This window comes from Symphalangus syndactylus, chromosome 6 (assembly GCF_028878055.3).
Source record: "Symphalangus syndactylus isolate Jambi chromosome 6, NHGRI_mSymSyn1-v2.1_pri, whole genome shotgun sequence".
NCBI lineage: Eukaryota > Metazoa > Chordata > Mammalia > Primates > Hylobatidae > Symphalangus > Symphalangus syndactylus.
Window position 1 is genome coordinate 79512271 of NC_072428.2, and position 102940 is coordinate 79615210.

Here is a 102940-nt window from a genome sequence, read left to right on the forward strand (position 1 = left end):
GATGGAATCTGATCTTGAATCATTATTTATTTAACTCATTCATAATTTCCCCTTTTTGTTTCCAAAAATAAAGAGCCGAGGACACTTAAAAGATGTTTATAGATAATGAAATATTTTAAAAAAATTAAATAATGTAAAAAGGACTTCCATTTCTGGTAGCATGTTTGATTAGATACGCTGAACAATCTAATTGAAACAAGTAAGACATTATAAAAATGTAAATATCTTACTGAGTTTGAATGAAATAATAGAATCAATAGATTTCATAACCTAAGTTATGTGAGAAGTGAGAAGAGGAACCCCAACAAGGGAGTGAATGCTAAAAGAAACTTTTGTTCTGAGTGTTTCTGCTTACACTGTGGTGGCTACATGCAGAAGGATAATAGGACATAAGGCCCAAGACCAGCCCAGGTGAAGATTCTAACAGACTTCTGCATAAAAGTGGGATTCCAAAAGGCTACCTTCACTATAAAAGTAAATAAGGTCAGGCACAGTGGCTCACACCTATAATCCCAAAACTCTGGGAGGCTGAGGCAGGATATTCACTTGATCTCAGGAGTTCAAGACCAGCCTGGTCATCACAGAGAAACCTGTCTCAACAGAAAATAAACAAAATCAGCTGAGCGTGGTGGCATATGCCTGTGGTCTCAGTTACTCAGGAGGCTGAGGTGGGAGGATTGCTTCAGCCCAGGAGGTCAAGACTGCAGTGAGCTGAGATCATGCCACTGTACTCCAGCCTGGGCAATAGACCAAGACTCTGTCTCAAAAAAAAAGTAGATGAGGCACAAATCGTGAACCTTAGTGTATGCAAATTTTAAAAAATATTTAGGAGGCCAGAAGATCCCAAAAGAGAATGGAGAATGTGACAAAACATCCTAACTGTATTACAGATTTGTAAAACAACCTCACTAAAAGAGGCAGATGGAAAAGGTACTGATTTAAGTAACTTTGGAAATGAGTGAAATCTAGTGAGGCTAAAGGCAAAATTTACTGTATATATGCACTGTACTCTAATTGATAATGTCCTCTTCCATATGGTACAGGTTAACAATTCTGATACTGTTATATAGTATCACAGTTGTGCAGTTAAGTAAATGGATGGTGGATGATGAAAAGCCACTTTTTTTTACCATTGGAGTAGGAATTTACAGATAAGTAAGGGAAAGAAGCTAGAACGATCTGTGTAACAGAGTTGGAGATAACAGTGTGAACTCATGTCCTTTTAGCTTAGATAAACTCATGTTTGTTTAGATAGAAATGGTTACATATAGAAATACTTACAGTTATTTGTATATACAAAGGTCAGTATTACACAAATATATTTCCTTGTTCTGTCAGCTGAGAGGGTTTAGGAACAAGAACAATCAAGTAGCAAGGAGCGTTCCTAGTGCCCAGATACTGGTTTCTAATTCATTGTTAGTAAGTGCTCCCTGAAGAAAGAGCTGATTGCAGGAGCAGGAGATATACATATACAAGATGACACTGGGACATCTTATAATGATAGAAAGTAATGAAGTTCTCAAAACCAAAAATCCCACAATGATGAAGTATGTCAGTGGAACATAGGAGCCAACTGGAAGAGCTCCCAATGACCACAGCTGGAATAATATGAGAAACTAAATTTGTTTATTTTCTCAAACAAAGTAGCCTTGGATTATAATTCAAAGTATACAATAAATATCCATGTGTCCATACTGATATAAATGAATGGGGGAGATGAGACAAATCTTCCATGCAGAGTTCCAAATAATTGATATATACACTTTACCCTTTGGAAGGCGGAGCATAGCTCCCTACTCCTGAAGCATGTGCTGCACACAATGACTTCCATTCAAAAAGTACAGTATGGAAGTGGGGGAAAGAGTAACTTTACAGTGGAGAGAGCTGACAACCACCATCTCAACCTGATGATCCAGATCATCATCAACAGTCATAAATCAAGTTGATAGTATGTACCCTTGATACAATGTGATGAAAATGGCAGTTGATTTCTGAGTTTCCTTCCAATCTAATCATGAGAAAAACTGCAGACAAATTTCAATTAAGGGACATTCCATAAAATACCTAACCAGCACTCTTCAAAACTGCCAAGATCATTATAAAACTCTTGGAAACTGTCACAGCCAAAAGATGCCTAAGGAGACATGACCACTATTTAGTGTGGTGTCCTGCAACTGAAAGGACATTAGGTAAAAACCAAGAAAATCTGAATAAAGTATGAATTTTGGTTAATATTATCAGTATCAGTTTATTAATTGTAACAAATAGACCAGACTAAGGTAAGATGTTAATAACAGAGGCTACTGGACGTGGGGTAGATGGGAGCCCTCTGTACTATGCTAATAATTTTATGTAGATCTAAAACTGTTCTAAAATAAAAAGCTGATTTTTTTTTTAAAGGTAGAAAAATTGAACAGTAGAAAACATGCCTATTTTGACTTTGGCACTGGGTGAAGAAAAACTAAGAAAAGGAAAAAAAAGTTTTGGAAATTTGTATCATAAGCTGACTCTAACACTTATTTTTCATTCATCATATTACCTGTGTTGTCTGGAAAACCTCCTGTAAAAAAATTAATGTAAAGTAGTTTAGAGTTGGTCATACCCCCAGACAATTCTCAAAAGAAAATGCAAAATCAAAAGATTCAGCCGCCATCCTGGCCTCAAAGATGTCCCAGAAATAAAGCTCCCCCTTAAAAGTATCTCATAGTCAAAAATTATAAACCCACACAAGAAAACAAGACAAGATAAGCAAGAGCTAGCAGTAACAGATCCAAAATATTTTAGAGACTGGAATCATAACATGCAAAATAAAATAGAAAATTATTATTAATATGCTTTAGAAGTTGAAATAGAAAAATAAAAGAGAAGCTTGAACATTTTGGCAAAGAAATGGAAATTATATAAGATGACAGAGATTACCCGCAAAATCAACAAATTAATTTTTTTAAATTTCAAATTCAACAAATACTTTTTGAGTTCTTCCTATGTGCTAGGGCTTGTATTAAATACTTGCACATATATTATCTATTTTTACTTTCATAACAACAAATAATTCTATTAATAAGTACCAAAGTTATAAAAATCTTCATACTAAAATATTTTATTATTTTTATTTTCTCTACAATCTGGATACTTTCTTCTGTTCTGTTTTCCAATTCACAAGTTATCCCTTCACCTGTACCAAATCTATCATTATTCATATCTGTTGTGTTCTTATTTTTGGTTATTAGTAATTTTTTTCTAGTTTTAGAATTTCTATTTTCATTTTTGTTCTGGCCTTTGTATTTGAGAAGTTATTTCTAGGAAAATTTCTGCTTGCTTCTTCCAGGTATCTTAATCTACCAGTCCAGTATGACCCTATTCTGAGTTCAAAGATGGAGGTTGTCCCAAATTACAGATGATTCCAAGCTGGCTGCGAGTCAGTAGGAGTACTGATTTATTTCCACCTCACCATTTTCCTGAGGGCAAAGTCCTTTGGAGCCCTAGCTTAAAGATAGGGGGTGTTTATTTATTTATTGAGCCCAGGCTTTGTCTTCTGCCCCTTTTTTTCACAAGGCTATCGAACGGCTGCTCAGTTTTGCAGCTGTTTCTTCCAGAGCATCAAATGCCTTTGAAAGCAGCCTTAAGTACTGGGCTCACTTCTCCAGGTTCATGTCTTTTCCTAGATTTTGACCCAGTAATTTCTCACTATCATATTAGCTAGTGACCTGAAAGGTTTCTGCAGAGTCAGGCTCAGAGAAGAAGTTGACCCAAGTGAAAAGAGGCCATTAAGCAGGCAAGCCCAACTTTCCTCTCTGGTTACAAATTTGTTTTTCCCATCAGGGCCCTTTCACTTCAACATTGTCCTAGTCATGAATGGCTCCAGGAAATAAGTATCACATCTTTAAAACCTTAGCTCACGACTATATAAAAATCTTTCTCCTTTAGCTCCCCTTAACATCTGAAAGAGGATGACATTTTCAAAACCACAGTGTCGAAATTCTAAAAGTCCATAAAAAGTAAAAGTGGAGAATTTAAAAAATCATAATAGCCATTTTTCAAAGAATTCGGCTTTGTTTTCTGATCCTCAGGTGAAACCTGGTGCTTCTAAATTCCCATCAGGAGGAGAAGCAGCCCTGATAGTGATGATTGACAGGCCTAGCAGGCATGACACAGTGAAAGGCCTCATGCTGCCTGGTTAAGGGCTCAAGTTTATGCATTTCTCTTCAGATGTCTAATGCCTATCCCAGCCCAGGGCAGGTTGGTAGGGATGCTGAGGCAGGATACTTTCAAAATCTCTCTCAAATCACACCCAAATAATTAAGAATCTCTCTCTTTGCATTGCCCTTCACACTTTAATGAAGAGCTTTAGGACATTGACCAGGCACCCCTATTCTCCAGCTTCTCTGTCCAATATGATAGCCACCAGTCATGTGTGACGACTATGAAGCACCTACATGTGGCCAGAATGAACTGATTGAGCTTTAAGTAAAAACTATGCAAAAAATATATAAAATATCTCAATAATTTTTATATTGACTAGGTGTTAAAATGATATTTTAGATATATTAGACGAAATAAATATATTATTAAGATAAACTGCATCTGTTTTTTACTTTTTAAAATTTGACTAGTAGAATATTTAAAATTATACAAGTGGCTTGCATTATATTTCCATTGGACAGTGCTGCTCTAGGTGATCTTAGTTCTAAATACTGAATCTCTTCCTGCTGAATGGTTATTTTCTCAACTAGAATGTGTGTTAAGCATCTCCAGAAAATTCCTTTGAAAATGTTTGCCATTAACTAACAATGAAACTAATCAAATAATTATAACTCTTTGGATATGAGTTTCTTCAAATCCAAAATGAATAGGTTAGACCAGCAGTCCCCAACATTTTTGGCACCAGGGGGTATGGTTTCAGGATGAAACTGTTCCATGTCAGATCATCAGGCATTAGATTCTCATAAGGAGTGCACAACCTAGATCCCTGGCACATGCAGTTCACAGTAGGATTCACGCTTCTATGAGAATCTAATGTCACCACTGATCTGACAGGAGGCGAAGCTCAGGCCATAATGCTTGCCCGCTGCTCACCTCCTGCTGTGTGGCCAGGTTCCTAACAGGCAGCCTATGGGTTGGGGACCCCTGAGTTAGACTGTATCTCCTCCACAGTTTCTTACAATTCATGATTATTTCATTATAATTGTTTTTAAAAAAATTTTTAAAGTATGTTCTATGCATAAGGATATAGTTTTTAAAATTATAATGTATATATATATATATAATTTTTAAACTTGCTCTTTTTTTTTTTTTTTTTTTTTTTTTTGAGACGGAGTCTCGCTTTGTCGCCCAGGCTGGAGTGAAGTGGTGCAATCTCGGCTCACTGCAAGCTCCACCTCCCCGGTTCATGCCATTCTCCTGCCTCAGCGTCCCGAGTAGCTGGGATTACAAGCGCCCGCCACCACGCCGGGCTAATTTTTTGTATTTTTAGTAGAGACGGGGTTTCACCGTGTTAGCCAGGATTGTCTCGATCTCCTGACCTCATGATCTGCCTGTCTTGGCCTCCCAAAGTGCTGGGATTACAGGCATGAGCCACCACACCCAGCCTAAACTTGCTTTTTAAAAAATATAAAAATACATATTTCCTTGCTGATACAAAGACAGACATGAAGTTATTTTATATAGCCATGCATATGCTAAAGTTGCACATTCATTTACTATATTGCTATTATAAATTTTCCCATGAAACGATTTTGTTATGAAGTTTTTTAAATTTTAAAGGTTTAGCCTATTGCTTTGATTATTATTTATTCCCTATAATTGGTCCCTTCGCTTTTCTTCCATAGGTCATCCTTATTCTTCATCCATTTATGCCCCTGTATTCTTCTTTGACCATTTTTGGTTACATTTTATCTTATCCTCACTTCGCCATGTCCTCCAATTTTCTTTCATGACTAAGCTCTCTTGTTACCTCTCACTAACCCTGTTTAGGAAGATTTCCACCCTGGCCACACTCTTCCTATCCTTTAGACTGGGGCCTTCCTGGTCTCATCCCTTTCAAAACAAACTTACCTGAAAATATCTAATAATAAGGACATTTCAAGGTGAATTCAAATCTTTACAGTTACTTCTTACTAGCGAGGTAGGGGACAGGTATTTGCATTTTAAATCTTAACTCTCATTCGGAAATGAAAACCTTTATTCGTATTAAATTGAATGGGATGTTCCTATTCTATATTTAAATTTTCCTAAAATCCATTATAGTATGTGTCTTCTCACCTGTTTTTGCAAGCATTCCCCTGCACCTACTCTTCTGTGTGAAAACATGAAACCTACAGTTTGCTAAGGAAGATCCTGACTGCTAAAGAAACCGACTCAACCTTAATGCCTGGAGAACACTGGATTTGGAGTAAGATGACCTAGGTTTATATCTTGATGTATCATCCATTTCAAGTGCAAATAGATGGACAAATCCATGGACATATCCTTCATTCTCTCTAAGCCTAGGTTTCCTAATCTTCTGAAAGGAGCTATTAATAACACCTGATACACTTGCTGAGTGTATTTCTGAGCCTCTAAAGAAATAATGAACATGGAAGTACTCAGCAATGTTACATAGCCTTAGTGATCTTGGGCATCCTGAGATTTCATTAAATTTCGTTCCTATTTCCATTTTCCCTTCCTTGGGTTAGAAAAAATACATTGACCCATTCAATTCAGACAAGAATAAAGAATATAACTAAGAGTGTTCAGAACAATGAAAAGCTTCAAGTTAAGATAACACAGTCACTCTCTTCATGCAAACATGAGAGCTATGAAACACTTATTAGAAGTAATATCCCAGGTGACTGTATATAATTCATCTATGAAGCTCAATTTGTCAAGAAGCAGCATAATGGTTTTATAAAATTCAGATGGAACCTGGACGGAGGGATGTGGGTGCACATTAAATTCATAGAATATTAAAGTAGCAAATTAGCGTTAAAGTGATGAAAGTAAAGTGCAAATAAGACTTTAAGAATTAAGTAGTCGACTCCATGTATTAGGAAGGAATTCTTTGGTTAAAATAAATCAAACACAAAATTCAAGTGCTTAAAACAAATCACTCAAGATGTCAGTTGAAAAACATATATTCTTTCCTATTATTTCCTCTATGAAATGAAGAGAGACAGAAATTCTGTCATCAATGACTCTTGGAATTTGGTGGAAAAAGGAAAGAATCTGGAATCAGTCCCGTTGAGTTTCGTTCCAGCTTCTCCTCTTAGAAGCTATTCTTTTCTCCCTGAAGGGAGGCAACACTGTCCGATCGCCTGACTGGCAGTGTTTTAAGGACCCATCGCGCTTGACGGGAAAGTCGGGTACAAGCTGATGCTGTTATCACCACGGGAACCAGGGGCTGAGCGGTGAAATCCAGCTCCTCCCAGCTGGAAGGCACTAGGGTGAACGGAGATAAAAGCAGTTCTCTTTACCCCAAGTTTCTTTCTTTTTCATACCACTTCAAATTTGGGTAAGAGGAAAGAGGGCCAAGGGGATTTAAGGAACCTGGATGATGAACTCCCCAGCGGTTTACAGTTCCTTCGTGATCTATTTGGTTTATTCATTCAACAAGTATTTCCGGGCTGCAGCTTGGATGCCGGGCCCTGGGGTAGGCAGTGGGACTACAAAGAGGAAAGGACCCAGAATAGAGGGGACACTGGACGCATAACTGCGGGACAACGAGGTCGCGCTCGAGCAGGGTGAGGTTGGAGGCAGCCAGGGAGCCCCCAGAGGGCAGCGCCTGCCGCTGCTGCGGCAGCCGCCGCCGCGCCCATCCCCCACTCCGACGGCCACGAGTTCGGGCCGAGACGTCCCCATGGCAACACGCGGCGGCGCTGCGCGCCGGGAGGGAGAGACCCAACTGCCTCGTTGGTCGCGCGGCTGGAGGGCCTAGGAGGCGGGAGCGCGGTGGCGGGTGGCGGGGCCCCTTGGGGCGGGCCTGGCCGGGCGGGAGGTGACCTACGCGGTCCTGCACCCCCAGCCTCAGACCTCTCGGGCGAGCGCGGCGCAGCGCAGGTAATGGCTCCTGGCCTTCCCGGCCCCGCCTCTCCCCTGACCCTCACCCAAAGGCCAGGCTGGCCCCCAGGCTGGCGCGGGTCCTCGAGCGGGACAGGGGGACCCCAAAAGGGCGGCCGCTCTGCGGGAGGCTGGGCTTGAACTGATCGCGGGTCCTGGAGGGGCGCGTGGCGCGGGGACAGAGGCTGGGAGGGGAGGCCCGCGCTTGCAAATCCAGAGCAGAGCTGCGCGCCCTAAGTTAGAAGGACTGGGCTTTAGTCGTGTGGCCTTGGGCAAGCCACTTAACTTGTCTGTGCCGCAGTTTCCCTGACGTTTAAGTGAGAGATTTGAGAATCTACAAAACCATTTATTGGTCTGCTCGTTCTGGTCAAGTTTTCCTTCACCATCCCTGATGCTCTCCGCTCTGTCCCACACACAATTCCAGGGTCTCTTAAACTCTTCGATTTGGAAGTGATGTGAGCTCGAATCTTCCTCCTCTTTCTACCTCTTTGAATGCTCTTTAATTGACTTTTATTCAGTGATTCAGAGGATTTGAAGTCCTTTTCAATACTTTCTCCAGTTATTGTCATAGATTATTTTTTAACTAAAATTCTGTTACTGAGAAAAACTTTTTTTTTTTTTTTTTTTTTACTTTAGGCAAATACTAACATCCCTATTTTGTCAAGAGGTGAACCAGTGCCCATAAAGTCATTGAAGAATTTCAAGATTTCTTTTTAAAGGCATTCTTAGCCTTTTTGTCCTAAATCTCATAGTTATATTCATCCTAACAAAACCCAGAGAGGGCCAAAGAAAGAATGTACTCAAATAAAGGCACACCTTTAGGGGAACCACAAGAATAGAAAGTTTGAGAACATCTGGCTAGAATTTCTCTTTTAATGGGAATTCTGTTTTACTCATTCTCATGTACTGAGCCCTTTGCAAACAACATAGTACCAAGCTATTATTCAATAAGTAGTAAATGGATGCTCATTTTAGTCCGTACCACATATTTCGATTCATCACTAAGTCAGTATCATAAATGCATAGGGGTCGCTAAACAAAAAACTCAAGTTTGGTAGGCCGAGGTGGGTGGATCACGAGGTCAGGAGTTCGAGACCTGCCCGATCAACATGCTGAAACCCCGTCCCTACTAAAAATACAAAAATTAGCCAGGCGTGGTGGCAATTGCCTGTCTCAGCTTCTCAGGAGGCTGAGGTGGGGAGAATCGCTAGAACCCGGGAGGCACAGGTTGCAGTGAGCTGAGATCGTGCCACTGCCCTCCAACCTGGGCGACAGAGCGAGACTCTGTCTCAAAAAACAAACAAAAAATCAAAACAGAAAACTCAGAATTCTGTATTTTGTAGGATCAAGAGCTACTACACAGAAAAACTCATACTAAATGGTTTTTGCCAGTAGCGAAATTTTCATGTTTTATAGGTTAAAGAATGTAAACATTTTAGGAACTTGGATCATTTTCCTCCTAACAGATTAAAAATCAAGAAATATAAACCAGATGTAGCAGTTTCTTGACATGGAGAACCAAGCCCATAATACGATGGGGTAAGTGCTGAGAAATTTCTGTTTAATAAATATGTGCTTAACTATGCCAAAAACTTCCTGAGAACACATGAATTTTGAAATTTACTATTAATAGAACGATATGCCAATTATTTTTGGTGAGGCAGATGAGAGGAAATATCAAGTGATTGCAATTAAGTATTATAATGCAAGACTTTCTGATTTTGACACTACAGATCTGCACTCAAAAATCACTGTTTTCCAACTCTTAGTGACTGTCCAATATCTAAGGGTGATGGATGCTGAGGCAGGCCTCATGTGCTCTTCTGTTACCACAATGCAACCTCTCTTCACCAGCTTGCTCCTTTTTTGCTGCATTGAGAATCTCAAGTTACCCTCTACTCTTGCCCCTTAAGGCTGAACTCATCACTTAAACATAGCCTGAGAATAGATCTAACTCCGTAAAAACATCATCAAGAACTAGATATCTTACCAAAAGTTCACGAAGAGATAAGAATAAAATTTGTATAGCATTTGTCATTGTAGAATATCAAATTCCTGTTTACAAATATCTGTCCTAACTCTTTACCTGTTACCAGCATCACAGAGTTTTCTCTTCCTATTGTTTCACTAGCCAACTGACCACTGGCTAAACACAGAGTTTGGGGAATGAAGGGGTGAAGGGGTGGTTGTATAGTGCCTAATCTTGATTGCAACTGACTTTAGCACTAGTCACACCACTTCAGGTGTCTCACTTTCAGAAATTCTGCCCAGACCATAACTTTGATGTCAGGCCGAAAGAAAGCTGCACAAGTTTGGATAATAATCATAGCTATCACTCTTTAGCTCCTACTGCATACTCCTTCTTACAACATCCCTGCTAGGTATTATTCTCATTTTACAACTAAGAAAAGTAAATATATTAGAGTACAGTCTAAGCTCTTATAACAAAGAGACTCCAAAAACAGCAGCTTAAATAAGATTGAAGATTATTTCTGTTTCATATAGTTGTCACAGGTGCTGCGCTCGCCCAAGATACACAGACCAGGATTGGTTTGGCAACTCTGCCATCTTCATTAATGATTTCTATCTCTAGGACCAAAGTGGTTGTTTCACCTCCCACCATCATAAGTGTGCTCTGCCTTCATGACTGTGCTCCTTCCATAGGGAAGGAGAAGGCCAAGAGGAGAGAGTAAGACCTTTTCTTTTAGGAGTATAACATGGAAATGGCAGGTCTCACTTCTGTTCACTTTCCATTGGCCAGAACTTAATCCCAGAGTTAAAACTAGCAGCAAGAAAGGCTGGGAAGTATGGTCTGTAACTAGGTAGCCATATGACCAGATGAAGCTTAGAAGTTCTAGAACAAAGGAGGAAGAATGGATATTGGTGAAAAACTAGCATCCTCTGCCACACTGAGGCTCAGAAAGGTAGAAAGACAAAAAAAGCAGGAGTTCATCCTAGAATATATACCAGGTTAGTAGAGAAAGTAGGATTTGAATTCAGGTATGCCTGGCTCCAATCCCTGTGTTCCTTCCTACACTGGAAATGGATGGCAATGAGATGCAGGGAGCAGCCTGCCTGGTATCCATAGCAAAGCCAGGTTAGGATTCTGGGTTAAGTATGTGTTGGGTCCCTGGTGTGATGATAGCACTAAGAGCTAAGATGCAGATTGAAGATGTTGAACCTAAGGTTGGGTCCCAGATATCACTTCACTCCTACAAATCCAAGGCCATGGAGTCATTTAAGAAACAGACCTTGTCCTTAAAGAACTTAGAATTTAGTAAGGAACAGTAGAACTTGTTTGGGTATGGTGTAATTACAACCCCCCAAGTTAATGAGAGTTATTAGAGGTTTTCCTGAGGTACTGTTCCACTCATCACAGTAGACATGGGGCCAGACACCTGCCTACCATGGTCTCCAAAGCATGGAGACCCCAGGTTGGCATTGCCTGAGTCCCACATGCTATTGAGAATTATATATAAATCTAGATCATGAATACAATAAAACTTCATCATCAGGGACTTGTTATGTGGCTTATTAAACCATGTCACCTACATATACAGTAATGTTTTGTGGAGCAGCCTACATTTAACAGATACCTATTTAGAGTCTACTGTGAGCTACTTACTGGTCTAGGCACCAGGAAGGTAGCAGTGAACAAAATAGACAACTGTTTCTCAAGGGGCTTATACCATAGTGGAAGAGACAGATAATAAACATATAAATTTGTATCATATGGTGATATGAAGAAAAATAAAGCAGGCTAAGGGTGGGAAAAATAGAGAGTGTGAATGGAATGGTCAAACAAAGATGCTTTGGTAAGGCAGCATTTGAGCAGATTATATCTGGGGGAAAAGATTACACAGAGCAGGAGCAGAAAGTGCCAAGGCCTACGGTGGGAGCTTTCCCACAGAACATTTTCAGTGTGAGTGAATCAATATTCTCTGATATCATGGTTATAACCGGGTTTGATGTTAATTTATCCATGATTTCTTCCAATTACAGGTGTTTGTATTTGTGCCATAATAATCTAAACTCTTGTAATTGAAACTCAATTTTATGTTTGTTCTTTTTGTTTTTAAAGTGTGTTTCCAGAGCACAATTATAGAATGAGTAAGTGATCCCTTTTATTGGCCTTTTTAAGAAAACCTTCTCTAGATTTTGCTTTGTTTTTGTTTTCTTATTCATGAATTTCTACTTACTAGTTTGCCCTTTTATGGTTTATCTTGTTCCCATGGGTTGAAAAATGTGCTTCAGTTATTTTCATGATTTCTGGATTTCATGATTTCTTTAAATAATAAAAGCATGTAAGTTTCCTCCTGAGCACAGCTTTGCTGCCTGCCATAGGGTTAGTGTTCTCACCATCATTTTCTAAACAATCTGTCATTTCAAATTTGATATCTTCTTTGACTGATATTTAGAAAATGTAATTTCAAGGGGCATTTAGTTATCTTTTTATTATTACTTTTTAATCTTTCTACTATCATAGTCATAGGATATGGACTATATGATTTTGACTCTGTCAATTTCACTAAGATTATTCTTGTAGTCTATTGCAGGATCAACTTTTATTAATGTCCTTTGGGTATTTAAAAACACATGTATGTTCTCTTTTGGTTGAGTAAAAAGGCTAAAAAGGTTATATAATCAAACATTTTAATTGTTGTTATTATGTTTAACTTGTGTTTTTCAAGTACAGTTACATTAATTTTTGTTTATTTGATCTGTCAAATTCTAAGGAAGATCTTCACTACAATTGTGGTTTGTCCGGTCCTTCTTGTATTACTAACAATTTTTGGTTTACATATTTCAGTGTTCTGTTGCTTGATGTGTTAAGGTTTATGGGTGTATCTTCTCAGCATATTATATGATTAACATTATAAAATATAGCACAAGTATAAACTAATGTTTTCTGTTTTAATTCTACTTTGCCTGATATTACCATCCCTGCTTTCTTTTTAATTTACTTTAATCAATAATATCTTCGTTCATCACCTTGTTTTCAGCCTTTTTTATGTCATATCAAGTTTGTCTCCACATATAAATAGCACATGGTTAGATTAACAAATAGAGGCCAGGCGCAGTGGCTCATGCCTGTAATCTCAGCACTTTGGGAAGCCAAGGCAGGTGGATCACCTGAGGTTGGGAGTTCAAGACCAGCCTGACGAACATGGAGAAACCCCGTCTCTACTAAAAATACAAAATTAGCCTGGTGTGGTGGTGCATGCCTGTAATACCAGCTACTCAGGAGGCTGAGGCAGGAGAATCATTTGAACCCAGGAGGCGGAAGTTGCAGTGAGCCAAGATTGTGCCATTCCACTCCAGCCTGGGCAACAAGAACAAAACTCCATCTCAAAACAAAAACAAAAACAAAACCCAAAAAACAAATAGGAAGCATAGCTGGGGAGACCATAGGAAACTTACAATGGCAGAAGGCGAAGAGGAAGGAGGCACGTTTTATGTGGTCAGAGCAGGAGGGAGAGAGAGAGAGAAGCGGGGGAGTTGCATCTCCTGAGAACTCACTATCACAAGAACGACAAGGGGGAAGTTCGCCCTCATGATTCAGTCACCTCTCACCAGGCCCCTCCTCCAACACTGGGAATTACAATTCGACATGAGATTTGGTTAGGGACACAGAGCCAAACCGTATCAGTGGGCTTATTGACAGTGGTCTTTACTCCATGTCATCAGGCTAGGCAGTTTCCTTGCAGGACCCCAGGTCACTCTCTTTCCGTCTTTTGTCTCAGGCTAATCAGATTCCAGAGAATTCTAATTTCCTACCTGGAGAGTATACCAGCATTCTGGGAGCTCAAAAGGAGGAAGGGGCTGAATTCAGACTTATATTGTTGACCTTAACCCCCCAGTTTCCAGTACGGTGGTCCTGCCATGTACTGTACCTGGTGTTCCCCAACCCCAGTCCAGAGCCTTTCTGTTTTAGTGTCTCCAGAGAATGTGCCTGGATTCGAATGCCAGTGAGGAGATCTAGGAGTCAACCCCTTCTTAGCCATTCCTCCTGTTTTCAGGCTGACATTCACTTGCTACTTCCAGATGTATCTAGTTGGTTTGCTACTTGGCTTTGTCCACTGCTAGTTCCTGTTATTTTTATCCTTGTAGGTTTGACCTTCTAGGTTAAAAATATCCCTTTACTTTGTGTTAGTAGGATTTGGGGAGGGAACAAAACGTGTGTGCATACATCTTCAACCAAATTCTCATTTTTCTCTACTGAATCTTTTACTGTACCTTTTATTCTGTGACTTTTATCTTAGCCATTGATCTCATTCATAGAATCTTGTCAGATGCTTCCTAAACATCTAGGTACTGCTACGTGATCCACCAGATTCTTCTCATCTGCTATGAAAGTCATTATTTTCAAAGAACCAAGGTAGATGAATATTAAATCATAACTTCTTGCGTCTGATTCAAAAGGTCCTTTAAAACTATACTCTTCTATGTGTGCATCTTTCCTAACCCTTAAAGTGTTCTTTCCCTCTGAGATATATTAATCATCTTTACTTTACTTACCAGGTTCTTGACTTTATGAATCATAACTTTACTTACCAGGTTCTTGATGAGTTAAGCACAGTTTTAATTACAGTTTGTAAAATAAAATCTAATTTTTCTGATGTAAGTCAACATATTGGTACCTGAATAAATTATAGTAATATATTATTTTTGCACATTGAAAATTCTTTTTAAATTTGGTTAATCCCTTTGCTTTCTGGTTAGCCCAGACTATACCCCCTTACTCTCCCTCTCTTCATACTTTATTCACCTCTCCCCATATACACGTATATTCCTCCCCAGAGTAATCAAACTGGACAAGTTCTTCCAGTTTCTTGTATCTCTGAAGAAGAAACAAAGTAAAGCACATCTGGGTTAAAACCCTGATATGTCAGACTTGATGGCAGACTCTGAAAGTTAGCAGTGCTGAGTGACTGTAGGAATTAAATGCATGATTTTGAAAGGAAGGAAAGTTATTAGGAAGGAGAGAGAGGGAGGAAGGAAATAAGGAAAAAAAGGGAAGATTTCTACAAGAGACCTAATCAAGCTGCTAGTAAGTTTAAGGAAAGATGAAAAAGTGCCACTGTGTAGGATAAATTTGCACATACTTTTTACAGGAAAATCTTTACAAAAGATTAGTTACAACATACATTTTCTTAAAAATCTGATATGTGTGAATGTAGATATGTACATCAGGTGCATACCAACCTAATCTGACCTGGTTGTCTGTGGTGCTTAGTTGTATGGCACCTTGGAACCACCTGGAACTTTGTGAGCCTCCAATCAGAGCACTGGTGAAACACAGAAGTGCTAAAAACATGAATATTACAGATATGTGATGAGTGCGTTTGTTCTCTCCCCAAAAGAAAGACGCAGTCTCATTGGACAGCAGTTAATATAAAAGCTGTACCCTCCTTGAACTCAAGAAGCAGAAGGAAAAGGAGAAATAGAGGCAAAAATAGAAAAGCTGGCAAGAGAAGTAGCAACACAAGTATCAGTGGTAATAAGAACATTAAGAAGTTAGTCCTATAACACTGTAGGCCTGCGTATTCCAGGGGCCCCAGCTCTGTTCAGCAACGTTTTGTCTTCTCTTCTGTCACACCACAGGGACAAGCACAGTGCCTGACATAGGGTAATTATGCAGTCAATTTTTTTTTTTTTTTGAGGCAGGGTCTTGCTCCGTCACCCAGGCTGGAGTACAGTGGTGTGATCTTGGCTCCCTGCAATGTCAGCGTCCCGGGCTCAAGCAATCCTCCACCTCAGCCTCCAGAGTAGCTGGGAGGTACACACCACCAAAACGCAATTTTTTTGTTTTGTTTTTTGTAGTGGTAGGGTCTCACTATGTTGCCTATGCTGGTTTCGAACTCCTGGACTCAAGCAATTCTCCCACTTTGGCCTCCCAAAGTGCTAGAATTTCAGGCATGAACCACTGCTCCCAGCTCAGTCAACATTTGTTGAATGAATGAGTGAACTGAAAGAATGACAGCCTATTAAAGGCAATAAACTGTCAAACAACAGGGAAATAAAATATAAATACCAATTTCAAAAGACTAGAGAAGAGTTGAGTCAAGAGTTCAGAATTAGGTAGAAATGAGGTTGTATAAAAGCAGGGTGTGAAAAAATGAAGAGAATCCAGGACTATTTTCATAGATACACTTCAGGTGTTCAGGACTTGCCTTTTTAATTGGAGAATGTTTGGGGAATGGTTACGTAGGAATGGCTTCAGCCAGGGACAAAACATACCCATGTGCTTTCATGGACTCTACGAGGGTAACATACTAAGACTCACAGTTTTCACCCTTAAATGTTATTTAAGTTAGGTTGTATCTTGAAATCAGAAGATACATTTGGCTATTATTCCCTTTTTCCTCTAAAAGCAATTATTAAGTTATTGTTGCTTCTTATAATAGAAAGTGTTATAGAATGACAGAAATGTTTCACATGTTGCCATATTAAAGCACAAACATATATGGCATAGCCATTTATGGGGAAATCCACTGGCCAACCCATAGTGCCGTGGAGTAACTATACCTATAATCTGTACAAATGCTAGAGTACAAGATGAGCAGCACAGAGCTAGGTGCACTATAGAATCCATGCAATGAAATGTTTTCCAAATTTTCTCTAAAAAGGAGAAAGGGGAAAATGCAAATACTTTATGCTAATCTTATAAATCTTCAAGTTATGTACTACTTAAAGTGGCTCAAGAATAGGAAAAAAAAAAGACGAATCAACAAAACAGCTGGCTCATAAAGGATGGCTAGTCAAATTACCCATAGAGGCTGTCCATTTGTATTAGAAACAGGTGGCATACGAGGCATAATTGGTGCAATGGCCCAGGGACTCAGGAATATCCAAATCTTGCCTCAAATCACCAACAACCCCAAGGGAGACTTACCATAGCAAAGGAAAGCAAGACACTTTGAGTGGTAATGATAACTAGAGAACCCACCTCACACAGTGTCGGAGGAGGCCATGTAGGAAAGAGTAATGAGGCATCCCTACCCATCACAGCCAAGGTGGTATCAGCGCAGAGCTACTAGGGGCCTCAACTGTCACCCCCACCCAGCAGTAATGAGGAGTTCCTCCCTCCAAGTGGCAGCAGAGGCTGACTCAAGAACCTGAACTTCCACCACTGTCTGGCAGTAATGAGGTGGCATTCTATTCCCCTGCTGGAGTATTGTCAGAAGAGGTCTGCTAAAACACAAAATTTAAATAAAAACCAGAAGCTCGTAATATAATACCCAAGCAAATTAGGGTTCCTATTTTTCTGGAGATGGGAAATTTAGAGCTGATACTATGGTTCTGCGATGGTATCAGAGACCTCATTGGAGCTTACAATCTAGTGGAGGGAAACAGATTATAGCAAATAAATAAATCTATATTAAGTTGGGGGGTGGTAATAATCACTGTGTAGAAAAAGTAAGCAGATTATGAGAATAGAGAGTTACAGAGTAAATCTAGTTAGGTGACATTTGAAGAAAGACCTAAAAAAAGTGAGAGATGTAGACATCTGGATATCTGGAGGAATGGCATTCCAGGCAGAGGAATCAGCAAAAGCAAAGCTTCTGTGACAGGAACATGATTAACGTTTTCAAGGAACAGAAAAGAGGCCAGTTAGAGAGGAGGAAGCAAGGGGGAAAGTTGTAGGAGATGACCTCAGAAAGGCAAATAGGGCCAAGTCCTGAAGGGCCTCGCAGACCTTAGTCAAGGCTTCAGATTTCGCTGTGTAAAATGGGAAGTCACTGGAGGACTCTGAGCAAAGGAGTGACGTTTTCTGACTTAATATTTTAAAACGCTTGCTCTAGTTGCTATGGGAAGAATAGACTATAGGAGGGTAAAGGTGGAAAAGGCAGACAAGCTAAGCTGTGGGAGATGACAGTAGATCAGATTGATAGATGTAGACATAGTGACAAATGGGTTTGTTTTCATGAAATAGCTGACAATGTTATAGATCCTAGATTGGATATGGAGTGTGTGAGAAGATGATGAACAAAGGATGGTCCAAAGACTTTTGGCCTAACAGCTGGAAGGGACAGAATTGTCATTTATTAAAAAAGGAAGACTGGAGAAAATGCAAGCTTGGTTTGAGATGCCTGTTATATATCCAAGTGAAGACGTTTGTTGTATGTCCAAGTGAAGCTGCCTGTATGTACAGCTGTATATAGCTGTTTGTGGTCACCTTATCATTTCAAGATAGCTGAACCATCTACAACATCATATCCGCCTTCCAAGAAGGAAGTAGAGAAAAGGCAGTGGGTAAAAACAAAAGGGTGTATGCAGCATTCTTATTTTGGGTTCCTAGAGAAGCCAGCTCTGAGATAAGAATTTGGATATGCATTGTTTATTTGGGATATGAAGATATGGTGTAGGCTGGGCGTGGTGGCTCACACCTGTAATCCCAGTGCTTTGAAAGGCCAAGGCAGGAGGATCGCTTGGCACCAGGAGTTTGAGACCAGCCTCAGCATCATAACAAGACCCTATCTCTACAAAAAAAAAAAAAAGAAAAAAAAATAGCTGGGTGTGGTGGCACACACCTGTAGTCCCAGCTACTCAGGAGGCTGAGGCAGAAGGATCACTTGAGCTTCTTCCTCGTTTTCTCTTGCCTCCGTCATGTAAGAAGTGCCTTTCACCTCTTGCCATGATTCTGAGGCCTCCCTAGCCATGTGGAACTTTAAGTTCAATTAAACTTCTTTTTCCTCCCAGTCCCAGGGAAAGCAGCATGAAAAAAAACTAATGCAGGCAGGTATGGGGAGATACTGTAAGTCTTTAGACAATGAGGTTACTATTAGTCATATACATAGTAATATCTTGGATTTAGGAGGGTCTATTGAGTTTCAAACAAAATGCTTAGTTTAACAGCTAGGAATATAGCAACTGTTAAGAGCCCAGGAGTTCTAGGCTGCAGTTGCCTATGACTGCTCTACTGCACACCAGCCTGGGTGACAGAGTAAGACCCTGTCTCTTAAAGATGTGGTATGTTAGTTTCCTATGGTTATTATAATAAATTGCCACAAATTTGGTGGCTTAAAACAACCAAAATTTATTCACTCACAGTTCTAGAGGCCAGAAGCCCAAAATCAGTATCAATGGGCCAAAGTCAAAGTGTTGGCAGGATTGTCCCTCTCTAGAGGCTCTAGGGGAGAATCTTTTCCTTGTCTCTCCAAGCTTCTGGTGACCGCATTCCTTGACTTGTGGACTCCAATCTTAAAGGCCAGCATCTTCGGATTTTTCTCTGCTTCATCCTCATCTCCTCTTTTTCTCTGTGTGTCAAATCTCCCACTGCCATCTCAAGATTCTTAACTTATGTGAACCTCTCCATCTCAAGATTCTTAACTTATGTGAAGATCTTTTTTTCCAAATTAAGTAACATTTACAGTTTACAGGATTAGGACCTGATTATCTTTGGGGACAATTTTTCAGCCTACTTCATATGGGAATAGGAAATGAAACAGGAAAGGCAGGTTACCAGCTACCACTGTGGGTGACTGAGTCAAATCCTGATGAGGAAGCTCTGGAACCCAGCACAAATCACACCCCACAAGAGTTCTCCCAGCCAAGGAAAAAGTGAGTATTTACACACCAATAGCGGACAGTCATTGGTCAAAGTTGCTCCTGGGAGCATTAATTCTCTGTCACTTCTGACTTGTCACAGAGGCAGCAAAGAGGACTCTAGCTGCAAGAGAAGGCACTGAGGCAAAGGAATGCAAGTTTTGTCCACAGGAAACCAGGCATGTGTCCTTAAGTGGTTACCATCAGGGATGTGTAGAGTACCCACAGTATCTGCTGCAGTCCTCTTTTAAATAGCCTTTTGGCACCTTCCACTTATATTTCACAGGACAGATTTTGTTACATGTCCATGCCTAGTTTCAAGGCAGACTGGGAAATGTGGCTGTTTCTTTAGCTGGTTGCATTTCCTCTGAATAATATCAAAGTTCTGTTAGTATGGAACAAAGGAAGGATAGATATTGGGTAGGAAACTAGGAGAGAATCAATAAGGATGACTTGGACCAAGGTTTATCACTGTTTATGGTGAGAAGCAGTCAGAATTTAGGATATATATTGGAGGTAGTGCCAGTAGGACTTACTGTTGTTGTGGGATTTGAGGGAAACACAAATCTAGGATCATGAAGGATTTTTATCTCGAGCAACTGGTAGCAGTGGCAGCAGTTAAAGAGATGGAACGGACTGGAGTGGGGGCAGGTTTGTGGTGCAGGGAGTCTAGTGCTCTGTTTTGAACATGTGAAGTTTGAGATGCCTCTGGCCATCCTCTGGACATGTCAGTGTTGAATAGATGGTTGGACATAGAAGTCTTCAACTCAGATGCTTAAGCTGCAGATACACAATTAGAAGTTATCAGAGCCAGCTGGCATAAGAATGAGGTTCATTGAAATTTCTGACATTCCAGAAGCACTATATTAATTAAAACGTTGTCTAGATTAGGAAACAGATTTTATCAATGTGTGCCTAATTCTTCCCTGTGGGATCCAGTGAAACAGCCAGCTCCAGGTTTAATAGAAAAAGGGTAAAATAACTATCATCAAACACACTAACACTGCAGTCACTCATCAAATAGATCTTCTAGCAAGAAAGAATTGTCCTAGAGACTGGCTTACAGAACCCAGTAATACATGTGTAGATGAACATTTGTTTATTATTAATTGCATCATACATTTATGTATGTCAATATGCATTAAGAATTAAGATACAGGCCGGGCGCGGTGGCTCACGCTTGTAATCCCAGCACTTTGGGAGGCCGAGGCGGGCGGATCACGAGGTCAGGAGATCGAGACCACAGTGAAACCCCGTCTCTACTAAAAATACAAAAAATTAGCCGGGCGTGGTGGCGGGCGCCTGTAGTCCCAGCTACTCGGAGAGGCTGAGGCAGGAGAATGGCGTGAACCCGGGAGGCGGAGCTTGCAGTGAGCCGAGATTTCGCCATTGCACTCCAGCCTGGGCGATACAGCGAGACTCCGTCTCAAAAAAAAGAAAAAAAAAAAAAAAAAAAAAGAATTAAGATACACAAGTTTATGAGGAGAGTGAAGCTATTTGTATTTTTAGATAAATGTAAAGATCGCCCTGAAGAGATTAGTGCCTGCTAATATTTCACTGTTGTCTTCTCTCCTCTAATTTGTGGACCGAGGGGTTACTTAGAATGTGAGGAGTTATGACAGAACAAGTTTATCTGTAATAGAAATATTTTAACAGATCTTCTGCTCTTTTTAGAACATAAAAAAATGCGGCTTTAAATTTGTATGAGCCTATAATTCTGATAAAACAATTGGTAGGGACTTGGAGGCTATAGCGCTGTACTTTATTTCCATAAATGTCTCCTTGTTATTATGATGAAGCCTTTAGAACAAGGCCTTTATAAGTACACTTAAGCACTTTTTTTTAGAATAATGAGGTTTATACCTTATCCATGTCCCGACATTAAGCTTATTGCAAATGAGGGAAATGAATGGATTGAATGTGAGCCACCATCTCAATTATGTAATAAAAATAGGCATTTTAATGCGGCTAAGTTAGCAAACACTAATGATGACAGTCACATTTTTTGGATGACAAAAAAGTGCTTGAGGAAAAGCTATTTTTGTCTATGACACAATAATTAATTTTGAACAAGAGTTTTACAAAACTATACCTAAAAACCATAAAATAATAAATCTTTCACTTTAGTGTTTTAGAACAGACAGTTGACTAAAGAGCAGACTGACATCACAGATGTGTCTATGAAAGTGGGCTCTAGGACTTCTGCTGGGGGCTCTCCCCATTTGACCTTGTGTATGTCTCGGGTCTGATACAGTATTTGGTGTGCAGAATAGGGTCTGTGAGCCACCAAGAAAAGTTAAATTATATTAGTATAGCCTATTAACTAAGGCAAATAGGTATGTAATATATTTTTGAGTAAGTTTCAGTAAAAGATTTTGAAAAAGTTAAGACCTAACTTAATTGCTCATCAGCCTTTGAAAACTCATTTTCTTAGACTATTCTGTGTTTCATGACATAGTCTCTTGTCTCTCCTCTCTATGCTTCTCTTTCTTTCTAATTCCTCCCTCCTTACCTTCTTTTTCTCCATGATGACTTCCATATTTGTCTTTTAAACCCCTCTCCCACGCTCCAGACCCATTTCTATTTTAGATATCTCATGTATTCCAAACTGAATTCACTCCTTTTTTTAAAAATGTAGCATTTAATTACTTATTTTTCTTAGTAGAATTTTTCTCATGCTGTGTTTATTTTTCAAATTGTCCAAATATTTTTATGGCTTAAATATTTTAGAAAATGTGCCCATTGATTTGGGAGCTGATAAAACACTTTTGAAAGTCATAATGGCATGTCTTGCCAATATGAAAATGGAAGTAATAAAATTATCCCCAAAGGCTATAGTTTTCTTTTTTTTTTTTAACTTTATTTTTTAAGTTCAAAGGTGCATGTTGAGGTTTGTTATCCAGGTAAACTTGTGTCATGGGGGTTTGTTTTACAGATTATTTCATCATCCACATACTAAGCCTGGGACCCATTAGTTACTTTTCCTGATGGTTTCCCTCCTCCCATCCTCCATCTTCTGATAGGCCCGAGTGTCTGTTGTTCCCCTCTATGTATCCATGTGTTCTCATCATTCAGCTCCCATTTATAAGTGAGAACATGTGACATTTAGTTTTCCGTTCCTTTGCTGGTCTACTAAGGATAATGGCCTCCAGCTCCATCCATGTTGCTGCAAAGGACATGATCTTGTTCTTTTTATGGCTGCATAGTATTTCATGGTATATATGAACCACATTTTCTTTACTCCATCTACTATTCATGGGCAATTAGGTTGATTCCTTGTCTTTGCTATTGTGAATAGTGCTTGCAGTGAACATAACATGTGCATGTGTCTTTATGATAGAATAGTTTGTATTCCTTTGGTATATACCCAGCAATGGGATTACTGAGTTGAATGGTATTTCTGTTTTTAGGTCTTTGAGGAATGACCACACTGTCTTGCACAATGGTCAAACTAATTTCCACTCCCACAAACAGTGTATAAAATGTTTCTTTTTCTCCACAACCTGGCCAGCTTCTGTTACTTTTTGACTTTTTAATAATACCCATTCTGACTGGTGTGAGATGGCATCTCATTATGGTGTTAATTTACATTTCTCTAACAATCAGTAACGTTGAGCCTTTTTTCATATATTTGTTAGCTGCATGTATGTCTTCTTTTGAGAAATGTCTGTTCTTTGATCATTTTTTAAATGGGATTGTTTGCTTTTTTTTCTTGTAAATTTAAGTTCCTTATAGATGCTGGATATATTAGACCTTTGTCAGATGCATGGTTTGCAAATATTTTCTCCCCTTCTGTAGGTTGTCTGTTTACCTCTGTTGATAGCTTCTTTTGCTGTGAAGAAGTTTTTCAATTAATAGATCCCATTTGTTAATTTTTGCTTTTGTTGCTATTGCTTTTGGTGTCTTTGTTATGAAATTTTTGCCTACTCCTATGTCTAGAATAGTGTTGCCTAGGTTGTCTTCCAGGGTTTTTACAATTTGGGGTTTTACATTTAAGTCTTTAATCCAGCTTGTGTTAATTTTTGTATATGGTGTAAGGAAGGGATCCAATTTCAATTTTCTACATATGGCTAGCCAGTTCTCCCAGCACCATTTATTGAATAACGAGTTTTTCCCCATTGCTTGTTTTTGTCAGGTTTGTTGAAGATCAGATGGTTGTAGATGTGTGGCCTCATTTCTGGATTCTCTATTGTGTTCCATTGGTCTATGTGTCTGTTCTTGTACCCATACCATGCTGTTTTAATTCTTGCAGCCCTGTAGTATAGTTTGAATTCAGGGCACAATCTTGGCTCACTGCAACCTCCACCTCCCGGGCTCAAGTGATCCTCCCACCTCAGCCTCCCCAGTAGCTGGGACTACAGATGCACATCACCATGCCCAGCTAATTTTTTTGTATTTTTTTGGTAAAGACAGAGTTTCACCATGTTGCCCAGGCTGGTTTCGAACTCCTGAACTCAAGTGATCTGCCCACCTTGGCCTCTCAAAGTATTGGGATTAAAGGTGTGAGCCACTGCACCTAGACTTTCATAGGAATTTTTAAAGTAGTTTTTTCTGTTTTTTTTTTTTTCTAGTTCTGTGAGGAATGTCATAGGTAGCTTAACAGGAATAACATTGAATCTATAAATTGTTGTGGGCAGGCAGTATGGCCATTTTAGTGATACTGTTTCTTCCTATCCATGAGCATGGAATGTTTTTCCATTTGTTTGTGTCATCTCTGGTTTCTTTGAGCAGTGTTTTATGATTCTCATTGTAGAGATCTTCCAGTTCCCTCATGAGCTGTATTCCTAAGTACTTTATTCTTTTTGTGGCAGTTGTGAAAGGGATTGCGTTCCTGATTTGGCTCTCAGCTTAACTGTTGTTGGTGTATAGAATGCTAGTGATTTTTGCACATTGATTTTGTATCCTCAGACTTTGCTGAAGTTGTTTACCAGCCTAAGGAGTTTTTGGGCCAAGACTGTGGGGTTTCTAGATATAGGATCATGTCATCTGCAAGCAAGGATAGTTTGACTTCCTCTCTTCCTATTTGGATGCGCTTTATTTCTTTCCCTTGCCTGCTTGCCCTGGCCAGGACTTCCAATACTATGTTGAATAGGAGTGGTGGGAGAGGGCATCCTTGTCTTGTGTCTGTTTTCAAGGGGAATGCTTCCAGCTTTTGCCCATTCAGTGTGATGTTGGCTGTGGGTTTGTCATAGATGGCTCTTATTATTTTGATGTATGTTTCCTTGGAACCTAGTTTATTGAGAGTTTTAACATGATGCAGAATTTTATTGAAAGTCTTTTCTGCATCTACTGAGATAATCATGTGGTTTTTGTCTTTAGTTCTGTTTATGTGATGAATCACATTTATTGACTTGCATATGTTGAATCACCCTTGCATCCCAGGGACAAAGCCTACTTGAGCATGGTGGATAAGCTTTTTGATGAGCTGCTGGATTCTGTTTGCCAGTATTTTGTTGAGGATTTTTGCATCCATGTTCATCCAGGATATTAGCCTGAGGTTTTCTTTTTTTGTTGTATCTCTGCCAGGTTTTGGTCAGGATGATGCTGGCCTCATAGAATGAGTTTGGGAGGAGTCTGTCCTCCTCAATTTTTTGGAATAGTTTCAGTAGGAATGGTACCAGCTCTTCTTTGTATGTCTGGTAGAATTCAACTGTGAATCTTTCTGGTCCTGGGCTGTTTTTGGTTGTTAGGCTATTTATTACTGATTCAATTTCAGAGCCCATTGTTGGTCTGTTCAGAGATTCAGTTTTTTTGTTTTGTTTTGTTTTGTTTTGTTTTTTTTTAGACGCAGTCTTGCTTTGATGCCCAGTCTGGAGTGAAGTGGCGTGATCTCGGCTCACTGCAAGCTCTGCCTCCCAGGTTCACGCCATTCTCCTGCCTCAACCTCCCGAGTAGCTGGGACTACAGGCATGTGCCACTACGCCTGGCTAATTTTTTTGTATTTTTAGTAGAGACAGGGTTTCACCGTGTTAGCCAGGATGGTCTCCATCTCCTGACCTCGTGATCCACCCGCCTCAGCCTCCCAAAGTGCTGGGATTACAGGCATGAGCCACAGTGCCTGGCCCAGAGATTCAGTTTTTTCCTGGCTCAGTTTTGGGAGGGTGTATGTGTCCAGAAATTTATCCTTTTCTCCTAGATTTTCTAGTTTATGTGCATAGAGGTAAGTATAATATTCTCTGATGGTTATTTGTATTTCTGTGGAGTCAGTGGTAATTTCCCCTTTGTCATTTCTAATTGTGTTTATTTGGATCTTCTCTCTTTTCTTCTTTATTGGTCTAGCTAGCTGTCTATTTTATTCATTTTTTTAAAAAACCAACTCCTGGATTCATTGATCTTTTGAATTGTTTTTTATGTCTCTGTCTTCTTCAGTTCAGCTCTGATTTTGTTTATTTCTTGTCTTCTGCTAGCTTTGGGGTTGGTTTTCTCTTGATTCTCTAGTTATTTTAGTTGTGATGTTAAGTTGTTAAATTGAGATCTAACTTTTTGATGTGGGCATTTAGTGCTGTAAAATTTTCCTCTTAACACTGCCTTAGCTGTATCCCAGAGAATATGGCGTGTTGTGTCTTTGTTCTCATTAGTTTCAAAGAACTTCTTGACTTCTGCCTTAATTTCATTATTTTCCAAAAAGTTATTCAGAAGCAGGTTATTCAGTTTCTATGTAATTGTACAGTTTTGAGCAAATTTCTTAGTCATGATTTCTAATTTGACTTTTTCCCCCACAAACTTGTCTCTGCACCTCTGTTTTCCCATTGGTAATGGGTAGGCTAATCCTGAATCCCAGTTTGTCCAAAACAGTAACTGTTTATACCTAGTGTGCTGGCATAATTATTATTAGTGCTCCTTTCACTTTCAAAATTGTCCTGGTTTGGCTAACAAGTCATATGATCATTATAGCAATGTATCTGATGAAGGTTGGTCCTTTTTTTCTTTTTAAAAAACTTTTATTAGTTAATATTCAAGTATTTTTATCCAATTTTTATTTTAGGTTCATGTCTGCCCTTTTAAGAGCTAGCACATAAGGCTGGGCATGGTGGCTCATACCTATAATCCCAATAATTTGGGAGGCTGAGGTGGAAGGATCATTTGAGGCCAGGAATTCAAGACTAGCCTGGACAACATAGCAAGACCCTGTCTCTAGAAAAAATTTAAAATATTAGCTCAGCATGGTGGTGTACACCTGTGGTCCTAGTGACTCAGGAGACTGAGGCAGGAGGATCACTTGAACCCAGAGGAGTGAGCTATGATCTTGCCAACTGCTCTCCAGCCTGGGTGACAGAGTGAGACCCTGTATCAAAAAAAGAAAAAAAAAAGAAAAAGAAAAAAGTTGGGGGGAAGAACTAGCACATAAGCCCTATGTTAAAGGGCTTTGGGGTATGAGCCCACCAGCCACAAAATTGCTCTGGGCCACCTTCATATATGTCCATATATCTTACCCTGGCTCTTTTTACTCTGAATGTGACTCTCTTTTCCATTCCCCTGCCCTCTTTAGTATACTTGCCACTATTTAGTTTTCTATTTTGCCCCGTCTTCACCTCCAAACTTGATATCCTGATACTTTGATTATAGGTTCTGATGGGTATGTCACCCTGAAAGTCTGTGTGCCCTCTCTCTTATGGCTTAATGAATTGAAGGATTAATGCAGAAAGATCTGGCCTAACGGCAGGACCTTCCTTTGTGAATTGCTCCCAAGATACACCTTAAAGTAAGGAATAGACTTTTGCATGTCTTAAGTAGTGTATTAGACACAATCCACCTAGTTTCCAAAGCTGGAAGACTCAGAGGACTTTTTTTTTCTTTTTTAACCACTCAATCAACTTTTCTAAAATTGGATAATAATACCTATGTTATAGGGATATTGTGAGGATCCATGAAAAGGGGTTCAAGAAGATACTTAGCATAGTGTTAGTTAGCATTTGACTAAAGGAAGTAATGGAAATATAAGTAAAGAATGCCAGTGCCCAGCTATGTGAAGGAGGCTAAATTGAACCTTTTTAAAAATCTTATTTTAAAGTTCACTAGATTTACGAGTAATTATCTGAAAAGCTGAAGAACAGAAGATATACTAGAAGATTGAACAGTTGAATTTCAAAAGGGAATATTAAGTTTGATAAAAAGCTGAGTTTGATGTAAAATTGAGTTTGACTAAATCTTAGGTAAGACTCTGGAAGAGAGATTAGCATTGGTTTGCAGGCCTCAGAAGAGGAAGTAATGGCCACCAGGACTCACCAGGAATGCCCGACTCCTTGCCCACTAGACCAGCCTCACCTCACATTGTTAGCATGCTGGTGCAGCAGAGAAACAGCATAGACTTGTATTCGGGCTTTGTCATGATATTTTTGTGGGAAAGAAAGAAAAAATTGCAAGGTTAATTAAATGGATTACTGTCTGATCATAATTTTTAAAAATAATCCACAGATCACTGTCACCCTGAAGAGCTTGGTAGGGAGTGCTATAAGGGTCTGTCTTCCACTTTGTCCTTTATGGCATTTTATACAATGACTTGTATATATATATAAAATGTGTGTATATCTATAAAATATGTATGTATATATTTTATATATTCTGTATATTATATATGTATAATACACATTTTATATGTACCTGTTTCATTTGTATACTAAATACATACATATTATGTGTGTGTGTGTGTGTGTGTGTATATACACATGGCAGGTAATGCTTATCAAGTCTTCAGCTCACACAAAGCTGGGAGATATAGATAATATATTCTCTGATAGAAACAGGATCCCAAATATAAGCTCAGATGTTACCTCATTTAGGAAGACCTCTGTGATAGCCTACCCTCTGCAAGTCTGTATTCACTACACCTCCTTTTTGAAAGCCCGCATATATTCATCGGTCTTTTATTCTGCCTGCCTGCCTTGCAAGTCTCTCTATTCACAGGCAATTGCTCTTGTGTCTCTGTTTTCCCTGTACCTTACACAGTGCTTAATGAATGCTTGCTGAAATAACTAGTGATGACGACCCACAATGAAAGACTGAAACTATCAAGCTGAAACTTAATAAGGATAAATACACAGCCCTACCATTGGACCCCTCCTCTCAGAAAACTAAACAAGCACAAGATAGTGAATAGGTGGCTTACTCATAGCATGCATAAAAAAGAAATAAGATTTTTAGATAAGAATAAACCCACCTTGAAACAATGTGATATCACTGCTTTACCCTTTCCTTTACTAAATCCATAATGTGATCTCCATCTGGTTAAATAAAAGTATATGGCACCTAAACCAAATGATCTGTGAGACCCCCTCTGAGCTGATTAGACCATACCTGTGGTATTATCTTAAAGTTCCAAATGGTACGTTTCAAGGATAAAATTGACAAAAAAAAAAAAAACTTGTTCAAAGAGCTAGAATTTGAAGGGTCTGAAAATCTTACCATAGTCATTCTTTTTTTTTCATTCAGCAAATGTGTATTAAGCATCTAGTATTTTTCAGGCAGTATACTGGATACTGAGTATAGAGTGGTGAAGAAAAAATCTCTAGGAGCAATAGAAAGAAGTAAAAATATTTGTGGAAATAAATAAGGACCACCCAAATGAAAACAACTGAAGGTATTTATTTATTCAGAGCTTGCTATACCAAGGGAGTCACCCACTATCACTTGCATTTGGTAGGGACTCAAAGGGAGGCAGAGGAGTGGGAAAACTTTAAGGTAAAAAAAGGGAGAAGGGTTCAGGTGTGCCCTCACTGGAGGCTGTTGGCATGTAGAGGCTGGAGACAAAATAACTAAAAGTGGGGCACCCTAGGGGATTGTTTTGAGGAGTATATTTGGCTTTCTCTAGTTTGTCCTGAGTTGGAAGTGGGGACAGAAATTAGGGAAGATGGCAGTCAGTGATCAAGCCCTGACCATTATGGGACAATTGCTGCAGATTTTGTGGCTTGGCTTTCTGGACTGGTTATGTTGTTGCAGAAATTATGGGTCAGAGTCTACTGTCATATGATCTGATTATTGTCCATTCATATATTCAGTCTCTAATATTGAACACTGACAAAAGAAGACTGGAAGTACACTCAGAACTGTATTTGACACACTGATGACTGTATTCAAGTACTTTACTGTGTTGAAAAGGCATTTGTCCTGAATGGTCTCAGTGGAATCATTGAGATCAAATTAGGACCAATGGATGGAAAAGTTCTTCAATATAAAAAAGATCTGTCTAAAACACATTACTGTCTAGCTCCAATCTCAGACCGTGGTTACCTGTTAAGGGAAGAATTCAGACCTAGGATGGATAACTTCTTTGCAGTGATATTGAAAAACAGGTCACAAACTTTGGCATGCATCAGAATCACTTGATAATTTTGTTACTGATGCAGCATCTTAGGGTCTGTCCTAGACCTGCTGAATCTGATCAGTAGTGTATGATAGATGATTCTCTTAAGAAATATTTGTAGAGGGGCTAGGTGTGGTGGCTCACACCTGTAACCCCAGCACTTTGGGAGGCCGAAGCGGGCGGATCACCTGAGGTCAGAAGTTTGAGACTAGCCTGGCCAACATGATGAAACCCCGTCTCTACTAAAAATACAAACAAAAAATTAGCCAGATGTGGTGGCACATGCCTGTAGTCCCAGCTACTCAGGAGGCTGAGGCCGGAGTATTGTTTGAACCCAGGAGGTGGAGGTGGTAGTGAGCCAAAATTGTGCCACTGCACTCGAGCCTGGGCAACAGAGCGAGACTCCATCTCAAAAAAAAATTATATATATAATTATATATTTATATATTTTATATGAAAATAAATTTTTATATAAAAATATTTTATATGAAAATAAATTTTTATATAAAAATATATTTTATATGAAAATAAATTTTTATATAAAATATATTTTAATTAAAAATACATATATTTTCACATAATATATACATTTTAGATATATTATATATACTTATATATATATAATATATATGTATTCATAGAGGGAATGCAAACACTGGATGGGTAGTTGGGGTAGTTGGACTAGTTGACTTGTAAGAGTTCTTCCATCCTGAGAGTCTAACATTCTAACTTTTGCATAGCATAACCATAACCAAGAAATAAACCATTCATTCACTGAACAATATTGATTGAGTAGATTACATTAGGTCCAGACTATACTGTAGGCCTTATTTTAACTTTCTTAGCATGGTACATTGTTACATGCCAAAAGTTAGCAATGAAAGGAACTCATTCATTCTTCAGAGATTTATTGAGCATCTACTATGTGCTGCGGTACTATACTAGGCTCTGGTGAGATGGTGATGAACCAGACTGATATAGTTCTTTTTTGCTAGAGCTTACATTGACATAGTCCTTTTTTTTCAGAGCGGAAAAAATAGACAAATCTATTTACAGTACAGGATGATACATGTTGTCATGAAAAAGAAAAATGCTGTGGAAACACCAGGCCATAGTTCTATTCTTTCCACCTACATTATAATTCCAATTAAAATTCAATATTAAAATTCAATCAAGTTATTTATAGAGGAATTAGTATACATCCTTTTGTCAGATTTATTTTAGGTTTTAAGTAAAAATTGAAAGCCTCTGGGTCTAACATTCCTCCAGGAATGCTAGGAGAAGACTTCAGAATGGCACTTTGTACTTAAAACCTCTCTGATGTCAAAACTGGTGAATATCATATTGAATAAACCAAAGGAACATCATCTTTTTGGGTTGACTCTGGATATCTTAGAAAATGATTCTGGAAATTCTAAATTCTTTGGATTTTAATACCTGTTTCTAACCTTATTGCAATGGAGCGAATTTGTACCGTATTTTTCAAGCATGTTCTTATTCAAAACACTGTGTCTTTTGCTGTGTGGTATACAGGAAGACACATTAAATGGGAAGCAGCTGCCTAGGATCTAGTTCTGGCCCTTCCATTAATTAGCTGTGTGATCTTGGTCCTCTCTGAGCCTGAGTTCTATCAAAATGCTAAATGATCCTTAATTAGCTCTAAAATTCTGATTTGGTGAAACTAAATGGAGGAAATGCTGTCATGTGGCACCTGCCTCTCCCTCTTGTCCTCCTCCCAGCTACACAAATACATCAGAAGCCTCACTACCGTCATTGAAATGGATGCTGAAATAACTTGCTTTTCTAATCTGGACATTTGTATGTTCCTTAGGCTGAAGTGTAAGGCCTCAATAACTACCTACTTATCTGGTCTGAGTGACTGGACTTATACCAGCTCCCTGGAGAATGCTTCGGCTTGTTTGAAAAAGAACTCTGTAGTGAGAGCACTTACCAATCTGTCTTCTTAACAACAGTTGCTGTAATCCTAGCTGTTATATAAGCATTTTGTTTGAAACTCAATAAACCCTCCTAGACCCAAGATATTACTATGTATATGACTAATAGTAACCTCACTGTCTAAAGACTTACAGCATCTCCCCATACCTGCTTGCCTTAGTTTGTTTTCATGCTGCTGATAAAGATGTACCTGAGACTGGTCAGAAAAAGAGATTTAATTGAACTTACAGTTCTACATAGCTGGGAAGGCCTCAGATTCATAGCAGGAGGTGAAAGGCACTTCTTACATGGTGGAGGCAAGAGAAAATGAGGAAGAAGCAAAAGCGGAAACCCCTGATAAACCCATCAGATCTCGTGAGACTTATTCACTATCATGAGAATAGCATGGGAAAGACCAGCCCCCATGATTCAATTACCTCCCGCTGGGTCTCTTCCACAACACGTGGGAATTCTGGGAGGTACAATTCAAGTTGAGATTTTGGTGGGGACACAGCCAAACCATGTCATTCCAACCCTGGCCCCTCCAAATCTCATATCCTCACATTTCAAAATCAATCATGCCTTCCCAACAATCTCCTAAAGTTTTAACTCATTTCAGCATTAACCCAAAAATCCACAGTCCCAAGTCTCATCTGAGACAAGGCAAGTCCCTTCTACCTATGAGCCTGTAAGATCAAAATCAAGCTAGTTACTTCCTAGATATAATGGGGGTACAGGTATTGGGTAAATGCAGCCACTCCAAATGGGAGAAATTGGCCAAAACAGAGGGGTTACAGGCCCCGTGCATATTTGAAATCCAGCAAGGCAGTCAAATCTTAAAGCTCCAAAATGATCTCCTTTGACTTCAGGTCTCACATCCAGGTCATGCTGATACAAAAGGCAGGTTCCCATGGTCTTGGGGAGCTCTGCCCCTGTGGCTTTGCAGGGCACAGCCTCCCTCCAGGCTGCTTTCATAGGCTGGCATTGAGTGTCTGTGGCTTTTCCAGGTGCACAGTGCAAGTTGTCATTGGATCTACCATTCTGGGGTCTGGAGGACAGTGGCCTCTTCTCACAGCCCCAGTAGGCAGTGCCCCAGTAGGGACTCTGTGTGGGTGCTCCCACCCCACATTTTCCTTCTGCCCTGCCCTAGCAGAGGTTCTCCATGAGGGCCCCGCCCTGAAGCAAACTTCTGCCTGGGCATCCAGGTATTTCCATATATCTTCTGAAATCTAGGCAGAGGTTCCCAAACCTCAATTCTTGACTTCTGTGCACCTGGAGGCTCAACACCATGTGAAAGCTGCCAATACTTGGGGCTTCTACCCTCTGAAGCCACAGCCCAACCTCTACATTGGCCCCTTTCAGCCATGGCTGGAGCAGTTGGAACACAGGGCACCAAGTCCCTAGGCTGCACACAGCACAGGGACCCTGGCCCTGGCCCAGGAAACCACTTTTTCCTCCTGGGCCTCTGGGCCTGTGATGAGAGGGGCTGCTGTGAAGGTCTCTGACAAATCCTGAGGACATTTTCCCCATGGTCTTGGGGATTAACATTAGGCTCCTTGCTACTTATGCAAATTTCTGCAGCTGGTTTGAATTTCCCCTCAAAAAATGGGTTTTTCTTTTCTACTTCACCATCAGGCAGCAAATTTTCTGAACTTTTATGCTCTGTTTCACTTTTAAAACTGAATGCCTTTAACAGCACCCAAGTCACCTCTTGAATGCTTTGCTGCTTAGAAATTTCTTCTGCCAGATACCCTAAATCATCTCTCTCAAGTTCAAAGTTCCACAAATCTCTAGGTCAGAGGCAAAATGCCTCCAGTCTCTTTGATAAAACATAACAAGAGTCACCTTTACTCCAGTTCCCAACAAGTTCCTCATCTCCATCTGGGACCACCTCAGCCTGGACCTTATTGTTCATATCACTATCAGCATTTTTGTCAAAGCCATTCACAAGTCTCTAGGAGGTTCCAAAATTTCCCACATTTTTCTGTCTTCTTCTGAGCCCTCTAAACTGTTCCAACCTCTGCCTGTTACCCAGTTCTGAAGTTGCTTCCACATTTTCGGTTATCTTTTCAGCAACGCCCCACTCTACTGGTACCAATTTACTGTATTAGTCTGTTTTCACACTGCTAACAAAGACATACCTGAGATTGGGAGGAAAAAGAGGTTTAATTGGACTTACAGTTCCACATGGCTGGGAAGGCCTCAGAATCATGGGGGGAGCCAAAAAGCACTTTTACTTGATAGAGGCAAGAGAAAATGAGGAAGAAGCAAAAGCAGAAACCCCTGATAAACTCATCAGATCTCGTGAGACTTAGTCACTATCATGAGAATAGCACAGGAAAGACTGGCCCCCATGATCCAGTTACCTCCCCCTAGTTTCCTCCTGTAACACGTGGGAATTCTGGGAGATACAACTCAAGTTGAGATTTTGGTGGGGACACAGCCAAACCATATCACTGCCTGATCAAATTCCTTAGAAACAGACACCAGCCATATCATGCCAAATTCGTCTCCTTGAGGAGCCGTACTATAGCCCAGTTGGTACCCTTGAATCTGGTCCTGCCTAGCCCAGGCTTGCTCTTCTGTCCTTAACAGACACGAATGATATCCCAGTTTGCTTCTGTCAAATCTTCTGAAGTTATGATAGACATAGGTATATGTATGCCTATATGGAAGAGCATTGATCCTGAAGCTAAGTCTTATAATTTTTCCTAATTAGCATATTCCTTAGAATTAGCCTACTCTAAAAAATGTTATTTTAAAAAATTAAGTATATATACACTGTTAACTCTGAAATTGGCTTTATTGATTTTAAAAATTAACCTTCAGCTTTTGAACTTATTCCCATTTAAATAATTGAACAATTTCAGGAAATAATGTTCAAGCTATGCAGAGCAATGTAATAATTTTCTTTGCCCTCACATTTCACTACTTTAAAATGTATTTTACTTTCCTACAATTGCCAGAACTTCTCCTTGTGAGGCTGAGCTTCAGGAATTAATGGAACAAATTGCCATCATGGTAAGCAACAAAGAAATGGATTGGGAAAGAAAGGTGCGGGCTTTGGAGACACAATTAGATCTTCGGGATCAAGAATTGGCAAATGCACAAACTTGTTTGGATCAGAAAGGTCAAGAGGTAACTTAATATATATGTTGACAAATTGCTAATTCATCAGACTGTTATATATAGTATTCTATCAGAATATGTTTTTATTGTACATACTTTTTATCAGGCATCAGCAACAGCATTTATTGCTTGAAATTCTGTCAGCAAATTATAGGCTAAATGTATTATATCAAATGAGTGACAATCAGAACCTAAATCCATAGATGTTTGCTGGTAGAGACAGATATATAGTGTCAATGCCATCTGTAAAAGTAAGCAAATATTTAATATATATGTAAAACATTGTTTGCAAGTAAAGATGTAAGTACTTTTGCTGCTGTAGAAACAAAGAAGTAGTCATCAAAATTGTGGACAAGGCAGAGTTCAGTAACATTTGCTTCTTTGAATATGCTGGAAAAAATAGAAGTAAAATGTCAAGAATTGATAATAGGACAAAGGAGAAAAGTGTTTGGTAAAGGGGTGTGTATATACCCGGGACACCCACTTAAGAGGAGTTCCCTTAGTCCCTCTAGGCTGCTCACTGCCAAGCTGGTGGTCATAGAAGAATATATGAGTGCTCTCTGGCCTGCGAAGGAGTTCAGGAAAACCATATGCTTTATTTGATGTGGACTTTGTGTCTGTGAATTTTTCTTTTGGAAAAAGAAATGTTTAAGAGAAATGTTTGCTAGTTATATACTGTAACAAAACATCATTAGTTAACTTGTTCATCAGCCATTTTTCTACCTTTATTGACTTCTCAGTGGAACTTAGTTTTTTAGCATAGTTAACTATATTACTGTTTGGCATAGGTAACTTAGTTATTGGCATCTAGTTTTCCTTCACAGTAGAGGTAGGTCATCAGATATGGCATATGCATTCTTCTTCTTCTAGCTCTTATATGTATATCAACACAGATATGTAAACAAGTGTCTCATCTGCCTTTTAAACAGACAAATTATATAAGCCAAATCCTTAGGAACTGCTCTTAGACAATTTTCTTTTTCTTTTTAATGTTTTAGTTGTTATAAAAATGTAACAATTATTTCATAATACCACTAAGACAGAGATCCTCTTGAAGGTAATGGAGAAAAAAAAAAGCTGAATTATATTGGTAGAGGTTTTGCCTGAGTAATGATGACTTAGCCTCCCAAAAGGATAATGCAAAGTAAATTCTAACACTGAATTTTAAATGTGATGATGAAAGGATCTTTTGTTAAACATCCGTACTGTCCTAATGTGTACCTCGTGGAATAGTGCTAGCAATGTTTGGTTTTTGTGAATTTAATTATTGATAGCTATTTTAAGAAGTGCAGTACAAATATTTACTCTTGGTTTGGTACAGCCATTTTATTTGAATTGTTCTTCTCTTTTGCACATTTTCTGATTTTGTCAGGCAAAATTTAGAAAAAGCAAAATTAAATTTTATTCTTCATGCAGGTAGGGTTACTTCGACAGAAATTGGACAGTCTGGAAAAATGTAATTTAGCAATGACTCAGAATTATGAAGGACAACTACAAAGCCTAAAGGCTCAAGTAAGAAAACTTATTATAATTTAATATCACACATTTTGATGTATTTTTGACCTATAGAGTCGTGTTAATTTTAAACTAATTGTTTTTAGTATAAACAAATGTATTGTATTTTAATTATAAGCTTGGTCATGTCTTTCCCTGTTTTATATGCATTGATTCCGTCTCTTTCTAGATTGTTGGCTTGCTATGTTTTCTGTACCTCTGTTAGCACAGTACTAGACAAATGGCTTTCTATTTCTCAAGAGACTTGTTGATGAATTAAATGATAATTAGCTAACACAAAATAATTTTGTGAGCAACAACAAAATTATTTTTTGTGGTTATTACTATCTAATAAAGATGTTCTCCATTCTGTGATAATTTAAAATATGGAAGTTTGCTATTATGAAATAGATAATTGAAATAATAAAACTGGTCTTTATTACCTTGTTACTGGTAGGACTGTTTCTTACATGATAGTGCTTCTGCATACGTATTGAGAAGGATACAGATTTCTTTTTCACTTATCCCTGTATCTTCACACAAAGAAGGCAAGAAAAATGCCTTCTTTACCACAGATAGCACATAGGGTAATAATCATTTGAGTATGTCAAATGTAGTAAATGCTATATCTTTGCTTAACTTAGTGAATGAATCAATGGGAAGTATGGTTTGATTATGAAATTTTTCTTAACAACCAACTTTTTTTGGAGTACAAATATTTCACATATGATAATTTAGTTAAAGGAGCCTAAAGTAGTTACTGAACCTTTTTAAATACCTTTTAAGGAGGTAATTAAGCCATTAAGATTGAAATATGAAACATTTGATGCCACTTAACAGATGATTTTACAAGACTAGTTCTTAGTCTACCTAGACATTTTGCCTATAGTTCAAGTAACTGCCACTATATGGTAGCTTGAGTTATGAAATTATATATGGTTTTTACTAGTGTAGACTCTGAGCATTTAGCATGTAAGTCAACTCAACCTTTATTTTTCTGTGAAGATAAGGCTCTAAAACAACAACATAAACATTAAATCATTACATATTGGTCAATATAAATAAAGAGATCACAATCTGTAGTAGGTTTGAAAACAATTCAGAAATCTAGAAAGTTAGGTGCTATCTCTAAGTTGTATTTAACCAGTTCAGTCACTGCTTTCCAAATCTTTCATTTCTGTTTGGGTACATTTTCCTCTTGGTAAAAAGTTCTTGGCTTTGTTTACAGGCGCCAAGCAGTCATTTAATATATAAATCCTTGCCATTTGATGCTTTGCAGTTCTATTTTATTATTTGGCTGATGGCTGGTTTTCAGTGCTAACCAAAAAATATCTTTATGGTAACTTCATAAAAATTTGTTCTGTGGAAAACACTGTGAGTTTAGGAAATGCTGTTTAAGCTAATGCTGGCCAAGTTAAGACTCCTCCCCTCCTGGAGATTAAGAGTACACATTAGCATATTACAGGCCGTAAGAAGTCCTGCCTTAAACAAATTGATTTAGCCTTTCCAATCCATCATGTTCCAAAGATATTGGACAATGGAGCTCTTCTTTTTGTTTGTTTATTTGTTTATTTAATTGAGACAGAGTCTTGCTCTGTCGCCCAGGCTGGAGTGCAGTGGCATGATCTCGGCTCACCGCAAACTCCGCCACCCTGGTTCAAGTGATTCTCGTGCCTCAGCCTCCAAGTAGCTGGGATTACAGGTGTGCACTGCCACACCCAGCTAATTTTTGTATTTTTAATAGATATGGTGTTTCGCCTTGTTGGCCTGTCTGGTCTTGAACTCCTGACCTCAGATGATGTGCCCGCCTCAGCCTCCCAAAGTGCTGGGATTACAGGCGTGAGCCACCGTGCCCCGCCTCTTCTCTTTTTTTAAGCTAAAACCTTCTAATACCACTGTAAACAGGGGTTTCATGGAATACACTGGGAGTGCTACATTATTATTGAGAGCCACCTATTTTCGCTGCAGTTTTCTGCTTCTCTTTTTCTCTAGTTAAAAGAAAAAGAGGAAGAAAGGAAAGGAGAGCAAAAGAGAAGGAAGGAGGAAAGTAGGGGAAAAGAGAGAAAAAGAAAAGTACTATGTACTTGATTTGGTTTGCATAAAGCTAGTAATATGCTGTTTTTCTAAGCAGAAAATGGTATCTTGTGGCTAACACACTTTTGTTGCTGCCAGCTCACTCTACAGCTTCCTCCTTTGAAATTTCTGGTTTATTTACAATTTCATTTTCCTGAAACATCTTAAGGATACACTTTACCACACTCTGCCTTGAATAACTCAACTCTGTCAAAGCTTCCTTTTAGAAATTGCTTTCCTTTTAAAAAGGAGTTATTTTTTTCCTTCTAACCATTATAAAACTATAATTTTAAATACATACATTTGAGGCTTTTGCTTCTGGAATAGATATACTCTTCCCTATCCTCCCACTAAATTGGACATCATTTATAATACAACATAAGACTCTGAGAAGTGGAGAGAAGAGACAGATTGGCTAAGGACCTTGGGACTCAAGAATGTCACAATAGTGAGTTCCCTAGGATTTGTTTTTGCCTCATATATCTCAGACTGAGTAACAGAAGCTGGCAAACCAGTTATGCCAATGGGTGCAAACAAACAAAAAGTGCCCCAGGGAAAGTCTGCTCTCTCCAGCCAAAAGACCAGAAGAGAGACAGCCTAGCAAGATAATACACTTTTAGACAACAACTTCTCTACTCTAGCCTAATAAAACAGAAAAAAAGACAAAAAAAAAAAAAAAAAAAAAACTACAGCCCCACTGCCGCCTACAAAGGCTTAGTAGAAAAACCTAGATTTCTGCCTTCACTAAGCTGTAACAAGGTAACCCTGGCCCTCTTTCCTGGGTAATGTCTGAGAAGACTGGAGAGCCAAGACTTTCATCCTCACTAGACATTAACAAGGCCCTCATCAACCCATTGTGACAGTGGAGAGCTTGGACTTCTACACCTACCTGGTGGTAAGGAGGCACCTCTCCCTGTCTACTCTTGGGTGGTATCATAGGAAGGCTGTTGAGGAGTCACCACTGCTTAGTGGTGACAAGTTCACCCAACCCCACTATAGTATCACTAAAGGCCGTGTGAGAAGAGTTACAAGGCACCCATGCCCCTTCAATCAAAGTGTATTAGTGAAAGACTAGTGGGGAGCCTGAACTCCCACTTCCAATCAGCAATAATAAGGAGCACCTCCCGTTGGATACCAACTGAAGCCAAGTGAAGACCTGGACATCCACTATCCCCTGGCAGTAATAAAGTGGCACTCCATTTTCCCTTCTAGAAATTTTCAGAGGAGGACTGCTAAAACACGATATTTGAATAAAATCCAGAGTCTCAAAATGCAATACACAAAAATGTCCAGGTATCAATAAAAATCATTCATTATAGAAAGAACCAAGAAGATCTCAACTTGAATAAGAAAAGACACTCAACAGATGCCGAGGCCACGATGACACACGTTAGAATTATCTGATTTTAAAGCAGCTGTTATAAAAATACTTCCATGAACTATTACAAATATGGCTTGAAATAAATGAAAAATTATAAAGCTTTAGTAAATAAATAATATAAAGAACCAATTAGAAATTTTATAACTGAAAAGTATAATAACCAAATTTAAAAACTCAATGGATGGACTTAAGACAGAATGAGGAGGACAGAGGGAAAAGAATCAGCTTGAATATAATACAATAGAAATTATCCAATCTGAACAACAGAGAGAAAGAGTAAAAGAAAATGAACCTTGGGAACATGTAGTATGATAACAAGCAATTTAAAATTTATATCATCAGAGAACCCAGAAGGAGAGGAGAAAGACGGGGAGGGTGAAAAAGCATTCAAAGAAATAATGGCTGAAAAGTTACAAAACTTAGCAAAAAAAAAAAAAAAAGTAAACCTACAGATTGAAAAGCTGAGTGAACTTCAAACACGATAAATCAAAAGACAGCCATGTTAAGACACATCATAGTCAAAGTTTTAGTTTTAATAACTGGTTCTGTCTTCACTAATTGAAACATTTAAGCTTTACTGCACTTTCTAATCATGACTTAAATTTTCAAAGAGGTACACAGGAAAAGAGATATAGTGAAATTAGGTTAGAAATAATTGGTAATAGTAAAATGTTAACATTTTCTGTGATTTACAGTTTTCCAAACTAACAAATAACTTTGAAAAACTGAGATTACATCAGATGAAACAAAACAAAGTTCCACGAGAAGAATTACCACACCTTAAAGAAGAAATACCCTTTGAACTGAGCAATTTGAACCAGAAATTAGAGGTGAGATATATTATCTTAGTTTCTTCATGTGTATTAAAGATTGATTCCTATTGTTGTGGGCTATTTGTCTCTAGTGTCCACAATGGTGTCTTCAGTTGTGGTAATAAACACTATTACAAACTAACTTCTCACTGAATATATTTTCTTAGTGCACCTTCCCTTCAGGCACTTAGTGAATTAAAACATCACTTTGATGTATACATCTTTTCTACATATCAGCATTTTGGGAGAGAAAAAAAAAAAGAGCCAAAAAAGTCAAAAGAAACTGCAGCTGTTGAGTAAAATTGAAGGACACCCCTGGGGTCAGTTAAAGTGAATATCTAATAAATCTTTTAATGGCCATTTAGCTATTAGGTACTTAAATCCCAATGAAGCCTCATCACAGTTTTTAAAACAGGGCTTGAAGTTTCATGTTTTTTTTTTCTTTAAAGGCATAGTGTCACTCCAATTCAATTGCCCCATAGCACTCAGAATTTCTAAAATTTTAGTCTCTAAAAAAAATTCACTATGTCCTCATAACTATATATATCTACTATGTACCCACAAAAATTAAAAACAAAAAACTTTAAAAATTCACTGTGTCGTTGATGCACTTATTCTTATCTTCTTCGTTTTCCAACCTTGGAAAAAACAAACCAGCTATTTTTCTTCCCTGTGTTCTTGAGCATTCCTCCTACAAGTCATGGAACAGCAGAAAGATTACACTATAAATTCCTATCATCTACTTTTACCTGGATTCTCAGTACTGCCCAATTATTATTTTTTAATTGACTTCAAGTTGACCCTTATGTTATCCCACTTAATTTCTTTCATTTTTCTCAAGCCCTAAACCCCAGCATCCCTCCCCTCGCCAGCACTTTTTCATCTTATTCTTTAATTAAAAAGTCCTTCTACTTTAAAATATCTTAAAGAGCAGAAAAAAATTAAATCTGGGATCACAGCCCTAAAATCGGCTTATTATAAGAACTTTGCAGGAAGTCCTAAATTGTAATCTTTAAAAGTCCAGCACATTTTACATGCTTCTGAATAATATATAGTTTTTTAAAAAAACAAACTTACCATCACTAAGTAAGTTGGCCCTCTAGGAAAATGCACTATGTTGTACTCCCAGGCTCTTGCAGTGGTATAACCAGACGGGCTTCAGAAATATCCTGATCTCATGGAAGATGCCGATAGATGTGCACTGTAATATACATGTGCTTTCACTGAAAATGAAGAGATTGAGTCACTAATTTTCCATTCGTCTGACTTTTCATGGGCTTTTGTGGGAGAACTACATTAATAAAAATTTTTCAGACCAAAAAAAGCCTTAAGTTAGTATCAAGTACTTTGTGTATGCACATTTTACATTTAGGAAACTAAATACTTACATTATATATATGTAATGAAATTATAGTGGAAATTAGTAGCAAAATGTTTTGATATGTTTGTACTTACACAAAAGTTTTTAAAGACTCTATGCAGATATACAGTTTAACTTGAAATAATTATAAAAACACTTCATGTACCTATTTTTACTTATAGCCATCTGATAAATTAATGTGTAAGAGATTGCCTCTTCCAGTTTTAGTCTGCAGGTAAACCTGTTTTATCTTTGAGGCGTTTAATAGAAGTATAGTAGTAGCAGTGTACCACATGTGGTAGTCAAAGAACATGATCACTGATAACTGAAAACGGGTCTTGCCTGACTCATGTGTTTGCCCTGTGACGTTTAGGCAAGTTGTTTGCCTTACCAAGATTCCATGTTGTCATCAGTAAATGGGGTTTAAAATACCTTATATGTAACATTGTTGTTATGGTGCAAAAAATTTAGATGCACACTGAAGCGTTCAGGGATGAAAACACAGGAGGTCTAGAAGTCACCTTAAAATATACCAACAAAAAAAGGGTGGAGAGATAGGAGAAGTAAAGACGGACTAAGTTGATGGTAGTTAAACTGGGTGAAGGGTACATGAAGGTTTTACTCTCTATGTATGAAAATCTTCATAATAAAAAGTTAAAACCGTTTTACAGGTGAAGGTCTCCAACATATAGTAATCACTAAAGACCATCTCCAATATTTATTAGAGGGCTTTTTAAAACATCTAATAATACAGCCATCAAGAGAAACTAATTTTAATGACCCTGATCCACTCTGAACGTTAAAGATCCAGAAAAACTTTTCCAGCCATGAAGAACTTACTGTTGGAGGTCCAGGCAAGTCTACAGACCCTCTGAAGCCTACCGTGACAACTCCAGTCTCTATAAAAACCCTTATGAAGCTCTCTAGGTCCCTGCATGGTTCCATACTATTGCATATATTGCGCTGACTCACTAGTTGTGAAACCAGTACATCTGACAAGAATAAGGAAGCCAGGATTGTCATAAGCACCTGCTGATATGTTTGTGACACACATTTCTAGCTACTCTTGGCCGCGCATCTACCTGTTGTAGTATTTGTAAGAAGTTGAGGTTAATGCTTCTGCCTCCAAAACATCCTGGGGAATATTTATTTTCAAGATTGAGGTTAATGGGTAAGAAATGCTAAATATTTGTATTATCTAAAACATACAAACAGCTTAAGTCAACCTTGCCCAAAATTTGACTTCTAACTCCAAAGATTCCTTTTTAAGTTAAAAATAAACAGAAATTTTTTAAATCTAGATTGCATTAATTTGAAATGTTAGCTATTTTCTACTAGAACCTAGTTTTATAAATTTGCTGTTATTGCTAAAGATCCTGTTTTTAGGTACCTAATTTTTGTATGTTGAATGTCAGAATAGAAGTTAATAACTTTAAATGTATTATCTCCATTTATCATAGTAAATATAGTCTGTTTATCATGAGCTACTGTTATATATGGAAGGTCTTTCCGTATTTCTTCTTCAACCTTAACATCATCACTTAATATCAGGTCACCCACCTTTCATTACTGTAAAAACTTCCTAATTTATAGCCTTCCTTCACTGATTGTTTAGGCACTTATGGATTTTAAAAACTGAAATTTCCTTAAATGTTCTTTAAAATTATTTCTGTATAGAAAATATGAAATGCCATGTTCTTCTCATTTTAACAAAATAAAGTTTTCATTCTCTAAATTAGCATTTGTTTTCCAGCATTGCCAATCCAGTCATTTCAGCCATCTTCAAAACAATAGTAACCACTCTGACTATAATGAACTGTTCCAATTTGATATATTATGGGAAATAGTGAAGATAATCATAATATCCTCTGCATGGCTTTTATGTGCCAGCATTACTGTACTTAACATACTGACACATTGTAAAATTACTTGTTTGTGTATACATTTCCCTACTTTATTGTATATTCCTTGATTTTTTCTTTCAAAAAATTTTTTTAAATTATGAAATAGTTCCAGATTTTCTTCTTTCCACAGAACCTGGTGGACATTAACTGCTCAATAAATATTACTGAATTAAGGGTTGAAAACATCACTACATTCATGCCATGTTTCTATATGCAATAATATATAGCCATGGACTTAGTAGCTATAGAGTTTGTTTCCAACCATGTTGTTTTCTTTACAAAATTTTTTGAGAATGTTTAAATTCTAGGAAATGCTAATACTGTACCACGTTTTTGTTTGTACATTCATGTAATATAAGTGGCACCTGGCACTTTGTCAGGCACTGTGAATGGTACAAAAGTAATAAAGAGCCCTTACCCTCAAGTTGTTTAAAGCCTGGACAGAAAGATAGGATATAAATGGTCAGCCCTAGGTTAAATGGAGAAGCAGCGATGTCTTCTTTGGCATCCCCAGAGCTATATCCTTTGCTCATGTTATTAAGATGTGAACAGATAATCATGCTGTATAACTGCACTACTTGAGCAAAAACTTGAAGAACTGATCCTGCTTTATCAACCTACTTCTGCCATTTCTTTCCCAGGTATACCAATTGGTACTACCTAAATGAGGCCTGGCCATGGCCACAAGGGGTAAAGTCACTGTCTTAGTTAGTTCAGGCTGCTATAACTAAATACCATAGACTGGGTGGCTTAAACAACAGACATTTACTTTTCACAGTTCTGGAGGCTGGTTGTCCAAAATCAGAGTGCCTGTGTATTAATCCATTCTCACACTGCTATAATGAACTACCTGAGACTGGGTAATTTATGAAGAAAAGCAGTTTAATTGACTCACAGTTCCACAGGTTGTACAGGAGGCATGGTTGGGGAGGCCTTGGAAAACTTACAATCATGGCAGAAGGCAAAGGGGAAGCAAGGGATGTCGTCACGTGGCCAACAGGAGAGAAAGAGAGAGAGAGAAAAGGGGGAAATGCTACACACTTTCAAACAACCAGATCTCATGAGAACTCTATCAAGAGACAGCACTAAGGAGATGGTGCTAAACTACTAGAAACCACCAGGACGGGCGCAGTGGCTCACACCTGTAATCCCAGCACTTTGGGAGACTGAGGCAGGCGGATCATGAGGTCAGGAGTTTGAGACCAGCCTGACCAACATGGTGAAATGCTGTCTCTACTAAAAATACAAAAAATTATCCGGGTGTAGTGGCACGTGACTGTAATCCCAGCTACTCAGGAGGCTGAAGCAGGAGAATCGCTTGAACCTGGGAGGTGGAGTTTGCAGTGAGCCAAGATCATGCCACTGCACTCCAGCCTGAACAACAGAGCGAGACTCCATCTCAAAAAAAAGAAAAAAAAGAAACCACCCCCATGCCCTCCAGGCACCCCCCAACACACACACACACACTCAGGATCACAATTCAATGTGAGATTTGGATGGGGACACAGAGCCAAACCATATCCCCCAGTATAGTCAGATTCTGGTGAGGGCCCTTCTCCTGGTTCACAGACAGCTGTCTGCTCTTTGTATCCTCAGATGGCAGGGAGAAAGAAAGAGAGAGGAAAAAAAATCTCTCATAGCTCTTCTTATAAGGGCACTTATTCCGTTCATGAGAGCTTCACTCTCATGACTTAATTACCTCCCAAAGGCCCCATTTCATAATGCTGTCACATTGGGGTTTAGGCTTGACATATGCATTTGTTGTGGGAGACACAAACATTCAACCCTTAATAGTCACTAAATAAGTCCAAGCCCCACCCTCTAAAAAAAAAAAAACAAATTTGGCAACTAAGCGAATGAAGGAAAAAATATTTCATGTCAAGAAATAGAAAGAAAGTAGTGGCTAATGCAAAAAAAAAGTTGTTTGAAATTCCCTCATTAGTAATAAGTATTTGTTATAAGAGAGTCTTTTTACATTTTTAACAATAAGTGACAAATTCTGTATTTTCCTAGCAAAAATTAGAGATGGTAAAAAATCCAAAATGAATGATTTGACACCTTTTCTTTTGTTTGTATTCCCTAATAGGTAAAGAATAGATCTACTTTTTTTTTCTCAGAATGAAGATGTACAAATGAAAGAAGTCTTATTCGTTGTACTTTAAAATGAATAATATTTTTCAATATGTTTGTCTCCCCACTTTTTAAAAGGAATTTAGAGCAAAGTCAAGAGAATGGGACAAGCAAGAGATATTATATCAGACTCATCTGATTTCTTTAGATGCTCAACAAAAATTATTATCTGAGAAGTGTAATCAGTTTCAGGTAAGTTATCTAATATTATTCTCTAAATCAAAAGCAGAAGTTAGATATTGGTATCTTTACCATTCAGCATGTAATCTATTTACAAACAGACATGCCAACTTAGAATAAATAACCAGAGTAGGTCCAAAGGTGGGTACAGTCACAAGTGCATAGAATATCTGTTAATGGTGAATTTAGTCTACATGTCTCAAAGGATGGAGCTATTTAAAATTCCATTGTTATTGTGTCATTAAATAGCATATGCTTTTGTATGTCTACAGGCAAGGCACTCAGAGAGTTTAAGATTGCTTGCTTTACTTTGTATTTCCCTGGCTACTTGTAAGACGGAGCATCTCCTCATATACTTTTTAGCCTTTCTCAGGTCTTTCTGTGAATTGCCTATTCATAAACTTTGCCCATTTTACTTTTGCATTGTTTGCCCTTTTCTTATTGAGGTGTAGAAGGGTTTGTACACTAGGAATTATTAACTCTGTTACATGCACTGACAACTTTTCCCCTACAATCAAATTGTTTGTTTTTATTTATTTTGGTTATAGACTTTTTTCAACCGTTGTATAATTGAATACATAATTTTCTTTTTACACCTTCTAGATTTTTTTCTTGCTTAATGTGGCTTTACTACCACTTACCTCCTTCTCTACATCTTTGCTCTGAGGTTATACAAATATATTTTCTCTTTATGCCATCTGAAATTGAAATTTTAAAACAAATACAAGACTGAATTACAAAGACCCAACTTTCATTATGTAGTAACATATTTAAAGATATTCCTACTAATTCTTTTCTATCATTCTTGAACTTAATGTAAGCTTAAATATGACATTCTTCATTTGAGTTACACAGTTTTATATTTTTCAGAAACAGGCACAAAGTTACCAAACTCAACTAAATGGTAAAAAACAGTGCTTAGAAGACAGCAGCTCTGAAATTCCTCGTTTGATGTGTGACCCAGATTCCAATTGTGAAATCAATGAAAGAGATGAGTTCATTATTGAAAAACTGAAATCAGCTGTAAGTGAGATAGCACTAAGCAGGAATAAATTACAAGATGAAAATCAGAAGCTCTTGCAAGAGCTGAAAATGTACCAAAGACAGTGCCAGGTGAAGATTAATTTTTTGTTTTTCAACTAATATTGTCCATGACTTGTATAAATGGTAACTCAACAGATATAGGGATTAGAATGGTAGTTTTCTATTATTAATATATGTGAAGATTCCATTCATATTTCCTCTTAGTAATTCGCATTTGATGCGTAGATTCAATAATCCCATAAGTATGTTACCACACTTAGAGTGCACTTTGGTTCTGCAGTGGCATAATAATAATAATGTATTACCTGTGCAATATAACAGTGGTCACTTAAGGACCTCTATGCCTTTAGCCATGTACTACCCTCTTCCCCCACTATTTTCTCTTACCCCGTGTCTCTCTGATTCAGAAGAATCCTGGGTTAAAGATACAGGAAATCATGAAGGGTTCAACAGTTTAGTAACCTCAGTGAGAGCTATGGAGGTGACTCCAGTGATTTATCACTGGTAATCTTATCATAATCATTTATCAAACAGTAACCTAGAATTTATTTTTAGGTAACTTTCACATTGACAAATATGATTGATGGTTTAACAAGCATTAATTTTTTTCTTAACTCAATAATGTTTTTTTCTTTTTTGTCTATTTCTTGCAATCTTTAGGAAGGTTATACAGCATTCATCAAAATTGGTCATTACCAATTTCTTTACAAAATATGTATTTCTTATTCATTAGTACTTGAGACATTCTTTTATCTCTCATTTTAGGTTTTTTCTCCCACCTCCAAATATTCAGCCTCTTTCTTTCACTTCCTCCATGACAGTTGGCCCTTATCTTTTCCCCACTCTATTCCCTCCTCTACCTAGCATACATGATTGAGGTAAGGTCACTGCCTGAGAACTTCCATTTCATTTCCTTGAGATATACCACCCCAAGATCTTTTGCCACTTAAACTCCCAGGGTCATTTCTTAGTCCTGGGCCAACTCCTCATTCCCCCACCCTGCCACATTATATTTGGGATTATATAGGGAGTTAGTCCTTTAACTTCTTTCTCTGCCAGCATCTACTATTCTATGTTCCTCTTTCCCCATGTTTGGTAAGGGACAGAATACAAGGCTCCCAGTCTCTCCCATTCAGAGGAAATTCTAAGACATACATATTCCCCACCTCAAACTCCAGCTTTAAGGAGGGAGGTCTTATTCTAATACAAGTTAGAATACAGATGTAAACCAATAAAGAAAGCTAAACTACAAACACTAAATGCAGAGGAAGCCAGAAATTGTCTGGAAATAGCAAAGGTATTCATGGTGTTCTCTGGCTTCATTCTAATATAAATGAGGTTCACTCATTCATCTGCTCTAGAGGGTGCCTAGGGGCTTCTAAGTGCTTAGCATCAGCCCACCTCTGACTGTCTGAGCTGTGTTTGCATGACTGTGGGTCATGCAGTGATGGAGTCTTTCCTTCTCAGAGGCTGCTGCCTTTTGCTTCCCTAAGTATATGACAACTGGTCATGCTTTCTATTTAAAGGCAACCTAAATTTACATTTTGCAGCTGTCTTTGTACTGCTGGAATCTGTATCAGAATCACATTCAGTAAATAAGAAAATTGTTGTTCTTGGTACTTCCCAAGTATTCTCCTCTAGGCTTCGGGTCATCCAGTGCCAACCAAAGCATTCTCTGCTTTGTCCCTTCTTCTTTTGGCAGGGGAACAGGTGGTGGTGGTTGGTTACATGAATAAGTTCTTTACTGGTGATTTCTGAGATTTTGATGCACCCATCACCTGAACAGTGTACACTGTACCCAATTTGTGATATTTTATCCCTCACCCCCCCACCCTTTCCCCTGAGTCCCCCAACATCATTCTTATGCCTTTGAAGCCTAATAGCTTAGCTCCTACTTATGAATGAGAACATAAGTAGGAGCAATAACCAAATGATGTTTCGTTTTCCATTCCTGAGTTACTGCACTTAGAATAATGGTCTTTAATTCCATCCAGGTTGCTGCGAATGCCATTATTTTGTTTCTTTCTATGGCTGTGTAATATTCCTATATATATATATATGCCACATTTTCTTTATCCACTCATTGATTGATAGGCATTTGGGCTGGTTCCATATTTTTGCAATTGCAAATTGTGCTGCTGTAAACATGCGTGTGCAAGTATCTTTTTCATATAATGACTTCTTTTCCTCTGGGTAAATACCTAGTAGTTAGATTGCTGGATCAAATGGTAGATCTACTTTGAGTTCTTTAAGGAATCTCCACATTGTTTTCCATAGTGGTTACATTCCCATAGTTTACATTCCCACCAGCAGGGTAAAAGTGTTACTTTTTCACCACAACCATACCAACATCTATTATTTTTTTGATTATGGCCATTCTTGCAGGAGTAAGGTGGTATTGCATTATAGTTTTGATTTGCATTTCCCTGATCATTAGTGACGTTGAGCATTTTTTCATATGTCTGTTGGCCATTTGTATATCTTCTTTTGAGAATTGTCACTCATATCCTTAGCCCACTTTTTGATGGGATTGTTTTTTTCTTCCTGATTTGTTTGAGTTCCTTATCAATCCTGGATATTAGTCCTTTGTCAGATGCATAGTTTGTGAAGATTTTCTCCCACTCTGTGGGTTATGTGTTTACTGATTATTTATTTTGCTGTGTAGAAGCTCTTTCGTTTAATTAGGTCCCATCTATATATCTTTGTTTTTGTTGCATTTGCTTTTGGGTTCTTGGTCATGAAGTCTTTGCCTATGCCAGTGTCTAGAAGGGTTTTTCCAATGTTATCTTCTAGAATCTTTATGGTTTAGGTCTTAGATTTAAGTCTTTGATCCATCTTGAGTTGATTTTTGTATAAGGTGAGAGATAAGGATCCAGCTTCATTCTTCTCCATGTAGCTTGCCAATTATTCCAGCACCATTTGTTAAACAGGGTGTTCTTTCCAGACTTTATGTTTTTGTTTGCTTTGTCAAAGATCAGTTGGCTGTAAGTATTTGGGTTTATTTCTGGATTCTCTATTGTGTTCCATTGGTTTCTGTGCCTATTTTTATACCAGTACCATGCTGTTTTGGTGACTATGGCATTATAATATAGGGTATTTGGTAACTTGATGCCTCCAGATTTGTTCTTTTTGCTTAGTTTTGCTTTAGCTATGCAGGCTCTTTTTTTTGGTTCCATATGAATTCTAAGATTTTTTTTCTAATTCAGTGAAGAATTATGGTGGTATTTTGATGGGAATTTCATTGAATTTGAAGATTGATTTTGGGAGTATGGTCATTTTCACAATATTGATTCTACCCATCCATGAGCATGGGATGTGTTTCCATTTGTTTGTGTCATCTGTGATTTTTTTCAGCTGCGTTTTGTAGTTTTCCTTGTAGAGGTCTTTCACCTCCTTGGGTAGATATATTCCTAAGTATTTCTTTTTCTTTTTTTTTTTTTGCGCTATTGTAAAAGAGGTTGAGTCTTTATTTGATTTTCAGCTTGGTCACTGTTGGTGTATAGCAGTGCTACTGATTTGTGTACATTGATTTTGTATCCTGAAACTTTACTGAATTCATTTATCAGTTCTAGGAGCTTTTTGGATGAATCTTTAGAGTTTTCTAGGTATATGTTCATGTCATCAGTCAACAGAGATAGTTTGACTTCTTTTTTACTGATTTGGATGCCCTTTATTTCTTTCTCTTGTCTGATTGCTTTGGCTAGGACTTTCAGTACTATGTTGAATAGAAGTGCTGAGAGTGGGCATCCTTGTCTTCTTCCAGTTCTCAGGGAGAATGCTTTCAACTTTTCCCCATTCAATATAATGTTGGCTGTGGGTTTGTCATAGATGGCTTTTATTACCTTAAGGTATGTCCTTTCCATGCCAATTTTGCTGAGCGTTTTAATCATAAAGGGATGCTGGATTTTGTCAAATTATTTTTCCGTGTCTATTGAGATGATTGTGTGATTTTTGTTTTTAATTCTGTTTATGAGGTGTATTGCATTTATTGACTTGCATATGTTAAATCATCCCTGCATCCCTCATATGAAACCCACTTGATCATGGTGGATTATCTTTGTGATATGCTGTCGGATTCAGTTAGCTAGTATTTTGTTCAGGGTTTTTGCATCTATGTTCATCAGGGATATTGGTCTGTAGTTTTCTTTTTCTCTTATATCCTTTCCTGGTTTTGCTATTAGGGTGATACTGGCTTCATAGAATGATTGAAGGGAGGATTCCCTCTTTCTCTATCTTTTAGAATAGTGTCAGTAAAATTGGTACCAATTCTTCTTTGAATGTTTGATAGAATTTAGCTGTGAATCTGTCTGGTCCTGGACTTTTTTGTTGGTAATTTTCATATTACTGTTTTTTTTTGTTTTTTTTGTTTTTAAACAGTGTCTTGCTGTGCTCCCCAGGTTGGAGTGCAGTGGCGCAGTTTCGACTCACTGCAACCTCTGCCTCCCAGGTTCAAGCAATTCTACCTCAGCCTCCTGAGAGCTGGGATTACAGGTGCCTGCCACCACACCCAGGTAATTTTTGTATTTTTTAGTGTTGGCCAGGCTGGTCTCGAACTCCTGAGCTCAAATGCCCCCCTTGGCCTGCCAAAGCACTGTCATTACAGGCATGAGCCACCACACCTGGCCTATATTACTATTTCAATCTCCCTGCTTGCTCTCGTTCTTTTCAGAGTTTCTGTTTCGTCTAGGAGTTTAATCTAGGAGGGTTTAATCTAGGAGGGCTTACTCTAGGAGGGTTGTATATTTCCAGGAATTTATCCATCTTTTCTAGGTTTTCTACTTCGTGCATGTAAAGGTGTTCATAGTAGCCTTGAATGATCTTTTGTATTCCAGTAGTATCGGTTTGAATATCTCCTGTTTCATTTCTAATTGAGCTTATTTGGATCTTCTCTCTTCTTTTCTTGGTTAATCTTGCTAATGGTCTATTGATTTCATTCACCTTTTCAAAGAACCATCTTTTTTGTTTCATTATCTGTTGAATTTTTTTTTGTTTCAATTTCATTTAGTTCTGCTCTGATCTTTGTTATTTCTTTTCTTTTATTGGGTTTGAATTTGGTTTGTTCTTGTTTCTCTGGTGTCTTGAAGTGTGATCTTAGGTTGGCTATTTGAGTTCTTTCAGACTTTTTGATGTAGACATTCAATGCTATGAACTTTCCTCTTAGTACTGCTTTTGCTGTATCCCAGAGGTTTTGATAGGTTGTGTCACTATTATCATTCAGTTCAAAGAATTTTTTAATTTCCATCTTGATTTCATTATTGACCCAATGATCATTCGGGAGCAGGTTATTTAATTTCCATGTATTTGCATGGTTTTGAGAGTTCCTTTTGGAGTTGATTTCCAATTTTATCCCACTGTGGTCTGAGAGAGCACTTGCTATAATTTCAATTTTCTTAAATATGTTGAGACTTGTTTTGTAGCCTATCGTATGTTCTTTCTTGTAGAATGTTCCATGTGCTGATGAATAGAATATATGTTTGCAGTTGTTGCATAGACTGTAAATATCTGTTAGCTCCATTTGTTCTAGGGTATCATTTAAGTCTATTGTTTCTTGGTTGACTTTCTGTCTTGATGACCTGTCTAGTGCTGTCAGTGGAGTATTGAAGTCCCCCACTATTACTGTGTTGCTGTCTATCTCATTTCTTAGGTCTAGTGGTAATTGTTTTATAAATTTGGGAGCTCCAGTGTTAGGTGCATATATGTTTAGGATTGTGATATTTTCCTGTTGGACTAGTCCTTTTATCATTATATAATGTCCCTCTTTGCCTTTTTTAACTGTTGTTGCTTTAAAGTCTGTTTTATCTGATGTAAGAATAGCTGCTCCTGCTTGCTTTTGGCGTCCATTTGCATGGAATATCTTTGTCTGCCCCTTCACCTTAAGTTTATGTGAGTCCTTATGTGTCAGGTGAGTCTCTTGAAGACAGCAGGTACTTGGTTGGTGAATTCTTATCCATTCTGCCATTCTGTATCTTTTAAGTGGAGCATTTAGGCCATTTACATTCAACGTTAGTATTTGGAAGTGAAGTACTATTATATTCATCATGCTAGTTGTTGCCTGAATACTTATTTTTTTCATTTCATTATGGTTTTATAGGTCCTGTGAGATGTATGCTTCAAGGAGGTTCTATATTGGTGTATTTTGAGGATTTCTTTCAAGATTTAGAGCTCCTTTTAATGTTGGCTTGGTAGTGGTGAATTCTCTCAGCATTTGCTTGTCTGAAAAAGACTGTATCTTTCCTTCATTTATGAAGCTTAGTTTCACTGGATACAAAATTCTTAGCTGATAATTGTTTCATTTAAGGAGGCTAAAGATAGGATCCCAATCCCTTTTAGCTTGTAGGATTTCTGCTGGGAAATCTGCTGTTAATCTGATAGGTTTTTTTTTAATAGATTACCTGATGCTTTTGCCTCACAGCTCTTAAGATTCTTTCTTTTATCTTGACTTTAGATCACCTGATGACTATGTGTGTAGGCAATGATCTTTTTGTGATGAACTTCCCAGGCGTTCTTTGAGCTTCTTGTATTTGGATGTCTGGGTCTCTAGCAAGGCCAGGGAAGTTTTCCTCAATTATTCCCTCAAATATGTTTTCTAAACATTTAGATTTCTCTTCTTCCTCAGGAACACTAATTATTCTTAGGTTTGGTTGCTTAACATAATTCCAAACTTCTTGGAGGCTTTGTTCATTTTTTTTAATTCTTTTTTGTCTTTGTTAGATTGGGTTAATTTGAAAGCCTTGTTTTCAAGCTCTGAAGTTCTTTCTTCTGCTTGTCCAATTCTATTACTGAGACTTTCTAGTGTATTTCTGAATTTCTCTAAGTGTGTCCTTCATTTCCAGAAGTTGTGATTTTTTTTTATTTATGCTATTTCTCTTTTTTGATTTCTTAAAGTTGATATTCACCTTTCTCTGGTGCCTCCTTTAATAGGTTAATAATTGACCTTCTGAATTCTTTTTCTGGCAGTTCAGAGATTTCTTCTTGTTTTGGATCCATTGCTGGTGAGCTAGTGTGATCTTTCGGGGTTGTTGAAGAACCTTGTTTTGTCATAGTACCAGAATTGTTTTTCTGGTTCCTTCTCATTTGGGTAGACTATGTCAGATGGAAGATCTGGGGCTCAAGCGCTGTTGTTCACACTCTTTTGTCCCATGGGGTGCTCCCTTGTTTTGGTGCTCTCCCACTTTCCCTAGGGATGGATTCTCTTGGCCCTCCTGGTATGTTCCTACAGTAGTTCTTGGAGCAAAAGTTCATGATGTGTCTCTCCAGACACTGCTATGTCTGTCCAAGTGGGAGCTGCAAGTTAGTCCTGCCTCCCATCTGCCGTTTTTCCCTGCTTTGTCTCTTCTTTAAGTCTTTTTGGATTTGATCCATACAAATCAATGTTCTGCTCAGGCTTATTTTGCTCTGTTCTATTTAGTTTGCCTGAAACATATTTCACTAGTAGCCCCAGTTATCAAGTCTGGTTCTACCCTTCAGTGAGGTTCACCTTCTTCACTAACATCAGTTCCTTTTAATATCCCCAAAAATAATTCTATTTGGGCCTATTTACAGGATCCGAGAGCATCCTCTTTTTCAGGCTGAGAGTCAACTTTTGTTTCTGGCTCACTTGTGGGATAGAAGTGGCTACTTTTACACCTGTATTCTTTGGGGAAAAAAAGATCCTCTGTACCTCTTTCTTGGCAGTATGACTGACTGTCTCTATAAGGCTTTCCTTGATGAACTCCACCTTTCTCCTCCTCAGAACTTTATTGTTTATATTTTTCCAGGAAGTAGAATGAAGAATCTTGTTAAAAGAAAAAAATGCTGCAAACAGGGAAAGAGTGTACATTGAGGAACATTATTATAACATTCCTAGCTAGGATCACCATCTCTACTCTCCCTCCAAATAAATGCCATAAGCCTATGCTTCTCACAGTTATCAAAATGACACACTCCTGGCAGCAAGGAGAGGGAGAGTGCATGCAACTTGGGAGTCAGATGTGTAGCAGGAAGTAAGAAGAATCAAACCAGCTGCTGGCCAAGGTTGCCCTATCATTTACTGATATCATTTAATTAACTTACTCTTCTGACCCAAGTTCAACAGGATGTAACTTACCACACTTCTTCCCTACTCCTCAAAGATTTCTACAAACTTCTTGGGGCTTACATGCACACCTGGGAAGGCTCTGTGGGTTGCCTGGGCTAAGGAAAGTCCACGTTACCTATTTTGATTTTTTCTTATGGTATTTATATATTAATGTACCTAATAATTTATTAATGTTTCTGACTATAACTAACAAAATTAAAATCCAGCTACACATAGAAATCAATATAATTGTGAAGTCTTTTTACTTATACTAAAGGTTGTAAAACAGCAGTACTCATTGCCTAATTTTTATGACTTTCATTTAAATTAGTGGCTCTATACTGGGGTGATTTTTCCTCCCACGTGATATTTGGCAATGCCTGGATACATTTTTGGTTACCACAACAAGGAAAGGAGTGTGACCAGCATCTAGTGGGTAGAGGCCAGAGATGCTGTTAAACACCCTACAGTGCACAAGACAACCCTACAACAGAGAATTGCCCAGTCCCAAATGTCAATAGTGCTAAAATTGATCAACCCTTTTTTAAATTTTGAAGGAAGTCATTTTTCTCATATTCTTCACTAGTAATTCTCTAACTTCATTTTGTGATGTCTTCTGTAGCTAATAACAACTACCTGTGTGGCTTGCATTTCTGACTCACATTATATTTTTAGTGGATAGCACTTGATTGAGAAATTTCATCCTGCTCTGTTTTTTTGGGTTTTTTGTTTTGTTTTGTTTTTGAGACGGAGTCTGGCTCTGTCGCCCAGGCTGGAGTGCAGTGGTGCAATCTCGACTCACTGCAAGCTCAGCCTCCCAGGTTCACCCCATTCTCCTGCCTCAGACTGTCTAGTAGCTGGGACTACAGGCGCCTGCCACCACTCCCAGCTATTTTTTTTTTTTGTATTTTTAGTAGAGATGGGGTTTCACCATGTTAGCCAGGATGATCTCGATCTCCTGAACTTGTGATCCACCTGCCTTGGCCTCCCAAAGTGCTGGGATTACAGGCATGAGCCACTGCACCCGGTCAGCTAATAACAACTATTAATGTGACTGATATTTATACTGATTTCTATGAGGAAGTTTACCAATATTATTTTTTTACAAATATTTGTTCATTTAAAAAAAATTAGTTATCCTTGGATCTAGCTAGGACCATTATTAAATTTGAACTAAGAATCTACATTTTATATTTTACAAAAGAATCACATGTATTAAAAATCAAACCAAATTATTCTGGACCATGTTTTATGAAAAACAAAATCTGTTGTAGAACTAATGAAAAGATTTTGAAAAATAATTTGGTTCAAAAACTTTAAGATGTCTAAAAGATTTCTACTCTTAGGAAAACACTAAGTATTTTTCATCTATTTAGGAAAAAATCCTGAATATATTGCATTAATTTAGCTTTCCTTCTGTTTCATTTCCAAATTTTACTCACGTTTCATTCTTTTCTTTAGGATAAATCTAAATGAAAATATATCAATTATTTATATTTGATAGTTGATTTGAAGGTTTAGAATCACTGCTCTTCTCAAACCATTAGGCAAACCTCTAACTAAACAGATGGGCTTTAAACATGTTTTACAAAATTTATATTTTACCAAATGGGAATAATTAGAGGTAACTGATACTATAACCAATATATGTATTTGGAAAGAAGTTTCTCTTCCCTTTTCACAAAACTGTCATGACAGTGTTCCACATCATACACATAAATGCAAAAAGACAACCATTTACATCTGAATTACTGTCATTTCTTGTATGTAAAATTCTCTTTGTTTATGGCACACTTTAATGCCAGATGCATCTCGGTTTTCACATGAATCACATCTCATTTGTCTTTTGACAACCTTGAAATGTGTCAGTATGCTTATTAATTTCATTGCATATATTTATTCATTATGCTACACTCTACATGTCTTTTAAATGTGCAATTTTTTCATGGGAAGTTAATGACAAAAATAGATTGCTCTGCATTTTTCTAGTATCTATGACAGAAAAGTTAACCTTTTTTTGTTTGCTTGTTAATGTGTCATTAAGGTGCTAGAGCAACATTGTCCAGTAGTAATATAATGTAAGTCACAAATATAATTTAAATTTTCCTACTAGCCGAATTAAAAGAAGTCAAGAAAAATGAGTGAAACTAACATATCATAACAATATATTTTGTTTAATCCACTATATATCCAAAATATTATCATTCTAAAATGTAATCAACATATAAAAAGTTATTGAGATTTTTACTTTTTTTCATACTAAGTCTTCAAAATCTGGTGTGTATTTCATGCTTCCAACATATCTCATATTACATGCTAAGTATTCATCTGAAGTACCTGATCTGTGTATAGATCCCATACAATTTTACAGTTAAAAAAAGTTGATTTACATACTTAAGTTGTTCCAAACAAACTTGAAAATGTTCCAGTAACTGAGTCAAGTACCAAAGAATCATTTTCCTCAATATTTGCACCCACATTCACAAATAATTGATTTGACTTTCATGCAGAAGCATACTAATTTTAAAACTACATCTCAGTTAAATCAATTCACTAATTCTTATGTTAATTTAGTATTAATCTTGAATTCAATGTCAAAAAACAATTTTAGATTTATCAATATCAAGAAAGCCCTCAAATTTTTCTTGTACTTTTGCAGCCAATTTACATGCTGTCATTTATAAGTAAAATACTTTGCATATTTATTCACATGTCAAATCACTATTACTCATTTGTATTATGAAAAGTTTGAATTTTAACATATATGCTTGTACCTGTGTAGTTAGGTCATGAATAAGCTTTTTTCCTCTCAATGATGTCTCCAAATTTCACTCTTACAGATATTATTTTCTAATAACAGTAAACAAATATATTGTATTATTACCATATTTTACAGAGTTTCAGCTAACCCTAGCCTGTGGCAACACTATATTTTATAGGCCTAAGGTTAGAGCATTTGTGGACTCCCCTTCCCCAAGTGAAAGCAGATGCACTTTTCTACATACAACTTCATATTTGATTGCTCCCTAGTGGCAAATTTGCAAACCAGGGAGCCCACGTAGTGCCTTCTTCAACTGGGCAAAGTTATGGGCGATATTCATATTAAGTCACTTTGTATTTCTGATTGCTAATCTATTGTTTTGCATTTCTTTTATTATTGGAGTGTTTAATCTTGCCTGAAAAATCTCCACTGTTCAAAACAGGCTTTATCCAAACAAGTCTTCATCCAAACAAGTCTATTAAGTCACCAGTTTGAATCTTTTTATATTTATTTCCAAGGTGGCCGGGAAGTTCTGGGGCTAAAGTAATGCTACTATGCCCCTCACTGAACACAGGCCTCCTGGAAAACAGCATATATTTAAGGTTTGGTAAAAATAAATTATCTGGGAACTCATTATATCCTATATCTTCTATATGATTATTCTTCTAGGCTTTGTGAACTTCTGTATAAGAATTAACAAATAAGAAAGCATATGTCCACATAAGAGCTTATACATTAATTTTCATAACAGCATTATTCATAATAGTTGAAAAGTAGAAACAATCCAAATGTCCATCAACTGATGAATAGATAAACAAAATGTGGTATATCCACATAGTGGAACATTATTCAGCCATAAACAGGAATCAACCACTGATACATGCTACAACATGGATGAACCTTGAAAGCATTATGCTACATTAAAGAAGCCAGTCACAAAAGGCCGATGCCATTTGTATGAAACATCTAGAATAGACAATTGCATAGAGATAGAACATAGATTACTGGTTGCCAGGAGCTGGAGGAAGGGGAAAATGGGGAGTGACTGTTGATGAGTATGAGGTTTCCTTTGGGGATCATGAAAATGCTCTGGAATAAAGTACTGGTGATGTTCAACTTCGTGACTAAATTAAAAACTGCTGGATTGTACACTTTAAATGGGCAAATTTATGGTATGTGGATTATATTTCAATGAATATTATTAATAATTCAATAATATTGATTATATTTCAATGAATATTAAGTATATCTATATATTAAGAATTATTGAACAAATGATTTTTAAAAATATAGTGTTTCCTATAGCCTTTACTAGCAGAGAAGACCCTTGCCCGTAGAACCTCCCATCCTGTCTTTACCAATACACTAGAGGTTTATTTAACTTATTTTGAGTGGAAGGAATTTTTTCATCCTGAATGTTCTAACTGGACTAGGAGTCAAAAGATCTGGATTTCCCTCTTCCAAAATCTGGTAGTTATGAGTTGTGTAACTTTGGATCGAGTCTGGCATTCAATTTCCTCATCTGTAAAAATGGCAATGGATTTGATGACATAAGTCAGGCATTTTTTAAAGACATTAATTTCCTTGTATAATTGTGTGGAAGGGACCTGATGATATTAAAAGACTCTTCCATTCCTCTCTCCTAGAGAATAGCCAAGTACTGCTGCAGAAAATCACCCAACAGGCCATGGTCCCCAACCTCAAATGGGCACTCAACACTGCCCAGCAATCCAGCTTTTTTTCTCCAAGTAGCTAATTCTTTCATTCCCACTGTAAGCCATTTAAACTCTTCACCACTCTCAAAAACCATTCCTATACCCTGCACACTTCTCCTTCTACTGTTAGAACATGATGTTACTTTTTACTTCACAGAGAAAATAGAAGCCAAGAGATAGCCAGTCTCTTAATATCCCCTTAGCTAAATGCATAAGCTTGTCTGCATTCCATCTTCCTTCCTTCCTGTTACAGAGAGGAGGGCCTTACTTTTTGCATTAGGCAATTCTCCCACGGTGCTTTGAGGGTCATTCTATCCACCTTCTTAGGAACCTGACACAACTCCTTTTACCTCTACTCTCTTCCAATGGGTCCTTGCCAACAACTGCTAACCTAGTTCAAGCTTCTCTTACTAACAAAATAAAATATTGAACCCAGAGGATTGCTGGTATTTCTAGTTACTGACTAAAGAATAGCTGCCATTGGGCAAGGGTTGAATCACAGTTTATAATTCATTTTGTTGGCCAGCTTTGCCATTAGGTTATTCTTGATTATTATCTTTTTATAATTTGAAAGTATTTGCATTAATTAAAATTGTATGCATTGTTTATTCATACTTTTATGTTTCATTCTTTCATATTCACACTCAGTGTGATATTTGTGTGATGATTTGATTATTCTTTGTCTTTGCCACTTGATTGTAAGCTCACTGAGAACAGGTTCTGTGTCTGTATCCCCAGAGCACATAATAAAAACTCAGTAAATATTTGTTAGAAAAAATGAATGAAGGAGGCCAGGCGCAGTGGCTCACGCCTGTAATCCCAGCACTTTGGGAGGCCAAGGCGGGCGAATCACAAGGTTAGGAGTTCGAGACCAGCCTGACCAACATGGTGAAACCCCATCTCTACTGAAAATACAAAAATTAGCCAGGCATGGTGGCACGAGCCTTTAATCCCAGCTACTCAGGAGGTTAAGGCAGGAGAATTGGTTGAACCGGGAGGCAGTTGCAGTGAGCCAAGATCGCGCCACTGCACTCCAGCCTGGGCAACAGAGTGAGACTCCATCTCAAATAGAAAAGAAAACATGAATGAAGGAATGGAATTCTATGAGACAGAACAAGCAAATGACTAAATATCAGTTTGTTTAAAATTAGGCTGGTTTATAGATGTTAAATATTTTTAAATGCATTGTACTTTATGATAACCAAAAATGAGCATGAAATTTTTTGATGTTTTTATTCAGGCCATGGAAGCAGGTCTCTCAGAGGTAAAAAGTGAGTTACAGTCACGTGATGATCTCTTGAGAATTATAGAAATGGAACGATTGCAATTACACAGAGAATTATTAAAAATAGGAGAGTGCCAAAATGCGCAAGGAAATAAAACAAGGTATAATCTTTATATTTGACAATCTGAGAGAACTGTTCAAAACATGATGTTTGAATGTTTTTAAGAGTTTTATATTTGAAATGAGAATAAAAAGTCTATTTTGTATTAACATGTTAATTAGTGGGTAATATTAAATATTAAAAATAAAATTTATGGTTATTTTATCTTCAAAATTAACATCTTCACTTACCTAGAAAATTATAACATGTCCTGATTTACGGATATTTCTGTCACACTGAGTCAGACCTGGTGGCTCCCAGCACTTTGGAAGGCTGAGGTGGGAGGACCACTTGAGCCCAGGATTTCAAGACAAACCTTAGGCAACATGGTGAGACCCTGACTCTTCAAAAAAATTTTTTATTACCTGGGCATGGGGGCGCACACCTGTAGTCCCATCTACTTGGGAGGCTGAGCTGGGAGGGTCACTTGAGCCTGGGAGGTCAAGGTTGCAGTGAGCTGTGATCATGCCACTGTACTCCAGCCTGGGCAACAGAGTGAGATCCTGTCTCAAAAAAAAAAAAAAAGATATTATACAAAAATAGTATACAACTAGTATTCAATTATGTATACTCAGAGAAATAAGATTTATTCCATATTTTTAAATGCCTTCGTTTTGACTGCCTATACCTGATGTCAACTTTTTCACTTGTACATATTGTATTTATTTTGGCCACCCCACTCGCCGTCTTGTCAGTTCCATTGAGGATTCTTCTTAAAACAGATTTTTTTTTCTCTTTTAAAATCAGACAGATATTGTATGTTCCATAAACATAAAGGAAATCAGACAGATATTGTATATTCCATAAACACAAAAGAAATGGGACTGCTGAGGATTGTTAAATGTTTATGCTTGTGAATAGACAGTCTGACTGCTTTAATAGTTCATTGATGCTCTTATTCTCATAGAACTTGAATCTTTCTCAAAATCAGAAAGCTAATGCCAGATCAATGATAGGATTTTAAAAATTGAATAGCCAAACGGTGAGGGATGCTTTATTGAAAGATTGTTATATTGTTTTAAAGGCAATAATTATTTCTTCAAAGTTGTGAGACCTTCAAAGTTGTGAGACCTTCAAAGTTGCGAGACCTGCTAGCATTTCTTTGAGGTCTATGCTTAATAACAAATGGCAAGTTAAGATCCCTAAAATGACCTATTTGTGTGTCTCACCAAGGATGGTGACAGAATGCCTATTAGCCAATCTGCATTATCAAGTGCTCTGTATACAAGATGTATATTATCATCAATCTGATACTTATTACATGTAGTACTGTTCCAGTATGGTGAGTAATGTCTTCACACGAAGAAAATATATTCCTAAAAACATAAGACATTTCACAGAAGAGCACACCAGTCAACCCATGTCTAGCTCTGGCTTTGTGAAGAGCATTGTAGGTACTTTTTATGGTGCTCTTAAGACCCATGCTGAATTCCAAACAGTGCCAACAGCCCTTCAATACACTATTTAATCTAAAATCTTGCACTTATTTATATATTTGGCCAGTAAAAACTTTTTTGTTCTGCCTGTTTACCATCCTGTATTTAACTTGGCATTTATTTTGGTCTCCAAACTACATCTTTCTTATTCTAGAATTCAGTTCTAGAATTCTGAGATTTGATGAAAAGGTATAAGTTTAACTTTTCACAAACTTCCATTGTATTTTAGAATTTTCAGCCTTCATCTTTTCCACTAAAAGAGTCTAATTTTTTTAGTTTGTTCTCATATGAATTCTGTTCTATCAGCTTTATTGTTTTGGTTTATTTTATTTAGACTGTTGCTTCTTTGTAGTTGTATCAAAGTGAAGTACCCCAGACTACTGATAATAGATGCATAGTAGTTTTATAAAAGTAGCATGGTAATGTTCTTACTCATTTTCAGAAACTTTCTCAATAATGCTAAGCTTTTGTTAGCTTTTTCTATCTTTTTTTTAGTTGTAGAAGCACCCTGGGTTGATATGTTCTGAGAGTTATTAAACTAATTTCATACTGTTGTTCTACATGACAAATAATAGTTCCCTTATACATGTACATTAGCATTTTATATTATCATGATTACGGTTTTCTTCTATGCACTTGTCCACATTGGAGTTTGACATTTGTGTCATTCACTCACAGAATTTTGCAAGATCACCATGAGGATTTTAGCATTCAATTCAGCATTCTACTTCCTGAAATTGCTTAGGAAGAATTGAAAAATACGAAATTTTTTCACTCATTTCAAATTATAGGAAATAATGAAAACTTAAGACTGATCCTGAAATAATATTTTAGGAGAATATTTGATAAAATGGAAAATGCTCACAATATATTACTAAGTGGGAAACAAAGGGACACTGAAAAATAATGTGTATAGTATATTCCAATTGTATGGGAAGTATATATTTCTTTACACATATATATGCATAGGGAAAAATATATTTACCGCACATAAAAATGCTAATGATGGTTTTTCCTGAGTGTTAACATTACAGCAGTATATTATGCTCTGATATACTTTGTTATCCACAGTTAAGATACATATTTGATAATCACAAAAAAGCAATCTAGTCTAGATACATGTAGCTCAGGGATATCACTACCAACTTACACCTTTTATAATAGATCCTCTATTTTCAATCTTTAAATTAGTAATTTCTATATCATTACTCAGATTTGGGTTTTTTATTTGTGTGGTTGAAGTTTCTGAAGGTGTGGAATCTTCTCAAAAGTTATCTGGAAACCTAAAATTGTACTCACAAGTGGATATGTTCCTCAAAACAAGAGACTCCTCCAGAATAGTCAAGCCTGACTTCCAGTAGAAAGCATGCTGCTTCCCCTACCTGGTTATGTTTATTTTTGTGTTTTTGTGATTTTTATTTCACTGGTTTGTCTCATATGAAAGTGAACATTATCTGCTCAGACATCTTCAAACCTCCTATGGGTATTATACTCTTTATACTAGTTTCTGCTTTTCTCCTCTAATATTAATATGTGGTTGCAATTCCACTTTATAAATTAAGCAGCCAAAGAATAGATGTATTTGAGTACTCTCTGGTTAGACTGTCAGAGTTAATGATATTTTATCTCTTTTATAGAACAGTTGCTCCCCTTAGACTTATGACATAGTTCCTTTCCACAATACATTAGCAAGTTGGGTGTGTTTCCTTTTCTTAAATGTGTTACCAAGCTATTTTATTATAGGAAACAGTCTTTTCTTTTTATCCCAAAATCTTATCTACATGTGCAATCCCAGTATTCTGCCAATTTTTAATGTATAATTGAAATTCCTTATTAATTGCTTCCTTTCTTCCATTAAAACCATTTGCACTTAAAGATGTAAATACTTATGGGATCTGAATGTATTAGAACTTGCAATTTCTGTAACTAAAAATGTTTCCAACAAAGTAATGATCTATCTCTGCAGCCTGTAATGGTCTAAATTAACAGTATAATCATAACAATTTATCAAGTTAAGCTTAATTTTGATCATTATTTTGTTTAATTTGTAGACTTGAACCATCTTATTTGCCTTCTATTAAAGAACCAGAAAGGAAAATAAAAGAGCCGTTTTCAGTAACGCAAGATCAACCAAATCATGAAAAAGAATTGAACAAGGTATGAAAAATAATGAGTTCCATTCTTCCAGGTAGATGTGAACTCTTTACATACAAAGGGAGTTAAAAAAAATCTTTCTTCTCATTCCCTTTGTTTTCCTTCTGTATTTTTTTGTAAGGTGATAATCTGCCAAGCTGCTAATTCTGACATTTTTCTGTGTGAGACTACAAAAAACACAAACCTTAAGTTATCACTCTGCTACTGGGAGACTGCCCACGAAACGTAGAGGGTGGAGGGCCGGAGGCTCCATGATAGGTGGCTTATAGCAAGAAAGTTGAGAGCACAGACTCTGGTGCTCAACCACACACGTAAGCTTGGAGAAGTTTCCTGTGCAAGATACTGAGGAGCCTCATTTCTAAGGTGGAAATAATTGGTACCTACCTCATAAGTTTGTGATGAGGATTAAATGAGTTAATAATAGCTGCTACTTAAATAGCAGTTAACATGTGCCAGGAACTGTTCTAGGGACTTAAGAAATCCTACTTCATTTATTCCTCACAACTATCTAATGAAGTAGGTCCTAATATTACCCTCTTTTTACATTTGAGGAAACTAAGGCACCAAGAAAAAGTAACTTCCTTCAACATTACAGGGCTATTAAGTGGCAGAGGCCATATTTGAATCTAGGCAATCTGGCTCCAGTATCCATACTGTTACCCTAAGTTAAAATCTATGAGATAATGCATTTAAAGTGCTTAAAATAGGATCTAGCTCAGAGGAAGTATCTAGTAAATATTGGCTCAATAGTTATTTATTGCACCCACATTTTTTCACTGAGCACCTAACATGTGCCAGGAACTCTGCTGGAGCTAGAAATACAAGGATGAGTAAGTCCTGGGCACTGTCCTTAAAGAGCTTGTGGTTCTTTCCTGTCCTACAAAGAGTATGATTTTCTCCTCCCTCTAGTACAATCCAGTAATGGCCTTCTTTCTGTGAATTTATCATAGCTACTCTCCACCTCTCTGGTCTTTAGGTTTGAGGATCAGGCAGAATATTTAATGCTATAAAATCTAAACAATTAAAAGTTAAATAAACTTGGGTGTGGCTTTGAATTATCAATTAGTTCACTGCATAGTGCTTGACACACAGTAAATTAAAATAAATACTTAGAGAATGAGTTAGTTAATATTAAGGCTAAATTTTCACATAAATATATAGGGTTATAAATTCAGTTGTTTGTACAAATTTAACAAACATTTATTGAGTATCTAGGAGAACTATAGCTATTCTGCTAATTTCTATAGGAAATACAATAATATGAAAGACAGGTACTGTCTGCCAAAGAGTTGACTGTCAGAGAACTAACAGAGGTTAAGTAGAGAAAAGGTGTTATGAATCAATGATCATTTTTCATATATTTTGAACACTTTAATGCCATATAATCCCACAAAATTTATTTTGCTGACTTAAAAATATAACTTTAAAAAACTCTTTTTTACTGGTGTCCCCAGTGAATGATAAAAGATTGGTTAAAGCCACCTAAAGTGTAGTTACATGATTCTTAACCTCATAGATTTAGATAAAGCAATAAAACTGAATAATATAAAGAATCTACCAATTTTGCACAGTTTTGACAAGGTGGGAGAGAGTATGAGGCACAAAATTCCTTATAAGCTCTTGGAGGCCACTAAATACCAGAATGCTGTGCAAAAAAAAGGTAACAAATGAATTTTATATAAATAGCTTCCAACTGGCCGGGCATGGTGGCTCACGCCTGTAATCCCAGCACTTTGGGAGGCTGAGGCGGGCAGATCACCAGGTCAGGAGTTTGAGACCAGCCTGACCAACATGGTGAAACCCCGTCTCTACTAAAAATACAAAAATTAGGTGGGCGTGGTGGCGGGCGCCTGTAATCCCAGCTACTCAGGAGGCTGAGGCAGGAGAATTGCTTGAACTTGGGAGGCGGAGGTTGCAGTGAACTGAGATTGCACCATGGCATTCCAGCCTGGGCAACAGAGCAAGAAAAAAAAAAAAAACTTCCAAGTGTTTCTGGAGAGCATTTTCATTCTCTTGTAATAAAACTAACAAGGGATATATATTATGAATCTTGCAAGTATTTTATTTCTTTTCCTTTTTTACAGTCTAGAAATGTTTTAGCCGTTTATTTTGTGATGACATTCACATTTTCAATAAACCAAAAGTCATTTGGAGTTCAGGTAAATTAGTTTCTTCTTTCATTAAGAAAGAAGCTTTGCAGTATAGTATGTTGTGTTAACATCTAAATATTGTGAAAATAATAAAAATCGTTTACTCCTTTTTCACAGTAGTATATTCATTTTTTACATTTTAAAAGTTCCATTTTGGCCAGGTGCGGTGGCTCACGCCCGTAATCCCAGCACTTTGGGAGGCCAAGGTGGGCGGATCATGAGGTCAGGGGTTCGAGACCATCTTGGCCAATATGGTGAAACCCCGTCTCTACTAAAAATACAAAAATTAGCCAGGCATGGTGACGCTCACCTGTAGTCCCAGCTACTCGGGAGGCTGAGGCAGGAGAATCACTTGAACCCGGGAGGCGGAGGTTGCAGTGAACCCAGATTGTGCCACTGCACTCCAGCCTGGGCGACAAAGCAAAATTCCATCTCAAAAAAAAAAAAAGTTCCATTTTAAGTGGAACATGTTAAACTATGCCAAAGGGATGCGATCAGCAAAATCCATACTGGGACAAACTATAGACTGACCATGTTATTTCATCAAATAAATTGGAAGGTAAAAACTTGGAGACAGAAGAGATTAAAGGAGACTTGTAATATTGTCCTCCGGGTTAGGATACTTGTGCTCGTGTCTCTTAGTCTCCGCCTCGTTCTCGTTCCTGTGAGTCTTTTTTAAAAAAATCTGTTAAATGATGAGGTTCGATCATGTGATTTCTAAGGTCATATCCAACTCTGAAACTCTAAATATGTTGGTAATACGAATAGAATCAGATGAGGGAAGGGTTGGTGGCATAAAGCCTGATGGTGGATCACATTTGCCTCTGGACGTGTACTTTCCATGTTAGGTCACCCCACTCTTAAGCGTCATCCCCTAAAACACAGCTTTTTCTAATCTCACTCTAGGTGTCATCCCCTAAAACCCAGATTTTTCCAATCTGTCTGTAGGTGTCAACCCCTAAAACTCAGGTTTTTCCAAATGTGAACCACCTTCCACACCTTCCAGGACCCTTCCCTCAGAGGTTGCAGAGCACAGTAATTCACAGGTCCTGGAATTAGACTGCCTTTCACAAGAAATGTGATGTGAAAAGTTATGCACCTTAATTTTTTAATCTGCTAAATAGAGTAGTCTGCAAAATAGAGAGACATTGTGGGGATTAAATGAGATGATGCATGTAAACTACTTAGAACACAAAAAGAGAGGCTTTAAAAAGATATATGAGCCAGTCACAATGAGTGGATCATATTTAGATCCTAATTCAATTAAACTTAACATTTATTATATTTCTGAGACAAGCTTGAATTTGAATACTGCCTAGATACTTGATGATATTAAGGAATTCTTAATTTTTACAGACATTGTAATAACATTCTGGCTACATTTAAAAAAAAAAAAGAGAGAGAGCCTTGTTCTTTTAAAGATATATACTGAAATGTTTAAAGGTGAGATGAAAAAAAAATCCATTTTAAAAAAGTACCCTGGAGAAAATTCGTATGTTTCTTTTGTGGCTAGCCTCTACTTAACTCTCCAGCCTCATTTCTCAGAGCAGCTAACTCCTAGCTACCCCAAACTCCTTTTAGTTCACTGAGTGTGCCATGCTTTCACTCACTGAGCTCTTTGCCCGGGAGCCCTCCTCCTTCTCCTCCCTCCTCTTCCTCCTCCTCCGAGCCCTCCTCCTCCTCCTCCTTCTATTTCTTTCTCCTTCTCCTCCTCCTCCTCCTTCTTCTCCTCCTCCTCCTTCTTCTTTTTTTTTTTTTTTTTTTTTTTGAGACAGGATCCTGCTGTGTCATTCAGGCTGGAATACAGTGGCGCAATCAGGGCCTACTGCAGCCTAGACCTCTTAGGCTTAAGGGATCCTCCCACCCCAGTGCCCCTTCCACCTGAGTAACTGAGACTGAATGCACATGTCACCACATCTGGCTAATGTTTTTACTTTTTGTAGAGCATCTCTATGTTCTATTTTTTTCTATGCCTTTTTATTTATTTATTTATTTTTTTTTTGAGACAGGGTTTTGAGACAGGGTCTTGCTCTGTCGCCCAGGCTGGAGTGCAGTGGCGTGATCTCAGCCCACTGTACTGCAACCTCTGCATCCCAGGTTCTGGGCATCCTTCCCACCTCAGCTTCCTACACACGCCACCACGCCCGGCTAGAGCATCTCTATCTTCTAATTGGCATTCATTCATCCTTCAGTTTTGGGTCCGATGACCCTTCCTCTGGGAATCCTATCCTGACATCCCTAGGCTGGGTTAAACATACTGCCACTACATACTGCTGACACTAATTGCTACACTGTGTTGTAATTGTCTATTTTTCTGTTTCCCCAATGGACTATGATTTTTTTTAGATGGATGATTATGTACTTTAAGTCTCAAGAATTAGAAACAGTAAGTGGTTTCTAGAAAGATGCTAAGAGGCTGGACCAAGAAAGCAGTTGTAGGAGTGGAGACAGAGGCAAGACTTAAAAGAGGTTGAAATAGAACGGACAGAATTCATTGCCTGACCAGGTTTGGGAGGACAAGGGTGGAGAGGAGTCAGAGACAATCCAGAGGTTTCCGACATGGAAGCTTAGCCAAGATTCAGAAAATAGAAGGCTTAATTAAGGGAAGTGATGAGTTTTCATGAAGACATTGTTCGAAGTTTACTGTAATGTGATTCTGAGAAACAAATGTTTAGTTACAAACAGTACAGCCTATTTTAGTTTTAAAAAAGCACTGAATTTAAAGCCAAGAGTCCTAGATTCCAGTCCTAGCTTTGCAGATTATTAGCTTTATGACTTTGAGCAAATCACGTAACCATTTTAAAGCCAATTTTTTTCTGCATGAAAATGCTTGTTAATACTTTCTTCACCTTCCTCTCAAAGTGGTTATCAAAGTAGTATCAGTCATAGGTGATGATTTGCATACAACAGAAGATAGAAGTGAGAAATGAAATGTTGGAATTGGAAGGAAAAAAGGTAATGAGTCATTATTATATGTATCTGTTTTTAATTTAGCATTGATCAGAAAAGGAGGGTGAAGTGGGCCCTGACAAAGTTTCAGAATAGGAGGACTGAACATGGCCAGTAAAATTTTAAGCTATTCTATACATAAAAGGATTCAATAATATTTCCATTCTCTATCTGCTGCAGATAAGAAGCCAGCTCCAACAGGAGGAAGAGTACCATAACTCTGAGCAGGAAAGAATGAGGAATGAAATCTCTGACCTAACAGAAGAGCTTCATCAGAAGGAGATCACTATAGCAACTGTCACGAAGAAAGCTGCCCTTCTGGAAAAACAGTTAAAAATGGAATTAGAAATAAAAGAAAAAATGTTAGCAAAACAAAAGGTATGCAAGTAGGCAGAATAGCACTTGTCTAGGGCACATTCTTGCTCAGTGCCAATAGTAGCCTTCATTATTGACTAATGAAAACATTACATTTCTTGGTATTATTTCTGAGACTAGCCTCACAGAAATGCTTTGTGGTGTTACATAAAACCTTTCAGAGATAACACAAAGTGTCACCAACAAAAAGGACTAGGGAAATGACAGTGCAAGACAATTTCATTAAATCTCATCTTTCCATTTTCTTGTAACCTATATTCTGATAACCTCCCACAGTACACGCTAATCAAATCTTTCTGAGTTTTTTTTCTGTATTTCTCTTCTATTAACATTTTTATCTTTTTAAAAAAAGTCTCTATTCCAGCTCTTCTTCAACACTTCATACCCCTCCCCCACATTTCATGTATTTCTTTCAGGCTTTTTACAAATGTATGTTGAAACATGAAAATTAGTTCATATTTACTGAATATGCAGTCAATGCACAGCATGGTGCGTGGGGAAAAACAGCAATTGTAACATTTTTCTGTTAAAATACTGCAAGTAACTTCTACATCCTTCCTTTCCTTCCTGCCTGTCTATTTATTTTTTAAATTCCCACCATCCCTTACTCATGATCAAATGGATGGCCTACTATTGAGAGCACAGGGTTTATCTGCTTTTTTACCCCAAATCTAAAGGTTTTGAGAGCATCATTTAATAATTTTCTAGGCATATGAGAGTCACTTCACAAATAACATGACTAAAATCATGTGAATTATGAAAACAGAAAAGATTTAGCCTTTGCCCAGTTGTAAGCCTTAACTCGTGATTTATTGTTGCAGTACACAGGAAAACAGCAGAGATGGGATAATCACTTTGGTTGTACCTGTATAGGGAGGGATATTTTACAGGTGTTAACAGTGATCTGGGTAGTTGGATTATGAATAATTTTTATTTTCACCTTTATATTTTTGTACATTTTCTAGGTTTTGTCAATGAGCATACTATTAGTAATTTACAAAATTAAATCTTTTTAAGGCAGGTATTTTATACAAAAATGAGTCCTAGAGAAATAAAAGGACAGATACCATATCCAAGTCCTGTCGAGTAGAATAAATCAGGGAAAGATAAAATAAATTGAGAGACAAAATTAAGTAGTCACTAAAAAAGATGGAATTTTGGCAGAAATATCAGAACAAAATTAAACATGAAAGTTATGTATTGCCTATTGTAAAAATTAATCAGGTGTTGAATAAATTTAATGGACAGTTACTCAAACATGTTTTTAACATGTGCTTTTTCTGGTGACAATTTGCATACAATAGAAAATAGAAACCAGAAATGGAATTTTGGGATTGGAGGACAAAAGTAAATGAATCATTATTGAAAGTATATGTTTGTAGTTTAGCATTGATCAGAAAAAGACGTAAAGTGGTGCCTGCCAAAGATAGGAGAACTAAATAAGAATACCTGAATGTTACTGATCATACCGAAGAAGTGTTTCCCTTCATTACACTTAGAAAATATTTATATTCACAAAACAAAATTTTAATAGAATTATGAGTTTTTATTACAAATTTTACATTTGCCTTTTATCTGCTAATTTCAGGTCTCAGATATGACATATAAAGTTGTCAGAACTGAAAACACACATCTAAAAGGAATGATGGGAGATTTAGACCCCGGACAATACATGGTAATATGCTGACATCATTCAATAAATTGAACAAAGAGATTACTGAATTGGTCACGATTAACCCAGACATCATTTATTGAGCACTTGCTGTGTGTTAGACATGAAGGAGTAGGGTGGTAAATTATGTTGCGCTTCAGTTGAGGTTACTTTTATCCTCAAGCTAGAACATTGGAATGTCTGGTTTTCTCCCTTGTTCTTTGGTTGGATTGGGCTCAATTCTGATGATTTCCCTCAAATATGCCAAGCATGCTATTTCCTTGCTTTTGTTCTTGCTGTTGCCTTTGAAATCCTACATCCTCCATGGCCTGATTCAAGTGCCAATCTTCCCCTCAATGAAGCCACCCCTGAACCGCCCCCCCAGTCAGAATGAATGCCACATTTAGTTCGTATTTTGTTCTGACTTGTTTTGTTGCTTGTCACATTCCCAGTGGATGGCAAGCAGAGAACCATGTCTTATTGGTGTTTGTTTCACCAGTACCTCACATCTTCAGGCATAAAGTAAGTGTTCAGTGAGTGTTGGTTGATTTAAAAGAAAGAGAAATAAATGAATTATTGAGGATAAGGACTACTGGTTTTAACCAATGGCTCTATAGGTTTACACAAAGGAACTTAAACAGGCTCTGTGCATCTCCTTTCAATTGTTTAATGTAACAATAGAAAATTGATCTTTATATGAGAATTTTTATTTATGGAATGAATGAAATATCATTGTTAACTTGTTTATCATTTATTTGCTCTGAGAAAATTCTAAAATAATTTTCTACCATATGAGGAATGGAAAGGATAAGAAATGAATATGGTAATTACTTAATCAGGCCTCAGTTTCCTTAGCTATAAAATGAGGGAGTTGAATTAGACATTCTCCATTGGCCCTCCTTAAGCTATGATACTATATTTCTGTGATATTATATACTTGTTCTCATAATGGTCCATATTCTAGCATCAAAAGAGTAGAAACATTCTGGAAGCATTCTGTCTTCTTCTTTGGGCATGGTTAATGGATCCTGTGATTGGAGTACAGATAGATAAAAAGTAAGGCATAAGTGATTTTCCTATTTGTTACATTAAAAAAACTGTGTGTCATCTATGACATTTTTATTTCTAAATGCTGAACACGCAAAAAGTTAAATCAGATCCTGCCTCCATGAGTGCTTTTTTTCACTCACAAAATGGTATTTGTATTTTTTTTACATTTCAATCTGAACGTTTTTAAGTGTATATTCTGGGTCATCACAGCCCCCACTGAGCCTGCCTAATTCTGGCTCCTTTAGGTGTTTGATTTTGTTCACCTTTTTGTGTTTTTAAGAAATAGCAGACACAGAGATGTATAAAGAAGCTAATGATCCACAACCCTATCCCAATCCAAAGCTATCCAGTGCTAACGAATTAGTGTTTGTTGTAGCATTCTGTAACTTTTTCCTTGCATATGCACACATATGGAGGAGATGGGTTGCATGTTCTTTTACAGAAATAAATGTATAATATATACATTATTCCAAAACTGCCTTTTGACAGTCCATGAACATCTCTACAAATCAGTAGATGAACATCCTTTTATTTTCCCTAATTTCTTAGAAAAAATATATGTTCATATAAGATATACATAATTTCTTATAAATTTAATCATAACTTACATAAGGGCAATTTTAGTGTGTTATTTTGTTGTTGCTGCTTGCTTTACTCCTCCCTCTTTCCTCCCCTCATCTACCTGCATTATACCCCCTCCTCTAGATGATATATGTTAACTACTTGGTATGTATTATTTTAAACTTTTTCAGATATATATACATATAGTCATATAGTACCTATTTGGGGATTTTATCATCTTTTTAAAGTTGAATCATAACACATACTTCTCTGTGTCTTGTTTTTGTTCACTCAACAGTATCCCTTGGAATCTTTCCAAGGTAACTAATTTAAGCCTATTTTATTTTTATAATAGCTTGATAATATTCCATGGTGTGTATCAAAATTTATTAAACTATTTTTATAGTTATTTCAGGGATAATTTATTCAACTCTGTTTCCAGAGTTTTGCCTGAATGAACAATGCTGTAAGAAAAATCCTTATACTTACACCTTGGAATAGCTTCCTAGCAGTAAAATTGCTAATTCAAAGGATATGTGTGTTTTAATTTTAATAGCTATTGTTAAATCATATGTCTACCATCTTTGTATGAGTACCTTTTAAAATTTCATTCTTATAGGCAATAGGTGTTATTGGTCTTTTTAATTTTTGTCATTCTGATGGTTATAATTTCTCAATAGCTCTTTAATTTGCATTTCCCTGACTACCAGGTGAACATATTTTTGTATATTTATTGACAATGTGTACCAATATGAATTAGATATGTCCTTTGCCCATTTTTCTTTTGGCTTATTTGTCTTTTTCATGTCAGTTTTTTTTTTTTTTTTTTGAGATGGAGTCTCACTCTGTCACCCAGGCTGGAGTGCAGTAGCGTGATCTTGGCTCACTGCAGCCTCCGCCTCCTGGGTTCAAGCAATTCTCCTGCCTCAGCCTCCCAAGTAGCTGGGATTACAGGCACATGCCACCATATCCAGCTAATTTTTATATATTTTTAGTAGAGATGGGGTTTAGCCATGTTGGCCAGGTTGGTCTTGAACTCCTGACCTCAAGTGATCCGCCAGCCTTGGCCTCCCAAAGTGCTGGGATTACAGGTATGAGCCACTGCATCCACCCTCATGTCAATTTTTAACAATGCTTTTCCAACTCTGTTGTCTGTAACTTTGTTTATGACTTTTTTTGGCCATGCAAAATGCTTTAAACTTCTACTTGATCTCTTCGTTTATAGCTTCTGAGTTTCCTTCCTTGACTAACAGGGTTCTGCCTTCTAAATATATATAGCTTCAGTTTTTTTTCAAAGATTATTTTGTCTTTCATCCAAGTCTTTAATCCATTTATTTTGCATAGGATATAAAATGGAAACCAAATTTAAATTTTTATGTAAACATTAAGCTCAATTTATTTAGTTTCTCCTGGTAATTTCCTGTTGGATTGTATTTGGAATTGAAGTAAGTTTATAGATTAACTTTGATTTGGCATTTTCATTATAGTAAATTTTTCCATCCAAGAATGGCTTTCCATTTCTTCGTATTTTATGTTTTTCAAAAAGATCTTACCATTTTCTTTGTATAGGTTATGTCCTTTTCTTTTAAAATGTATTCCTAGGTGTTTTTTAAGGATGAGTTTGCTGTTAAAATAAAAAAAATAAAATAAAATAAATAACAAAATTTATTCCCAAGTGTTTTGCAATTTTTAGTACTGTTACAAATAAGATATTTTCCTCTTTCAATATCTTGGAACTTATTTTTAATATAGAAAAAATACAAATTATCTTATTAATTTAAGTAGGCTTTTTACTAGAGGTTTCTTAGACTTTTCTGAGATACAAAATCATATCAACAAAAATAGATAGTCTTATCTCTTTTCCACTGCTCATAGTAGGTTTTTTTCTTTTTGATCATATACCATTTGCTAAAAACTCCAAGAAAATGTTAAATAATTATAGTGCTTGATGGAAAGTTTTCTAGTTTTTTATTTTAAGTGATGTGGTTTTAGAGTTTTCCTGTTTCGTATATTTGTTCTTAATTTATGGTCTTAGTTATATCTTTTTCTATTTTACTTAGAGTTGTTATTAAGAATTGCTGCTGGTTTTATCAAATGCCTTTTTAGGAAATATGACATTACGTGGGTTTTGTTTTTTAATTTATTGATGTGTAATAGACTATGGTTAACAGATTCCCCAATATTGATCCACCTTTGAGTTTTTGGAATAAACCTTTCTAGTCATTGTCTTAGTTTGATAGGGCTGCTGTAACAAAGTACCAAAAGCTGGCTGGCTTGAAACAACAGAAATTTATTGTCTTACAGTTCTAGAGGCTTGAAGTCCAAATTCAAGGTGTCAGCAGGGCTATGCTCCCTCTGAAACCTGTAGAAGAGAATGTTTCATTGCCTCTTCCTGAATTCTGGTGGTTTGCCAACAATCGTTGCCATTCCTTGACTTGTAGATACATCAGCCCAATCCTCTGTCTTCGTATGGATTTCTCCTTGTACCTCTGTCTTCACATGGGCATCTTCTTCCTGTGCTTCTTCCCATCATCGACTCTCCTTGTGTGTCTGTTTCTGTGCCCAAATTTTTCCATTTTATAGGATGTTAGTCCTATTGGATTGGGGCCCACCCTAGTGACCTCATTTTTATGATATAAAGACCCAATTTTCAAATAAGGTCACATTCTGAGGTACCGAGGGTTAGGATTTCAACATATCTTTTTGGGAGTGGCACAACTAAACTTATAATAGCTATATTTTAGGAATTTTACATACTCTCGGATTCCGTGTGGTAATATTTTATTTAGAAATGAAGATGTGCAGACTTCCAGTTTCAAAATGGTGGCATAAAAGCAAGCTGGCTTCATTCCCCCCACAGAATACCAAAAACAAATATGCAAATAAAGGCTATATATGACAAACTTACAGCTAACATCATACTAAATGGGGAAGAATTGAAAGCCTTTCCTCCAATATCTGGAACAAAATAAGGATGTCCACTTTCACCACTTTTATTCAACATAATACCCGAAGTCCTGGCCAGAGCAATTAGGCAAGAGAAAGACACAAAAGGGCATCCAGATTGGAAAGGAAGAAGTCAAATGAGCCCTGTTCACAGACGATATGATCTTATGCTTAGAAAACCCTAAAGACTCCATCAAAAAACTGTTAGAACTGATAAACAAATTCAGTAAAGTTTCAGGATATAAAAACATACCAAAAGAAGTAGCATTTTTATATGTCAATAGTGAATAATCTGAAAAAGAAATCAAGAAAGCAATCTCATTTACAATAACTACAGAGAATATGAAATACCTAAGAATCAATTTAACCAAAGAAGTGAAAGATATATACAAGGAAAACTATATATCTCTGATGAAAGAAATTGAAGAGGATAAAAAAATGGAAAGATATTGCATTCTCATGTATTGGAAGAGTTAATATTATTAAAATGACAATACTACTCACAGCAATTTACAGATTCAGTGTGATCCCTATCAAGATGCCAATGACATTCTTCAAAGAAATAGAAAAAAAACTATTCTAAAATTTATATGCAAACACAAAAGACCCTGAATAGCCAAAGCAATCCTAAGTAGAAAGAACAAAGATGGAGACAGTATACTACCTGACTTCAAAATATACTACAAAGCTATAGTAACCAAATCAACATGGTACTGGCATAAAAACAGACACATAGAACAATAGAACAGAATAGAGAACCCAGATATAAACCAATGCATTTAGAGCCAATTAATCTTCAATAACCACAATGAGATACCACTTCACACCCACTAGAATGACTAAAATTAGATACATTGAAAATAATGTATTTTCAAGAATATACAATAGGGAAAGGACAGCCTCTTCAATAAATGGTGCTGGGAAAACTGGTGATTACATGCAGAAGAATAAAACTAGACTCCTATCTCTCACCAAACAAAAATCAAATAAAAATTGATTAAAGACTTAAATCTAAGACATGAAACTATGAAACTACTAAAAGAACACATTAGGGAAATACTCCATGACTTTAGTATGAGCAAAGATTTGTTTGTGTAAGATCTCAAAAATACAGGCAATCAAAGGAAAAATCGGTAAGTGGGATAATATCAAGCTGAAAAGCTTCTGCCCAGCAAAGAAAAGAATCAACAAAGTGAAAAGATGACCCACAGAATGCAAGAAAATATTTGCAAACTATCCATATGACAAGGAATTAATAGCCAAAATATATAAAGAGCTCAAAAAAACTCAAGAGTAATAAAACAAATAATTTGATTTAATAATGGCCAAAAGATCTGAATAGACATTTCTCAAAAGAAGACATACAAATGGCCAACAGGTATATGAAAAAAAAATTCAGCATCACTAATCATCAGAGAAACACAAATCAAAACCACAATCAGACATCATCACATTCCAGTTAAAATGACTTTTATTTAAAAAGACAGGTAATAATGGATGCTGGCAAGGATTTCGACGAAGGGGAACCCTCATACACTGTTGGTGGGAATGTAAATTAGTATAGCACCTATGGAGAACAGTATAAAGTTTCCTCAAAAAACTAAAACTAAAACTATGATATAGTCCGGCAATTCCACTATTGGGTATATATTCAAAAGAAAGGAATCAATATATCAAAGAGATACCTGCACTCCTGTGTTTATTGCAGCATTATTTTCAATAGTCAAAATGTAGAATCAACCTAAGTGCTTATCAGTGGATGAATGGATAAAGAAATGTGGTATACGTACACAATGGAATATTATTCAGCCAGAAAAAATAAATAAAATCCTGTCATTTGTAGCAAATGGATGAAACTGCTAGAGGTCATTATGTTAAGTGAAATAAGCAAAGCACAGAAAGACAAATATTGCATGTTCTCACTCCTATGTGGGAGCTGAAAACGTGGATCTCATGAAGATAGAAAGTAAATTGGTGGTTACCAGAGGCTAAGAAGGATAGGGAGGAAGGGAGAATGAAGAGAAGTTGGTTAACAGGTACAAGTATACTGTTTGGAAATATTACCTATTGTTCAACGCTAGGTAATATATATGTATAGATATATGTATGATCTATTATACATTTCAAAATAGCCAAAAGAGGATAATTTTGTTTCCAGCATAAAGAAAAGACAAATATTTAAGGTGATGATACCTCAAGTATACTGATTTGATCTCTACAAATTATTTAAATGTGCTAATTTATCCTATGTACTCTGAAAATACATCTATTGTGGATCAATAAAAGAAGAATTTAAAATCTGTGTGTATATATGAGATTTGTATATGGTTCTTTTTCTACTTGTTTTAAGGTTATACCGTATTTATAATATAAATTGAGAACTTTATGAATTCTTTAGAATAGTTTAAGTAATATTGGAAGTATCAGTTCTTTAAAGGTTAGAAAGAATTTAGCTGTGAAACTGGACCTGGTAAATCTTCAATGATTTTTCCACTCTCTTTTAGAGTACTTGGTATATCCAAGTTTCACTACTACTTCTTAGTAGTACTTCGTAGGCTATTTTGGTAATTTGTATTTTTCTAGGAAATCAATTTCAACTTGTTTTATTATTACCAAAGGTAGTAATGTCCTACAGTTCTTTTTATCTCTTCTATATTCTGTTTATAATTCCTTTCTTGTTCCTAAGCTTGTATAGTTTAGCATGCTCTCTATTTTTTGTTTTAACTCTGACTCACAAGTGATTTATTTTATTAGTATTTAAAAATATTTGGATTTATTATTCTTTTCATACATTTTTCTTAGTTTTATTATTTTTAGTTTCATCAGTTAATTTTCTCTTTCTGCTGTTTTATTTGGTTATCCTTTCTTAATGAAGAAAATTTCTTGAAGAAAACATATCTATTATATATTAAAATTTCATAATTAGGAAAAAATCCATAATTAGTTAATTCTTTCTGAAATAATTGGAATGCATAAATATAAAATTAAATAATTGGTGCTGAAATTTTACATCAGGCAACAGAAACAAGATATTTACATCATTATTTTTGTCTTCTAAAATATGTGCTATTTGGAAAATATTAAAAAAATAACTTTTTCCTTTCTACAAGGAAATTACTGATCTTCAGGTTGGTTATTTCTAACCAATTATAGCTTTGAGGATCTTTCTGCTTGACTACCTATGAAGCTCCCTGCTCATTTCCACTTAGAGAATGAAAGTTTGCCACAGGCAGCCACCCATTTCTAGGAATGCATGGGGTTATGCAGCTCCCATTTGGGGAATGTACTGATGGGACTAACTACCTGGTATCTAAGGTTTCCTGGGTCTCAGTGAGGAACGTAGAATAGTGGAGAAAAGTGAAGGGTTTTCTCTTATTCTGCTCTTGGGCAGCTAACAAATAATCAAGCTTATCGTCATAGGTTTTTTAATACCATATTTACTTAGTCCTACAATTGTATTATTAATTCTTTTATTTAAGAAAGTTGTAATAAAGTCAGATTTAATTAGAACTCAGAATCTGTGGTAATTTTTAAGAGGACTAATTTGCTTTTCACTATCTGTAAAGTTTTCTAAATAAAATAGTAACATAAAAAATTAGCACCCTTACAATGATTAAAACATCCATTTACGTACTGAAAATTAACATACCAACTACAAAACATCATTAAAGCCAGTCTTTCTGTCAAAATGCTTTTTTAGCCTAATTGTTACTGTTAAATATACATAAGTAAAAAGAAAAACCATACATGCAAAATATTATTTAGACACTTCAGTAATTAAGCCAGCCTCATCCTAATCTGTTGAAGTAAATGAGCACCAGGAGGTTTTGCCATTTCAAGAATAAAGAAATGGATTAAAACTATCAAACTCTAAAATTTTGAAAGAAACAAAAGTTGAGTAAATGCGTAAAAAGAATCCATCAGAAACACAAGAGGTGGGGGTGGATATATTCCTGAAATCATTAGAAATGCATTTAAGAAGAACATTAAATGGGAGGGTCCCAGAAAAGGGTTTTGTAAAGGAAAATGCACTCTTAAATGTAAAACATGCAAATACATTACCTGTGTAATTCTTTTAGTTCATGCTCACAACACTTATTTAATTATGGTACATTTAGGAAATTGCAGGGTTTTAAAAGTCATTATTATCATTCTTAATTACTTTAAACCAACATTGGATCAAAAATAATCACAGATTAAATCTAATTTTATAGGAAAAGCTTAAACAAAATTTTAACTGAGCAGCCAACCATCAAGAATTCTATACTTTGACTGGTAGATATTAAGAGTCAAATTTTGAGTCTTATTCTCATCCCTTTACAACCAGGTCTGCCCATATGATTATTTTTCCTTATGGAGGGAAAAAATTTTTAAGGCCCTGCCTCCTTTATTTTTATCATAAATCTACTCTAATTTTAGAATAAGCACTCCTTCCTCTTCTAAACAAGAGACTACAGATTGTTCTTTTATCTGCATTTATGCCTCTCAAAAAGAATAAATGTTGAGAAATCCTAAAGGCAGAGCTTAATAAGCAGAGAAACACCTTCAATGGGCTTCCTTTTTCAAAGAGCACCTTGGTCAGTAGCTTTAGAAGCATATAAGCTTCCCTGTATTGATTTGTGGAAAAGTTTGCCCTCCTGAAGCATTTTCTTTGATTCAAAAATGAGACTTTGCTACATATTTACTAAACCTCCATAATAGGTAGTAAGTGGAAAATGTAGTAAGCAGATTTGGCCTTTGAAGCAAAAAATGAAATATGTAAACATTTTAATACCTAATATGTATGTATTTCTGCATTTATTTATTACTGTTGATACTAATATGATAGTATGTAAATAATTTTCAATGTGCAAGTAGTCAAAAATTTTACAAAACTTAGGATGATTTTATGGGATGCTTTATGAAAGGCACTGAAAGCTTTAAGCTTAGGAACTTAATTCTAAGCTGTAATGATTTATTGTTTTATAGACTTTGAACCATAGATATTTGGAGCTTCGAAAAAGATGTTTTACTCAGGTTATTTTTGTATGCTAAAATATTACCCTTTTGAAAACATAGAAGTATTGTTTAAACAGCAGCTACACAACTCATGCATATTCGAATCTGAGGAGTAGAAAGAACTGTGTAAAATCATTTAGAGCGTTTTTCATGAGTTTTTATTGTGAGAATATATCCTATTTTTTAAAATTTTGTGACAAGTTTAGATACTCCCTAGGAAACTTATGTTTAATTGAAATGGCCTCAGCAATCTTTATTCTTACTCTAAACCTCTCATTTTGTAATTTAGACATGCTTCATATTCTATTCTGAGGACACACTAAAATTGAGTGTCTCCTACCAGGTAGTGAAAGTTCATAAGGAAGATACATTACTCAGAATTATGTAGAACTGGCACAATCTCAACTGTAAGATCAGTAAGATGGAATGATCTGGAATCAGACCGCAGTCTATATTAATTTAGTATATAATTTGCTGAATCATCCAACAGTGGAGAATAGATGTTTTCATCAATATGTGACTAGAACAATTACAGTAATTATTAATTTTAAGTCTTTTCTCATTTTGTACAAAATTAATACCAAATAACTAAATAATTAAATATAAAATAATGAAATTATAAAACAAATAGAAAATACAAGTGAATATTTATTAGCTTTTAGGATGAAAAGAAAAAATATAAAAGCAAGGAAGAAGTCACGGGAAAAAGACTGACAGATTTCATTAAATAAAAATTTTAAAAAGCTTTCTGTATAAAATATATCACACACTAAAATTAAAACTTAAAATCACATGGAAAACATATTTTCAACTAACTTAAGAAACAGTAACTTAGGATTAGTACACCTAATGTAAAAAAGGTTCCTTCAAATTAGTAAGAAAAACACAGACATCCTAATGAGAAAATAAGCTAAGGACACAAATAGCACAGACACCCTAATGAAAAAATAAGCTAAGGACACAAATAGACAATTGACAAAAGATAGAGTAAAATTTGCCAGGAAACATATATATTCTACTTCACTAATAGCTAAATAAAAGTTACTATTTTTATCTATGAAGTTGGCACATTTAACGAAATGGTAATATTGAATGGTTGCGAGTGTAGTAAGACAGACTCCTTAATACATTAGTGGTGGGAATTTATGAGATTGAAATTTATAAGATTTATAGGGGAGGGGGCTGGACATTTTTTAATCAAGGTCTTCAACAACATTCACACAATTTAACCCAGTGGTCCCACTCCTTGGACTCTAGCTAAAGAAATATAGACCAAGATTTGTATATAAGGAAATCAACACAGTGTTAATTATTTTGAAAAAAAAAAAAACAACTAAATTCAACAATAGAAGAATGGCTAAATAAATTTATTTGTACCTCTACCGATGCAGTCATTAAAAATCTTATTTTTTACGAATATACAATGTTAAAGGGAAAATAGTTTCCAAAACTTCACTGCATTTTATACATTACAGTTTTGTAACTATAGTTACAATGTTGTAAGTCTGCATATGTTATATTTTATATGACTATATTTCCTATTGATATTTATACAGTCTTGTACTGCATAGCAATGTTTTAGTCAACAATGGACTGCATATTAGGACAGTGGTCCCAAAAGATTATAATATTTCTATGTTTAGGTATGTTCAGATACACAAATACTTATACAGGTTTGTAGCCTAGAAACAATAGGCTTTACCTTACAGCCTAGGTGTGTAGTAGGCTATACCATCTAGGTTTGTGTAGGCACACTGTATGATCACATGATGAAATCAGCTGATGTCGCATTTGTCAGAATGTATCCCCATAATTAAACAACACGATTGTATATTAATTATAATTTTCTAAGTAGCCATACATTATAATTATATTGATATTTTATGTTGATATTGTATTTTCTATTGGTAGGAAAAAGACTAGAAAGATATAAATGTTAATAGCAGTTATCACTGAGTGTTGGTAGTATGGAATATTTATTTTGTTCTTAATACCTTATATTTGCTATAATGACATATATATGATTTTATGTGCCCATATATTAATACATGCCCATCTTATTTTAATCAGAAAAAAATTCTTTTAAAATTTAAATGCACATTATTTCTAGTTCCATTATTAATCAACACTAGAAGGTATATACTATGAACACAAAAAAACTTGAAATCTGGCTAATTTGTTCTGTTAGGTTGGTGCAAAAGTGATTGCAGTTTTGCCATTGAAAGTAAGGGCAAAAACCGCAATTACTTTTGCAGCAACCTAAATAGATACAGAGAACAATAATGCATAGAGTAAACCTTTTCTGTTTTGGAGCATGAGCAATATTGTATGTATTGCACCATCCAACAGTGGGGATGATACAATACATACATCATTGCAAATGTGTTCCGCAACAGCTACCCCTGGGTATCTGCTTGTTGTGAGGAGGTGAGGGGGTGGAAAGGAGCTTCTAGAAAGTGAGCAAGAGTACAGCCACATCACTCAGTCAAATGAAAGGGCCTTTCCAGCACACGTCTCCAAACACACAGAAAATATGCATTACTTATAAGGGGCAGTTTATTCAATGATAGTTTATTTTATTCTCTAGAGTATGGACTTCACTAACAGGGAACATTCAAGGCATACATCTATTAATAAACTGCAATATGAGAATGAAAGGCTCCGAAATGATCTTGCAAAACTTCATGTCAATGGAAAATCAACCCGGACTAATCAAAACACCTATGAAGAAACAGGAAGATATGCCTATCAAAGCCAAATAAAAGTGGAAAAAAATGAAGAGAGGTATGCTGGCTCCATTATATAAGGGGATAAGTTTAAAAACATGTAATTAAAATTTATTTTTAAAGAATTCAAATTATAACTTTATACACTTTCTCTTCTGTGGTTTAAAATTTATTTTATAATGATAATGCAGTAGGCTAGATACATTGCTTTATAAGAAATTGTGTCGATTTGAAATGCGTGGAGTGTTACAGTGGATTTTAGTTTGTTAGTCATCTCAGATCTTTTTGGAAACTGAGGTGGTATACAAAACATACAGATAAGTAATTTTACTTTTGATGTCATGGGAACAGAGAAAACTAGATTTTAATAGGTATATTGTTCAAACAAAATAGAAAATATAGGAACATGCCACTTCTCACCTACCTTCAATAATAGATACACTTTCATTTTTTGTTGTTTTTGTTTTTGGGGGTTTGTTTCTTTGTTTTGAGATGGAGTCTCGCTCTGTCGCCCAGGCTGGAGTGCAGTGGTGTGATCTCGGCTCACTCCAACCTCTGCCTCCCGGGTTCAAGTAATTCTCATGCCTCAGCCTCCCAAGTAACTGGGACTACAGGCCCCCACCACTACACCCGGATAATTTTCGTATTTTTAGTAGAGACAATGTTTCACTATGTTGGCCAGGCTGGTCTCGAACTCCTGACCACAAGTGATCCACCCACCTCAGCCTCCCAAAGTGTTGGGATTACAGGCATGAGCCACTGCACCCAGTCAATAGATACACTTTCTATTGACATTTTAGCAGTGGCAACAAATTATTGGTCATTTTGTAGAGAAGGAATCTATGGATGTATAAGAGGTTTTCTCCAAATGGAGAGAAGTGTATGGAAAATCATTATCTGCTGTCCACATTATTCCCATACTCTGTAAAAGGTCTTATTCAAAATTAAAATCTATCAAGCATAAAAATAGGCTAATTTATTCAATTTTAATACAAGATTTATGGAGTCCTAACAGTCTCTGAAAGCCTTTTACTGTTTTCCCAAACTTGGAAAATGCTGAACAAAATAAACAAGTTTCTTTTATACAATATTTCTCGGAGCCATTAATATGTTCACTTACACTGTGAGTGTCCAACAAGGTATATGGTATGCAGCACTCCCCAGACATATTCGATATCAATTTATTATTTCATTTCATAGTGCCAAGAAATGGTGGATTAGTAGGTCCAGACCCAACTTCATTGCAACATTTGCTCATAAGCTCATAATAGTTAGCATGAAAAACCTTATATTTTGTTGTTATATAACAGAATTAATATTTACAGCCCTGGAAAATTTTCTTCACCTTTGTCACCCTCGATTTTCTATCTGACAAACAAGGTTAATAATTGTAAGATTTTCATGAGGATTATAGGAGAAAAACCGTACACAACTTATACTTCCATAAATGTTAATAATGATTACTAACAAAATTGTTAGTATTTATAATAATATTAATATTTCTCCCACAACTTACAGTACATAAAAAGTATATTTGGGCAAATAGACAAATGGCTGAATCTGACATAGCCTCAAAGATAGTTCTGTGGGGGAGAGGTGGTGCCAGACTCATCTTTTTAAGTAAGCATACTCAGCTCTACAGGTAGATAAATCCATAAGTCCATGGGATATATTAAAAAAAAATGTTCAACATAAAACAGATGTTCAACATTCTTATGGGTATAGTACAGCCCCCTCCTACTTTCAGCACCTCAGCTATGTGTATATTAGAAGGATATATTGTAGCCCCATGCAGGAAACAGTAACCATTCAAAAGTACCAAATTAATAACCCCTTTTCAGGTAAAGAAGCAAATGAAGGAGGACTGACTGCCACCCCTAAAAAGCATCATGGTAGGGTGCTGTGGTGGGGTGTTGGTAGTGGCAGCAGCAGCAGGATAAAAGCAGTGTAGGAAGGATGAAAGAGGTCACTGGGCACGGCCATGGACCAGTTCTCTGGTGAATGTGTCCATGTGAAGATCTGTCCAAAGGAGTGTAATCTTGATTTTGGTGTAAGAATATATGTTCTAATATGGAATAAATAAGCTTTACAGAGTACTTATGGATTCATTCTCCATTGGTCAAATTATGACTCCCATGTACTGTATATAGTTGCCTCATTGCAAGAGAAAAGCAAGCCCGTGAAGACACTATAAAGGGTCACCTGCGTATGTTAGTCACTGATCTGTATTGAGCACCCATTGGGTACAGAACACTATTTCCTATTCGTGCTAGTTGGGAATAACTTTGAAAGCTTTAGATGGAGATACCAGGTGTTGTTATTTAAACAAAAAGACAGTTGTTCTGCCTTTTATTATTTTTAGAAAGTATTTTTATTGTTTGGGTTGCCCCCTTTTTTCTCTTTGTCAGCCAGTACAGAATGTGTTAAAAGTATCTAACAAAAACAAGACAGTAGGGGACACAAAAAGCAACATAAGAGGTAAAATGCTCAGCAGGAGATTATCTTAATAAGCAGTTTAGGCTGCTATTCCTGCTGCAAAGCCTTGTGTCCTGCCAGTTTCATTTGTTGAAAGTTTCATTAAATTTGTTTTAATGCCTTGTCTGATTTCAGTGTTCTCCAGTGACCTGTTTTTTAAAAGAAACAGTATTTCAAATGTTCTGAATAAATTATTACCATGTAAAACCTACTATGGGGAAGAGTTGTTGAGATGCAAGGACACTGTGAACTCACCAGTGAAGAGCTGCAAAGCAGATATCTCTCTGTTAATGTTAGCAACTGAAAAATGAAATCATCTTTTTTTCCCTCACAACACAGCTCAGTGAAGTGACATAGTAAAAAACTATATATGTATATTTGTTAGGCATAAACTAATCAAAAACATACAAAGTATCTTTACATATCAATGGCTAATGCAGTAAGGTCTTGTTAAAGTGTTTGAGGAAGGAAAAAGCTTTTAGATAAAAGTATATGAAGAAAATGTTCCACAAAATGTTAAGATCCATAGTCTAATTTTAAGGCAATTCATACTTTTACCTGAGGAAGATTTGTATAATACATTCTTAACCTTTTATTCACTCTGAAGCAACTCGGTTTTGTTGTTTTTCACTCCTGTTCAAAGTGATACATTTTGAATGCTCATTCACTTAAAATGTGAAGCATTTTAGGATATTCAAAAGCATTTGCTTTCCAATAAGACAGCTACTTAGCACTTTCTTAAAAAATATGAGTGAGAGGTGATTGAATTTGGTGTGGATATTTTAAATATTGTTTTTAAAAGTTAGAGTTTTGAAGTTTCAGGATAATTTACAAGCTAATTTGGAGTAGTGGTATCTAGAGCTATTAATATGTAACTAATTTTAATGACAAATCAATTTTGTAATAAATGGAGTTTTATCTCTATATAAGACATACTTAAAAATGAATTTATGGTTTTAAAAGTTGTATTATGTACTAGACAGATTTTAGCAGTCAAACATTAATCATTAAAATGGCTTCGAGTTTAGCTAATAAATTAAGTTTCTAATACTAAAAAACCACAGTCAGCAGGTTTGTAATAACCACTCACAAGATCTCTTGTCAAGGAATGAATAGACATCTAGAAGCCTAAATCTGAGAATGTTTGTACTGTGGTTTTGCTCAATAAGGAGCAAAACATAGGTTGACAGTTCTAGTACAGGAAACAATGAGCAGTTCATGGAATAGGGAGTTTAGTGGAGTGTTGGAAGATGAGGCTGGAAAAAGGTAAAGAAGGAATCTTGCTCCATGCTAAGGACATTATCCTATGGCCAAGGGGAATATTAATGGAGGGACAGGATTGGATGTACTTGTCCAACAAAGCTGAAAATTGTGAAGCGTTGACTCAAGTCTCAAGTGAACAGAGTTCTGCTCTGCAGCAAAGCAACTGGGGCCTGCTATCCTGGTGAAACCACGCAGCAGCCTTGGAATAGGCCTGTGGAAGAGATCATTGAACAGATCGGCTTGTGAGAGGATATTAAAAGCCTTCCGAAGTCATTTTTAAAGTAGCTTTTAAACTGATATGCATAGTACTTTATGCAAGGTGGTTTTATGAAGTATTTGAATAGCTGTATTCTTGAAGAACTTGTCAGATATAAAGATGATTTAAAACAAAAGTACTTCATAATGTCGTCTCTACATTTTATTGATCTTACACTAAAAAGAATGTCCCTATATAAATGTTAGTAATTAACACCATAAAACTGTATCTGTACATCCAAAGCAAAATGGATAATTAAGATAATTATTTAGATAATTTAGCACAAATAATACTTTGCCTAAAATCTCTGTGAGATAACAGAGAGATATATACTTCTTGAATCGCTACTAATTTTTTTCACCTTGCTTTGAAGTATAGATAGTAACCTCACTCAAAAGGTTCAGCTAAAGATTATATGCAGATGTACTATGCAAATGTTATAATTCTACTTGAATTGTGAGATGTTTCATCTTATTGTGCACATCATAAACCATGTTACTTCAGTTTAATTTGCTGTTCTGTTTCCATGGTAATTATAGTTTGGGAGAATGAGTAAAAAAAAAATTTCTCAAGATAAGCAAAAGTGGAAAACATGTTGTATTTGTTTTTGTGTACTCATTTACAGATGCCTCACTTAACTTTTATTGCTATTTGTATGCATAGCTTTGAAAATGTTTGTATAATAAGAAACAAGTCTGTAAATTAGATAGTCTTTGGATAAGATCAGAGAAAAATAATGTGAAATTTTTTTTAACTCTGTTAAACTATGAAGGCTTTGAAAAGGGCTAATCAACACCTGTGGAGAATTTGAACCATTAGTAAAAATAAATAATTTCAAATTGAAGGGATTTTCGTTTTGATGGTCTTTGATGATTGATTGATTGATTGATTGATTTTGAGACGGAGTCTCTCTCTGTCGCCCAGGCTGGAGTGCAGTAGCGCGATCTTGGCTCACTGCAAGCTCCACCTCCTGGGTTCATGCCATTCTCCTGCCTCAGCCTCCTGAGTAGCTGGGACTACAGGCGCCTGCCGTCAGGCCAGGCTAATTTTTTTGTATTTTTAGTAGCGACGGAGTTTCACCATGTTAGCCGAGATGGTCTCGATCTCCAGACCTTGTGATCCGCCTGCCTCAGCCTCTCAAAGTGCTGGGATTACAGGCGTGAGCCACTGCGCCCAGCCTCTTTGATGATTTTATTACATCTAAACCCAGTTTCATGAAAGATATTTATTTAATCCCAAACAGCCCATACCTTTAGGTCCTTTTTTGCAAAACTTTAGGATAAATTGGTTTGTTATATGTTTTATTATTCATCTGCTTAGTCAACAAACCAAAATTCAAAATCTCAATGTTATTGTTTTCAGTCTCATTTTCTAACCTATGTTTTAGCACAAACAAATTCCATGCTATATGACTTTCATTGAAATAGTGGGGTTTTTTAAGTCAAGAAAATCTGGATTTGAGTCCAAAATCTAAAGACATCACTTTCTAGCAATTTATTCTGATTTAAAAAGTAAATAATTAGACGAATAATTGAACTTTTAAATCTTAGTCTCCTCATCTGTGGATAGTATCCAGCGTATTAGGGTTATTTTGAAGATCAGATTAGTTTAATAATAATAATACCTAATCTTTACTAAACATTTACTATGTGCCAGGCATTGTTTTCTAAGTGTTTTACATATATTAATCATTCAACTCTCATAACAACCCTTTTATAAGTGAGAAAATTAAAATCACAGAGGGATAAAGTTACCTGCTCAAGATCACACAACTAGTAACTGGAGGAGCTTAGGAGATGGTGTAAATTGTAAGCATGTTTTAAATTATCAAAATCTATAGAAATTAGAGTTATTCAAAGACTTGTTGGCTGGGCACAGTGACTCATGCCTGTAATCCAAGCACTTTGGGAGGCCAACGCAGGCGAATCACAAGGTCAGGAGATCGAGACCATCCTGGCTAACACAGTGAAGCCCTGTCTCTACTAAAAATAAAGAAAATTAGCCTGGCGTGGTGGCGGGCGCCTGTAGTCCCAGCTACTCGGGAGACAGGAGAGTCTCTTGAACCTGGGAGGCAGAGGTTGCAGTGAGCTAAGATCACGCCACTGCACTGCAGCCTGGGCGACAGAGTAAGACTCTATCTCAAAATAAATAAATAAATAAATAAAATAAAAGACTTGTTTAGCATAAAAAATCGTAAAATTCTGTTAAGAAAGCCAGTGAGGTTAAGTGTAAAAGGGAATAGAAAAAGAGTATCTATTTAGAACTGTCAAGGGCAACAGTGTAATTAGCTGTTTGGAGACTTTTCTCAAACTGCTTTACGTTATTAAAATAAATGACAAAGACATACAAAAGTATAACACAGAAAGGGAAGCAATATAGGCAATAAGGATCGCAAAATATTTTTAACAATTATCAAGTTTTCTGCTGCATTTTTAATCATTCTAAGTCCTTTAAATGAAATAGAAATTATTCATCAGGAAAGTCATATTCAAAGAAACGCCCAGGTAACAAGCCCAAACATTTTGTTGTGCTTTCCCCCTACTTAGACATCTGAGAGATTAAAATCCTTAGCTACATAAATAAACGTGTCCTTGATAGCAACAACAACAACCATTTCTTCTCTTTTAGACTTAGTCATGACTGTGAGCCAAATAGAAGTACAACGCCTCCCTTGCCACCTTTGACATTTCAAGCCAAAGAAATGACAAGTCTTTTGGTTAGTGATGATGAAGTATTCCCACTGGTGAGTTGCTGGTTGTGGGCTTTTTTTTTCTTTAATGGATTATTGCTTTACTCTTACACTGATGTCAATAAACTGATGTACACAGTAGTTTGTGTTTTTAATCTCACTCCTTGAATAGGACTCCAAGATGGGTCTGCGAGTCATTTGGCCATACCTATCTATAGAAGGAAAAGATATCCATAATATTTCATAAAGTGTGTCAGTCAATGATTATCAACCTCTAATGCAGGCCAGAATTACTGGAAACGGTTTTTTTTTTTTAAAAAAATGCAAGTGCTTGGGACTCACCCTTCAATATTCCATGAGTCCTCAAGGATCTATATATTTTAAAGAGCTACAGTGATCTTTTGGACTGGTTTAAAACATCTTTTCTATTGACTCTGCCATACGTGCAGACACATGTACAAATCATAAATGGACAGCTTGATGAGTTATCACAAAGGGAATGTAACTACCACCCAAGTAATGAGCAGAACATCCCCAGCACTCCAGAAGCCCCACTCATGTTCCCTGCCAGTCTCTACTTCTGCTTGCTCCCAACATAACCACTATCCTGACTTTTAGCATTATCGATTTGTTTTGCCAACTTGTAAATTTTATATAAATGATATCATATGATATATATTATTTTGTTTCTGGCTTCTTTTTCTCAACTTTGTTTTTTAGATTCATCATCACCCATATTGTTTTATACAGCTGTAGTTTATTTTTGTTTCTCTATAGTAATCTATAGGATATAAATACCACATTCAATGACAATAAAATTCATTTATTCATTCTACTACGGATGGACATTTGAGTCATTTCCAATTTGGGGCTATTACAAATACTGCTGCCAAAAAATTCTTTTTTTTTTTTTTTTTTTTTTTTTTTTGAGACGGAGTCTCACTCTGTCACCCAGGCTGGCGTGCGGTGGCGCGATCTCGGCTCACTGCAAGCTCCGCCTCCCGGGTTCACGCCATTCTCCTGCCTCAGCCTCTCCGAGTAGCTGGGACTACAGGCGCCCGCCACCACGCCCGGCTAATTTTTTTGTATTTTTTTTAGTAGAGACGGGGTTTCACCGTGGTCTCGATCAGCTGACCTCGTGATCCGCCCGCCTCGGCCTCCCAAAGTGCTGGGATTACAAGCGTGAGCCACTGCGCATTCTTTTATGAGTCTTTTGGTGCATGTGTATATACATTTCCACTGGGTATATATACCTAAAATGGAATACCGAGGTCATAGGATGTGAATACGGTCAGCTTTAGTAGGTACCACCAAACTCTTTTCCTGTAGGAGGCAATGAATACCTCAAGTAGTGTATAAGAGTTGTCCTTGCCCTACAGTCTAACACATGGTAATAGAAGCCTTTTTAAATTTAGCTATTATGGTCAGTGTGTAGTAAGATCCTATTGTGTGGTTTTAATTCATGTTTCTCTGGTGAATAATGAGACTGAGCACCATTCATATGTTTATTGGCCATTTTGATATCCTTTATAAAATATCTGTTCAATTTCCTCACTTAATTTTCTGTTGAACTGTCTTTATTGTTTTGATTTATGGGCATCCTTTCTATTCTTGATATAAGCCCTTTATTGCTTATATGTTGGTTTTGCCTTGTAATAGTAGAGACTAGAAGTAAAAGTTAAGCTATTTTGATAGAAGAATGCTTAAAACCACTAGCTTTTGAAGTATTAGAGATGTCTAAAGCCCTGAAATGCTCTTTTGTGTTTGTCTCAACATAAAATGCCAACGTTATTTGAACAGACTAAAATCCATACCAGTAATGTAAACTAAACAAAATTCCTCATTTAAGTTATGAGAAATTCTAAGGGGACTTTGCAAATTCTGCATCAATAAAACTTTGATCACTAAGGACTTAAAGTAAGCACATATTTCAGTCAAGCAATGGAAAAGTTGCTAAATACTCCACTGTGCTAATATCAGATGATTTTAGGATTTTTAGGATCACAATTAGTGTCTGCTGAAATATCACCTTATCAGAGATGCCTAAGCAACCAGTCTGCAATAGCACCTCCCTCTTCACTCCCTGCCCCTCATCTTGCCTTTTTTCATAGCACTTCACTATAAGACATTTTGTTGTTTGGCCTCCCTCCTTTAGAATGTATGCTCCATGAAAGCAGGGGCTGTTTTCTATTTTTGTTTTTGTGGTAACCCAGTACCTAAAATAGGGTCGGCACTAGTAGGCACATAAAAGACAAGCAGAAGTATCTGTTGATTTGATTTAGTAACATGGGGCTTCCTTCTATCTCTAATATTCTACATTACTCTTTTGAGGAATTCCTAACCTCCAGAGTAACCAGGAAAGAAAATTCTCAACTATTCTAGGAACCGGGCATGGGGAGCTTAATCTGTGATGGAGGCCTTAAAAATCCTACGGGAAACCACTGTTCCAGGTCTAGTGGTTTCCATCTACTACTGCATTTTGACATCCACACCAGTACCATTCCTATCAAGACTACTGCTGATCTTCTAGCTGCTAATTAAATGCACATTCTGAAGTATTCGTCTTTCTTAATCTTTTTGTCTTGAGACTCTTATGTTCTCTGGCTTCTATGACATTATGCTCTACTGATTCTCCTGCCACCCTCTGGCTACTGTTTGACAGCCTGTTTCTAGGGTTCTCCCTCCTATTTCTGTCCCTTAAATATTAGTGTTATTTATTCATAAAATAAAATAAACATGTATTGAGCACCAACTATATGGCAGCTCCTGTTCTAAACATGTCTTTGAATAAGATAGATACATAAGTAGTATGGTGAAAAAAAAAGAGGAAACTTCATCAGTGGATGAATGGATAATCAGATTGTGATATATACATACAATGGAATATTATTCAGCCATTAAAAGCAGCTATGCCAAAAAAGGCCAAAAATTACTACAATGTGGATGAGCCTCAAAAACATGTTAAGTGAAAGAAGCCAAACACAAAAGGCCATATTGTATAATTCCATGTATATGAAATAGCCAGAATAGGTAAATGAAATCCATTGAAACAATGTAGATTGGTGGTTACCAGGGGCAGTGGGGAGGCAGAAACAAGGAGCAGTGGCTTAAGGAGTACAAAGTTTTCGTTATGGATAATGAAACTATTTTGGAACTAGATAGAGATGGTGGTTGCACAACATTGTGAATGTACTAAATGCCACTGAACCGCTCATTTTGAAATGGTTAATTTTATGTGAATTTTATCTCAAAAACAAGAGGAGAAAAATTAATGATTGGAAATAAATGAACAAATAAGAAAATATCAAGTCCAGGCACTGTGGCTCACGCCTATAATCCCAGCACTTTGGGAAGCCGAGGCGGTCAGATCACTGAGGTCAGGAGTTCAAGACCAGGCTGGCCAACATGGTGAAGCCCCATCTCTACTAAAAATACAAAAATTAGCTGGGCATGGTGGCGCATGCCTGTAGTCCCAGCTACTCCAGAAGCTGAGGCAAGAGAATCACTTGAACCTGGGAAGCAGAGGTTGCAGTGAGCCGAGATAGGATCACTGCACTCTAGCCTGGGCAACAGAGTGAAACGCTGTCTCAAAAAAAAAAAAAGAAAATATCATATAGTAATAAATGCTGTGATGAAAAGAAAATCAGGCAATGTGATAGGGAGTGATGAAATTATTGGGGATTATTTTAGGTTGAGTAGCCAGGAAAATTATCGTTGAGAAAGGGAAATTTAAGGTGAAACCCAAACAACAACAAATCCAGCCTTGCAAAGATCTGGTAGAAGAGAGTTTCAAGTAAGGGAACTATAAGGCAGGAATGAGTTTGGCAGGTATGAGAACCAGAAAGGTTGGGGGACCTTCTGGAGCTTAGAAGGGAAGAGGGAGACTGGAACAAAAGGGAACAGATACGTTGTCAGGGGAAGTCCAGTATATGAGGACAGTAGGTCATGGGAAGGAGTTTGGATTTTATTTTAAAATAATGGGAAGCCATTGTAAAGTTTCAGTTAGGAAAATACTGGTCTGTTTACTCCATTTCAAATTATTTTACTCTGTTTAATAATAAACAGATGTGTTTAAAATTTTAAAAAGATCCTTTTTACGGCTAAATAAAGAATAAATTATAGAGGGGCAAGGGTAGAAGAGGAGACAACTATTGTAAAGCTGTTTCAGTAGCCTAGGCAAGAGATGATGCTGGCTTGGTAACAGTGGAGGTAGAGCAACATATTAGATCCAGGAAATATTCTGGTGTGTAAACCAGACTTGACAATGAATTGTATATGGGAAGTGTAAGAGAAAAGAGTGATTAAAGATGACTCCTAGGATTTCAACCTGAGCATTGAGTAGATGCTAATACCACTTTCTGATATGGGAAGATGGGAAGAAATAGGGTTAGAGGAGAAATCGTGATTTCTAGGTTGGACATATAAGCTTAAAATGTTTACTAGACACCCAAACATAGACATTAAATGGTCAATAGGATATGTGAATCTGATATTCAAGGGAGAGATCAAAGCTGGAAATGTAAATATGGGAATAATCAGCATATGGTTGGCATTTAAGTCTATACAACTGGATGAAAATACTTAGGTATAAAAAAGAAATCATCCCAATACAAAGCCTTGGGTCATAATATTGAGTGACCTAATGGGAATCCCGAAGGAAAGGAGGAAAGTTTGATAATGAAGAGGATGGGGCTCAAGGAGGGTCCTCTTTCATTTGCAGAAACAAAGTCACTGAGACGTAAGAAGAAATAGGATCCATAGTAAAGGAGGAAGGATGAGTTTCTGAAACAGGAGGATAGCCTAAAATTCAGCTACAGATACAAATGGATGTGAAATAATGAGGAAGTTCCCCTCTGACTCCTAGGAGGAGGCCAGGCCACAACGTAATGAGTAAGAAAGTGAACATACTAGGGAAGTGCAATAGAATCGCCTTGCAGTGTTCACTGACCACATGATATTTATGGTCATGAATTTAAAGTGAAACTAATCCATGCAGTAATTTACCCCCAACCTGTTGGCCCTGGCATTCAGCTGCTCATGTGTAGGCAAGACCTGGGCAGATGGGTCAGCTTAATTAGGGGTGGGTTTTACCAGGTTATTAGGACAGAGACAAGATACAGGGGTTTACCAGGTAATGAGGATAGAGACAAGATACAGGGAGGGACAAGTGCTGAATGGTTATGAGATGGATGGAAATAAGCAGAGTTAGAAGGGAAGAGAGAGTATGAGGAAGATGATGGATAGTGAAAATGAAAGAGTCTAAATGAGGTCAGAGAAATGCTGGTGTGGGAGTACTAGATTAAGCATGCTGGAAGGATGATGGATAGGTTGCTTTAAATCTCAATTAGTAAAGAATGCAGTTCTCATTGATGATAGTGTCAAGGACATGCTATGTAGGTGGATGCCTGACATGAAGGATTCCCCAGGGCTCCATCTTTTTTAACTTCTTTTTTTCCTTTTACTTGCCTATCTTGGATAATTTCAGTCAGTCTCATGGCCTGGTCATCTATAACTTCCAAGTCTGTCTCTCTGATTCAGACCTATATTCTGAGTCCTAGATTGACATATCTCACTGTTTACTTGAGTTTGTTTAAGTCTCAAGTCACCTCAAACTCATTATTATTCAAAATTGAATCCATTTTCTTCGTTCATAAACTAACTAAAAAATTTTATTGAAAACACACTAGCCCAGAATCTGTGCTAGAACCTGATGAATCAGAAATAAATAAGAGGCCAGGAGCTGTGGCTCACACCTATAATCTCAGGCCAAGGCAAGAGGGATTGCTTGAGCCCAAGAGTTCAAGACCAGTCTGGGCAACATAATGAGGCTCCATTTCTACAAAAACTGTTTTAAAAAAGAGCTGGGTGTGGTGTTGTGTGCCTACAGTCTCACCTACTCGGGAGGCTGAAGTGGGAGGATCACTTGAGCCCAGGAGTTGGAAGTTAGAGTTAGCTGTGGTTGCACCACTGTGCTCCAGCCTGGGCAATAGAGCAAAACACTGTCTCTAAATCAATCAATCAATCAATCAATCAATCAATAAAAAGAAAGAAAGAAGATCTTACTCTTAATGGCTTCTTTTACCTTTTTCTCTTTCTCAGTAAATGGCATGAGTGTCACTAATCACTCATACCAGAATCTAGGAAGTCATCTGTCTGAGATCAGGTTTCCTGGAATCTGAGACGAGATTCTGGTGAAAGCGATTTACCAAGGGAGTATTTTAGTATTTTCGGAGGAGAGTGAAAGAGGCAGGCTAGGAGAGGGGAGGAAAATTAAGCAAAGATGTGGTCTCAGCTATAACTAGTACAGCCTGGTGTCTCAGGAAGCTTAGCACATGAATTGCACCACAGCATTGGTTCTCACCAAACAAGAAGTCTGGTATTTTATGCCCCTGTGTCCATCAATCAGTCATTGCCTCAGAGAGGATAGCAAATGGGCAGAGGAGGGACTGCAGCTTCCCAGGTGAGGCAGGAGCCTCCAGTTCAGTGGAGGGCAGTTCCCAAAGGAGCCAGCTGTGAGCTGTTAGTGGCCAACACCCACCCAGCTGGAGGAGAGATGCATCAGCCTGGGGAAGGGGATCCAGGTAGGGGACCAACCACCATGGTCCACCTCTTGCACCACTCAGAACCACCTTCTTCCATAGCTTCCATTCAGGCATAGCTTCTTCATGATTCTTGCTGGTCATAATTTCTGGAAAAACTGTTGAGAGGAAAGTTAGTAAGATAAGCCACAGCCCCTCATGCTGCAGTTGGTCGCTGACACCTATCACTGCCTCACCCATTCTAGATTCCTCTCCCCGTCAGCCAACTCTTCTGTGATCCAGGTGGCTTTCCTTTTGGGATGAGCCCCTAATGTCCATGCCCTTATTAGGATATGGTTTCTGTATTTGCCAATTAAAATTAAAACTGGGCATGAGAGTACCAAAAGATGCCTCAGAGGATCATCAGAGTACCAAACACATTCCTCACTGCCTGTGTTATGCAGTAGCAATCTTACCTCTTCAGGATGACTTAGGGTCAGCTACCTCTGCCAGTATAGGAACTCCACTCTGTGTGTCTGATCTGTTGGCATGAGGAGCCCAAAGTGACCACATGGGAGCTAAAGCTCTAAGTTTGGTGGGACTCTTACAGGTCTTTTGGTAGAAGCATTCCACCTCTAAGAGCCAGGACCTACAGAACAACAGAGCCTAAAGATACATAGACAGCACAGATTCTCCAAGTGGGTTAACAGAAGTGATAGTGAAGCCATTCCTACTTCCTCTCTTTTGTTCCCAGATTCGTGTATTCTACCCACTGGAAACACAGAACCATAAAACAGCCATTGGTTTAAAGTCTATACCACATCCTGACGAATGGCACCCCAACCTCACAGGATATAATCTCCAAGCTGGTGCCTCAGCTTTGTCCTCAAGAGGCCATCCCAAAGCTCTATCATGTTAGCATCCTCTGGATAGTGCTGTGTGTGGTTAGGACCAGTGGATACCATGGTTGTGCCCCCACTGCCATACTCTTTTGCTATAAAGTAGGTACCTTTACTATTAAGCAGGGTCTCTCTCATGTCTGCAGATAAGTGATTCTGTGAGCCCTAAGATAGTGGTACAGCCAGGAAAGGCAAACACGCAGAATTCATATCCATTCTGATGAGCATACAGCATTGTGCTTTCCAAGGTACTAAGGACCTAATGCAGTCAAGTTGCCACCAAGAGGCTGGTTGGTCTCCTTGAGGGATGATGCCATATCAAGAGTTCAGCTTTGGTTTCTGTTGCAAGCAGGTCAGACATTCAACAGCAATAGTAGCTGGATTAACCTTGGTGAAAGGGGAAATCACGGTATTGGGATGATGCATAATTCCCACTGAGGTAGCCAAAGACAGAGGCTGGATCAAATCATCCTGTCCACTTGCTGGATGCTCTGTCTCAGCCAGGACTCAACAGCATGACAAGAATTGTCTTGCAAATAGTGTATAGATTTCTGCTACAGATGGCATAGCCTTGTTCCAGAATCTTAAGGGTCTGCAACACAGCCTTCCCAATGAAACTTGCCAGAGGCTCCACAAGGCATTTTTCTCTACCGGAGATTCTTCTGGTATGGGATCTACCAAGTCATTTGACCAAAGTAGCAGGACTGCTTGTACCCTATCCTGAACCTACTACACAGCTCTTTCTTTCCAGAGTTCTGGGCTTTCTCAAAAAAATTTTTTTCGCAAGGTGTGGTGGCTCACGCCTGTAATCCCAGCACTTTGGGAGGCTGAGGCAGGCAGATCATGAGGTCAGGAGATCGAGACCATCCTGGCTAACATGGTGAGACCCCGTCTCTACTAAAAATACAAAAAATTAGCTGGGTGTGGTGGTGGGCGCCTGTAGTCCCAGCTACTCGGGAGGCTGAGGCAGGAGAATGGCATGAACCCGGGAGGCAGAGCTTGCAGTGAGCCGAGATCGCGCCACTGCACTCCAGCCTGGGCGACAGAGTGAGACACCATCTCAAAAAAAAAAATCTGTGTCGCCCAGTAAATGAATCAGATTATTCAATTATTTGATCCAAAGGTGGAACATTTTCAAGGTGCATTAATTTTTGCTCTATCTAGGATGTTCTGACGTGCCACATAGCAGTAGACACCTGAAAACAATGTGTCAAACCCCAATTTTTTATGGGGTTTATCTTTCACCCTCTGGAGTACATGCATCTTTCCATCCCTTTAACATACTTGCTACTTCTTGCTCATCAAGTCTCATTAACATGATGTTAGTGTTAATATATGATGTTCCATGTGATAGTCTTTGGAATGTCCAGATGGGCTAGGCCCCTTCAGAATTTATTGTGACAGCTTCATTAACATAACATTGGGGCAAAACCATGGATATATACTGTTGGCCACCCCATGTGAATGCTTAACTTCTTCCTATCCTCCTTTTTATTAGATATTAAAAAGAATGCATTTGCCAATATTAAAAAGAATGCATTTGCCAATATTAAAAAGAATGCATTTGCCAGATCAATAGTAGCATACTATCTACCCCAGGCTGTGACAGTCTTCTCTAGTAGAGATATTATCCCTGACACAGCAGCTATAGTTGGGGCTACTAGTTGGAAAAGTGTGCAGTACTCCATCATTTGCATGATCCCTAGTTTTGGCAGGGGCCACATTGGTGAGCAAAATCCACCTATAACAAGGTTCACATGTATACAGATTGTCGACTCCCCAAACACTACATAAAGTCCCATTCTTCCTACCAAAATGAAAATCAAAGAAGAATATAGTAACCACAGAACTCGAAATTAAAGTACAAATTTCCCCAACTAAAAAAAATTACTTAATTTTTGTATGTGGCTTTTTAAAAATGAAGAATTATAAAATTATCTGATGTTGTCGTTTATTCTTTCGCCACAGATTTTTATTTTTATTTTTGGTAAATAAGCACTAAACAGGTCACCAAGAATTAAATAGCATTTTCATGTCACCATGAAGGGTGGAATTGGGGCACACGTCCCTGATACTTTCTTCTCTGTGATAAGACAAACAAGATACATGCCAGCATCACAGCCCTCCCTACTAGGGAGCCACCCCCACCCCAAGACACATCATGCAGCCAGCCCTCTCACCTGGCTAACTCCAAGCATTGATTCTCCCTGTCAAAGCCAATCCTTATTTTCTTCTATATAAACCTTCTAGTGCAATTCCACTATAATCTTTACTTTAGCTTTTAGGAGTTGCCTATTTTCAAATGAAAATCATTGGCTTTGCAAATGATTGCAGCATGTTTTAGGCAGGTTCCATGGTGAGTGCATTGTCCCTGCATTTGTGGTTGGACAATATAACACTCATTTCTAGAGCTTTTTAATGTAATGGTGCTGTGATATCTTACTTAGTTCCTTGAGGATTTCATTAGTGGTAACTGAATTACACTAGTAGTGGGAATTCAGCCCAAGATGTATTCTTTCATTAAGAGCTGCAGTGTTTGACAGTATGTCAGGGATGAAGCATGCCTGGAAATGTGAAGATTTTTAAAAGCTCTGTATTCCTCATTCACTTTTCTTTCTTTCTCTCTTTAGTCTCCCCCAGATATGTCCTTCCCAGCATCTTTGGCTGCACAGCATTTCCTTCTGGAAGAAGAGAAACGAGCAAAAGAACTTGAAAAACTTCTAAATACACATATTGATGAACTGCAAAGACACACAGAATTTACTCTTAATAACTACTCCAAGCTAAAACAAAATAGACACATATGAGCTTTTAAACTTTTTTATTTGCTTCCCCCTCCTCCAAGAAAAAAAAGCTCTGGCAAAATATTTACAAAGCTGATTAATGAAACCAAGAAATTCTGTTCTGTTTCCTTGAGTAAATAATTTCTGTAAGGCAGCTAGAAAATAGTAAGTATTTTGTTTGATAAAGCTGTTTGCATTTCTGCATTAACATGCTAAATTGTCCTGCTGTAGAGTTACTATAAAATAAACATGACTATTCCAAAATAGATTTTTTTTCCAGTCTAAGGAATATTTTGGAATTAAATATGCAGTTTTTTTCCCCACTTGAATCATGTATACTGAAAACCCATTTCCTCGGCAACTACACAAAATAAGAGAAAGGGAAGTGCTATATTCCAGATACAAATGACTCAAAGGCAGCTCAGTTGTACTGGTTTTGAAAACTCAAGGATTTTATAAATAAAAATATTTAAGTATTTCCAGTTATGTAAACACTCTAAAATTCTATAATTTTTTTTAAAAAAGCTATAGCTTTATTGTTTTTACATTCACCTTTATAATGTCTGTCTGTTTCAACACAATGAAGGTACATGGAATGTGCAATTTACAAACCTAAAATATATGTGCCAAAAATTAATTTTTTGTTAGTACTAATTACTTCATGGACACGAACAAGATAAAGGAAATATAAAGCATTACTGTTGCTACATTTTCCTTCGTAATCACCTCTGTTTTTAATACAATAAAGGAATGTAAAATTCAATGGACTTGAAGCATAAATGCTAAATCTGTATAGAACAGTAATAGCATGGCTGTGAACAATAAAACAGAAGTTACAAATACACAGCAATAATACAATATACTTTAAGAGTTTCATATATGTGTGTGTGTATATATATGTCTCTCTCTCTATATATATATGTATATATGAAGAGAGATTATGAAAAAACGTAAGTCCTACTACAGCTTTTACAGTTTTCTATTTCCCTTTAAAGAAACAATCTCAACATACTGAAAGATAAACCAAAATGCCATTAGATACCAAGTGCCATTTTCATGTGAAAAATACAGAGCATTGTAGACTTCAGATGACATGACCACATGTATTTGTATAGCTCTGTATGTTTGAAGAAAAGATGTATAGCTCTTGATGTTTGTCTTAGTTCAGCCTGCTATAACAAAAATACCATAGACTGGGTGACTTAAACAACAAACATTTATCTCTCGCAGTTCAGAAGGCTGGAAAGTCTAAGATCAAGGTGCCAGCTAATTTGGTGTCTGGCGAGGGCCCACTTCCAGGCTTGTTGACAGCTACCTTCTTGATGTATCTTCACATGGCAGAGAGGAAGTATCTCTCTCAGTTTCTTTTTTTTTATTATTATTATACTTTTAAGTTCTAGGGTGCATGTGCACAACGTGCAGGTTTGTTACCTTACATAGGTACACATGTGCCATGTTGTTTTGCTGCACCCATCAACTCGTCATTTACATTACATATTTCTCCCTAATGTTATCCCTCCCCCAGACCCCATCCCTCGACAGGCCCTGGTATCTGATGTTCCCTGCCCTGTGTCCATGTGTTCTTATTTTTCAACTCCCACTTATGAGTGAAAACATGCAGTGTTTGGTTTTCTGTCCTTGTGATAGTTTGCTGAGAATGAGTTTCCAGCTTCATCCACATCCATGCAAAGGACATGAACTCATCTTTTAAGGCTCCATGGTGTATATGTGCCACATTTTGTTTATCCAATCTATCACTGATGAACATTTCAGTTGGTTCCAAGTCTTTGCTATTGTGAGTAGTGCCGCAATAAACAT

At 37.0% G+C, this 102940-nt stretch overlaps 1 protein-coding gene across 3 annotated transcripts; it reads left to right on the forward strand.

Moving 5' to 3' along the window:
• The first annotated feature begins 7319 nt into the window (after positions 1–7319).
• Positions 7320–101886, forward strand: DEUP1 (deuterosome assembly protein 1). 3 transcript variants are annotated; one of them, XM_055283249.2, is made up of 14 exons: positions 7320–7340; positions 9501–9573; positions 34786–34957; positions 36365–36460; positions 40592–40726; positions 46181–46294; positions 47153–47395; positions 61099–61244; positions 64731–64836; positions 70113–70310; positions 71896–71982; positions 84101–84297; positions 90862–90976; positions 100970–101873. In XM_055283249.2, the coding sequence occupies exons 2-14, from the start codon at positions 9545–9547 to the stop codon at positions 101144–101146; spliced, it is 1815 nt and encodes a 604-aa protein (XP_055139224.1). In that variant the 5' UTR covers positions 7320–7340; positions 9501–9544; the 3' UTR covers positions 101147–101873. The 3 variants fall into 3 exon arrangements, with proteins under 3 accessions (XP_055139224.1, XP_055139223.1, XP_055139225.1); XM_055283248.2 differs by lacking the exon at positions 7320–7340 and adding an exon at positions 7928–8034 and having other exon boundaries at positions 100970–101886; XM_055283250.2 differs by lacking the exon at positions 7320–7340 and adding an exon at positions 12116–12144 and having other exon boundaries at positions 9523–9573; positions 100970–101876.
• The last annotated feature ends 1054 nt before the right edge of the window (positions 101887–102940 follow it).

Bases quoted from the DNA above. Each gene is read 5' to 3' on its own strand.
- DEUP1 (XM_055283249.2), top strand. From the start codon at position 9,545: ATGGAGAACCAAGCCCATAATACGATGGG. The intron at 36,461-40,591 runs GTAAGAAAACTT...TGTGATTTACAG, and splicing joins TACAAAGCCTAAAGGCTCAA to TTTTCCAAACTAACAAATAA. The intron at 46,295-47,152 runs GTAAGTTATCTA...TATATTTTTCAG, and splicing joins AGAAGTGTAATCAGTTTCAG to AAACAGGCACAAAGTTACCA.